Genomic DNA, 101,783 nt, shown 5'->3' on the forward strand with positions numbered 1-101,783 from the left:
GGCCCTTTGTGCATGGGTTTCAAAAAGTGTCCTAGCTTCGAAAAAGAATCGTGTATAAATGCATTGTTAAGGACTGCGAAGCAAACTCGTTTCTGAATAATATCTGTCCCCCCCCCTTTTGAGGAGAAACTTGATATTAGTTCTTAAATTGACAAAATAATCGTTCACTTTTCGATGAATGATGACATGGTATTTCACTAAATCGTATAACAAAAGTTTGGAATGGTCGCTAAATAAATGCATTGTATAAAATACAATATGCCAGATATTTGTTAGAACCGCGGGAAACTACCTAATTACTATCAGATAATTATAAAAATGATCTAGTCATTTAAATGTCATCATTTGCAAAACCAACTGGCCCAAAAGGTTTGTGAAAAATCACGAGACACTAATTTGAGAACCCAAATGGTGAAAATGAGCTCGAAATTTGGATTGACACTTCTAATGAAATGCAAACGCGTGCTGACTTGTGAACTGGCGCGTGGTTTAAAAAGAAAATGATTTATAACCTGTAAAAATTGGTCAACTTAAATTCACACAAAGAGAATCGTGATATCATATATATTTTCAACCTTGCTAGTACTATGCAGTTAGGCTGGAATAAAAGTGTACCCAATTGGTTGGAAAACCTTGCATCTAACTCGCAAAAAAATAAATACTTAAAAATTGTCCTCGTAATGTAAAATTCCATAGAGATTTTAATGAAATTTCGGATTGAGTGTAAATAGACGGGTTATGGCAGTGCGCCCGCAGAGTTAAGCCCTCAGTTCACTCGCCCAAAGCACTCCGGACGCTTTTTTCTCGAATCAACTTTGGCACTTTTAATCCCCCTGTATTGAACATCCATAACCTGTTTTAATTTATCATTAGGTTAGATTCTTTCGCGCAACGTCGGGCCGGATTCCTTTGCTGCAAAAAATTATATTTAAAGAAGTCCTGGCTGACTAATTCATCAACGCCCAGGTCAAATTGCCCTACATAGGAAGTTTAAAATTTTCTGGAAAGTTAACCTTCTTAATTAGTAAGTAGTGGGTACTCAAAATAAATACTAGATAGGCAAATGAATTCTACCCTTTAAATCACTTTTGTTGGTCAGCTTCTGTTTACAAGGAAAAATTATCGTAATTCAGTCACGATGCTTATTTTTCAAAATATATATCGGTTATCCCATTACAAATTTTACAGCCAAAAAGGGCCGATTGAAAAATATTATAATATCTAAACCAACATTTATCCTTGATATATTTTGATATGTAAATCAAGATAACCAAGGTCAATGTAGTAAGTATTGTGTAAAAAGATGTGAATGAGAAAACAGTTTCATCATTCAAATATTAATTGCGAATTTCATTCGACTTCTCCGGGGTGCTATGAAAAGTTTTTTTTTGTTCCATTTGTAAATAAAGATCACTTCCCCCTCGGATTAGTGTTTTACATAAGTGACGAGCTCGGAACCAATCCTAGAGCAGTCCAATGGAAATTCACTATAAATGAATGATAAAACGTCATCAAACCTTAAATGTTTTATAAAATTGAAAGAATTAAATGTTAACGCATTTCGAGTTTAGTTTTTCATTTAACAAATCGCTTTCAAAGGTCTCGGTCGCTTCTAGAAAGTTCAGATTAATGTCTTCAAACCTAATTTATCGATATCTAATTACAAAGGATATCTGCATTACTCCATCGTGCAAGATTTTGAGTCGGGATTCGACACTGAATTCATGAGATTTTGGTTCGAAAATAACTGGCATCTGAGTCTGTACATCGCCGGAGCCTACCTGCTTTTGATGTTCTCTTTACAAGAGCACAGGAAAACGCGAAAACCCTTCCATGTCATTTGAGCCTCGGTATTATAAGGTCAGTTTCGGATTGGTTATTTTAACCTCGGTATTACAAGGTTCAGTTTGGTTTGGTTATTTGAACTTTAGTATTATTAGGTCATGTTTGATTTGGTTATTTGAACCTCAGTATTGTTAGGTCAGGTGAGGCAAGGTTAGTCAAAAAGGACAGATTGCAAAAATTATAATATCTAAACCAACAATTTCGTATTTCCTTGATATATTTCGATATGTAAATCAAGCTAACGAAAGACTATGTAGTAAGTATTGTGTAAAAACATGTAAATGAGAAAACAGTTTCATCATTCAAACATTAATTGAGAATTCCATTGGAAATTCACTATGAATGCTTGAAACCTCATCAACCCACAGGGAATTTTTATAAAATTGAAGAAATTAAACGTCATTGCATTTCGAATCTAGATATTCATTCAACAAGTCTATGTAGTAAGTATTGTGTAAAAACATGTAAATGAGAAAACAGTTTCATCATTCAAACATTAATTGGGAATTCCATTGGAAATTCACTATGAATGCTTGAAACCTCATCAACCCACAGGGAATTTTCATAAAATTGAAGAAATTAAACGTCATTGCATTTCGAATCTAGATATTCATTCAACAAGTCTCTTTCAAAGGTCTCGGTTGTTTCTAGGAAGTTCAGATTAATAATGTCATCAAATCCGAATTTATCGATTTCTAATTACAAAGGATATCCGCATTACCCTTTCGTGCAAGATTTTGAGTCGGAATTCGATGTTGAATCCATGAGATTATGGTTCGAAAATAACTGGCATCTGAGTCTGTACATCGCCGGAGCCTACCTGCTTCTAGTCTTCTCTTTACAAGAGTACATGAAAACGCGAAGACCCCTCAACGTTCGCAAAGCACTTTTGATATGGAACATGTCCGTGGCTGTCTTTAGTACCTGTGGCATGCTACGAGCGGTACCAGAGATTGCATACATCATAAAGAACTTTGGCAATGAGAGGTCAGTTTGTGACAACAGGGCAAATTCGGTCTCTATGTTTTGGGTATTTGCATTTGCAATTTCGAAGGCGTTCGAATTAATGGACACTTTCTTTGTGGTCATGAAGAAACAGCAATTGACATTTTTGCACATGGCACATCACGTTCTAACGATGGTAATTTTTTGGTACGGTGTAACTGAATTGCCCGCTGCAGGGCGTTGGATTGTTGTAATTAACTATTCGGTGCACTCTTTCATGTACACCTAATTTTCATTGAAAGCAGCGAAAGTAAATGTTCCCATTAATGTTTCTATGATTATGACCAGCGCCCAAATTATACAAATAGTCGCGTGTCTCGTGGGGGGTTCCTACGCGCTTAGGGCCAATCTGAATGCTAACAAGTGTAATACTACGATACCAATGGCCATTTTGGGGATTTCATTTGGTCTAATTTTGTTATATTTATTTGTAAGTTTCTTTATAAAACGATATTTAACAACGAGTCCCTCGAATGATAACAAAGTTTAGAAAGGTTGGAGAGTTTCTGTAATAAATGTTTAGCTGTGTTTTCGTCGTAAATACTGTACTCACAAACCAATTATACTATAATGTTTGACTGACAAATTCTTAATATAATGTCCTACTGAATAAAGTGCATTTTGGCAAACTAACTAAAATCTTCTAATTCCTAGAAGTATTACGCACCAATAGCAAAGAATGGGATATATCCTAAAATGAGAAGACCTCAAAATGAGTGGACCCCATAATAACGGTTATCATGACCGTAATCGCGGTATAGTGTTACAGCAGATCCCTAAAGAGCAGTACAACCGGGATGTGAAAAACGATAGTTGTTTATGATGGTGTAGGTTGGGTTATTTGAAGCCCAATAGTATTAGGCCATACAACGTTAGTCTTGGTTATTAGAACCTCAATATTATAGATCAGGTAAGGTAAAGGTGGGTTTGATTATTTGAAACTCAATATTATTAGATCAGGTAAAGTTTGGGGTTTTTTTTGGTTATTTGAAACTCAATATTATTAGATCAGGTAAAGTTTGGGTTTTTTTTGGTTATTTGAAACTCAATATTATTAGATCAGGTAAAGTTTGGGTTTTTTTTTGGTTATTTGAAACTCAATATTATTAGATCAGGTAATGTTTGGGTTTTTTTGGTTATTTGAAACTCATTATCATTAGATCAGGTAAGGGAAGGGTGAGTTTGGTTATTTGAAACTCAATATTATTAGATCAGGTAAGGTAAGGGTAGGTTTTTGTTTTTTTTTTGCACCTCAGTAGCAAAAATTAGGCAAAGTAAGGTAAGGTTAGGATAAGATGATCTAATAAGATATATTCAATAAGTTTGTCACTGTTTACTGAGAGCTTGTCATGAAGTAACGTAGGTGAAACGTCATAGGCGGAACTAATCTTATAAACTTCTGTTGTACTTAATAGGCAAGTCAAACTGTAATGTCAAGAATTCTACAAAACTCTACTTGAGCACTGCTATTTCCCAAAACAGCAGCCACTATTTCTAAAACCGCAGTTTTGAATATTGCGTTTTGGTTTTTGGAACCGCGGTACTTATTCGGGAACTGCTCTTACAAGACACACCCTAAAAATCATCTATGATATCCTTTAAACAGACATACTCTTTATTTCAAGGTTAAGTATTTCCAAAGTCAGGATTCGACACTGAATTCATGAGATTATGGTTCGAAAATAACAGGCATCTGAGTCTGTACATCGCCGCCGCCTACCTGCTTCTAATCTTCCTCTTTACAAGAGTACATGAAAACCCGAAAACTGTTCAACGTTCGCAAAGCACTTTTGATATTGAACATATCAGTGACTGTCATTTATACCTACGGGGTACCAGAGACGACTTACGTCCTGAAGAACTTTGGCATCGAGTTTCCAGTTTGCCATAACTATAGGCCTATTCGGTCTTTAAGTTTTAGGTCTTTGCATTCTCAATTTCGAAAGCGTTTGAGTTATTGGACTCTTGCATGATGATCTATCCGTACTTAATAGGCAAGGCACTTTTAATCCCCCTGTATTGGATATTCATAAACTTAATTATAATTTATTTTATAACACCGTAGTACAAGGAAAACCATCGTCACCTAATCAAGTTGTTGGTTGTTCAAATACATAAAAAAGAAACGATATAAAGAACTAAACCTCGTAACTATTAAAACTTAATTAATCTAACGCCGGCTTTCAAGAAAGTAAAGGGCATAAATAACAAAACATTCAATAAAAATTTGAATATCATTCACGTCATCAACAGATACCTTAGTAAAATTCGAACATTGATATTTCTCGATTTTATCTTATCGTTTAACAAATCGCTTTCAGACGTCTCGGTCGCGTTCATAATGTCTTCCAATCCGAACTTAGCGAAATCTGATTACAAAGGATATCTGTATTTCTCCTTGGTGCAAGATTTTGAGTTGGAATTCGATGTGGAATTCATGAGATCATGGTTCGAAAATAACTGGCATCTGAGTTTGTACATCGCCGGAGCCTACCTGCTTCTGATCTTCTCTTTACAAGAGTACATGAAAACGCGAAAAGCCTTCAATGTTCGCAAAGCACTTTTGATATGGAACATGTCCGTGGCTGTCTTGAGTACCTGTGGGATGCTAAGAGGGATACCAGAGATGTTTTACATAATGAAGAACTTTGGCATTGAGAGGTCAGTTTATGACAACAGGGCAAATTCGGTCACTATATTTTGGGTATTTGCATTTGCAATCTCGAAAGCGTTCGAGTTATTGGACACTGTCTTCGTGGTCATGAAGAAACAGCCATTGACACTTTTGCACGTGACCCATCACGTTCTAACGATGGTAATTTTGTGGTACTCTGTATCTGAATTGCCCGCTTTTGGGCGTTGGGTTTTTGTAATTAACTATTCGGTGCCTTTTTTCATGTATGCATTGAAAGCGGCGAAAGTAAATGTTCCCATTAATGTTTCTATGATTATGACCAGCACCCAGATTGTTCAAATGGTCGCCTATCTCGTGGCGGGTTTCTACGCGCTTAGGGCCAATCTGAATGGCAAAGAGTGTAGTACTACGATACCAATGGCTATTTTGGGGATCACATTTGGTCTTTTTATGTTATATTTATTTGTGAGTTTCTTTTCGAAAAGATATATAAACACACCACCCTCGCATGACAAGAAAATTTAGAAAGGTTGGACTGTTTCTATGAAAAATGTGCGGGTGTATTTTCGTATTAAATATTGTACAAACAAACCAATTATGCTATAATGTTTGGCTGAAAAATTCTTAATATACTGTAAATGTCTTAAATATCCAAGGAAATGAAGTGCATTTTGGCAAACTAACTCGTATGTGTTAAGTTATTCATAAAAATATCACACGTAAAAGCAAAAAATGGTGTAAGGTTAAAGGTTTGGGTTAACAATTCCAAAGGGTCACACTATGAACCGAGAAAAGTGAGTGTAATATATAAAATTATACATAAACTAGTTTTTGCTTCGCAGGCCTTAAAATACTGCCTTTACACACAATCCTTGCAGCCATATCGTATGATGTACATCTACGATGAGGCTCTTAGTTTGACCTGACCTGTTGGCGTCCCCGTCGTGCCAGACTTTCGCCTTTGACAGTATAAGTATTAGATTTAATTGTACCGGTAAGGTTACGCATTGTGAATTGGGTCTTACGTTTGGTCGATATATTTAAAGCGAGAGAAACGATTATGATATTGCCTTAATTTAAAAGGGAGGTTTCCTACTCCCTTTGAAATTTCTGTCACTGTTAACAATAAGGATTTGACGCTTTCAATCCCGCTCCCCTATATCAACATTCAAAGAAATCGAGGGGAATTTTGTAAGCAAAAGCAAATATATACTGACGTTATGTTTAGAATGGTCTTAAGGCGGAGTTTATTCCTAGTTACGTGTATTTATCCAGAAAGTATTGTATCTAGACTCTTTTGCCATGGAAGGGGGTCTTACCCAAGCCCTGGTGGCATCACGACCCTATCCCTCGAGCCTTATTAAATAAATAAATATACTAGCTTTTGGCCCGAGATATTACAATTATTACGGGTAATTATTACTAGGGCAGGGCATCGAAGGGCTAATAACTCAGATTTTCTCTACCAATAATCATTTTAGCACTGTAAACAATAGCGCGTTCTGAATTTCTGTACTTATATGAAGGGTTAGGTAGGCGTTTTGGTTAATCGTTTTACCACAATTAAAGGCTGGCTATCGTGGGGCTACTCACTCAAGTTTTCGGTTCGCATCATACTATTGCAATTATTGTAGTAAGGATTACGGGTAATCATTTAAGTACTGTTGAAAGCTTCGCTTCGAGGAGCTACTCTCTTACGGTTTCTGTTTGTGTCGCACTATTACAATTATAACACTAGTTAATTTATTGAATCAAAGATAGTGGGTAATCATTTTAGAAAAAGTAAAGATTGAGCATCGAGAGGCTATTCACTCAAAATATTCTGTACGTCTTTTAAGGTTAGGCATATGTTACGGGTAATCATTTTAACCTCAAAGTATGAGGTTAGGTTAGGTTATTTGAGCCCCAATAGCAATAGGTAAGGTAAAGTTATTTTTGTTCAACCTCTTTATTATTATTAATCAAAACGCGTCTTGGATTTAACCAAGACCTAAAAAGTATCGATAAGAACAAGGTTAATCACTTGACTGAATGCGCAGATATTGAAACTTTTTTTTTTAATTAAAACTTACATGCTTAAGAAAGTATGTTCCATCACCCTATTCCATTGAATAAACTTACTTTACTGGTAGTAAATTTTTTCCCTCTCAATAATTTGAAAAATTTACTTATCTCGGGTTTTCGAGCACAATTCCATTCCCCGAAAACATTTTATAACTACATTTATTATCACTTTTAAGAGAGTACGTGTATGACATTGTGTCGTTAATAGGTTGCTAACATATCCCCGTTCATGCCCTGAACGCTCCATAGTGAAACCTTTTGTTAATTTTAGTGCAAATTTCAACAATTGCAGCACATTCAACATGGACGTTATGATTTTTACTCTTGGTTAAACTGACTTATGTTAATAGACCACTTCGACATGGAAAGACACGGGGGTAAAACTTTGCCTTCCATCTCGCTCGAGTGAGTCGAGTCGATGGAAAGATCATAAATAGAGCAGAGACGGCGAGGGGTGAAACCCCCCCCCTCCCATATGTCCCGATACTAAGGATTGACATCTCTTTTTTACGTAAAAAGGGTCTATAGCAACGGTATGACAGACAATGGTCAAACGGTTCTGCCATGGCGTTTCTATGGTTCGCAAGCAGTAGGGGCGTGCATGATATTCGTAATTTTTTGATTTTCTTTGTTGTAATTGTTAACTTAAGCGTGGTCGTAGCCTGAAAATTATGACTTGGTTATTTTGAAAAATAGCCCGCGTTCACCGAGTCGCGTGATCTACGACGCTGTGGCTCGACTCTGCCACTTAGTCTGTATATCTTCAGGAACAAGGATAATGCATTAACGGTTTTTAAAGGAATATGGGATTTTTAAACTTGTCGCTGCGAATCTTCCTATAGTAAATGTTGTATTTCTAGAAGCCCCAGAGACTTCTGGTAGCACTCTTTATGCATTTGGTAGAACAGTTTTATAGAAATTGAAATGGTAGAAGATATTTATAAAATAAGATTTGTTCGAATATTTAAACTTCAATTTGGTCGAATTATTTCGTAGTTGTCCTATTTCAAGGCGAGGAATGCTCTCAAAAACAATTACTATTTGCTGACGAATACCTTAAAAAGTAATTCACACAGAATTCTCGAGCAGCTTAACGCGTAATTGAGTGGGCTATTGCCTTGGTGACGAGGCCAGCGAAAGACAAGGCATGAGAATGGCACAAGGCGTACTTCAATCAAGGGGGGTATACAACTATACATCCTCCTTGTTCGTATCGGGCGCAGCAGAAGCTAAAGCAGACTACCCTAAATCGTTTTGTCATTGTTACGTGTAGTTACTAGTTATAAGGTATTTTTCCACACGAAAACTCTTAAAAGTGATAATAAATGTAGTTATAAAATGTTTTCGGGGAATGGTATTGTGCTCGAAAACCCGAGATAAGTAAATTTTTCAAATTATTGAGAGGGAAAAAATTTACTACCAGTAAAGTAAGTTTATTCAATGGAATAGGGTGATGGAACATACTTTCTTAAGCATGTAAGTTTTAATTAAAAAAAAAAGTTTCAATATCTGCGCATTCAGTCAAGTGATTAACCTTGTTCTTATCGATACTTTTTAGGTCTTGGTTAAATCCAAGACGCGTTTTGATTAATATCTGTTACTTCGGTCTTAATTTTTATTAATTTTGCGTACATGTGGTGGTAAATTTATTTCAGTGCTCATTCCCGCATGCTGCAGAAAAGGAAATAGTATGTCATTCAACAGACTGAGATTTAGTAGCTAAGGGGACGTCACATCAATATTTTTAGTCTTAATTTGAGCTGATGAAATAAGATATTGTACTAGGGTGTGATGTCATGACAAAGATTTTAGTTTGACTATTTCTGATGAACCCAGACCAGAATATACCAGTTGCTTTCAGGCTAATTTTGAACCCCATTTCCAATGTCATTGTGTCAACAACATCTTATACAGAACGGATATATCTCTTAACCTTTACACGAGATTCAACATATAGAATATCATCTTTTGTGATCAACTTTAACCTAATTTAAGAAACTAAAATAGTAATTTTTCTTGTTAAAAATGACATTAAATAAGACAACTAGCAATAATTTGGCAATATTTCGGGGGAAAAGAAATTACAGTTTTGTAGTATTTTGGAAAAGCTGGCAATATCATAATAATTATATAATATAAATATAACGCGTCTTAAAAAGATTTTCTCTTCCGTATAGTGTGGTAGTTTGGCATATTTTATTTTTCGCTCTGTCCTTAAGTACAATTTTAATTGGATTTAGCCATTGGGATAGATAAAAAATGATTAGCCAGCGTACTACGGGAGTCTGGCAATGGAACTGTGCTTAGATTTATCATTGAATATAGGAAATAATAGGATCAACAAATTATTTAGTAGTATTTATGAAACTAATGGTAACTATTTTACCTTTGATAAATAAAGTCAAATGAGAGTTACAGTAGTTTATTGATTACAAAAGTTAGGGTTAATAGTATTATTTATTTTATAAAATATAAATTGTAATTTTTTAAGGTTATGGCTGTTCAATAATTACTTTTAAATCATTAAAACAATAAATTGCTTTAAGAATATTTAAGTGAAACGTTTTTTAAAAGTTAAAACACGCATGATTATATTTTATTGGAATGTGCTAAATTATTTTAAAAACACATTTGGTTTGATAATTGCTACGTTTATATACAGCATGCAATTTGGAATTATATTTCCCTGGTTGTTATTTATTTATGGTATTCATTATAATTATTTTTCAGTAAATAAAAATTTTGTTTTTCACGTTTAAAGCTAACAGTTGCGTATTTTTTAAAGGGTTTCATTCATAACTTTATAAGGAAAATTATTTTGGACACCAGAAAGGCTTTTGAGAATAATTAGCGATTGCGTCCTAACTGGCAAAAAATAGACCTTAACAGGGAAAAGCTATGAATAACTATAATTAATTTTAACTGAATCTAAAATGTAAGTTTCACTATAAATACATGAGAGGGATTAAAAAAATGTTCAAAGACAGTCATACGTGAAGGTTGGACTTAAAAAGTGTGAAAAGTTCAACATTAACGTTAAAGCACCAATAATCATTTTGTTAATCTCTCAAGTGAATAATTCAATGATGAAAAAATATTTATACACATTTAATCCTAGGACTGTAAAATTGAGAATATATAATAGCCAGAAAAATAGTAAGCATGGATTTAATGTTAAATTATTTTAGGTATAAAAAAGGGAAGGGGGAGTTTGTTAAAATACTGCTAATATACTTAAAGATCCTTTTTAAAAAGGGTAGTGATTTGTTGGTGTAGAATCTGCAATTTTAGCTCAGAGAGTTAATGAAGCGCCTTGTATTTCGTTAGTGACATCTTCAATCCAGTTGATTTATTTTTTCTATATTTAATACTATTGAACTAAGATGGCGTTAGTGGTTAATGTCATTAATTGGTAGCTTTTTTTACTGGTTCCATCGCGCTTGGTTTTGTTTTATTGATGTAGAGTCTGCAGTTTAGTTCACAGTTAATGAGGAGCCTTGCGTTTCACTATTGAACTAAAATGGCGTTAGTGGTTAATGTCATTAATCGGTAGCTTTTTTACTAGCTCCACCGCGCGTGTTTTTGTTTTGTTAATGTAGAATCTGCAATTTAGTTCAGAGATTTAATGATGTGCCTTGTGTTTGGTAGCGACATCTCCAGTCCATTTTATTTTTTTTATATTTATTACTTTTGAACTCAGATAGCATTACTGCTTAACGTCATTAATTGACAGCTTTATTTTACTAATTCCACCGAACTTGTTTTGTTTGGCAAACGTCCGTAAAATAACGTTCATAAGGCGTTTCAATGGAAATTTAAACTGAAGTCCAAGGTGATTATGCGGTTAATCACAGTTGGGTTTTTTAGAGTTACGAGTGAAGTACTTGAGGTTTAATCGGGTGGTGAAGGAGGGGGGATTTGGGGTATTTCACCACCCGCGGACACGGGGTAGTCAGTTCCTGTAGGGTAGGAATGCTGACAAGTCCCATATTCCCTCAAAACTTTGTCGCCCAGAAGCTTGGCTTACAGGAGTGCGCCCAAACTCCCAACATAGTAAAGTGCATAATTTTAGTAACAAACCATTGCTGTTCTAAATTTTAATAACGTTGAAGCAACTTTTGTTCAAAAAAGTTTTTTTAGCGAATTCATAGCTGTTATTAACTTCTATTGTGTTGATGAACTTGAAGGCAAGGCTTGCCAAGCCGTTACATAATTATGCAAGGAAACCAAATAATTGACACGTATTATTTGGCCTTGGTACAGCTTGACGTTCTATAGACACACACTCAAGCAATACGAAGGTTATTTCTTTGAATATTTTTGCTGTTCTTAATCCAAAGTCGCTCTCATTCTTTGAACACGCCAGTCTAAAGTGTCTGTTATTTCGGCATAGAAGTTGAATATTTATATTTGTTGATCTGTCTATCGAAGTCTTGTTGTGTTGTTTTTTATAATGATGATGATCATATTTTTTAGCTGTGTAGTTTTAACCTTTTATAATGGCTATGATGAATTATCTTTCTGTTGAAGCTTAGCAGCTGGCACGTGTTGATACAATACGCTCGTAGTTGTACGAAAATAGTCTTTAAATTGCATGTTTCAAAGTTGAAAATATGCACTGCTTGTAGCATTTAAGTCGAAATAATTTTGTTCTTCGTTATATTAGTTATGTAAAGGGGCGGGGGTTGAAAGAAAACTTTACAATTTACTGGCAATTATATGTTCATTTAAATATAAGATTTTGAAGGTCTATTTTTAAAATTTTGTAACGCAACTCTTAGCTTTAAGATTGGAAACAGTGCTGCTAGGACATGAGAATTATTGTTTTGCGCGTGGGTTACCAAAGGGACAATGAAAAGGTTATTAAATTTTGAAGAAAAAAAAAGGTATTCCAGAAAGCTTTGCACATTCTACCCCTGTTGGTTTTACTCAATGGCACCCGTCACTCAGACTACTCCAGCTGGTGAGAAACACATAGAGAATATGCAAAACTTCCTGGAATATTAATTGTAAAAAAAATGGTTTAGTTATTTATTTACAAGGGTAATGTAATATATATATATATATATATATATATATATTACATTACCCTTGTAAATAAATAACTAAACCATATATTGGTAAACGCAATTGGGGAAATAATTCTCGAACTTTATAAAAACAAATTCTCCAACAATAGTAGGATATTAGTTAGTGGGACAAATTAATAAGTTCATATGGCTATTAAATAGTTTAAAAATGACTTTTTGTAAGTGGTATTAGATTGGGTCCGGTACACATTATTGATAAGTTATACAAAGGAAAGGTTATATTAATAAATAATATTGAAACACAAAATCTTCGCTACAGGGGGTTGAAATTAAAACAGTATAATATTAGATTAAATTAATTTAGTTTATAAAATCTCGTGGATTTTTTGGAACGGTTAATGCAAAAAAATTTATAAGCGTCTTAATGTAAAAAAAATATAGCGCGCTTAAAAGAGAAAATATGGTAGTTGCGAAACTGATATTTAGAGAACTCTTCGAATATATTAATTTTAATCAGTATTTATTTAATATTTGGTTACGAGTGTCTAAATCTCAGTTCCAAAAATCTGTTCAATGTTAACTAATAATATGAGTTTGTCTCAATAGTTTCACCAGCTTATTAAAGAATTATATTTAATCACATAGCATTACCAACAGGGGCTACGTTTTTAACTTGTTTTTACATAAAATACCATTTGGGCAAAACTAGTACAGAGTATTAAAAACCCTTCACTAGAAAATTTAAAAATTAATGCAAGAATCATCGCCTTTTTTCATAACAATAGCATGGCCCTACAATCCTCCCTCCTCTCCCATTCACGGTTATTATAGTCTGGGCAACATCAAAATTAATCTCTAACCATTGTAAACCTTAAACATGCTCGAGGGCCAACAATCTTACCCAAGCATAAATTACTTAAAAGGGAATATGAAACTATTAGTATATCTTCGACAGATATGATGCTCCTCTCTGGTACGATTATTGAAATTTTAGGCTTTACTCGGGGTAAATTTAATATGGACTTCAGGCACGTTAGTTCCCCTTTAAAGTGTTTAGACTCTTTCCAAGAGCAAAACAGTGACGTCAGTCAAGCTACTGACGAATCTCTCCTTTTTTCTGATCATTGCATCGCTGACCTCGTACCAGCCGTTGTCTTTTCTCACAAAGTTCACATAATGTCCCTCGGCCAACGATTGACCTTTATGAATAATCACCCCTTTAGTTTTAAAGAGAATCTTGCTCAAAGTGACATTTTGATTTTCAAAATTTGATATTTTAGTCAAAATCTTAATTGGTCGACCATCTCTGTAATCGCCCCGTAGAAGGCACAGAAAAACGTACTTTCCGCTGGATATCAATACATCACGCTCTTGTATTGTTGGATTATTACAATAAACGCACCGCATCTCTGTTAATCTCATCCTTTTTTCTAGAGATTTCCAATCAATTTTATCTCGGTTTTCTAGTGGAAGATTGAAAATGTTGCTTTCAACAATATTTTCCGAATTTTGTTCAACTTGACATTTGGGGCATTTGGTAACGTTTCGCGACTTTGACCAAAAAAGTTCTTTTAGAACCTTAGAGTAATCTTCTTCCATTTCTTGGCTTAGTGTCGTCAAGAGGACCATCAAAAATTCACTGGCGTCTTGTTGATCGTTTTGCGTAAAATGATTTCCAACAGCCATTCTCAGTTCCAACCCTTTACGACTGAAACTTCCTTGAGAACTCTCGATGTCGTTTATCGTGTTATGAAGGCACCGTAAAACTGGTTTTTCAACGAACGATCCATTGTAAGACTTAACCAATTCTCTTAATTCCGGCACTAATAAGAGCAGTTGCAAAACGCTATTAGAATAGCACGTTACTTGATCATCGTTAGCTAAACCCTTCAAGGGAAAACTATCCAAACTCTGTTGGGCTTTCCTTTTCTTCTTCGGTGTTTCTTCACATCTCTCTTCCTCGCCTTCTAAAAGGCTTTTAGATAGTGTAGGCGCACTTCTTTTCCCACCTCGCCTTTCTTTCGACTCCGTTATTTCCAAAAGAGGCAGATCTGGCCTATATTTTTTGCGAAGCCTGTTATACTCCATTATGGCTCGTCCATCCGCCTTAATTTTAGTCGGATCGAACTGTAATAGATGAAGTCCGGCTAAGGACGTCACTCTGGATAAAGCGACGTACGCCATGCCCGTTCCAAATAAATTCGGACCCAAATCCATAATGGCGCATTTTAAACTCATTCCTTGGCTTTTGTGTATCGTGATAGCGTACGCCAGGATGACGGGAAACTGCGAGCGCTTAACGTAAATGTTTGTCATGAGCAAAAATTTGACGCTAATTTTCTCAACTAAAAAGTCAGTGTTAGCGTCGTCGTTATTCGGTTCGCGATCTACTCTGAGAAAAATGCCAACAACGTTTCCTTGTTCGTCCTTCTTGAATCCAGTTACGAAACCCATCGTACCATTTACAACGCCTTTTTCAAAACTAATATTCCTTCTGACCATTATACGGCAGCCAAACGCAAAGAATTAACTCGCTCTCCAAACCGCCAGTTTTGGACGGTTCGTTTTGTAGGCTTTGCAGTCTCCTGAGAATGTTTTTATTCATTTTTTTGCCGTAGTCAGCGAGTCTATCCTGGCAAGGAATGACTTCAACTTTCTCGCCGTTTTTTCGCAGCATTTCACAGTTGAATTTTTCGCACATCGCTAATTTTGGCATCAAACAAATTGGGTGAAACCCTTCATTGGACAGCTTAATGAAAAGATCCATAGCCACCTCGATGTGTTGTCCGTCAGCAACCAATCTACTTTTTAAGGTTGCAACATCAGCTTCGGAAATATTTCCAATTCTAACTCTGCTTAAAATGTCGCCGTAACTTTGGTCGTTGGCTTGTCTAACATTTTGCGTTAGTTCATCGTATTTAAAAAACTTCCAAAGATCACTTCCTCCGATGCAATTGAATCTAAGTCTGGCTTCTTCGGAAGTGATTTTGATAAACGCGGGATTCCCTTGAACCGGAGGCAATTGGAAAAAGTCTCCCAAAACAAGGATAGAGACCACTCCACCAAATGGTTGGTTCATTTCCCAAAATTCGTTCAGTCTCAAGTGAACGTGAGTCAGTAAAACCGATGAGACCATAGAAATTTCATCAATAATTAACAGTTTTAAGTTTCCCAAAGTTTCTTTCATAATGCTCATATTGTCTGAACTCAGGGAATGGTATTCGGCGATACGCCCATGATCTACCGGTAGCATTAGTAATCTGTGTAACGTTACGCCATTAACATTCAGAGCTGCCAAACCCGTTGGCGCGGCAATGGCTACGCTAGCAGGATTTTGAAAGCGACGCCTTACGGCATTGGCGAGAGTGTCTATGAGAAACGATTTCCCAGTGCCACCAGGTCCTGACACAAAAAGGCACTTGTTTCCAGATTTTTCTCCCTTTTGGGAGAAGTGATCCATGATGTCATCATAAATTCTCTTTTGATCCGAGTTTAGTGACGCCACATTGTCAACATCAGCCTCGAAATTCATTTCCATGGCAGCTTCCACATCAGCCATTGCATGCTCGGTTTCGATAACAATTTCTTTCCCTTGCAGAGCATTTTCATCGTCGTCGCTTTCCACATCCGAAATGATGGTTTCTGACTCTTTCGCCTTTTTAGAAGCCTTCCGTTTCTTTTCAACTTCTTTGGAAACAGAGAGCTTCGCGTGATATTCTCTCATTTCTTTTAACACTGAAAGAGAGTTTTCGAAAGCATCGGCGTAGGTTTCAAACTCGCCCAATAACTCAGTTTCGTCACGCCACGGTTTGAACAGGATCAGTAGGGCGTGACAATACTGTTCTTTCTCCTCTATCGGGTCGTGAATAAAGTGCTCTATTATGTACGGCTTAATTCTCTTTCTCATGAAACCCAGATTGTTTTTCAACTGGATTACATTCGCATTTTTCTCGACACCCTCAGAGCGCATCGCATAATCGTAAAACTGACCAAATTCCCGCAAACTTAGATTTTCCAAGCTGTCAGGACGATTCGGATATTTGTCGTCGACGAACCCTTTTTGGCAAGTGTCCTTGCTTTCGGGGTCAGTTTCCCTCAAACGAGCGAGTTCCTTGAAACCTTTCAAAATTCTCGATCGGTTTTCTTTCAAGTTAGTGTTTATAAATTTAGTGCTGTCAGACTTGTTGAAAAGGTCTTGGCCCAGCATCATATCGAGAGCTTCATAAATTCCTATTTGCTTGCACGTCAAAGATTTCAATCTATAGGCAAATAATTTTTTGGACAAACTTTCGTTGCCTAACTCGGCAAAAGTTTGGTCCATGTCAGCCCGGTCTCCCTTTGTCACGTAAGCCGTGACATAGTTTGCCACTATTTCCGATTTGTCAGCGACAAATTGCAAATCCATGTTGGCTTTGGAAGCCAAAAGTAGCGTGGGATTGTAATCATTGATTAAAACTTCGTGCTGTTTTCTCGGCAAGTCGTACAGTCGTTTCTGCACCTTTTTCATTTTACGGTGACGAGTAACTGATCTAACAGAATTCATAGTGGCAATGTTTGTTACATTTCGAGGGAAACCGTAACGACACACTTTCAATCCTTTTTTAGAATTTTTCACCTTCTTATAACAACTGGAGGTGCATTTGTGAGTTTGGAATTTTTTTACCAGCCGGTGTAGTTCCGGACTTACCGATGCTCTTGGCATCGAACACGTGACGTGTTTTTGCACGTAATCCAAAATAGTCTCGGTCGAAGAAGTTCCAATCTTTGGAGCGTCCTTGGCCCACAAAAGCATATGGTAGTGAGGTAAACCCCGAGATTGGTATTCAACCCTCCAAAAATGATGTTCTATCATTCCAAGAACTGGATTTTGCTTACACAAGACAAAGTTGTTTAACAGCGACCGCACTTTGTTGTGAAAGTGCAAATTGACGCTAAGTGGGTCTAAATTCAACAATTCAGCCACCGTCATCGACTCTACTCCTGGAACGTCTGAATTCACTTTTCTCAAGTGATCGTGCAGTTCCATATCATCGTACTCGGCCGGATTAAAAGTTAAAAGCCAGGTTGGAGGACCGAATTCACGAATCATCGCTAGAACGTCCCTAAGAACTTTATACCAGTAGTCCTTCGTTCCTCGAATATGACCCAAGAAAGTAGCTAAATTACTCTCAAGTTCTTTATCGCCAGATTCAACTCGATTGAGCAAATTTTCAACACCAATTGGCATGGGTTTTTTAACACGAAGAACGTAGTTCAAACTGCTAGAAATCGCTTTCATTTCGCATTCTTGATAAGAATGGAACAAATAGGCGTAATCTCGTCTAAAAATTGGACTTTTGTTCAAAAGACGGGATAAACGATACTCGGTTTCCGTTATTTTCCCAAATGGTCTATCATCGTGCTTGCCAAAGCGACCCCGAGGGAACAAATGAACGAAGCTCATGTATTCCAGTTTTTTGTCCCAAGTGCTAACCGGCTCGGCCTCGACGCGCTTCATTTGGTAAGCACCCAATAAATCCTTCGGTGGTTGGACGTTCACCGGATGAATAGAGTAATGATCGTACAGATCATTGGCTTCGCCTTCAGAAAGTTTTCGCAACAAAGCCTCGGGTTGCGTTATAATTGCGTAGTCATCTGCTGCATGGGTCAACTGATTTTCACCCTGAACGCTCATATTTGAAGCGTTTTGGTCAGCTGGCATGTCATGATTGCAATTCACTGGAAGCGCAGCGGAACCACGTGGCACCGCATCACAGCCATCGTTGATCAGCGCAAGTGGATCTGCTACGCTCAGTAATTCATCGGGAATCAATGAATTTTCCCCGCCATCGATATATTGCGTCCCACAAATATAATCCTCGTTCATTGCCGAAATATCAATATGTTTGTAAAAAGGATTAATTTTTTTCAGCACACTGAAAGCTTTCAACACTTTTTCGAGGCAAACAACCTGCTGCCAAACCTTTTTGTCCGCAGTGGGAACGCCGTTCACCAAGATATGCAGTTCGTGATTTTTGGGCAACGTTTTGGGAATCATCTTCAAATTTTTTTCCACTGGAATTGGAAGATAAATTACTCTTCCCTTTAAAGCTTTAACCGTACCAAACTTCACGTTGGAATTGGTTTTAGTGCCTAACCGCACCACAGTGTGGAAGGGCTTCACAAGCTGAATTAAAACTTTCTCGAACATGTTTAAATTGGTGATATCTGGCGGAGGATTGTCAACCGCCAAGTTGTTCAGAAAACATCTAATGGGAACTTTACCCTTTCCCAAATCCGTAGCGCAGTAACGACATAGAAGCATATCCGCTTCTCTAGCGTCCGAATTATTCATTATCCAGCCAGCTCTTAAAATCAGATAGGCCTCGTTATCAAAAACAGCACTGTTTACTAGTTTTTCTACAGCTCTTAAATCAGTTTTTTTCAGTATTCTAAAACAGCAGTCGCAAGGCGTGTCGTGAAACTCGTTGGTGTTTAGCATTGCCCGAGCGAATTGATTCTCGTAAAGACTCAAGATTTCACTTTCATCGAGAGTCGGCCGAGGAGCGTTAACGCTTCCTGTGGGAGCATTATTTTGTTCGGTATTTAAATTTTTCCCACGTGTGGCTTGGATTTTTCTCGATTGCACCATGACATTCGTCAGAGAATCGTAATCACCACTTTCAATTTCAGTTGAAATTTTCGTTAACGCGTTGAGCAAGGCTTTGACTTGATACATCTTATTCATAATACTTCTAATTCCCGAATAATGTGGAGCCAATTCAGCGAAAGAACGCAAATTACTTTGGCACTCTTCGCTATCAGCGCAGTAAGAGGTGTGTCCTAGGAACGGAACTATTCTCACCACTACTTCGTCCCCATCTGGTGGTATAAACACGTTTGATTTTTTGCAAAATTCTTTTCTTAATTCGCAAAGGTCCAAATCAGACTCAAAAATTTTAGTCAAAGATTTTTCATTAGCATTGGCAACTGTGTTTATGAAAGCTAGTACTTTTGCAATGGCTCGAGTTCGAACATTACAAATGTCACTGCATTCCCAGTATACAGTTTTGTTTTGGGTTTCAATAAACCCCCCTTCATTGATCACAAAATTTGCTTTCGGATTCTTCTCTTCAGTTTCAACAATTTTGAAAAGATTCGTAACAATTCCCGACTCATTAACTTGTAAAACTCGTTCTACGTTACTAGTCTCGTTATTGTTTTTTATGTCAACGAAATTCCCCATTTCGTCAACAAACAATTCTTTGTTCGAATTGGTAGCACGGTCTCTCAGCACCTTCTGTACATGACCATCCGAATCCAATTGAAATATTTTTCTGTAACGCAACTCATTGTCATTTTTTAATATTTTACCATTATTCCCAATTGCATAATAGGTGATTTCGTGGAAATAGGCTTCTTTTAGGCTACTGTGAAGCCTTTTCCCACCTACAACTTCCGCCAAGTTGTCTTGATTAACACACCCAATTTCTATGATTTTCTCGACAATATCTTTAAATTGAGTAACCATCCCTGATAGTTGGGCGTTGTATGCTGAATACATTTGCCTTTTCAAGTGTAGTATTCTACCAGCTAACAATTGGCATTTCAGCTTGTGAGAGACAGATTTGGTGCATCTGTTTGAAGTCTCACTGTCAATAGACTTTGATCCTGCCAATCTTTCAGTTAAACGTGTGACCAGAAACCGTTTGTAGCTTTCAGCTATGAATTTCTTGTTCTTTGTTTTGAAAATCCCTGCATTTAAGAGGTTTTTTGCAAAACCCATTTTACCCATCAGAATGTGTTTGTTATTGGGTTTTTTATTTCTTGTACGAACATTAGTGCCACCACCTGAAGGCATATTTCTTGTATGCACTTTCCGGTTCTCAAGGTGAGATTTACGTGACACATAGTTTTTTGCATTTTTTCTTTGAAAGTATTCATTGTTTTTCAAATAGTATTTTTTACAATATAGCTTGTTAGCTTGACTCTTAGGTTTACTCTCAAGTTGCATTTTTAACTTTACTTGCGCTCTATATATTTGCTTTGCTTGACGCAATTTTTTCCTCTTAACTGCTTCAGTTGAAACCATTTTGAATATTCGTTAAGAAATATAACACAGTAGTGTATTTTTTAAACAGATCTTAATTCCACACAGCAATTTTCAACTTAGATTTGCAAAGAACCCAAAATAGGTATTGCGCAAAGAACCCAAATTAGGTAGGTGTTGCACAAAGAACGCCTTTGATCGGCAAAGAAATCCAATAAAGCGTTGCACAAAGAACGCTTTGAAACCACAAAGCTATCCAATAAAGCGTTGCACAAAGAACACTTTGGAACCACAAAGAAGTACAATTATATACACTCTTAAATAAAAACAACATACAGTGAAATGTAATAAAAAGTAGTAGGCTTAACGTGAAGGGAAAAAAGAATAAAAATTAAACAAGTGAAAAAATGGAAATAATTTAATACAGACGTTGTAAAGTAATGGAACTAATAAAAGTTATTAACCCTTAAAAGATTAATTAGAAATTGTAAGTCTTAGTAAGTAGTAGCAGAGGAAATTGTGCTTGAGAATACGTACCAAAACAGAAAAAGGCGCCCGAAAACGTGGCTCTTAACATAAAAATAGGCTTAGTTAAAAAGGCAAAGTTGTCACTTGTGTATAGGGCCGAAAATAAGCACAGGAACATTTATAGGCAGGGCCAGAAATAAGCACAGTACACTGGACATTGTTCAATAAAATTTTAAAATGTCCCATAATATTTTTAAAAATTAAGGGGGTCACTGTACATTTTGACCAATAAATTTTCCAAAATATTGATAGCTTGGCAATGAAAACGCGACACTATTTTTGCACAATCTTGTGGACAATTTCCCGACCTAGTAATTGTATAGATAGTTTACAGGCTAGGAGGATACATACCATTTGCAAAAGGAGGCATGGCTTTAGACTCACCTAGTGAGTCAGCCCTTCTTGTGTAACACGTGAAGCCTGGCCTCCCTGTGTAAATGGTATGGATCCTCCTACGATGTAAACTATGCATTGTTGGTTACAGGTTTTCTTTTTTTTTTGTATGTATACACCCTTCAGAAACAAGGCGGCTCCTTTATGTAGCTCAGCATTTACATAAATATTTAAATTTTTATTATTATTATTATTATTTCTCTCTTTATTTTACACTGTCAGTGCATAGCCCACTCGATCACGCGCTCCACGACGGTGGAGTGCGTGATCGAGTGGGCTATAGTCAAGGTGCCAACTTTCAAATTTAAAGAAACGAAAGTGAGTTCTATGCCAAAATTTATAAAGAATTATTTTCTTTTTAATTTGTTTTTAAACTAAGTCATATATTTAACAACTTAAAGGTTTATTTATATGAACTAGTTTGAAAATTGATTGGGAGCACTTTTTGTGGTTAAATTGTGATTTTTTTTAATTCCTTGTTAACCGACCAAGGCTTAGAAAAAAATGGATAGTTGGAAGATTACCGGCAACGTGTACGTTACCAACAATGGTGTTCGAGGTGGTCGCGGAGGTCGCGGCGGTCGAGGCGGTCGCGGCGGTCGTGGTGGTCGAGGCGGTCGGAATAAACGTGGGGGGAGGCGTCCGCGAGTGTGCTACGCATGCAAAAAGGAAGGGCACTTCATAAAAGATTGCCCTGCCCAAAAAGGTAGGGAATCCTTTTTTTAGAAGGTGTTAGCATGGATAAAGAATGCGCGTGCGGAAATTTGTTTTCACGCTATAGGATCGGCAACTCCCTATCTCGAGCGACAGCTTATTCTGTATATACTCTGTTACAACATCGGTTGTCAGCACGCGCAAAGCTAGGTCTCTATGTAATCTAGCCCTGCGCGTGCTGACAAGAGACAAAAAACTTCAGGATCTTCAGGATCTTCAGGATTTAAAATCGTTTAAAATATCCTGAAGTTTTTTGTCTCTTGTCAGCACGCGCAAGGTTAGATTACATAGAGACCCAGCTTTGCGCCTGCTGACAACCGATGTTGTAACAGAGTATATACAGAATAAGCTGTCGTTCGAGATAGGGAGTTGCCTATCCTGTAGAGTGAAAACAAATTTCCTCACGCGCATTCTTTATCCATGGTGTTAGTGTGACCAATGACCATGGATGAAGAATGCGCGTGAGAAAATTTGTTTTCACGCTATAGGATAGGCAACTCCATATCTCGAACGACAGCTTATTCTGTATGTACTCTGTTACAACACCGGTTGTCAGGACTCGTATAGCTAGGTCTCTATGTAACCTAGCTTTGTGCGTGCTGACAAGAGACGGGGAAAATAGGGATCTTCAGGATTTGAAAAATTCACGAATTTTTTAACTCCAGTGTACGGACCTCTAGGCCCAAGGCAATTTCACACGTATTTCAAACTAAGGCCTAGAGGTCCGTGCACTCAGCTAAGAAATTCCAGCATATTTTAAATCCTGACGATACTGAAGTTTTTCGTCTCTTGACAGCATGTACAAAGCTACGTTACATAGAGACCTAGTTTTGAGCGTGCTGATAACCGATGCTGTAACAGAGTACATACGGTATACATAGTTTACAGACGTGGAGGATTCATACCATTTACACAAGGAGACCTGGCAACTTAGAGTGTAAAATAGCAGACGATTTTACACTCTAAGTCGCTTGGTCTCCTTGTGTTAGTGGTAGGAATCCTCCACGCCTGTATACTATGTATAAGCTGTCGTCCGAGGCATGGAGTTAATTATTTGATCTATATGTTTTGTTTAAGTATTATAATAAGTTAGAGTTAGTTAGTAGTTACTTGTAAACACCCGGCCATTTCTATCCAAAATTTAGTCTCTAAACTATATTTAGTTTTCACAAATGGAGGATTCACACCATTTACGCCAGGAGGCCTGGCTACTTGGAAGACAAAATCCCTTTTCGCCTTTTTTCCTCCAGCTCGTGGCCTTCTGTTGTAAATGGTATGAATCCTCCACGTGTGTAATAATTGTTAAACCAAATGAATGGCTTAGCAAAACAAGCAGATAGTCTAAATTCATTAAAGATAGTTAATAGCCTATTTATATTATTGGAAAAGAAAAAAAGGAGGAGAAAATGCCTGAGGGCATGGAAGTGGTTGAGGGGGCGGAACCAAAGCCCCCCCAAGATGTCGTCATCGACGATAAGGATGCCCCAGTGGCAGATTAATTTTTATTTTGTAAGTAAGATAAAAATTAAAGTTATTACAAAAATGTGATGACTTATATTAAACCGGGGCACAGGAAAAATCTTAACAGTTTTTAATGTGTTAGACATGAATATCATATAACATGGTAAAATTTAGGAACAAATATAATAATAAATAATTAAGCATAAGGAAGTAACATTGGCGCCCTATACAAAATGAGCATAGTATACATAGTTTACACGCAAGGAGGATTCATACCATTTGCATAAGGAGACCAGCCAACTTAGAGTGTAAAATAACAGACGATTTTACACTCTGTCTTGGTCTCCTTGTGTTAATGGTAGAAATCCTCCATGCTTGTAAGCTATGTATTGCTCCAGAATAGACAAAAGTTTGGCTAGGGCTATGAGTTAATTCTCAAAGTTTCCAAGTTAATTTGGTGGGTTTTGTTATCATGCTAATGAAGAGACCTATTGCTTGAAACGCGCGAAAATTCAAATTTAAAGTAGCCTTATAATGTATTTGTTACTTGCTTTTCTGCCCCTATTGTATAGTTAAATTAATTTCCTGTGTTCCAATAACATTCTTATAAGAGTATAATTTTGTCATCTTGTTTCATATAGCATCATCACAATTTTTTTTTTCGTTTTTTTTTAAGTAAATTTTCTTTTTCTTTTTATGTAAATAACATAAATATTTTATTTGTAAAAATCATTATTTTCATTTTTAAAAATCATAATTTCATTTCCTAAAAATAATAAATATTTCTTTTTTAAAAATCATACTTTCATTTTGTAAAAATCATTTATTTCATTCCCTAAAAATAATAAATATTTCATTCCCTAAAAATAATAAATATTTCATTTTTTAAAATCATACTTGCATTTTGTAAAAATCATTTATTTCATTCCCTGAAAATAATAAATAATACATTTTGCGAAAATCATTAAAATCCATAAATCACTTTTTATTTGTCATTTAAATCTTGTCTATCTGCATTCCAATTTTTAATTCATACAAAGGGGGGGGGGCTAGCAATCACTAAGTAATTTTATTTACTAATTCCACATTAATTAATCATAATCATGATGTTCTTAAATGTAATATGTTTCTAATTATTAATTAAAATGCAAACCCACACTATCTTTCACATTCAACACCTAAATTTGAGTAGAAATGTCATATTTGTGATATCGTTAAGTATGCTTAATAACGTTTTGTGCTGTGACGGGACTAGGAAATCCATCATGAACGTCATACCTAATTTCCAAGATTTAATGTGTTTTTTAGTACTGTTAATATTCTATTTAAAATAAAATTAATTTATTTGCTTCGATCCCGGGTGGTGGCACTGAGTTCATCAAACTTGCAACAAACCCTTGTGAGTAGAACTCTACGGCTGATGAAGTCAGCTGACTTAATGTTTATTACTTCTATGCGACTTAGCTGTGGTACATATTTGACATAAACCAAAATTAATACCATTTAATTAAGCAAAATAGTGTTTTAAGCGTCTTTAAAAAAAAAACGGAACCTCAAACAAACAATGCTATGTTTGTATATCAAAAAGTTGGAAAGCATGTTAGAAGTCCAATAAACCGCAATGGTTTTCCCCTTAAAAGTTAATACAGCCCTTTGAATTGAAATAATTCGAAATGAGACCAATTAAATATGTGTCTTTGATAATTGGCTCTGATAATTTCGGACACCGTAAGTTTGGAACAATTTTTGGTAAGGTCAGGTAACATACATTTGCGTCAAAGAAACATTTTTCCCAATAATTTCAAACATTTTGGGTTCTTTCAGAAGGCTTAGTAGCAGAACCACTTAACAGTGTTTTACATATTTAACGTAATCCAAAATTAATATCATTTAATTAAACATTAATTAAAAAAACTCAGCCTCAAATTACAAGAGCTACGTTGGTTTGTTGAAATTAAAAACAATGTTTTGAGATCCAATGAACAGAAATGGGTTTTACCTTTAATGCAGAATTTAAATTTAAATAATGCAAATGTAAAATGTTATTAAATGGAAGAATCTATACAGTTCTGTTTGTCATAATTTTCCTTGAAAAGTTATCGGCTACGGTTAGTCAGCGACTCGGAGGTTTCATCATTAAGGTGAAAAATTTACCTCTACATCTTAATAATGTATCCCAGCTGTCACAGATAACAATGTAGTAATTGATTGATCTCCCAGTAAGATTAATAATTAATTTGTTTATAATTATAATTTATTTGCACCTACCGACAGTATTCTAATGGCACCCCATGTTATTTCCCCATAGAGCTTAATACAGTCGAAGGCAGAGGGCTGCCATTACCCTATAACATCAACGACAACATAACGCTATTTTGACCGAGGCTTAGGAAAAATTGCTAAATATATTAAAATATTCTAATGATTTTAAAGGTTAAAATAATTTTAGTAAATTTCAATCACGTTTTTGTTACGAAAATAATAAAAATCAGACCTAATTAGCCTCCATTTTAATTCCAATTAAAAACATTTTGGTTTTAACCGGGTGTGCCTCGAACGCCATGTTTTTCTTCCTTAAGTCCCTCTAACGGGAACGGCGTTAATCACGAGTTCACGACAAAAACGCTGTAAGTCCCACATAATAAATTAGGCGTAAATTGCGTGTCTCTAACAGTGAAAAAGCGCCGTAACTCCAATACCCAAAACGACGTAAATCAGGGCATGTAATTAAAATTATGAGAAACAATACTTAATCGAAATTTTTCTTAATGAAAAAAAATAGGCGCCAATTATGATAATGGGGCTTTCATTTAAGACCGTTTTCAAATCTATCAAATGTATAGTTATTTTTGTAAGGGTATGGACAAAATGGGTAAGTTTGGAAAATTTCGCATGTTATTTCTATGGAGATTTTCCAGTTTTTCGTCAAAATCTGTGATTAATTTTATGGAAATGAAAACCACCCTTAGCAACTTTCTCCTTTAAAGAATTAACTATTAGATGGATCTCTTTGAAATTTTAACCACAAAATTAGGGTCCGAATTTTAGTTCACTGTCAAAATTTCAAAGCAGCAAACACAATACGAAAAAAGTTACGGCCAATCAAAAAACCATCCTTATACATTAGAGGCAGTATGAAGTCTTATCTAAGAGAGCGACCGCTCTCCTAGAATGTCAGGTATAGTTACGTTTGGTTAGGTTATTTGAACATCAATGGCATTAGAATAGCAAAAAACAGGTCAGGTTAGGGTATGATAATCTATTCGTACTTAATAGGCAAGGCACTTTTATTCCCCCAGTATTTGGATGGATATTCACAAACTTAACTTTCATTTATTTTAAAACAACGTCGTACAAGGAAAACCATAGTCACTGAATCAAGTTGGTAGTTGTTCAAATACATAAAAAATATATGATATAAAGACCTAGATCTAACAGACAATTTCCTCGTAACTATTAAAATGTAATTAAGCTAACGACGACTTTGAAAACAATTAAAGGTATAAATAACTAAACACTGATTAAAAATTTGAATAGCATGCACGTCATCAACAGGTGTTTTAGTAAAATTCGAACAATGATATTTCTCGATTTTACCTTATCATTTAACAAATCGCTATCAAAGGCCTCGGTCGCTTCTAGAAAGTTCAGATTCATTATGTCTTCAAATCCGACTTCATCGATATCTATTTACAAAGGATATCCGCATTACTCTTTCGTGCAAGACTTTGAGTCGGAATTCGACGTTGAATCCATGAGATTCTGGTTCGAAAACAACTGGTATCTGAGTCTGTACATCGCCGGAGCTTACCTTCTTCTAATCTTCTCTTTACAAGAGTACATGAAAACGCGAAAACCCTTCAATGTTCGCAAATCACTTTTGATATGGAACATGTCCGTGGCTGTCTTTAGTACCTGTGGCATGTTACGAGGGGTACCAGAGATGACTTACATCATAACGAACTTTGGCATTGAGAGGTCAGTTTGTGACAACAGGGGAAATTCGGTCTCTTTCTTTTGGGTATTTGCATTTTCAATTTCGAAAGCGTTCGAGTTATTGGACACTGTCTTTGTGGTCATGAAGAAACAACCATTGACAATTTTGCACGTGACCCATCACGTTCTAACAATGGTAATTTCCTGGTACTCTGCATCTGTATTGCCCGCTTTAGGGCGTTGGGTTGTTGCAATTAACTATTCGGTGCATTCTTTCATGTACACCTATTTTGCATTGAAAGCGGCAAAAGTAAATGTTCCCATTAATGTTTCTATGATTATGACCAGCGCCCAGATTGTTCAAATGGTCGCCTATCTCGTGGCCGGTTTCTACGCGCTTAGGGCTAATCTGATTGGTAACAAGTGCAATACTTCGATACCAATGGCCATTTTGGGGATCACATTTGGTCTTTTTATGTTATATTTATTTGTGAGTTTCTTTTTGAAAAGATATATAAAAACACCACCCTCGAATGATAAGAAAATTTAGAAAGGTTGGACAGTTTCTATAATAAATGTGCGGGTGTATTTTAGTAGTAAATGTGTACAAACAAACCAATTATCCAATAATGTTTGACTGAAAAATTCTTAATATACTGTAAATGTCTTAATATTCAAATAAATAAAGTGCATTTTGGCAAACTAACTCGTATGTTAAAAAGGTCAAACATAACTATTATTATACACGGGTGTGAAGTAATTTAGAAAATTAAAGAAATTTACGGAGATAAACCACGTGTAATTAGAGTTAAATAATAATTTATTTAAAACATCCAAATTAAAAATGAGACGTTTCGAGCCGCGGCTCGTCGTTCAGTCTGGTGAACCATAGTGAGTTTCACATTAATAAGCTATACACTAAAAAACTAAAAAACAATATATCTAAAAAGGGGGGGGGGAGTATAACATTTTATCCCTAGGAGATTATTTACATCTAGAGGGTGCCAGGTTGGCGCGAGATTTTATTTATTTTTATTTTTATATTTTAATAGCTTAAATAAACAATGTAAAGAAATCATTGATTTCACTATAAAATTAGAAAAATCTGGTGAAATTGATAAAAAATTCAAATTCGCATTAAGGAATAAGAATCCTAGAATTTCCCACTTAAAAGGTTATGTTAAAATTCACAAAACTGATAATCCTATGAGACCTATTGTAGATATGTCTGGTGCAACTACATGTAATCTGTCTATCCATCTGGCTAAGATCTTTGATACCCTTGTGGACTCGAAAAACTGTCTTAAAAATTCATATGACTTTATTGAACGTCTAAACGATATCACGTTTGAAGACAATAGCCTTATGGTTAGCTTTGATGTCGTCAGTTTGTTCCCTAATACTCCAGTTAATGAAACTCTTATAATTGTTAAAAACTTATTAGAAGATAACCTAGATATTTTAAAAACTGTAACCCCTCTAAACCTTAATAGTGTCTTAACTGCCACAGAAATTTGTTTACGTAACAACGATTTTGAATTTAATGGTATCAAATACAAACAAACAGATGGCCTCCCGATGGGGTCTAATATTTCCCCTGTATTAGCTAATATCTTTATGATCTATTTCGAGAAGAATTTCCTTGCTTGTGAACCGGATTTCCCTGATATTTGGTGGCGCTATGTAGATGACATTTTTTCAAAATGGACGGGTAATAAAACTGACCTCATGGACTTCTTGGAACGTATAAACTCTAGACATCATAAAGTCAAATTTACTGTTGAAATAGAAAAACAGGATAAATTACCTTTCCTTGATGTCTTAGTTGATAGGTCCAATAATTCTAGGAGACCAGACCACTCCCTCTACCAGAAACCAACCCACTCTAATAAATTTCTTAATTATAATTCATATCATGCACATCATATCAAAAATGGCCTAGTTAAAAGCCTTAGTTATAGAATCAATAAAATCTCTAATCAGCCATCCAAAGACCTTGTTAAAATTCGGAACCAATTGTTAAATAGCCAATACCCTAAACCTATTTTAAATAAATTCCTTAAACAAAACAATTCTATTACCAATATTACTACAACAGCCAAAAAAAATAAGGAATCTGAAAAATGGCTTTTCTTACCTTATTACAAGGGATTTAATGAAACCCTTCAGAGGAAGTTAAGACCTTTTAATATTAAAATTATTAACAAAAAAGCTAAGGATTTAAGGAGTGCCTTAGTTAAATGGGAATCGGAATCTGATAGAGATAAAGTTGATATTTTAAATACTTCGGGCATAATTTATAAAATTGAATGTAAAACCTGTAATAAGGTTTACATCGGGGAGACAGAAAGAAAACTACTTGATAGAGTCAAGGAACATAAAAGAGATGTCAAAAACAAAAAAGAAACAAATGCCATATTTGTTCATCTAAAATTTAATACTTCACACCAGATTAATTGGGATAGTATCTCTATTTTGGCTAAAGAAAAGGATTACTTTAAACGTAAAATTACTGAAAGCATATTTATAAAAAAATTTAAACATAACAATTTTAATTTAGAAGCCGGAATCTCCTTAAAAAATAATTGGAACATTAATAACCTATTAAAATATAAAAATAAAAATAAATAAAATCTCGCGCCAACCTGGCACCCTCTAGATGTAAATAATCTCCTAGGGATAAAATGTTATACTCCCCCCCCCCTTTTTTAGATATATTGTTTTTTAGTTTTTTAGTGTATAGCTTATTAATGTGAAACTCACTATGGTTCACCAGACTGAACGACGAGCCGCGGCTCGAAACGTCTCATTTTTAATTTGGATGTTTTAAATAAATTATTATTTAAGTCTAATTACACGTGGTTTATCTCCGTAAATTTCTTTAATTTTCTAAATTAACTCGTATGTGTTAAGTTATTCGTAAAAATATCACACGTAAAAGCAAAAAATGGTGTAAGGTTTGGTTTAACAATTCCAAAGGGTCACACCATCAACAGACAAAAGTGAGTGTAATATATAAAATTATACATAAACTAGTTTTGCTTCGCAGGCCTTAAAATACTGCCTTTACACACAATCCTTGCAGCCATATCGTATGATGTACATCTACGATGAGGCTCTTAGTTTGACCTGCCCTGTTGGCGTCCCCGTCGTGCCAGACTTTCGCCTTTGACAGTATAAGTATTAGATTTAATTGTACCGGTAAGGTTACGCATTGTGAATTGGGTCTTACGTTTGGTGGATATATTTAAAGCGAGAGAAACGTTTATGATATTGCCTTAATTTAAATGGGAGGTTTCCTACTCCATTTGAAATTTCTGTCACTGTTAACAATAAGGATTTCTCGCTTTCAATCCCGCTCCCCTATATCAACATTCAAAGAAATCGAGAGGAATTTTGAAAGCATAAGCAAATATATACTGACATTATGTTTAGAATGATCTTAAAGCCAAGTTTATTACCAGAAGTTACGTGTATTTCTCCAGAAAGTACATACTAGGTTTTGGGCCCGGGATATTACAATTATAACAGAAGTAAAATTATTGAAGGAAGTATTAATGGTAATCATTACTAGGGCAGGGCATCCAGGGGCTGTTAACTCAGATTTTCTTTACGAATAATCATTTTAGCACTGTAAACAATGGCGCGCTCTGATTTTCTGTACTTCTATTAAGGATTAGGTAGGCGTTTTGGTTCATCGTTTTACCACAATTAAAGGCTGCGCGTCGTGAGGCCCCTTACAAAAATATTCTATAAAAAAGCTATGGGGGCCTATAGAGCTTTATAGAGGGGTTATGGGGCTCTATAGGCTATGGGGATTCTATAAAAAATCCTATAGACTTTTTTTCCCAAGAATTTTATAGACGTTTTCTCTATAGGAGCCTTATAAAATATTTGAAAACATTCTACAAAAATTGTAACTGGTTAAACTTCGCAGATAAATTAGAATGCGCATGTAAATAAAATAGAAATTCGAAGTTAATTTATTTATTTATTGCCAACGCCCACCAAATGAAAATTAATCACAACATGATATCAATATTTTACATTTAATAAAATTATTCCTAGTCAGATTCAAACTTGTGTTTTAACTCAACTACATAAATATAGTCACCAAAAGCTCTCGCTTTATATATTAACATTTTTACGTCAATATCCGATACTGGATATGCTAGAGTAATATTCGATATTTTGGTTTTATAAAAGAGCTGACTCTGCAGTTGAGGCAAATGATAACAGTTCAGTTTTTTTACAATTACAAAATAGTTAAAATTGCAAGTACAAATGAGAGACAAATGCGGGCAATTAACGTCTTTAACACAATAAAAGCTCTCTATAATTCCCAAGGTTCCGTCTCGGAGTTTTACACCACAATTGTTTCTTTTTTTAGACTCTTTGCAGCAAAATTTTACACCATAAATGTTCATTTTGTTAAATTTAGAAACTAGTCCCTCAATTTTACCACTAGGTTGATATGCACTCAAAAGATTTAGTTCAAGGCAATTTAAATTACAGTGGGAAGGCAATCCGTAGCAAAATACCCCTTCATTAGCAGGACCCAAATTCTGAAGTAATGGATAACCTCTTAGAAGATCACGAAAATAAGCTCCAGGAGAACCTTTATGAGTGCTTGTAAAGCTTCCTTCAGCAAGCTCCGATATCTTACCCAAGATGACAATTTTTTCCGCAATCTGCATAGGCACACTTTGTGTACCATGAAAAAGCTTCATGAGTTTTCCATTCATGTTTTCGAACTGAAAACATGAAACCGCCCACAGTGGTCCCCAATTCCTGATAGTTTCAGGTAAATGAAGCAATAAATGCAGATTGAAAGTGAGATAATTTTCGCCATATAAATCACCATAGTGTTGAACAAATTTCCGCAAGTGTTTTTCAGCTTCTTCAACCATAGCCATTGTGACATTTTCGAGGAGCAATAATGAGATCCCAGTGACTAGTTTTAGCCAGTGTTTATAATATTTTGCTGGTAAAAATTACTCTAGGAGCACTGGGCTGTAGTATAACAAAAAAGAGCGCCATTCATTCGCCTTGTACTGTTTGCGGTCTTTTAGTGATCGTGGGGTTCTTGTTATCTCATCTGAAGGTTTTAGAGATAAAAAAATCTCGTCGATTTCTTTTCGTTTTTTCCCCGATATATAACATTCTTTTTCATGATTTTCTGAATCCATCCACAAACCACATGTCGCTCTCACAACGCCTAGACACACAGCGTGCATATAATCAACAGCAAAACCGTTTATTATATTGAAGAAATTTAAAACCATTAGGACAGAAAATCCTTTAACACCATTAACTGGTTTTCTTGATGTAATGGCTAATTTAGCGTCTCTTTTAGTTTGCGTAACGTTTCTTTTATCCCCTTTACCATAGTCATAAATTCGAGATCCGCCATTACCTCGGTTTATTCTGCGGCCCTCTTTTAAACACCAATTACAACCATAGGATCCATTAAATTGGTGAAAATTTTGCAATGTGCACCGAGCAACAGAGTCGCATGATAAAGGTCCAGGAAATACTTTAATACTTGTAGTTTTTCCATCGTGCACATGAGAAAATCCATTATTTGAAAGATCATTCAATTCATCAACGAAAGGTTTGAGAAACGAGTTCATTTCGGGTTTGTCAACTCCGAACCAGAGAGCGGCCACTTGTACGTTATTTTGTCCTGAAAAGTTTATCTCATTCACTACATAGAGTATAGGCCATAGTGAATATCCGGAAGAATGAAAAACAGGTATTCCATCGGTGTTCATCGTTATGGATAAATCCCTCCCCCTTTTCATTGGTAATTTTCTATATTCTGCTCCTTCACTTAGAAACATTCTTTTCGCTTTCCCTCGATTCATTTCACGATAGGACTTTTCTAATAAAGCTTCAATTTGTTCACGAATAGAAAATACTATAAAATAGTTCCCTTTATCCATACATTCCTTCAGATTCACCAGCTTGTTGCAAACATGGCATCTTTTGTCTTCAATTCCAATGTAGCCCTTACATTTTTCACAAATCATGTGATATGTAAAATGGCTTTCAGCTTCTTTAAAATGTTTGTAAAATAAATAGAGTGAATGAGGCATATTTGATTTTTCGGGCATGTGAAACGATAAAAGCTTCAGTAAAGATGAAGTTGCTTCTTTGCTTTCCTGATGACGCAGGATATGAGCCATGTTAATTAAAAGACTTTGCTTGAGAGACAATGTTGATTCCGGGAAAAGGTCTCCATCCTGAAAAGTTAAAACAATTTTAATATATTTGTTCTCAGTCACATTATGCACAGCATTACTAGATTACAATTACTAACCAAGCTATCCATTTCCTTTCGATTAATTAACTGATCATCAATACGAGAATTGGGCTGTTCTGACTCTGGTTCCGAGGAAGCACTCTGTAAATATAAGAAATTTAATCATTACAAAGCTATATTAATAATTAATCAATTCATTTACACGTACACTATAAGAAAATAACTCCTCATCTTCATTCTCCTCCATCGTCTGGTTATTGTCTTGTACCTCGACATTTTGTATATTACATGAATTGCTATCCTCGTTCGACACGCTGAGGTTTGTTTCTGATGCATGCAATGAACAGCCAGAACTGCTGTCACTAGCATTATCTGCAATCAGAGCTCGGGGTATAACATTTGGTATATTTCGCTGCACTAATCCTGAAGAACCAGGAGCATCATCGTAAAGGCCAACACTTCTTCCAATAAGATCCTTGTTTATAACATTTTCCTTAGCCAATTTTAGACGGTAAAGAGTTTTCCTGGGAATGCTTTTGGCAGCTTCCGGACACCAGAGATATTTTTTATACGTTTTACCCATCACAATGTAAATAATTTGATTTGCACTTGCTACTGAAACAAACAAAATAAATGTATATGCGATAAAGAAAAAGAACTGAAAAGTATCCTTACCAAGGTTTAAAGTTAATGAGAAAAAAATCCGCCGTTTGCAGACGCGATTAACACGTGATAACATCCAAAAACCAAAGACCAAAGACGAATATTGTGCTACCTCGCCTCGACTTGCCGACTGGACTAGCAACGGATTTTATTTAAACCACCAAAGAGACTTTTTTCATTGAAAGTTGGCAACATTGTTCGAGAGAAGTTTTTTTTAACCCTTTTTCTATATTTGGGGGACGAAGGAGAATGCGTCTATCAAAGAGCATTGGCACCTTATAGGTTGTACTGTATCGGAAATTAATACGGCATGCCAACTGGCGAAACTTGCGACATGCAGTATTTGCGACCAAAGGAAAATTTTCCATCTCTCGCCGCGACCTCGCCTAGGAGTCTCTCGATATTACGCAACGGCTAGCTAGCTCTCTCGCGTCGAGTCACGTAGTAGCCGCCCGCCGAAGCTAAAAAAAATTTCCGCGTTCGCGTACACATTAAGCCTTGGTACTGGCTCTTTGTATGCTAATTGTTAAACAATAAACATAAGAACAATCCAAGGAAATCAAAATTAATCCGTGAGTAAAAAATGTTCAGTTAACCTCGGTTTTAATAAAATAAGGAGCAACTTATAAATTCTAATGTTTTTTGTTTCAGGACCCTCAAAATTCAATATTTTATTGGTATTATTAACATGAGGGGCTAAATGTGCGCCTGTTTTTGTTATTATCAAGTTTTATCAACTGAATAAATTTCCCCTTTTCCAAAATTTTACTAAATAGAATATGTTTTTACCCCTAATTATTGATACCTTTCCAAATTATGGCTAATTAGCTTGTTTATTGCCACCTTTTCCAAAAAATTATTATTTTTAGTTTCTTTCTACCCTAAAAAGAGGCGCACTTTTAGCCATTCGTTTAGTAACTATTATATCAGTAGTCTAAAGTTACTTTATACAAGCATGTTTAGTATATTCATATACGCTTATGGTATATTTTTAGCTGTGTAGATAAGATTAAGTGATTCACTGTTATGGGCAATGACAGTATCCCAACTACCCAGAATAGATTAAATAAACTACGGTATTTAAGGTTATGATTTTATTCAGTTAGGTAGTGTTTTCAACAATTTTGATAAAGACTGGGAATGGGATACTGTCTTACAGCCGATCTTTATGTAGGATATTTGGCCTAATATTGATTGTTTTAATTAGAATAATCATGGCCAGAAATAAGCTAGTAAAGAGCGCAAAGAAGCACTCTATGGTTCTGGTAAAATGGCATGACCTAGCCATTTGGGATGTCATTGCAGCAGATTTGGCATTTAAAAATGACAAAAAACTGGGGGAAAAAATTCACGCAAGCCCAGATATTTTCATAGGGCAAGTGTTGGATTTTTCGTGGAAAGAAGATGAAGAAACATCACCGGGGTCACTTCTTGGATATGGTAATTAAATGAACAAGTTATTTTTGGGTAAAGCATGATTGGCTCCAGTCGTAATTGTATTACTTAAAGGGAGTCACAATGAAGTCTAGTTTAGGAGCCGGCTAGTGCAATTAAGGGAATTTTTTAAAATCTAATCATTTAATTAACATCTTCAAGGTTTACTGGCAGAATTGGAAGAAAAGAGAACTAATTTAATGGTTAGCCATTATAAAAGAATTGGTCAATTGGTTCCCGAAACAACTGATCGTGAAATTTTAGGACCTCGTGAAGTAAGAAACTAAATAATGACACAATATTCATAGTAGATATTGTCACTATAAACACTATTATTAGTTCAAAAAAATTAACATTTGAATTTTTTTCCCTTAAATTTAATTAATTTTCGGTATTAAAAATAATTCAAATGCATTTGTTTTTAGGGCAAAGTTTTAAAGACAAGCATCAGGAAGAATTGATGAATCAAATTTGTAACCCCAATAATAATTCTGATGAAAACTGCAGCGAAAATTTTCATTCCTTGAGTCACAAGTATAGTATATTACAGGAAAAATATGAAAAACTAAAAGCTAAACATAAATGCGACAAAGCTGAGATTAAAAGGCTTAAAGGTACGTTACATAGCTTTGTTTTCCATTTTCAATTATATTTTAAAAAATTATTTAATAGAAGAAAAAGGTGTACTAGCTCAACTAAAAGAGTTGATAGGGGAGCTTCAAGAGTCAAAGCGTAAGCGCAACAACTACAATGTTAATGAATCTTTGTCATCTGGCTCCGATACAGCCCCATCAGGTTCAGGTTTGATTGAGTCCCAAACCCAAATATCTGGTTCACAAGTGAGTACATTTTTTTTGTGGTCTCTTAAAGGGCGAAGATTAATCAATCAGGAGGTCAATTAATTCAATTAAAGCGAAGTAATTGGATTTAAATTATTAAATGGTTAAAAATTTATCGGTTAAGACATTTTAAACATTTTCCAGATGCACGAGTTAGCACCAGGAGTGCTCGTTGATAAGAGGATGCTGGCGAATATGCTAAGGACTTGCCCTGTTGGAACGAAATTTGCTCGTGCACTATTTTTAACTTTATTTGAGGAAGAAGAAATAATTAATTCATCATTGACTGGAAAATGCAGTAATGCCCATAAAGATAAAAATCCCAAGAAGGCTTTAGATAGCCAAAGGATAAATGCTATAATAGGTAAACAACTATGTTCGATTGAAGCATGACTGGCAAACCAGTTAATCTAGCGAGGACTCTCGCTAGATATACGTGTTACCTGTTTTAAACTTTTAAATTTATTTAGCATACACCCTCACCAAATATCCCTCAACTACAAGAAGGGAAATTCATGATACATTGGCCAACAAAATTAAAGAAGTAGAGAAAAAAAAAACAAACTGACCGTGTAACTAACAAAAAAAAAATAAATGTTTCCCTCTTTTCGGAGAAAATTAGTTTGAACGTTATTTTTGAATATTTTTATAAGCAGTTCATAGGTTTATTTATAAATTGATTATAAGAAGTTCATAGGGTTGTTTATAAATTGCTTATAAGAAGTTTATAGGTTTGTTTATAAATTGCTTATATGAAGTTAATAGGTTTATTTATAAACTTCTTATAAGAAGCTTATTGGTTTATTTATAAACTTCTTATAAGAAGCTTATAAATTTTTATAAAAGATGGTTTCTAGGGATTCTAAAAGAATTTTATAAGAAGTTTAACAAAATAGTTTTATAAACTTCTATAAAAGTCTATATAATAAAACCTTTAGAAAAACCTATAAAAAATGACCCATGGCTGTATAAAAATGGTCCAGTTTTTCTATAAAAAAACCCAATAAATACCTATAGAGAGATTCTAAGAAATCTTTTTAGAATATTTTTGTAAGGGGCTACTCACTCAAGTTTTCTGTTCGCGTCATACTATTACAATTATTGTAGTTAAGGATTACGGGTAATGATTTCAGTACTGTTGAAAGCTTTGCTTCGAGGAGCTACTCTCTTACGTTTTCTGTTTGTGTCGCACTATTACAATTATAACACTAGTTAATTTATTGAAGCAAAGATCGTGGGTAATCATTTTAGAAAAAGTAAATATTGAGCATCGAGAGGCTATTCACTCAAAATATTCTGTACGTCTTTTAAGGTTAGGCATATGTTACGGGTAAGTATGAGGTTAGGTTAGGTTATTTGAGCCGCAATATCAATAGGTAAGGTAAAGTTATTTTTGTTCAACCTCTTTATTATCATGTCAGGTATAGTTACGTTTGGTTAGGTTATTTGAACATCAATGGCATTAGAATAGCAAAAAATAGGTCAGGTTAGGGTATGATAATCTATTCGTACTTAATAGGCAAGGCACTTTTATTCCCCCAGTATTTGGATGGATATTCACAAACTCAACTTTCATTTATTTTAAAACAACGTCGTACAAGGAAAACCATAGTCACTGAATCCAGTTGGTAGTTGTTCAAATACATAAAAAAATAAATGATATAAAGACCTAGATCTAACAGACAATTTCCTCGTAACTATTAAAATGTAATTAAGCTAACGACGACTTTGAAAAAAGTGAAAGGTATAAATAACTAAACACTGATTAAAAATTTGAATATCATGCACGTCATCAACACGTTTATCTTATCATTTAACAAATCGCTTTCAAAGGCCTCGGCCGCTTCTAGAAAGATCAGATTCATAATGTCTTCAAATCCAAATTTATCGAAATCTAATTACAAAGGATATCCGCATCACTCTTTCGTGCAAGATTTTGAGTCGGGATTCGATGTTCAATACATGAGTTTATGGTTCGAAAACAACTGGCATCTGAGTCTGTACATCGCCGGAGCGTACCTGCTTCTAATCTTCTCTTTACAAGAGTACATGAAAACGCGAAAACCCTTCAATGTTCGCAAAGCACTTTTGATATGGAACATGTCCGTGGCTGCCTTTAGTACCTGCGGCATGCTACGAGGGATACCAGAGTTGACTTACGTCATAAAGAACTTTGGCATTGAGTTTTCAGTTTGTGACAACACGGCCAATTCGGTGTCTATGTTTTGGGAATTTGCATTTTCAATTTCGAAAGCGTTTGAATTATTGGACACCGTCTTTGTGGTCATTAAGAAACGCCAATTGACATTTTTGCAGGTGGCCCATCACGTTCTAACAATGGTATTTTCCTGGTTCTCTGCATCTGAATTGCCCGCTGCAGGGCGTTGGGTTGTTATCATTAACTATTCGGTGCACTCTTTCATGTACACATATTTTTCATTGAAAGCGGCGAAAGTAAATGTTCCCATTAATGTTTCTATGATTATGACCAGCGCCCAGATTGTTCAAATGGTGGCCTATCTTGTGGTGGCTTCCTTCACGCTGAGGGCCAATTTGATTGGTAACAAATGTAAAAATTCGATGATAGTGTCCATTTTGGGAATTTCATTTGTTCTGTTTTTGTTATATTTATTCGTAAGATTCTTTATAAAACGATATTTAAGAACACGTCCCTCGAACAATTAAAAAATTTAGAAAATACCGAGAGACTTTTCTTTAAATAAATCTTCCTTAAGAAATTCAATATTTGAATTGTAATTAATGTACACTCAGCACATTAATAAAAATCGTTTGGCTGAAAAAATAGTTTGTCTAAAATTTTCCAAAATAATAAAATGCATTTTGACTAACTAACATATATGCTCTTGGTCAAAAATATATCCTCCACACGTCAATAACAAAAAGAAGTGGTAGGCGATAAGAGTTAGTCAGAAATAAATAGATTACTCATTGGACGTAGTGCCAGCCAATCCAAACGCGATACACATACGACATCACAGAAAAATGCGGTAAACTGAATAGATTACTAGGTATATTAAAAACAATAATATTAGTAGTTAAAGACAAATTTTTATCGCTAATATCTTCGTATTTTTACTTGTTTAAAGTGGTTTTCAATAATGGTGGTATTTAAATGTAAAAGGAAAAGGTTAGCTAATAAATCATTATACCTTAAAAGAACTACCTAAAAGGAAAAATATTTAAAAAGATAAATGTTCTCTTATTCCAAAATAATTAGCATTTTATAATTACGGCAAGGTTTTAAAGGATAATTAAATGCTACTCATTTTACAATAAGAGATCATTTATATTTATTTTAATAATTTTCCTCTTATATTTAAAAAGGCAGTTCTTTTAAGGCGTAATGTTCTTTTAAAATATTGTCCAAAAACATTAACTCCATTTCAAACTAAACTCTACACATTACCACCAGGTTGCGTAACAAAAATAATTTAATTAAGAAAGTTAACAATTTAAATACTAATTATATGTAGTAGTTAACGCTTGAACAGATTCAAATCAATGACGGTACGAGACCCCCCTAAATAGTCAAGCTTTCAAATTTATAAATCAGATTTGCGTTGGATCCAAATTGTAACTGCATTCAATATGCGGGGGAAGAGACGAGAGAGAGTGACGTATTCAACATTTGACCTTTCACCGGCGTTATACGACAGAGGTTTACTGGCTAGAGAAAAGGGCTGCCTTCCTATCGGGAGATAAGGCCCTTCTTGAGACTTTTTACTATTAACAGAAGCTAATATAATTTACCTGAGAAGTATATAAATTAAATATTTTCCATGTCCAACGGTACCAAATAATACCGCAATATTTTAGATAAACCTTCTCCTAAAAACCTTTATAATAATATTTACAATAACAGGAATCCATAGATTTCTTTTTCTTGTTACCTATAACTTGCCATTTTCTGGGGTTTTTGCTTCTTGAAATAAAGGGGAGGAGATGTAGAAAGCATCTTCCCTGACGTCATACCTAATGCATTTGAAGGTAGAAGCAGGGATAAGGAAGTTTAGATGGATTGGAAATGATGGCGGGCGACCTGTGGCACCGTATCTCTCCCAGTGTACCTCGCGCACACCCCTACCCTTCGGTAGGCTATTGTTAAGTGCTGCCGCGTAGCGCCATTTAATCTGTATGAGAACTAGCTTCTATTTTTAAAATAGAGGGAGCGCCCTTTACAATTTCGTCCGGTACGACCCTACCTAACCGCTGAGGATGCTGGGAAGACTACAGTGCCATAGGTGGTGGTACAGAGGCAACGCTATAGGTATGGGGGTTTTCCACTCCATTCCTCTCTCCTTCAAGGTAGAAGTCAAGAAACATTGAGGTAGCTATCGACCAATCCGAGCCAAACCCGAAATGTAAAATGTCCTCCTTGTGAACCAGAATCTTATGTCAATAGCCAATCAAAAGCGAGGAAGGAGGAGCGGGTGGTTTAACAAAACTTTCAGCCCTTCCCTTTACCTTCAATCAGATTTTAGTATGCGGTCTTTTTCCGCTTAAAGATTCCAAGCAGAAGAAAGAATCTATACGTATTTCTAAAATCACCCATACAACCCATTGTACTTGGGTCCACGCCCTTTCTCAAAGTCAAATCTCGTTTATTTTGGAGAAGACAGTGAGTAAATTACTTCCTTATGAGATATTATTAGCTTCCGCAATACGCCGCGGAAAATACTTAATATACCCGCCAGAGTCTAGGTCTTAGTTTTCTTCATGAAATTACTAAACCAAGGACTATTGTATATACAGATGTACTATAGCTTAAGTAATATATAAACAGCCATTTCAAATAACAATATTAAAAAAATCTTAGGAATATCAAAATGAAACAGAGCTTTAAAGCTACAAAAGTACTAAATGCATCATAATTACGAAAAATACTTCTACACATTCACTTTATATTATGGAAAAAGGGAATATTAAGGTTCTGTATGATTTCTTAACACATCAACACAAGGCTAACTGCTAACGCGACGCACTAGTGTAACAATGGACGGACACACACAGACAAAAACATAAGACTGCTTTTTAACTCTTTCCGTATTAATTTTGAGTTGCGAAACAAGATTATCCTAAATATTAAAATAAATATAATTAATATTAAACATTTTCTTCGTTAGTTGTTCGCCTTATAGAGCGTTACATCGTTTTGATAAAAAACAATTAAACATTCTTGAGAGACTTGACTAATATTGGCGTTTGAAATGAAGCATACGCCGGTTTCTTCGCCCTACTCAAATAGGTAGTATATAAGGGTGTCGAACTACAGTTTAAAGCAAGAACAACCGCAATTGCGAAAACCTTTGGTGGACAACCCACCCTAGGGAGGCTAGACGTTTCTCGTAACCCTAGCTGATCGCCGCGAATGTCTTAAACCAAACGATGACGATGGAGTAGAAGCCAGGTGTGCAGACTGGTGTCTATGTGGGATGGACAAAAACAGAGACCAGAAGATGGTGGTGTTGGAGCCAGGTGAACAGACTGGTGTCCATGTGGGATGGACAAAAACAAAGACCAGAAGATGGTGGTGTTAGAAGCCAGTGTGTACAGACTGGTGTCCATGTGGGATGGACAAAGACCAGAAGATGGTGGTGATTAGTAGCCAGTATTTACAGACTGGTTTCCAAGTGGAAGGGACGAAGAACAGAAAATGATGGTGATTAGAAGCCAGTATGTACAGACTGGTGTCCGTGTGGGATGGATCAAGACCAGAAGATGGTGGTGTGAGAACTCAAGTGGAGGTGCCATTTCCGTGACTGTGAATACAGTTCGGTAATGGCGAACACGTTTGCTCCGATTTGGAAACTGCGAACGCGGTCACGTGGGTGTAACAACAGACACACACACAGACACACCCACCCCGACACACACACAGACACGGCCGTTACAGAACCTCTCCTGGACTACGTCACACGGAGAGGTAATTAAAAAAAATTGTTGATTTAGATATGCATTTATGCATAAATAGGGTAAAAGTTCCGATGAGATAATTTGGTTAATTTACTGAAATATTCAGCATTCGTATCGCTTCAAAGCGAGGGCTCCGTGGCTTAGTGGTTAAAGCGCCTGTCTTGTAAACAGGAGATCATGAGTTCGATTCTCGTCGGAGCCTCGCTGTTATGTTATTGAATTATTTTTCGTAGCTATTAAATTTTGAAAAATTAAAACAATAGGGTAAAAATTCCGATGAGTTATTTAGTTAAATTACTGGAATATTCAGCATTCATGTCGCTTCAAAGCAAGGGCTCCATGGCTTAGTGGTTAAAGCGCCTGTCTAGGAAACAGGACATCATGAGTTCGATTCTCGTTGGAGCCTCGCTGTGATGTTACTTGAACTAGATTTCGTTGCTATCAGATTTTGAAAAAATTAAAAATAATAGTTGATTTAGATAAGCATTTATGCATCAATACGTAATTCCGAAGAGATCATTTAGTTAATTTACTGAAATATTCAGCATTCGTATCCCTTCAAAGCAAGGGCTCCGTGGCTTAGTGGTTAAAGCGCCTGTCTTGTAAACAGGAGATCATGAGTTCGATTCTCGTCGGAGCCTCGCTGTTATGTTATTGAATTATTTTTCGTAGCTATTAAATTTTGAAAAATTAAAACAATAGGGTAAAAATTCCGATGAGTTATTTAGTTAAATTACTGGAATATTCAGCATTCATGTCGCTTCAAAGCAAGGGCTCCATGGCTTAGTGGTTAAAGCGCCTGTCTAGGAAACAGGACATCATGAGTTCGATTCTCGTTGGAGCCTCGCTGTGATGTTACTTGAACTAGATTTCGTTGCTATCAGATTTTGAAAAAATTAAAAATAATAGTTGATTTAGATAAGCATTTATGCATCAATAGGTAATTCCGAAGAGATCATTTAGTTAATTTACTGAAATATTCAGCATTCGTATCCCTTCAAAGCAAGGGCTCCGTGGCTTAGTGGTTAAAGCGCCTGTCTTGTAAACAGGAGATCATGAGTTCGATTCTCGTCGGAGCCTCGCTGTTAAGTTGCTTGAACTATTTTTTGTAGCTATAAGATTTTGAAAAATTAAAATAATAGGGCAAAAGTTCCGATGAGATAAATTAGTTAATTTACTGAAATATTCAGCATTCACATCGCTTCAAAGCAAGGGCTTCGTGGCTCAGTGGTTAAAGCGCCTGTCTAGTAAACAGGAGATCATGAGTTTGATTCTCGTCGGAGCATCGCTGTGATGTTGCTTGAACTAGATTTCGTAGCTATCAAATTTTGAAAAATTAAAAATAATAGTTAATTTAGATATTTATTTATGCAAACCATGGGGTAAAAGTTCCGATGAGTTAAATTACTGGAATATTCAGCATTCATATCACTTCAAAGCAAGGGCTCCGTGACGTAGTGGTTAAAGCGCCTGTCTTGTAAACAGTGATCATGAGTTCGATTTTCGTCGGAGCCTCGCTTTTATGTTACTTGAACTAGATTTCGTTGCTATCAGATTTTGAAAAAATTAAAAAAATAGTTGATTTAGATATGGATTTATGCATAAATAGGGTAAAAGTTCCGATGAGATAATTTGGTTAATTTACTGAAATATTCAGCATTCGTATCGCTTCAAAGCGAGGGCTCCGTGGCTTAGTGGTTAAAGCGCCTGTCTTGTAAACAGGAGATCATGAGTTCGATTCTCGTCGGAGCCTCGCTGTTATGTTATTGAATTATTTTTCGTAGCTATTAAATTTTGAAAAATTAAAACAATAGGGTAAAAATTCCGATGAGTTATTTAGTTAAATTACTGGAATATTCAGCATTCATGTCGCTTCAAATCAAGGGCTCCATGGCTTAGTGGTTAAAGCGCCTGTCTAGGAAACAGGACATCATGAGTTCGATTCTCGTTGGAGCCTCGCTGTGATGTTACTTGAACTAGATTTCGTTGCTATCAGATTTTGAAAAAATTAAAAATAATAGTTGATTTAGATAAGCATTTATGCATCAATAGGTAATTCCGAAGAGATCATTTAGTTAATTTACTGAAATATTCAGCATTCGTACCGCTCCAAAGCAAGGGCTCCGTGGCTTAGTGGTTAAAGCGCCTGTCTTGTAAACAGGAGATCATGAGTTCGATTCTCGTCGGAGCCTCGCTGTTAAGTTGCTTGAACTATTTTTTGTAGCTATTAGATTTTGAAAAATTAAAATAATAGGGCAAAAGTTCCGATGAGATAAATTAGTTAATTTACTGAAATATTCAGCATTCACATCGCTTCAAAGCAAGGGCTTCGTGGCTCAGTGGTTAAAGCGCCTGTCTAGTAAACAGGAGATCATGAGTTTGATTCTCGTCGGAGCATCGCTGTGATGTTGCTTGAACTAGATTTCGTAGCTATCAAATTTTGAAAAATTAAAAATAATAGTTGATTTAGATATTTATTTATGCAAACCATGGGGTAAAAGTTCCGATGAGTTAAATTAGTTAAATTACTGGAATATTCAGCATTCATATCACTTCAAAGCAAGAGCTCCGTGACGTAGTGGTTAAAGCGCCTGTCTTGTAAACAGAGATCATGAGTTCGATTTTCGTCGGAGCCTCGCTTTTATGTTACTTGAACTAGATTTCGTTGCTATCAGATTTTGAAAAAATTAAAAAAAATAGTTGATTTAGATATGGATTTATGCATAAATAGGGTAAAAGTTCCGATGAGATAATTTGAATAATTTACTGAAATATTCAGCACTCGTATCGCTTCAAAGCGAGGGCTCCGTGGCTTAGTGGTTAAAGCGCCTGTCTTGTAAACAGGAGATCATGAGTTCGATTCTCGTCGGAGCCTCGCTGTTACGTTATTGAACTATTTTTCGTAACTATTAAATTTTGAAAAATTAAAAGAATAGGGTAAAAGTTCCGATGAGTTAATTTAGTTAAATTACTGGAATATTCAGAATTCATATCGCTTCAAAGCAACGGCTCCGCGTCTTAGTGGTTAAAGAGCCTGTCTCGTAAACAGGAGATCATGAGCTCGATTCTCTTCGGAGCCTCGCTGTTATGTTACTTGAACTATATTTCGTAGCTAATAAATTTTGAAAAATTAAAAAAAAATAGTTGGTTTACATATGTATTTATGCAAACAATAGAGTACAAGTTGGGAAACCAAAATAAACCTCTCCGAGTCGAGACGAATTTACTTTCCAAACACAGGTCCACCATGGACGAATTAATACTGAAGGACGGATGGCAGATGGAGAAAGTTGAAAAATACTTGTTGATTCGCCTTCTAGCGGCAGATAGTAGCAAACCGGATAGTGGGGGAATCAACGTTCTAACGAGGGAAGCAGCTAACGTCTTATTATGTTTAGATGGCGCTAGCTTTTTCCGGGATTTAACTCCGCATTTTCATAACCCCCTCCATTTTGCGGCTGTAAGCTTTACATTGGTTGTTTAATCGCTTAGTTGTGGGGGCAGTAATGGGCTGCCATTGGTTCTTCAGTATTACTTCGTCCATGGGTCGACCAGCCAATGAGAAAACCGGAAATACGTAGCTCATATTGGCGGGATATCGCGAAGGCCATTTGTAAAGGTTTAATCGTTTAACATTTCCTGTGTATTCTCATATTTCTAATGAGGACCTAATATCTATCACTCAAGTGTGTGTTTAGCTTTCGGCTCACTCTGAACCGTTAACACCTCTTGTGAGAGTACACGAAACAAGGTCAATTCTGGTTTAAATCTAGGGTATCTTGTTTCATAGACCCAATCGCTTCAACACTTACAGAGAGACGAAGTATTAAAATCCATATTGTGTAGTGTAATCAAAAGTTGCGTTTACACTATATATAAATGTAGTAAAGCTGAACAAAAAAGTAAACACCAAATTTGAAATGTTAATATCAAAAGATGTTCTTGGAATATTGAGATGAAATAGAGCTTTATAGCTACACAATTACTAAAAGAATCGTAATGCCGAAAAATATTTAAAATATTTCCATTTAATTCTACAAAAAGGAAATGTTTTTGTTTTGTAAGAGATCTTATCATCCTACTCGCTTGATATTAACTTTCATATGCGTGTAGTGTTTCGATTCGGATGCAATCTTCATTACTCGATCTATATAAACTCTCACTTGTGTCATTACATAGAATTAAGTTTATTTTAAATAATTAATTACATATAAATGATATTAATTATTTTAATCGCCAGTAAATAACTTTAAAAATAGTTAAATCGTTTAAAATAAAGTTGTTCCTATTATCTTTCGAAACTTTGCTAATATTGACGTTTAAAGTGAAGGGTACCCCTCTTGCCCACTTTTTTCAAATTTTGGGGTATATATACGATTCGTTTCCATTATAATATTAGATAAAAACGCATTCTCGTGAACCGATGGTGGAAGACCTGCCATTGGGCGGCTAGACGTTTCTCGTAACCCTAGCCGATCGCCGCGTATATCTTGAAACCAAACGGTGACGAAGGAAAAGAAGCCGGAATGGACTGACTGGCGTCCATGTGGAATGGACAAAGACCTGAAGATGGTGGTGCATAGAAGCTGGTGTCAATGTGGAATTGACGAAGAACAGAAGATGGTGGTGCATAGAAGCTGGTGCAAGGTGAAATTGACGAAGTTCAGAAGATGTTTGTGCTAGGAAGCTAGCAAGTACAGACTTGTGTCCATGTGGAGTGGACGAAAACCAAAGCTGGTGGTGTTGGAACTCAAGTAGAATAGCCAGAGGAGACAAACCCAAATTTCCGTGAACTGTCAATGCAGTCCGAAAATTGGGATCACGTTCGCTCCGATACGCAAAATGCGAACGCGGTCACGTGGGGCGTGACAGACAGACACACAGACAGACAGACACACAGAAACGGCCGATGTAATACCTCTCCGTGACATACGTCACTCGGAGAGGTAAAAAGTTCCGATGAGATAATTTAGTTAAATTTTTGGAATATACAGAATTCATATCGCTTCAAAGCAAGGGCTCCGTGGCTTAGTGGTTAAAGCGCCTGTCTAGTAAACAGGAGATCATGAGATCGATTCTCGTCGGACCCTCGCTGTGATGTTACTTGAACTAGATTTCGTAGCTATCAAATTTTGAAAAATTAAAAATAATAGTTGATTTAGATATTTATATATGCAAACAATAGGGTAAAAGTTCCGATGAGTTAATTTAGTTAAATTACTGGAATATTCAGCATTCATATCACTTCAAAGCAAGGGCTCCGTGGCTTAGTGGTTGAAGCGCCTGTCTCGTAAACAGGAGATCATGAGTTCGATTCTCGTCGGAGCCTCGCTGTTATGTTACTTGAGCTAGTTTTCGTAGCTATTAGATTTTGACAAGTTGGGAAAACCAAAATATTACCTCTCCGAGTCAAGAGGTCTACTACTACAAACTTATTTACCTAGATATGGAATTATTTCACTTTTATGAAGTAAAAATTTACGAAATATTGAAGCAGTATTCCAAACATAGCGAATATACAGTAAAGCAGACGACATTTTACATCCAATAAGGATAAATCTTGGACACAGGGAAATCAGTCAATGGGGAAAAGAACAGGAAATGAAGTCTACTCTTCAGCTGTTTACCCTATATTCTGATAGCTACATTCGCAACTGGTTTGCAGTGTAAACAATATCGTCTCGTCTCACCTCAACAATATTCTTAGTTTGCCAACTTTGCCAACTTGAATGTTAACGTTAAATAACACCAAAGCTAAATTGTAGCTAGACGCACTAATATTCAATGCGCACCGTAAATAATAAGTCTGTAGCTACTACCCTTTTACCATTAGCCCTTTTACTAATCTAATTGCCACCATGATCTTTTCTTCTATTATAAAATCTTAACCTGATTATTTAATAGTGTATTTAACTTTCGGCTCACTCTGAACCGTCTATGTCTCTTCATTTCAGACACGAAAATCAAAGCCAAAAGTTTACTTCACCTCATATAATAAGTGGAACAATAAATATTGATTAAAATTTTTAGTTTTGCATGTCACAATGATTTAAATTTTTTTTTTTGCTATTGACGCGGAAGTTCAAACCAACTCAAATAGTGCACTTTTGACATTGTCATACTTTAAGGCTAGAAATGTACAGTACAACGATGTTGAATGAATGAATGAATTGTTTATTGTATATTACAACAGTACAATGTACCTGCTAGGTAATATACATTTGCAGCGATTAAACCTGTTATGGGAATATGTGACACCTAAAGTCTTTTTCACACTTGGAGGTTCGAAAACCTTCCAAATTTAATTGTAATCTAATAATCATGAACCTAATTACATCCAATGTTTCCTTACTTTCCCTGTGAACCAATTTGAATATGGTTTGGAGTTTAGTTTCTGCTCTTTAGGATATTGTCAACTGGGATAAGGCTTGTCTTAAGTACACAGGTTAGCTTTTTGCTACACCAAATAAAATAATATATTTATATATATATAATACTATCCCAAAAATACCGAAACCACCCTATTCGAGTGAGAATAGTAAGAACCTTTGCAGACAGTAGTTATTAGAGCGTTTTAAAGTCTGAGCCAAGACTGTCGAAATCGCTACTTATAGTGAGTGAAAGGATTTCAAAACCAACTAGACAAGCCAGTTCTGAACTGATTTGCATGTAATTGTAAACAAAGTTTAACAGAATTGTCACCATAATCAATAAACATTGGGCTTCGTGTTTTTCCCACTACCTAAAAAGTGTCTCAAACCATAATTGAGTCAAAGACCATATTCCCTTAGTTCCCGCTTGTATCAGTCAACAGAAAACGAAACTTGTAAACTCATCAATATTCTAACATGACTTTATGATTAAAATATCCAGTTAATGTTCACGTAAGAACTTACTAAGCGTGTGTCTTAAGCGTAAATTTGAGCTTGTTGAAATTCCACTTGGTAAATCTGCACTGTAAAGTAACGTATATTAGTTAATTCTAGGTGACTCTACACTTTAAAAAATTATGGTGCCTAAATAATGTTGTAGTTTTGTACAATTTATTATGCACTGTTTGTACACCTTGACCGGGTGTTGAAATGGTAGAAAAATAGTGCGATATATTATTAAAACCTTTAGCTATAATGAATGGTGTAAAAAATGGATTCAATAAACATCATTCGATAAAAGGTGCTCAATTCATTAAAATAACACCGTCGACTATATCATTAAATGGTGTTAAAATAACCTGAAAATGGAGCTAATTTTTTAAAAACCATTTGCTTACATATAAAATGTAAAAATAGGCTCAAAAAACTCCGTTTGTTAAAAGGTTTCAAATAATACCTAAATTAAATAAAAAAACACCTTTGAGAACCACAATAAAAGGTTTTAAACTTATTTGAAAGTGAAGCTGAATTGTTTGATGCCATGAAATAAAAGATGTAAAGAAGAAACAACACTTATTAAATAAAATTTAAATAGTGCATCATAGAGTAACTAGAAATGAAGTGAATTAGGACTTAAAATAGGGTAAATAGAGGTTTCAATTGGTGTATTTAAAGGCTTGAAATGTGGGTAAATGTGGACTTGAAATGGGGTATGCATTGCTTTGAACTGGGTAAATGGGGGCTTGAAATACGGTAATTAGGGCTTTGAAATGGTGCAAATAGGAACTTTAATGGGAGTAAATAGAGGTTTGAAACGGTGGTAAAAAGGGGTTTGAAACGGTGGTAATAAGGGGCTTGAAACGAGCTAAATAAAGACTAGAAATGGGGTATATAAGAACTTGAAATGGCATAAATGGAAACTTGAAATAGGATAAATAGGAACTTGAAATGGTGTAAATAATTAAATAAATATAACTGGTATTAGTTAATTCAACCGTCAGTATTTTAAATTAACGGTCGATTAGTCGATTTAAGAAACTTTATTCCTAAAATGAATTTAAACATAGCTATTGTTAACGTTTCACTTCTAGCGAACACCAATTTCAGAACTTCAGTAAATTTAGGGTATATGTAGCGATTGATTCACGTTAAGGAGTAAGAAAATGCACAATTGAGTGAACCTATGGTGGGAGCCCTGCCATTGGGAGGCCAGACGTTTCTCGTAACCCTTGCCGCTCGCCGCGTACATCTTAAGCCTATCGATGATGATGGAGTAGAAGCCAATGTTGCAGATTAATGTCTATGTAGTATAAACGAGAGACCAGTAGCTGGTGGTGTTAGTAGCCAATGTTGAAAATTGGTGTCTGTGTGGTATACACAAAAGATTAGTACATGGTGTTGTTGTTAGAAGCCAATAAATACTGAGGGTATTGAGTGAAAGAATTGGCGGTTAGTCAGCAGATGAAGGTGTAACGACTAGTTAGTAATTGGCGTTAAATAAGAGAGATATAGCAATGAACAAAAGTTTTCGGAATTTCTGTATACTGCGAACGCGGTCTGGAATTTGCGAACGCGTTTCCTCCGATGTGCCATTTAAATTTTAACAAGTTGGGAAAACCAAAATATTACCTCTCCGAGTCAAGAGGTCTACTACTACAAAGTTATTTACCTAGATATGGAATTATTTCTCTTTTTTGAAGTAAAAATTTACGAAATATTGAAGCAGTATTCCAAGCATAGCGAATATACAGTAAAGCAGACGACATTTTACTTCCAATAAGGATAAATCTTGGACATATGGAAATCAGTTAATGGCAAAAAGAACAGGAAATGAAGTCTACGCTTCAGCTGTTTACCCTATATTCTGATAGCTACATTCACAACTGGTTAGCAGTGTAAACACTATCGTCTCCTCTCACCTCAACAATATTCTTAGTTTGCCAACATGAGTGTTAACGTTAAATAATACCAAAGATAAATTGTAGCTAGACGCACTGATAGTCAATGCGCACCATAAAGAAAATAAAAACTCTGTAGCTTAGCCCTACTAATCTAATTGCCACCATCATCTTTTCTTCTATTATAAAATCTTAACCTGATTAATTAAGAGTGTATTTAACTTTCGGCTCACTCTGAACCGTTGATGTCTCTTCATTTCAGACACGAAAATCAAAACCCAAAGCTTACTTCACCTCAGGCCTCAATTATTTACTCTATATTTCACTAAGCTTATTGCAAGTAATACTAGATATGCCCGCCGGAGTCTAGATCTTAGCTTTCTTCATGAAATTACTAAACCAAGGATTATTCTATATACAGATGTAGTATAGCTTAAGTAATATATAAACAGCCATTTCAAATAATAATATTAAAAAAATTCTTTGGAATATCAAAATGAAACAGAGCTTTAAAGCTACAAAAGCACTAAATGCATCATAATTACGAAAAATATTTCATCATATTCACTTTATATTAAGGATAAAGGGAATATTATGGTTCTGCAGGATTTCTTTACACATCAAAGCAAAACGAATTTCTAACGCAGCGCACTGCGGCACTAGTGTAATAACGGACGGACACACACAGACAATAACATAGACTGCTTTTTAACTCTTTCCGTATTAATTTTGAATTGAGAAACAAGATTATCTTAAATATTAAAATAAATATAATTAATATTTAATATTTTTTTCGTTAGTTATTCGCCTTATTGAACGTTACATCGCTTTAAAAAAGAACAATTAAACATTCTTGAGATACTTGACTAATATTGGCGTTTGAAATGAAGCATACGCCGGTTGCTTCGCCTTACTAAAATAGGTAGTATATAAAGGATTCGAACCGCAGCTGTAGATAAGAACATCGCAATTGCGTGAACCTTGGAGGAAGACCCCTCCATTGGAAGGCTAGACGTTTCTCGTAACCCTAGCCGATCGCCGCGTATGTCTTAACCTTAAGGATGAAGCCAGGTGTACAGACTGGTGTCCATGTGAGATGGACAAAAACAAAGACCAGAAGATGGTGGTGTTAGAAGCCAGGTGTACAGACTGGTGTCCATGTGGGATGGACAAAAACAAAGACCAGAAGATGGTGCTGTTAGAAGCCAGGTGTACAGACTGGTGTCCATGTGGAATGGACAAAGACGAGAAGTTGGTGGTGTTTAGTAGCCAGTAAGTAGAAACTGGTGTCCATGTGGAATGGGTGAAATACTAGAAGATGGTGGTGTTTAGAAGCTAGTAAGTTCAGACTGGTGTCCATGAGGGGTGGACAAATGAACAGAGTTGTTAGACAGGCAATGGAGTAATAGCCTGTAAGTGGAATACAATTTCCGGGACTGTAAATGCGGTCTGGAAATTGAATACACGTTTGCTCCGATTTGCAAACTGCGAACGCGGTCACGTGGGTATAACAACGGACAGACGGACAGACAGACAGACAGACAGACAGACACGTCGAAATTAGAACCTCTCCGTGACATACGTCACTCGGAGAGGTAAAAATCCGCTAAAACATTTACAACTCTCAAACCAAGATTGAGATATAATTAGGAAAAGCTATTTTATTAAATACTAAAGAACAATATTTTGAAAAGAGTAGTAATGTTATTTTCGAAGTAAATAAATGTAAAGAGCAGTTTTTTCGAAAGGGCATAATATTATTAGGAAAGTCAATGAAGGCAAACAAAAATATTTTGGAAAAGTCGTAACAGAAACACATTAATTTCAAAATATTACTAGCCTATCACAAACCCAACCAAATAAAACCTACCTTAACCCAACCCAACCCTATACGAATAAAATTAGAAATTTATCAAACTGAATGGCAAAAACTAGAGTCAGTGACACTACCAATTAACAATTCCAAAGCATAAATTGTTTCGTTTTTGCAAATTTTTGCCAATATTTACACTTAGAACTATTAATTATTACGTAAACGTATTTTTACCTTAGAAATGAATGAAATTGAACGAAATAATTAGAAATAAGTCAAAGTTTATATTGATTATATTTTCTTACCATCGAGTATTCGAACGCACCATCCATTGCTCCGATGTTGAACGCTTTATTCTCTACGCCACCGCATCGCTGAAGCCTCCAGTGTTTTATACAATATTGATATTTTATTTTTTTACTATGTAAAGGGAATATGACCGAGAGATTTTGTCTAGAGCGTTGGGGGATTTCTTCAATAGAGTGGGTGGATTTTGCAAAAAGAGTTTGGGAATTTTGTACTCTTTCCTAGGATGGCGGGGGGGGGAAATGGCTGTAGGATTTTGTCTTGAGAGATGGTTGATTTTTTGTACGTTTCAAAAATGGAGGATTATGACCCGGGGGTCATTTGTCTTTGGGGGTGTTTAGTTTGTATATCAATATAATATAGACGGGCCCTGGTCGGGTCCTGATTTTTCTAAAGGCGCGGTCAGACACGAAATTTGAGCATTGGCATAAATACAACTCAGTCTCACAAGTTTCGGGTGGGAAATTAGAGGAACTAGGGTGCGATGTTCTAATCCCCAAAATACGGTTATAGACCATTTTAATGTAACTAAAATGAAAATACTAGTGGGTAAAACTTAGCCTTCCATCTCCCATTATGGCGCCCGTGCTTTACTCTATTATTATTATAATTCTTTTTTGAATTATATTCATTACGGCATAAACCGGAATACGTGCCAGCTTGCCAACCCTTTACCGCATTCCAAACCCCTATTCATATCATATCAAACCACTCATTACCTTCGATTCAAGCCCTTATTCACCCTATTTCAGGATCATATGCCTAATTAACAGGAATATTTATAGTCGTGTTCAGTGGGACTTCAATATCTGTGCTTTTGTGTATGTACACGTTGAAGGCTTTCCGAATAAATACGACTATGTAAGTTAATGGTATTGAAATAAATCTCTCTTAGTAACATTTAATGGAGTCATATTGCTGTTAATAAAGATCATGTTTTTGCTTCTTAAAATACCACTTTAAAACCTTTCTTTGTTTTACACAACGAACGTGAGGTTAAATATCGAAACAAATATTTAACACCTGTTTCACTTCATTTGGTTTAGTAATGTGACATATGTGGCGTAATTTTGCCTACTTTTAATAACTTTAAACCAAGGAATAATATAGGAAGTTCAACAGAGTGCCTGTAAAAGATGATAAAAAGCACTATAAATGCCAAATATTTATTTTATAGTTGCAAATAATATTCGTGAATGGCGTGATTTAATCATAAAAATGGTGTTATAGTACACCATAAATGGCGTAGTTTTTGGCACCGAAAAGGAAAGCATATACGGTGTTTGAATGCACTAGTATTTTTAGAGTGTATCAACAGTAACAGTACATTGATAAGAAGCATCCATCATATACCGGTAATTTAAGCGGCAGAGGGGATATCGTTACATATTTCCAATACGGATGCACGTTGTTAACTATTAAGACTTGAACACCAATTACAGATAACCAACAATTCATAACAAATTTTATTTTAAAATTGTTTATTTTTTTTTAAACTTGAGCGATTATGGGAACTGTTTAGGATTTTGAATCTAAAGCTACCTTTGCAAAGAAGCGGATAAGGCGAGGGAAGCTAAAAGCTGAAAGAGGTCTTTAAAGGATGCTTATTTTGAAGGAAACCAGTTTTCAGATTACGAACCCACTCTTATCTTCCCACCAGACCTTTTGCAAATGAGAAGTTTGAAGAATCTGGTTTAATGTTTAATTAAAAACAAGAAATCGGTCGAAGTAAAATTCCGACTTTTAACAAGGAAGTTTTGTTAGTGGTCAAACCGAAAGAAGGAATTAGATTTTCACACTTGGTTTTATCTATGATGAACTTCACTATAGTATTAAATGTACTACCTCAACACGAAATGGTCAATTCGCACGAAAACTAGATTTCTATTTTCCTTCCTATTTACCGCTATCCTTATTGCTCAGTGAAATTCACGTGGGTAGCGGCTGAAGCTGTTAAATCAAAATGAAATTAATCTTTGAGCTTGGTTTAAAAAGACCTGCTTTAGTCGTCTGCTTTTTAAATCACCTTTATAACACCAAACTGATGTTGCTATCCAGCTTTTTTGCAGATTAAGGTCTCTTATTTCCGCTTCTTTGCGAAGGTAGCTTGAGAGTTTATTGGGATTGTTAAAATTTTTAATCTGGGCGATTTTTGGAATTGTTTAGAACTTTAAATCTGAGCCATTGGAATTGTTTAACTTTTAATCTAAAAATTGATGCCATCAAAAATGTCGAAAGTAATGTTTTGTTTATGCTTGTTTAACTTAAGGCAACAATTTCCGCGGAGATCGTCATGGTATTCACCCTAGACGGAAATAGATGGAGTCGAACATCCCCTCCCTTAAAGTTGTGGTGGGAACACACCAAATATAATGAATGCTCTTGTTAACTTAGACTCGACAGAACGGTACGTAGAAAGCGAGCACGGGACAAAAGGAGTAACTTGCCCACACTGCTTGCCAATAGGAAAATTTCTCCTCGTATTGAGGTGAATTTCATGACGAACGCCTCTGGAAAAGACGATGATTCGTTTAACAGCTGATGTGTTTTCTTGGCTTTGTACATAGTTTATTCTGGGTTTTTTTTTGTATGAGTTAGAACAAACACTTGTTTCATGCAACTTTTATTTTTCAATTGAATATATCTTAAAAGTCCATGTTTGTCAAAATGTGTCGTTCTTTATACATATACAAAGAACAACAAGAAAATTGTTTACTAGATTAAAATATTCCACATCGGCAAAACTAACCGACAAGCAGAAATGAAATTAGCCTTTGTAAATTTGTAGGGATGTAAACAGAATGTATCTTACTGAGCGTTACAGTTTGTTACCAAATTTGAAAATACCATCAAACAGTACCCTAGTAGCACCAGTCTCCCGGTAAAAAGCCAGTTAAATGCCGAACAGTTAACTTACCAACGCACCGGCTATGACATGCCTATTTCGAGAATTCTCCAACCCAAGTTGCTAACTTGAAGTTTAAGTTGGTTGTACGAATAATTTCCAAACATTGGGCACAATGGTGTTTTCAATACGAGCTGCGAACTGTTATAATGTTAAAAAGTTCTCTACACCGTTACTCTTCCAACTCTTGTCCACTTGTCGCTAAACCTTCAGAAAACTTTCCAAAATACAAGAAAGTGTTCAATTGTGCGATATTGTGAGTTTGTGACATTGGAAAAGCATTACAAGACCAACAGCCATTGCAATTTAAAACCTAACTGTTTTGTTTCAGTTGGTTCATACGCGCCAAGGATTGAGAGGTAAACAAACACGTGACGAAGAAAAGACGTTTTCGTCTGTGATATGTGGCTTTTTTCAGCAAATGCTGTTTATTCGTGATGTCATATCAAGAAAAGAGTATTTTTATATCTTATGATACACATGGCAAGAGTTTAAACTATGGATGCACCGATATTTGAGGTTTCCCGATAGTCAGAAATTATCGGTTTTGGTTTGTGTTTCCATCGCAATCGTTCCGGGTCAAGTATCGACCATTCCTAGTTGCAACCGTTAATTTTTGGAGTTTGGTATAGTGACAATCCAAATTAGCACAAAGTAGTCTAAATTTCGGTGGTAAGTGATGGAAAGGTCCAAAAATGCTACCTTTAGTCCAAAATTGGATTCCTTCGATTCTGGGTGCTATAACTATCCAAATTTGCACAAACTAGTCCAAATTTGGATGGTGAGTGATGCAAGGGTCCAAAAATGGTAGGTCTAATCTGCAAATTGATTCTTTCGATTCTTGGGGCTAAACTGTCCTTACTAGCTCAAAATAGACGATCTAGACCCTAACAAAGAAGGGTTAGTGTAACATGAAAAGTGTAAAGGTGAAACAGGGGGCGTGAAATACCATTTGAGGACTCTTTTGACTTCCTACTTTGGCCGCACCTGTTTTAAGACCGTGGTTTTCGTTTTTTCACTGAACAGTAAACACAATAATTAATATTAATTGTATTTAATAAATTATTTAAGTACAATTAGGGGAAAAAATATTACCTCTGAGTCAAGAGGAGGACTGCCTACATAATTATTTATCTAGATATGCAATTATTGCTCTTTATTAAAAAGCAATATCAGAAGTTAACACAAAGACAGGCGCGTTAGGCACAGAGCCTCTTGGTGGCATTCGTCACCCGGAGAGCATAGGCGTAGAGTTTCCCAAATTTTTGGTGGGGCCCGGCCCAACTGGTATGAACCAATACTTAAATAGCTTCATGCATGATTAGGGTTCGAAAATTACGGTAATTTTGGAAAATGGTAAATTACCGTTCATGGTAATTTACGAAAATTCAAAAATATATTATATTGATCCTTTTTAAGCTAAATAATGAAAAATACCACTTCAACGTAGCTAGAGCTCTTCATTTTCTATCCATTTTCGACAAATTGGTGGATAACCGATTGTTTATAAACCAAGTTGTGGATATAATACGTTTTAAACTGGAAGTTACGTGGATAATTTTCGAGTATGGATAAAGATAAAATGACGTAGTAAATGGATAGATAATGCCGAGCTCTAGTAAATGTAGCTATACTTTAAATAGCTTAGTACCTTAAATTATTTAAAAACCAAGTTTTGATGTTGGCTCCTCAAAATCTTTTTGAACAGCAACAATATGGGTATCGGTACCGATTTTTGGCTTAACCGATATATCGGTATCGGTTTTAAGTTTTAACTGGTATCGGCGCAACTATAGAGATGGACCGATACAGATGACATATCGGTACTGATATTTGGCTAAACCGATATATCGGTATCGGTTTAAACTGGTATCTGCCCATCTCTAGCTTTTAGACCATTTTCCAAGAGAAAGAAATGAGAATTCGGTGGTAAATTACCATCGTGGTAATTTACCAGTGTAAATTACCACGGTAATGACCAGCGTTATTACCGTTTTCGTAATTTACCCGAGAAAATCGTAAATTACCGTTACCCTGGTAAATTACTGTGTAAATTACCATGGTAATTTACCGATTTAGAACCCTATGCATGATGCTAGCGTAGGATGTATATAAATTCTTAACGAAGATTAAGTAATAAATTAAACTTACTATTATAATATATAATATATTATATAGTATGTTTATTTAGTATATCTATACACTATATTTTTTTCTTAGGATAATTTAGGCAGTTTTAAAACAAATGTCACTATATTTACGCAGTAAAATGGATATAGAGTCTAGAAAATGTAAATAACCACATTAAAAGAGAAACTAGCCCATCCAAATTGACAGCGAACTTCCTAAAACCATTCTATACCCCTATATCCACAGTGCACATTGAAATATCTGGCCACTAAAGTATTTTCCAAGAACCCAGAAACATTTCTCGCTTATTTAGACCCCAAGCAACAAGACCTTGAGTGGTACCTGGCCCAAGAAACTTCTAGAACATTTTTTTACCCTTAAACTGACCAATCCGTACTGGGTCCCAGACCTAAATATTTTGCCTATTCGCTAATAAACATGTATATAAGTCATGGATATAGTCCACTATTCGCCAAACCAAAGTCAATCAACAAACGTCATTGTCCCAGAGATCCTCGCGAGAAACTAGTAGTTATAAAAACGAAGTCCCTCTTGTCCCACCCTCAGTCGATACCTGTAACCCTTAAACGAAACCCTGTCGGCTCATCCATGGAAATCCTTAGAAGGACGGAGTATTATCGTAATCGAAATCCTTAATTTTTATACATTTTGAACCATTAAGTAAGTTAGTTTCATCTAAAATAACCAACCTCGCAGTTATTAATAAAATAACACACACACTTTTCTGCTGTTACTGCACTGGAAATATCAAGGAAATATCTTTGAATGAACCAGGCAGTGCCACCCAAATCGGTTTGCCAAAAGTTATTTGAACGCTTGTGGATTTGAGCCTCTTTGCATTGCCATACTGATACTTAAAATAAGAAAATGCTTCTAGGAATATTGCCAGTTAAATGTCGCGCTGTACCTTAAACAACAAAAGAGTACACAAACGTATGATCATATTTCTTCATCACGGTTCCGAAATGTCGGTGTATCCCTGATGGAAATATCCGAAAAAATAGCAACAAGAAGAATTTTGAAATACTTTATTACAGTTAATTCTTATTTACTAGTAAGTATCACTGGTTAATGATCTCACAATTCGAAGAGTTCCTATTGGTATTTCTCCTCATCGTGATGAAGACTAAAAATCGAAAGTCATGCCGGATTGGTCTCTTAACTACTTTAAAAATGGTTCAAGTACTCCTGAAGTAGTTCCAACGTCCGCGGACGTTTGGGAAATGGCCATAGATGAAGCTGAACTCAATGAAGATGATCCTCAAGAAATGCAATGGGCTAATTTGAAATCAGAGCCACTGACTGAATACAATAATGACAGGTTTGAACACACAGAGAATATGCCAGTTGAATTGTTGAACAATCATTTTAAAAGTGAGGAAGATACCAAAGTTAACCCTCTTGGGTATTGTAGTAATGATCCTTACCGGCACTTCTTCGTTCAATCCTGCAGCTTATCAGGAAGAGATTTTTCATATTCTATAATTTAACATGCTAACTGGCAAACATGTACCCAACGAGTCCTGATGTTAAACATATCATGAAAGGGCTTGAGATTCTTAACTCGGTCGGTCAATGTAATGAAGTTCCTCTGGACGTTAATTGAGTTCCAACCACACGCTGTTAAAAAATGTGTTCCAAAATTAGATGTAAATGGATCCAAACGGCTGACTCTGAGACAGCACAGTTGTTCGTCTATTTTTGGATAACGTAACAAGTGTCCAAAACGGGACGATCGAATGATAAGCCAGATTTGGAGTCACATCCAAAATTGGATCGAGAATCATTTATTAAGGGATCAACTATTATCCAGAATTGCTTAGGATAATATAAATATTTTACGCAAGTGGACAAAAATTAACTCGTATCGTCCCAATATTGGACTAATATCAAGCCCATATTGCAGTAATATCTAACCGATAAAGGACACCAGTCACACCAACATTAGACAAATTTCTAACCGATATTGCAATTACATAGAGCCCATATCGGACTGATATCGAGCCCATATTGGACCGATTTCGAACCCACATTTGACTGATATCGAGCCCACATCGGACTGATATCGAGCCAACATTGGACTGATATCGAGCCCACATTGGACTGATATCGAGCCCACATTGGACTGATATCGTGCCCATATTGGACTGATATCGAGCCCATATTGGACTGATATCGAGCCCATATTGGACTAATATCGAGCCCATATTGGACTGATATCGAGCCCATATTGGGCTAATATCGAGCCCATATTGGGCTAATATCGATCCCATATTGGACTGATATCGAGCCCATATTGGGCTAATATTGAGCCCATATTGGACTGATATCTAACTGATATTGGACAGATATGAAACAATATTGTTCTGATATAAAGCCAATATTGCAGCTATATGTTTAAGTGACGTTCATCACAGAGAGGTTCTGTTATCAAGGTGTCTATCTGTGTGTCTGTCTGTACGTCCTTACACCCCAGTAGACCGCTTAAGCCTTTTCCCAATCTGAGCAAAAGTATTCTTTTTTCTGGACCACATTCACAATTCACGGAAATCTGCACAATTGCAATCTACTTTAGACTAAAGAAACATTTGTTCTTGCCTCTATTATATGGTCTCTCATCATACTCTGGGGGTCAAACGTCAAGAATAGCTAGATTCAAATGATGTTAGGTTAAACGTTTCTTAAAACGATATAACTAGAAGTTTGGCAAGTAACTCGCGATAAAAATATTTAATATCAAATATATTTCATAAATAACTTGTGGAAAACCTCATGTAACTGAAACCTCTCTTGTCAAAGTTAATATAGGACAGGTAAGGGAGATCGCGTATGAAGCCGAGACACTGTATACATTTCATAGTTTATATAAAGCGAGTAATTAAGATTTCACTCCACAGTATTACCACTGCCATCTCTAATTAGAGAAGGCAGTGGTATTACAAATCATGAACCTTTCCAAAGTTAATATAAGACGAGTATTGAAAATTTGAAATCAATAGTTAATAAAAACGAATAACATAAGACGATTTGGGATAAATGATCAAATGCAGTTTCAAGTGTGACTCTCTGTAAAGACAAGTGGATTTTTATCTCTCCGGCATAGCCGTAGAGTTCTATAGGCCCGTGGGGCCCGAGACCCTCCAAAAACCTTTGAGGTGGCCACGGGCCCCACCAAAAATTTGTCATCCATAATACCGAAATCATGAAGATAGTAATCTCGTAAAAATTATTTTTATGTATATCTAAATGCAAAATCCATTAAAACCACCACAGAGGACTTTTTTCCGAAGAGAATTGTTTTATTTTGTTCGGTTAAAATATAAAAAGTTTAGTTTCTATGAGAATGTTTTGTAAATGGTTGAGAGTGAGGTGACCGGTCAAGGCAGAAGCATCTAGCAGCCCATCCCAGTTGGCTGGCTTTCATGGTCTTCACGTCAATTAAATTTAGATGCTACAACAAAAAGGTAGACTGTTGATACAAATAACGGAGGGAATGAGGGATATGATAGAAAAGTGCAATTGGTCTTCAAAAAATCACCTACTTTAAGCATGCTCTAGTCTAGTGCGACTTTAATGCCTTGGATCTAATGGGAAGGTTCATAGCTCGTACGATATATTATGCCGTGTAAAACGAATGTATGTACCAAATAAGGCCAAGTCAAGGATGATGAGGAGGATACGAAATCGAAGCGAAATAGGCCCGAGAACTATGGAACGGCTTAGATCCGGTGGGACGCAAAAATGGTAGAGGAATACTCGGAATAGAACTTCAATTTGTCCTTGAAAGGGGAAAATAAGAGGACGCGCGTTATAGACTCCCTCTAAAATATACCTCTGCCCCGGGCGCTTCCGTATGTACGTGAAAAGGCTGGAGCTGCTCATCCCTCTTAAAACGTCTAGCATCATTGGTAAGGCTTAGGGTTCGAAAATTACCGTAATTTTGGAAAATGGTAAATTACGCCGTAATTTACCGCGTAAATTACCGTTCATGGTAATTTACGAAAATTAAAAAATTAAATTATATTGATCGTTTTTAAGCTAAATAATGAAAATATCACTTGAACACAGCTATTCTTTTTATAGCATAGTGTTTTACAATATTTAAACACCGAGTTTTGATGTTTGCAGCTCAAAATACTTTTGAACAGCAACATGCACTTTCTTCTTCTTACCAATTTTGCGAATTTTTGCTATTTCACGTTTTTAAAACAAAATTCTAGAGAAGGGCCGATAACAGTTTAGTCAAATTTCGGTGCCGATATATCGGTTTAGTCAAATTTATGTGCCGATATTGGTATCGGTATGGGCCCATCTCTAGAAAATTCTAACAACTACAGCTTTCCAGCTAAAGCAAACGAACTCGACAACAAGAATAGACGAGAAAATCAAATTTCATTTCCTTAATCAAATTTTTCCCACGCTTGCCGTTCAACCTTTTATGACTTACTCATATATCATGGGAAGAAATAAGTGTGCTTGCACGGGTAGAGCAAAATATGGAGCTTTAGGACCATTTTCCAAGTGTTAGAAATGAAAATTCGGTGGAAAATTACCATCGTGGTAATTTAACAGCATAAATTACCACCGTAATTACCAGGGTAATTACCGTTTTCGTAATTTACCCGAGAAAATCGTAAATTACTGTTGCCCTGGTAAATTACCGTGTAAATTACCATGGTAATTTACCGATTTAGAACCCTAGTAAGGCTCGGCGAGAGCCAACGCCACAGTTTAGATAAAAAAATTTCAAACCGTTTTTTGCGGCACAAGTACAGATTAGTCATGGGTTAAGTCGCCTTCACAGTTTTCTAGGTTAGTGAGAACGAAAAAGAACCGAAAACCTTTTGCGGAAAAAGCCCCGTTGGTGGGCTCATCTCATCTAGAAAAATCGAAAATCTGAAGGAGATTATCAAATGTTAAGCCTTGGCTGTTAATGGGGGAAAATAGATTAGTGGCTAAATGTGCGCATGTTTTGGTTATTATGAAGGTTTATCAACTGAGTAAATTTCCCCCTTTTCCAAAATATTACTCAATTGGATATGTTTTAACCTGAAATTATTGCTTCTTTTCCAAATTATTCTAATTAGATTGTTTATTGTAACCTCTTTCCACAATTTGTTATTTTATCTCATTTCTATCCTATTTTCTTCTCTCAAATATTTTTCGCTTTTTTTCATCGTTTTCTTGTTTAATTAATTCTTTCATAGAAAACATTTTCAAGATAACGATACACCATATTCACCGTTTTAAAAAACCCGCGTAAATAATTTCAAAACCGTGACCCCAGCGCCCCCTTTTTTGATTGGCTCTTGGCATCACGTGGTACGGCGCTGAAGCTGAAAGATCAACCTCGGTTTGATCTTGGCTGAAACTTAAAATCAGCCTGCTTTCAGCGTCTGCTTTGCGCTTCAGCTTTTAAAAACCAGTTCTTGCCACTTTGCGAAAGAGTCCGCTGAAACTGATTTTTTCTTTCAGCTTTCAGTTTCGACTTTCAGCTTCAGCTTTCAGCGCCTTTGCGAATGCAAAGTATGAATAAAACTGCTTGAAACCGACATATTACAAGAGGGTTCCTGTTTCGACTTTTTCGTTTTCCTAAATGACCATTTCTAATAACTACAACGTTAGTTGAAAAGCCAAAATAAATCAATAAGATACGCTTCATTCAAGGTGATACCATAGAGTGTGCGACACTATCGCAACAGGGTGAAGTTTTAATAGTGTCCTTCGTTTGAGCATTTATATGTCGAATGTTAATTCAAGTCAGGACATGTAAAACTGATTATTGATACAAGTACTTGTATTGATATTCGATCGAGGTACTCGATACCAACAATCAATACTCATACAGGACTAACAGAAATTGCAAATGCCAAGATGAAACCTGGGAATTACGACTGAAAATCTATTGTTATAGGCTTCTTCGACCTCCAGCAGCGTTTTTCTCAGCTTCTTACTTGGTAACATTATACATTCTACCCGTGAACTGGAATGGTATATCACAACAAATATGTCTTCGATTTCTGTGAATTGGAATCTCTCTTTCATAAGGACAGATAGGCTCTCCAAAGCCTAACCAGTCTACTGCCCACAATATTAGATAGCATTGCACGGTGCAGCTACACATACCCCTTTCAATGATGCAACACCTCTGCCACAAGGTTTTTGACGACCGGAATTAACGCGTGTTACAATGCTATATTTAAGTAAAGATTGTGAAGTTATATTATTATAATGCAAAATTATACTTCGTTTACCATATACTACACTATGTTACACATTCAATACTTGGATAAAGTCTCTTCCAAAGTCACGTTACCGAAATATAGTACACTAACCCTAAATATGTTGGAACTGGGAAAAATAGTCTGCTATTTGAATTTTCACGAAATAGATGGCATAGGCATAAAGTATCTAAACATAGAGGCCAAAGGTTATTGCACTGGCCTTTGATGTACACAATTTAATAACATTGCCCCCTACGTTATGTTTGTAGCAAGTTTTTCATCACATTTCAAAAATAGGAATGTTAAAACATGAAATAATTTTTTTTTTTCACTTCTTTGAAACAATTAAGTAGTGTTACATTGTTGAAAGGCCATGAAAAACAAAACACAGCAAATGGGTTGCTAACAATTCTCCAATTCCATCCTTTTCACTAAGAGTGGTTCCGCCAAAAAACTGGTCTAGGGTCCTGTCATAAATCAGCTTTGGTTTAATTGACATTTCATCATGAATGAGAGAGCCTAGCCTTTCGTGATCGTTCTTAAGTTTATCTGCCTCTGCTGTTAACCGCTCTTTGACTAAAGTTGTAATTCCTTCCTCACCAGTAGCGTGGCCTATATATTTCTTCAAAGTTGTACGATGTGGCAATTGTTAAATCTTAAGATTTCGCATAAAACAATAGGCATTCGGTGATTTTTTGAATATCAAGCAACATATTCTCAGAGTTGCCTCCTGATAAGGAAACGTTTTCTTCCCAAAATCTTGAAATTGTTCTAAAAGGAACTTTCCTTGAGTATTATTGGCTAGACATTGCTCCTTAATTTTCTGCAATTGCAAAATATCTTTACTAAGCAGTTCTTTCTTTAAATTCTTATTTGCAGTAGTCAGATTTTTAGTCTTCTTCCGCAATGCTTGTAATTTTTGCCTTAAATTATTAATTTGCCTAGAAAACATTTGGGCTGTCTTTTTGACTGTTACATTCCTAATAACTGGGGTTGCTTGGGTGCTTGCGTCTTTCCATTCACTTTCATTTGAGCATGAAAATTCAAATTTATTTGTTTACACACTTTTTTCCCTGCTTTCACTGTTTCCAGTTGAGTTGACTATATGGTTTTTTGGATTTTCATTACCACTAAGAGATTCATGGTGCCCAAAAGAGCAAGGGACTGTGGCAGGAGAAAGATCGTCATGGGTCTCGTTACATCCAACCCCAGAAATAAATAGGGCCCTGCCCTCCCTCATTCCCGACCCTTTAGAGATAAATTAAAGGAAGCCCTCGTGGTTTGGTGGTAGAGTGTCTTACTGCTGCGTGAACGACTCGGGTTCGAATCCCGGCTGCGACCAAAAAAAATTTTAATTAAAATAAAATCTCTAAAAGAGCTCAGCTACACCTATTGGTGGGTTTAGGTACTATCGAGTTCCTTTTAAGCTAAAATATAACGATAACGATAGCGAAAACTCCGGCCACTACTGTTACTACTGTTACTACTGTTACTACTACTACTACGGCTCAGGTCAAACTAAGAGCCTCATCGTATACTACGATGTGGCTAAAAATCGTTCAGTGACGTCTGACGTCACTCTGACGTAGCGTTCGGAAAAATACTCATCGGTAGCGGTAACGGCTTTTTCCGATTTCCAGTTACTGAACGTAGCCTTATTTCTTTGCCGTCTACGTGTTCATTATAGAGTAGACGTTGTACCGTTCATCTCAACCAGTAAATCAGAGTTCTTTCTCTACTTACGACGTCATGAACCTCCAGAGGCTTTACTAACGAATCACTGAGGTTTCTGATAAAATCATAAAAAAATTCTAAACAAAGACGCAAATTTCTGCAGTGCACGGGTGCATAGTTCTTTCCTCGGCACTCGGCTATAAAAGTTAGTTATTTTACAATCGCCATGACTTAGGCCTCTTCTATCTTGAAATTGCAATGAAATTGAAACGACTTTTATCAAAAGGTGTTGAAACTGAGAGGCAACACACGCTTGTTTTTTGGAAATCAATATCTTTACTGAAAATGGCGTGTATAGGTAAGCGTAATGAATATTTATTAATATTTAAGTAGAACTTAATACAAGAGCATTTAATTTTGAAGTTAAAAATTTGATGCTACGAATGAAGTATATTGCGAGTTTAGTTGAATATTGAAAGAATTCTATAGCTCCGGTAGGCCCTTGTAGATAAGACCTTACACCCGTTTGTAATGTTAAACGAATTTATATATGCCACCAACCTTAAAATATATTGCATTCTTTAAACATTAATTTTCCGTATACGATTAGGCGTTGCACTATAAAACAATGAATGTACCCCTTCTAACCTCTCGTTTAAGATTTGGGTGGAGTTTAGTTAAAGAGGACATAAACCACGTGGTGGTAGCTTCTTTCCCAACTTTAAAGAAGAGGCGCTTGTAGGAACTGGAGTTATAATACTCAATATGCGCCCTCCTCCTGTCTTATGATTGGCTCTTTGAAATACGCAAAACGAGTCATGGAATAGGTAGGCAACAACCAAATCAAATCTACAGTTTAGGAGGGGTGTACAATTAGGATGTATATTCATTGTTGCAAAGATTCATGGTTGTACATTCGAACTAATTTTTTTTTAAATTTTGACCGTCTTGTGTTTGTCACAAAATAAAGTTAAGTAATCAAAAAAGCTAAATCGGAAATTAGATATACAATTGAAGAAATGAAGTCCCTATCGGGGCAGAAAGGTGACGGGCAGTCCGCCAATCGGGTTTTGAGCCATTTCAAAGGATAAAAGAATTTTGTCACGTGGCAGCGTGGATTTTACGGTGAATCGTCTTAGAATTGTGCTCAACGCCACTTTCATCTCCAACAATGCGAAGCGATATCCTGTGAAAAGAAATAAAAGTGTTTTATTATCAAAGAACATTGTTTTCTTAATTCATGTCAGGTTGATGATGACACTGTTGCCCATCACATTTTAATTTTTAAATGGCCAGAGCTCAAAAGTTTCAAAGTTCGTCCGACCCCTCGCGTCCTACGAAGTTTTTAAACTTTGAAGATTACGTGTTTGCCAAATTCTAATACTGCAACAAAAAGTCTGATAAGACTTCATACAAAAAGTACTTAACTGGCGCGGGGGTGCGAAACGTGTTATTTTCAGTGCTTACCCCTTTGTCTGCGTGGGCAGATATCTCTGCAAAGCGGCCCTTAAAATCGAGTGACGTTTGCGCCGCTTCACCAAACATAGAAGGAAAATAGTGGCTACGCGCTACAAAATATAGTTCCCCCGGTTTTTACATATAACACAACTGTTACGAAGCGTAGAGTGATGGTAACAACTAAGAAATGAAATTTGAAGTAATTTTTCTGATAGAAAGATTTTAAGTCAACAATAAATTAAAAATATGAATTATTAAACCATTATTGGTTAAATTTTACCACATGAATCGCTCTTGATTGGTTCACTAAGTTCGTCTGCTGTATTATTTTGGAGTCATGGCTCCCGAAACTTTGTAAGTAAACCTAGTTCCTTTAAAACTAATTTTAAATTAAATGTAATAAGTTTGAACTATTGAATTAGGTTAAAGATGAAACTTGATTTACTGAAGGACTTTAAAATCAAAGACATTCTCAATTTTGAAGATGACTTTATCAAAGTTTGCCATTCAAAAAAGAAAATATTAGAAGACTTAGAAGGCAGTGGGAAATTGGACGAGATAATTATAATCTTAGTTGATAAGTTCTTTGAACTCAAAGATAATTTCGAGATGGGCCGCACACCGAATTCCAGTTTTCTTTGCGCTTGGAATTCATGGCTGCCTTCATATTCAATGAACCAGCCCGATAATTTCTTAATGAAGCTAAACTGTGATGAAATTGAATTTTCTTTAATAATTAATTGGATTGCAAAAAAAATACTGGAAAATCATGCTAACCTACTGAGATCCAGCTCAACTGCTAGTCAAAGTAAAGCCAGCTCAACTGCTAGTCAAAGTAAAGCCAGCTCAACTGCTAGTCAAAGTAAAGCCAGCTCAACTGCTAGTCAAAGTAAAGCCAGCTCAACTGCTAGTCAAAGTAAAGCCAGCTCTACTCAAGTTATCGTTTCCCCTAAGAAGAAGAAAATCGTACGCAACAGGAATTCTGACCGGATTTATTCGTTGCAAAGACTAGGTGGTGGCTGCCTTGGGGAGATGTGGCGCGTGAACAAAAAAAAGGATGCAATTCTATTCAAAAATTAGGCAAGGGAAGAAGCCCCTGACTCAAAAGCAAAGAGACATTGCACACAAATTATACCAAATCAGCCTGTCACTACGCAACATGGATCAATCGTCAGAAGACATACCTCCAGCTTTAATACAAATCAACCAAGGCGGATTATTAATACCCCATGTGTCCCTTAATCCATACATTGAGAAAGTTCATGATCTAGTTGTAGATGAATGGATAAAATGGGATAAGATTAAACCAGGAGAAGTACTAAGTAAGAATTTTAGCAATTAATTTTTAAATCATTATTCTAATCAATCGTCACATTTTTTTCTTTAGAAGAGACTATGGCCACATTAATGAACAATGAAGGTTTCAAAGAAATGTTCCACGACGCTTTATCCAAAATAACGGAAATAGTGAATAGGGATTTTTCGTTTGACGAACTCGAACAATTCAGGAAGGTATATCAGAGAAAGATGGGTCACGCTAAGCTTGGTGATTTAGTACGTGCAAAGATACAGTCACGAAATGACAGAAAAGGAAAAAGAGGAATTGGTGGTCAGAATCTCAGGTGCTACTTATACAGAAATACAGTTAAAAAGCCAAAGACAGGGGAAAAGGGCAATCGCACAACACAAAAATCAGTATTGCTTAAGCAGTGTAAAGCCTCAAAGTCAGCAGTGGTAAAGAAAATTCGCAAACGTGTTCCTAATGATCTTGTGATAGAAAGTATATCTGTTCCTAATGAGCCTCCAAAATCAGTATTGCCAAAGAAATCTCACAAAATTGAAAAAGAGGCGACTTCTACTACATTCTCAAGTCCAAAACAGTCTAGAAGCGGAAGGGTCCTGCGACGAAAGTTACTGATGGATGAATTCATTTACCAATGAGATATTGCAGGATAAGACTTCATGAAATGATTTTTAATTGATTCATCAATAAAAAAATTACAAAAAATATTAATTTTGAAATAAATTTAGGATTCATTGATATCCTCGATATGATTTTTTATAAAAACAAAGCTTTGTGATATTATAAAATGTTAAAATAAACATTGAAATTTTATTTTGGCTTAATGAAATTGCAAAATTTACATTTTGGTTGAATAAAATTATTTGCTTGAAAGATCAACTCCAACTTTACGATATTCAGCTTCTGCGTTTTGTGTTGTTTTCGTGCATCCTTTAATTAGTAATGCCCGTCTAGAAGTACGGTAGTTTAAACTTGTGAGTTTACCTGCTGTTACATATTTTTGTTGGCTGAAAATTGTTTCCACTGCAGAACCATTTATGCGTACTGGGTAAATATACTTGGTAGGGTTACATGAGGTGAAATCTTCAGCAAAGTCACAGAAACCAAATATAGAAATTCTTAAGAGCTCCCATGTTTGCCAAGCTAGAAATTTCTGGCCAGTTTTTTCTTTTAGATCTTCTTCACACAAAATTCGTTCCGTTGCCCAAGACTCAAAAAATTCCAGTCCTTGCAGCATCGATTTTACAGGTGCAGACGTTAATGACTCTACTTTCTCGTGCGATAATAACCCCTTCTCAAATATTTTATGGCACGCAAATAAGTAATCGTGGCATGCCATAACTTTATCTTTATCCTCAGGTGGATCTCCTGCCATGGGATTTGCGTAATTAAATAATTCACCCAAAACCTTCTGAGTTTGCATAATTTTGGCTGGAGTAACATTCAATTTTACCCAAGGATCTCTTTCGATGAACGCCAAAATTAAACCTTTCACTTGTACCAACTCATTGTTATCACGTCTGTCAACTTCCCTTTCATACAAATCAACGATTTGTGACCAACCGAATACTATATCTCCCAATATCGTAAATTCTTTAGAATCGTTATCCTTGGAGTGGTTTAACGCATTAATCATGTTTTTTAATTGGTGTGTTGGGCAAACAATCCAAAATATTCGTCTTCCCTTGAGAAATGGGTGTTTAAAGCAAGGCTTGAACCGAAAATTGAAGGTTCCATTCTGATTTTCAGAGTAAGTGAAGGGTTTCTCAATTCCTATTGTGTGTCTTAACGCTGCAATATTGGAAGTGCCACCATCACAAACCAGAGCAGATGTTTCCAAACCAACACATTGAAATGCCCAGATGACATCGTATATGGTGTTAATTAAGAAAGAATTCGAAGCAGCCTTTGGCAACATAAAATAAGGACCAATTATATCAAAGCTGCTGGAAACGCATCTCCATAAGAATTGTAAAACATATTCTGCCTCTAAGGTTTCAGAAACGGTATTTTCTTTAAATAAATCATCCATTGAAGGGTATTCTGCCGGATCAATACAACAACCAATGAACTCGTTGTTGCTCGAGTTCCACATTAACTTCCCAATAATTTTGACCTCATCAAAAATTAGCACTCCTTCTTTAGGGGGTTTATTCTTTCCTGGATACTTCTCAACGAATTCATCGAATCTCTTTGCTTCTCCTTGTAGAAAAATTAAGTCAATACCTTGCTTAGATGGAATGTTTTTCATTTTGTTCCTTAGAGAATAAACACTGGGCAACTTAAAGATGTCAAAGGAAGCTAATGCTTCATAAGCAGCCGGAGACCGCGAAAACACGCTTAGAGCAATACGGTATGTTAACGGACTCCACCGGTTTCCTTTACTCCCTTTTTCACATCTCATCTGATCATCAATGAAACTATTCCTTTCAGTATCCAGATTCCAGATTTTTTTCAAGGCAATGCCTAGTGTATGGTTTTTTTCACTTGCTTCTTGGAAAACCTTTTCAAGTTCTGCACTTCCATTAGTATTGATACTGGCAATTACTTCCTGCATTTTTCTGTGTTGATCCATATTGAGCTCTAAACTGCTTTCCTCCAACTTTTGTTCTAATTCCTTAACTCTTTTATTAACTCGAAATCGTATAGTCCGATTTTCTATGAACCGTTTTTTTCGGGACCTCGGCGTTAAAACACTAATTCTGCACCTTGAAAGCACACTCTGCCTTTTAAGATGGGTTCGTGGTGTGACTTCAGTTCTTTTTTTCTTTTGTCCCAAAATATATCTACAAGAAAAAAATTAACTTTCCAATATTTGCTAAAAAATAATGGTGAAATTTACCTATTAAGGTAACGACATTTTCCACACTGATGCTGATAACTTTGAGCTTTTAACTGTTCTTTTGGTAAATTTTTTGGTGCGGCATAAAAAACTGGACAATCAACAGGATATTTAATTTCCTCAAGTTTTTTGGTTTTGATATTTTCACAATCTTCCTATTGAAGAGAAACAAAACAAATAATTTATTAGTTCCATACCTATTATTCAGCTTAGAAAATTACACAAACCTTAGGAATACCTGGGCAAAATACAAGATTTTCAACTAGATCTTTTAATGCTTCATCAATTACATTATAACTAATTATTAACCCTTGCTCCTCAGTAGATCTAAATACTTCTTTCTGCTCTGCTTTTTTGAATGGTTTTAGAATAGTCAAGCGTCCATCCATTGTAAAAAACATTCTGATAGGGGTATCATAGTAGTTTCCAAGAATTACTAAATTGTCAGATCTGGTGACTTCCAAATGACGCAATGTACCATCAACACTCTTCATACATTGAAAAACAATACAGGCTTAAATGAAAAAAATCGTTAATATACACTCCTCATATTATTCATTTTTTTATTCTATTATTATACTTACCGAGTTCTAATTTTGAGATGTAATCGTAAATGAGGTCTAATGCAGAAGTAGTAATTGAATCATCTTGGCATAACTTCAATCGTTTCGTAACTTGATCACCTGAATGTGTAGATTTTCTTTTCAAAGGGTTGGTTTGCGTCTCTATGGAACGTGTTATTTTCAAGTGAAAGTCGCACTGTGTTGTTCTATTACTGGTGTAAACATAATCGGTTTGAGAGCCTGCTATCTGCGTTTCCCTTACATTCCTGTTTTCAGTTGTTTGTGTCCAGGTATTTTTAAATCTTTGTTGTTTTGTTTGGGATTCTGCATTCCGCAAAAGGGGGTTAATCTGAACAGCTTTAGAAGAAGTTTCTTTCAGATAAAAATCGCACTGCGTTGACTGATTTTTGGGTTGTATAAGTGGAGTTAATGATGGTTTTCTTTTAGGCGGCATGGCCAAGGCTTAGAAGTTTATAAGCTTTATAAAGAGCAGAAAGTTATCTTTCCTTGGGTTTTTTATATAAAAACTTTTAAATTGCAATTATTTACTTACCTAATGCTAAGAAATGTTTAGGGAAACACTGAGAAACATCTAGATTTAAAAAGTCGTCGAAACTAGTTGAAACTTGAAAGACCTAAGACGACCCGAGTTCAAACCGTTTGTTCTCATCAACCTCACTTCGTACTACTTTCAGAACTTCCGGATAATTCGCCTAGCTATTGGCTAGTTTTGAATTTGGGTATCTCATTCTCATTGGTTAGTGTAGACTACCGTCGTCTGCAGTGTAAATTACATGTTTTCTATTGCCACAGCTAGAACCGAGGATCAGTTAAGTACTTTTTGTATGAAGTCTTATCAGACTTTTGCTGCAACCCATAATGAGTTTCCTCATTTAGAGTTAGGTCATGGTTCTAAGGCAGTTTTTCCCAAACAATAATACAATTCAAGGCATACTTGTAGCGCAACACTACCAATAAATTTAAAAGGAGCAATTGTAACTATGGTCCCTAGCAATATCTTAGAACACTTTAAATAATTTACGAAAGTCAACAAATTATTACCTAAGCATCCTCTGGGTCCCGATGAAAAGGCGAGAAAGGCGAAAGGGTTCAGGGATTTTTCGGCGTTGGGCAGAAAGCGTTCGGGCAAAAAGAACTCGGGGTCGGAGTAGACATCCGGATCACGGTGAACTATGTCTATAGCAACGAAACATTCGGTTCCCTTCGGTATCACCACGTCATCTATAAATTAAAAACAGAACCATTTAAGATTTACGGTTTTGGGATGTCCAAGTGGTGATATGAAATACCAATCAACAAGTCTTGGTCCAAACGTCTCGATATTCCCATTGCCGGAGCGTACAGTCTAGCTGCTTCCTGCCAAAATTGAAATCAAAATTATATGATTCCATCTATCTGTTAACAATGAACACGCCCTAAATTTGGGCAATGTTTATTGAGCCCAGTCATAAATTATAAATAAGGTTCAGCAGTGACGGCTGTATCACTTTTTCCTCATTTCAATACCATTTTATTGCTATACTTAAAAAACTCTTCTTGGTTCCACGTACTTTGATGACACAGTCTAAGTAGGGTAGTCTTTTGAGGTCATCTAGCTCAACCGGAGATTCATTGTAGTTCTTTGTGCACTTTTACTTGGGCTGACTCGTTTTGTCCCAACAAAAACAACACCCAACTCATATTGAGTGCCGTCGTTTCGTGACCCTTAAAACAAGTTAAAAATCGGATGCTTCTGAATGGTGTGTAAATTAAGCAAAGATTTTTACCCCGAACTAAGCCACTTCGACTTCGTCTTGAACGTCTTCTAACCGGAAGTTGTCGTCGCTAAGATGCATCTCCAAAAGAAAATCTAAAAGTGAAACCTTTGACTTGAAATCGGAAACATCTTTAGGAGCTTCTTTCTTCAACGCCAAGAACTCGTATTTTCTTTTCTCAATAATCTGACGAAGAATGAGTATTTTAGCCGACAATTATCTCAAGCATCTGTTGCTTCGCATACTCACCTTCATTGTCAAATTCCTGGCGTGATCGAGGGCTTTGAAGTATCGTTTACCCATTGGACAGAGTTTGAATATCCAATCGATCATGTAAAGCGGATTTAATAACCGAATTACGATGGCACTGCTCAATCTAGTGGTTGTTAAAAATAGTAAGTCCACACTGTTCACTGTTGACCACCTGTACTTACAAGTGAATACTTTCCAAGTACTCAGAGTCCTCATTGTTTTGAATTCCCAATTTAACTCCCTTCGTACTTTCTGCAAAATAAAATTCATCTTTTAAGTGAGCTTTTCAACTTGCCAGCTTTCATAGAGGTAAAGTGGTCGAAGAACTAATGTATTGGATATCCAGGATTTATTTAAGAATTGAAAAAAATGAAGGGTGAATCGTCGTGGTGTTCGAATTTTACGGCTTCAGATTCACGGAAATATGGAGAAAGAATTTTTGTCACGTTAAATCAGTGTGCTTGTTTAAGAATTGCGTTAGGGACCCGTGAACTTGCGATGGAATTTAATACCAATAACTATGTCGAGTGCGCAGTAACTACGAAGCGGCAAAATGTCTACTTCTTGACCCTGTGTTTTAGCTAATTTGTTCGCTAGAGTCAGGGCGCATTCGTGGAAAATTGGAGAGTAAGAGTTGACCATTTTCGGATGCAATGATGGCGCTATCTTCTTCCTGCGATCTTTCCACAATTCTTTCCCACTTCAAAAATGGATTTCAATATCAAAATAAGTCTTCTTTATGAAAAAGAAGTTGCATCTTTTTACCTGGAAAACAGCCCGTTTCAAAGCCATGGTTTTAAGAAATGGTAAAGGAATGACTTCTCAACATTTTCCTTGCTTGACAAAAGGGTCTGAAAGAGTAAACCATCACTTTGAAGAATAACTCTCAACTCTGTCATAGCAAGAACTATTAAGCTTTGCCCACATTGGGCTCCCGTTCGCGCCTTCGTCTATTCGTATCTTCACCGCAGAACTGATCACGAAAAACATTTGCGCTACTGTTCAGATACAAGCAAATATTTTGCTTTTCCTATTGTGAAAGCCAATGAAATTTCAGCAATCACTGCGCCAGCTACCCTTGTCCATCTAGGTTGTCCATTGTTAGTAACTCGACTGAGCTGCACGGTGATTCCGCCATTGTGAAAAACTGACAAAAACGAAACTAATGGAGCCCTCCACACCCCACCCTTTCTCTCGTCTGTGATTGGTGCGTTTCTCGCGAAGGCCTGAAATTCTTGGTCTAGCTAGTCGCGAGAAATTTATATCTTCGCGAGGTGAGGACGCTAAGTAGCGATCTTGCAAATAAGCAAAGCCAAAGCGTCGATAATTTATAACTCGCCAAGAGGGTATTATTCCGATGGGCTGACGGCCAAGGCACGTTTCTTTCCTGCTATTTATTATATAGATATTTTACCTGAACTGCGGAGACTTTCGTTAGAAGCACATTAGGCTTGAAAAAGAAACTTGTTAAGATAATCCCTTTTTTCTCCAAAATCGAAATGCCACGAAAAACCTCGAGGCACACTGAAATTAAAAATCAGCAAACAACTTTTCTCGTCAGAAAATACTAACGCATTGGCTAGCCGACAAGGTTAAGCCAGCTAACTTTATTACGAAGTGTATTAACAAAAATTGTCTTCACAGACAAAGATGCAAAAAAGTAAAACATAATTGTAAAAAATTTATTCCCTGAAGTACAAGTATTAAAGTTTCAGTTTTTGAAGACTTGAATATAAAACATAAGGTATTTAAAAAAATTCTTATATCAGTTGTTTTCACGAAAATTGCTTTAGCAAAAATATTCTATTTTAAAAATAGTACTCGTATGCATTCTAGGATATACGCTGTTTAAAAATTTACAGTTCAATTCATAGCTAAAAGTCTGAGATTTCGCATGCCGCGAGGACTGTCAATCCTTGCTATAGTTTCCAAATTTCAAGTTCCTACCATATATGCTTTTTGAAATATCGCAGGTGAAATTTACCTTATTATGTAACTCACTCACCGATCATCAAACTTCTAGGGGAGATATAAACTTAAAATTTATGACTTTTATTTATTTTATTATGAAAGAATAATTAAAACATCCTGAAATCATTTTAAAATTAATATTTTGTTATTGATTTTAAAACTAGCTGGCGCTGTCACGATATTTTTGATACGAACAAAGATGTATAATAATGATTGAGTCAAAGATTATTGGTTATTAATTTGGAAAAGGACTTAATTTATAGCACAATTGTTCAATTGACGATGGAATGAGAAGAAAATGATAGACTTGGCTTTACGTGGGATCTCGGAACGTTTTACAGCGGAGAGGGCACGAAGCGAGGCTTGGACCATTTTTGCACATGTTAATGTTTTTGATAGAATCTAACTTCTTTTTGTAGGAAGCCCACCTTTTTTGGCGACATAGTAAAACAAGACCCTCCCGTTATACCTAGGTAGTTAAACTTAAAGAAGACCATCTCGTTATACTTCGTTTGCCAATATAATTGCAAACGTTTGTCCATATTTAAGCTGAATTACTCCTTTCGACCCCCAGAGAATATGCAGAAAAGATTGTACGCTATATCCTAATATAAGGATGTAGCATTAGTTAAGACATATTTCTTTGCAACTACTACTGCTATTAGCTTTAATATATACTTAACTTTCGGTTCACTCTGGCCCGTTACGTCCTTTCATCAAGAGCCCACACTATTTCTATTGAAAAGACGGCAGCGCCATCTAGTTTATAAATCAAGAACTAAAGAACAATTTTATAAAAATTTCAGGATGTTTTAATTTTTCTGTGCTTTATAAAATAAATGTAAACTAAATCATAAATTTAACGTATCTCCCCTAGAAGTACCTTAGAATTTTGATGATCGGTGAGTGAGTGAGTGAGTGACAAAATAAGATAAATTTCACCTAGGATATTTCAAAGAGTATATAGGGTAGAAACTTGAAATTTGGAAACTATAGCCAGGGTTGATATTCCTCGCGGCTAGCGAAATTTCAGACTTTTACCTATACCCATCACGAAGATGCAGTGGACTTAAAAGTGCCGTGAGTTGCTTCGAGAGAAGGATGTCAGTGCTCGACTTGGCGGGGAGAACTGCCGTGCTCCCAGATATTGTGCAAAATTTAATAGTTAAAAATCTGAAATCATGGTAAATTGTGTCTAAAGAATCATATTTCATATCCTGAAAGTTTCAGGTGTCTAACATTAGCGGAACTGAAGATAATCAAAGATTTGTGAAAAGTGTGCTCAGTTACCAGTACCAACCCTACGTCCTGAAACTAATATTCTCCAAATATTCTCTGCGGTCTTTGTCGTAATAGACAGATCGAAATGGTTACTCGCTGACATTACAGGGCATATTTCTCCCGTTGAATTGGAAATAGCGTAGCATTTGAAAGGTGCTGAAGTATTCTTGACCCAGTTTGGGTATCGACTTCATAGAATTGTAAATTTTAATATTCCTCGGAATCGCCGTGATAAAATCGTAGAGAAAAGCCACGGCGTAAGATATGGTCTCGAAACCATTTTCCAAAAATATAAGTAGCGATTTAATATGAAATTTCATCTCTGATATTAATTCCTACTTATCTTTTCACAGAGAAAACTTTGTATTTGCTTATTTGCCATAAACAAGATATCTTTCCAATAAACCTTAATAACGTCGTAGCGATATGGTGTGTCGTGCCGAATGAAATTTATTATATTTTAAATTCTGAATCCTAGGCCTAGAAAAATATAGGAAAAGAAAAGTGTACGGGGAGAAAGCAGCCTCAACTAAACTAAAACCATTAGAGAGCGAACGATTAAGGTTTTCTGTTTGTTAGTCACCCAAGAAAATAACTAAGCTTAATTATGCAAAATTCAACCAATAGAGGAAAGAGTTCTTGAAAATTTTAATACTAAACTACGTTAGATTGGTTTTATGGCCATGAAAGATATTGAATCAGAATCATTATGCAAATGACATGTTGAAACATTAATAGAAACCTAATTACCGCTATAAGAAAATAACACATAGCTCCCTATATATAATTTTTTTATGTTATCTGTAATTTTCCTCTTTTTAATTTTTTTTACGAATGGGTTTTCCTTCGTTTGAATTTTCTCGCAAGCCGTTTTCACGGAAAGGGTTCATTAATCGTCTAAATTTTTGCTAGGTGTGGTTTTTACCTCTCCGAGTGACGTATGTCACGGAGAGGTTCTGTAACGATCGTGTGTGTCTGTCTGTTTGTGTGTCTGTTGTTACACCCACGTGACCGCGTTCGCAGTTTCCAAATCGGAGCAAACGTGTTCGCCATTTCCGAACTGCATTCACAATCACGGAAATGGCACCTCTATTTGAGTTCTCACACCACCATCTTCTGGTCTTTGTCCATCCCACACGGACACCAGTCTGTACTTACTGACTTCTAATCACCACCATCTTCTGGTCTTCGTCCATTCCACTTGGACACCAGTCTGTACATACTGGCTTCTAATCACCACCACCTTTTGGTCTTTGTCCATCCCACTTGGACACCAGTCTGTGTCCACCAAAGGCTTTCGCAATTGCGGTTGTTCTTGCTTTTAACTGTAGTTCGACACCCTTATATACTACCTATTTGAGTAAGACGAAGCAACCGGCGTATGCTTCATTTCAAACGCCAATATTAGTCAAGCCTCTCAAGAATGTTTAATTGTTCTTTATCAAAACGATGTAACGCTCAATTAGGCGAACAGCTAACGAAGAAAATATTTAATATTAATTATATTTATTTTAATATTTTTAACTCAAAATTAATACGGAAAGAGTTAAAAAGCAGTCTATGTTTTTGTCTGTATGTGTCTGTCCATTGTTACACTAGTGCGTCGCGTTAGCAGTTAGCCTTGTGTTGATGTGTTAACAAATCATACAGAACCTTAATATTCCCTTTTTCCATAATATAAAGTGAATATGTGCAAGCATTTTTCGTAATTATGATGCATTTAGTACTTTTGTAGCTTTAAAGCTCTGTTTCATTTCGATATTCCAAAGATTTTTTTAATATTGTTATTTGAAATGACTGTTTATATAATACTTAAGCTTTACTACATCCGTATATAGAATAATCCTTGTTTTAGTAATTTCATGTAGAAAACTAAGGCCTAGACTCCGGCTGGTATATCAAGTATTATCCGCAATAGGCTTAGTGAAACAAAGAGTAAATAATTGAGACCTGAGGTGAAGTAAGCTTTGGGCTTTGATTTTCGTGTCTGAAATGAAGAGACATCAACGGTTCAGAGTGAGCCGAAAGTTAAATTCACTTTTAAATAATCAGGTTAAGATATTATAATAGAAGAAAAGATCATGGTGGCAATTAGATTAGTAAAAGGGCTAATGGTAAAAGGGTAGTAGCTACAGACTTATTATTTACGGTGCGCATTGACTATTAGTGCGTCTAGCTACAATTTAGCTTTGGTGTTATTTAACGTTAACATTCAAGTTGGCAAAGTTGGCAAACTAAGAATATTGTTGAGGTGAGACGAGACGATATTGTTTACACTGCAAACCAGTTGTGAATGTAGCTATCAGAATATAGGGTAAACAGCTGAAGAGTAGACTTCATTTCCTGTTCTTTTCCCCATTGACTGATTTCCCTGTGTCCAAGATTTATCCTTATTGGATGTAAAATGTCGTCTGCTTTACTGTATATTCGCTATGTTTGGAATACTGCTTCAATATTTCGTAAATTTTTACTTCAAGTTGGGAAAACCAAAATATTACCTCTCCGTGTCGAGAAGATTATATAACCTTAAGTATCCAATGAAAACGTCGACCTTTTTTGCCCTCATCCTTTCCCGCGCTTTGCGCTTCCGCATTTCATCCTTGCTCTCAACATTATCTTCCTCCATTTTACATACAAAAATCAAATACTCACAAAAAGAAGCGGCAAAAACCTGCTGGCTCTTTACAACCACTTAATTTGACTTAATATCCAATCTCCAACAACAATAATATACCAGTAGTTTAATTGACAACCTACTAGCATCGAAATTCTCATTAAGAATGGCTCCCGCGGATAAAAAAGGGCAATTTTCAACTAGGTGGGCGTTATCTCATTAGATTTGAAAAATATCCGAAATTTTCCGTTTCATCACAACTGAGCGCTCGTTTAATCGCTGTGGCAACTTAACAGCATTGCAGGCCTCGAATAGTACAAGTCTGCGAGGAATTGGGTCACATATTCTAGTAAACGAAGATAAGTATTTTTTAAAATAATAGATGCTTTATAATCATTTCTTTAAACTGAAATTATTTTATATCTTTCACTTCAGTCATTCAATTTTGTTCTCTTATCATTTACTTTTTCTAGTCTTTGTTCACTTACACATTTTTGTTTATTAATATTGGTAAGTAGCTTTTGCGTGACCAAAACGCGTATGTTTTAAGAGAAAAGTCTGAAAATTAAATAACGGATGGATATTTAATTTGCTCTCATTCTTTTGTGTAGTAATAATTTTTTTCACTTATTAATTTTTTTGTACAAAAAGAGAAAAAAGGTCGAAAAACCAAGTCAATGAAGACACGTCAATGTAAGGGTAAAAACACTAAATAATCCTCCAAAGACGAACCAGGAAGAAATGTGTCAAAAATAGACGTGGCGTTGAACGGCGACCGCGATTTGTTGAATTAAAAACTCGACAGCGCGTTTTTCTCCAGAGAGGTTGCGAATGCGGCGCCCGATGTCATGGACCAACATGAGTCCCTCCCTTCCAAATGACCCCATAGTTTCGATGGCCACCGCCGTAAACATAAAACGGTTCTCCAGCGACGAATATTTCGCTCTCTTCTTACTCTCAGACTGTGACGCGGCCCAGAGAAAGGCTGATGCTGAGGAGGCTAGGTATGAAGGCGCGAGACGGTCAGTGCATGTGAAATCCCAAACGAGAGATTTCCCGCCGACCAGGGGACTAACGACAACCCGTCCGGGCGCTTTCCGCCGTCCATGGACCACCCCGGTGGTTCCAGTATGGAGGGCACCTCGGCCGAACGCAAGGCACATTTCAGGAGATCATTCACAGCGCCGTGTCATGACAAACGCCCCGCGCTTCTCTTGCAGCTTAAACCATGGGTACCGCGCGACTCAACCTTGGAGCCACACTTACAAGTGTGCGAGACGCATATCTCGGCGCCTAACCGTAGGCCAACCGCGATACGAAAAGAGGCATCATCGAGGAGTGTGCCAAGCGAAGAAGAAGGAAGCGCGTTCAACCAGGCCCCGGATTCCTTAGAGGCAATAGATGTCCACCTAGCCTTATCCTGGGCATCCAACGGTAAGTCAAGTTAAGACTTGTGTGAGTTCGCGACCATTGGACGCTCCCACTCACGTTGTACACCCCGAAGGACCTCAGGAGGAAAATCCTGATGGGATAAGTCACGCCAACTGGCAAGGCCTTCCTCGCACGACGGGTCACTGACGCCCTTTAACGCTAACGGCAAGATGTCTTCTACCAGCTCAGCTACACTGAAACTGGAGGCCAGAAAAGCTGGCAACGACAGCTTAGATGCATGGCGAATTCCGAAACCTCTCATTCTTATATTGAAACTATATCAAATAACAGTAATATTATTATAAGCTTGTAAAAATATCATTGAATGTTTGATTCAAGGTTAAATTAAACATTAATAGTTCCTTAATCACTATTTAGAGCCTTTAAATCGTTAGGAATTGAATTTCCTCCTCCTGTGGTTGTGTTTGCGAGGATAACGTACAATTTACCTATTGAGAGAAGAATTTCGTTCTAATTGCGGGTTAAAAACAACCCTAGGGAAAACATATTTCTTTCTTGAGGATTCCGATCAAGAAGCAGTTTCAGTTTAGCTCTTGGCCATATTAGAGGGAAGGTGAAATGGAAAATCAATTGATTTTTTTATCGATTCTTGTACTAGTTATATGACCAATTTGCATAGTGAAACATCATAGAAATAACACGGAATGATTTTAAAGTTTAAATTAGTTTGAAATTTAATGGGGCGCGATTCATCTGCACAGTGATATTTTTTTGCATCAATCTTTATGATATTTTTCCGGAAATTGAAACGCTTAGGTAGTATCTTTAAAAACTCTCTCTATTCAAATTTGTTTTTTTCTCAATATAATCAGCGCGCAATAAATGAACAAGTATCACGTTAGAAGCCATTTTGAATTTTTGTGGCAAAAATATCGGGAAAACTTATTATAACGTTCGTGATAAAGCTGTAAAGCCTGGTTTCTACTTGGCGAAAATGGGGCGAAACTTCAACGCGAATTGATCAGCACGATAAAATTAAGCCAATTTTTGAGATTCGCTGGCAAAAAATCGTATACTCGCGGAACCAAGAGACTTATCCTATTTTTTAGTCGAGGCGAAAAGGGAAACAAATTCGTCCTTGAAACAACCAATCAAAACCCGGATTCACAGTTTTGTGATGCCTCTTCTCTTTTGCTCAGTATCGTCTGTCGATCATTTTGGTTTTATTTTTAGCCTACTAGTCCTGTACTACGGTTAAAGGTGTTTTAGCACAACACAAATATACAATCGTGAGGAATATCGGTTACGATATAGGTAAAATTTACGTTTACAGGATCCAAATTAATATTCAGATAGTTCAATATTTCTTTTCTTCAAGAAAATTGCGGTCACCTCTCATTTCCGGAAAGAGATTTTTGAAATAGCCTTGCTCACGTATTTTTAACGAAAAAATTTCCTTACTACCTAACCCAAATACGTCAAGTTTTCGGAGCAATAAATCTATGTATTCTGTAAATTAGCGTTACTAAACGTTAAATTCAGTCTACGGACATTTTCATTATTTATTTGGTTTGGGTTTTTTCACTTTTAAGCCGCAAGAAAATAATTAAGCTTAACGTGAACCTAAAATCTCGCGCACGATCTCTCGAAATTCACACTGAATGGGAACGGCGGCTCTAGCGAATAAATAATCGTCGAGAAGTTTCAGTCGGCGAAAGGGTATTTCTCGTGCTTTTTTTCACCAAATGGGAACCAGGCTTAACGCTAGCAATCGGATGCCGATACGACATCCCTGACGTCCGGCGTTATGATAATTGGTGATATCGTAGTGCCGACACGTGAATCGCATTTTTTAAAATTTAACGCAAAGTGATAGGAAGTTTTCTTGTGTTAAAGTCATAACGCATGCCTGCTGAATCGCACCCCCATGGAAAATTTTAAATTTAGAACGTCCGATCAATCGCGTAACGCCCTGGCTTTTTATTGAAGAGAGGGTGAAGTAGAAAATCAAGTGATTTTTTATCGATTTTTCTACTAATTATAAGACCAATCTGCATAGTCAAACATCCAGGAAATACTTCCGAATGATTTTAAAATTCAAATTAGGTTCAGATTTTAAGGATAATTTTAAAGAAGGTCCTCCGGCCAATCGCGTAACGTCCTGCCTTTTTATTAACAAAATTCTCGTGGCATGTTACGTGTTGAATTAAGTTTATCACGAGATTTGATAAAATTCGCGCGCGACGTGATAATCATGGCGCGAGACATGGAGCGTGCCACGAGAAATTTGTTAATAAAAAGGCAAGGCATTACGCGATTGGTCGGAGGACCTTCTTTAAAATTATTCTTAAAATCTGAACCTAATTTGAATTTTAAAATCATTCGGAAGTATTTCCTGAATGTTTGACTATGCAGACTGGTCTTATAATTAGTAGAAAAATCGATAAAAAATCACTTGACTTTCTACTTCACCCTCCCTTTAACAAAATTCTCATGGCAAGTAACATGCCGAATGAAATTTAACGCAAGATTTGATAAAATTTGCGCGCGACGTGACAATCGGGCGCGAGACGTGGAGCGTGCCACGAGAATTTTGTTAACAAGAAGGTAAGGTGTTACGCGATCCTTTAAATCTGAACCTAAATTGAATTTTAAAATCATTCGGAAGTATTTCATTCATGTTTCACTGCGCAGACTGGTCTTATAATTAGTTGAAGAATCGATAAAAAATCACTTGATTTTCTTTTTTACCCTCTCTTTAATCGAAATCTAATACCCTGTCTCAAAATTCCGCGACACGTTAATGCGTCGCCACACGGTGTTTCGGTGAAAGCTGACTCTAGCCGAAAGGCATTTCTAATGATTATAAATTTAAAAAAAACTTTATTTAAAATCGCGTTGTTTCAAGTTACAGCGGTGTCGCTAGGCTTTTTTCAAAAAAGGGATAGATGTAATTTTTGAAGTTTGAATGGAGAACAGAGTTATGTGGGCGCGCGTCAAAGTCCCGGACCCCCTTCCCCGTGACGGAGGGGTGGGTATGAAAGAAGAGGCGGTCATAGCGACAGAGGTAAAACGGAATTACGTATTTTTCGTCGTCCCCGTCAGCAACGTCATCTAAACGTAGTTTAAGTGAGCCAATAAGATAATTTAAACTTTTCGTTACGTGTTGGAGGGAGGGGCTCTTTACTGGGCGGTGAGTCGGAGTGCAGTAAATACTAACCGTTCTCCATTCCCGCTTCTAAAGTTAAATCTATCCCTGTTCAAACTTAGCGCCCTCAAAATAATCCATGAACCATAACAAAAACTGCTCGCATTCCCTTAAAATTTTGTATCAATGTACAAAGAACATTTTTATAGATTCGTTAAGTTTGTTCTTTGTAGATGGGCAAAAACAAAACATATAAATGAACGAAAAACCAAAAAATTGAGACCATTTAACAGATCTTTTTCTGTAAAGGTTTGTGTATCTTTAAAATACGAATAATTTCACTTTGACACAAATTTTCGGATATTTCTTAAGGTTTACACATATTCCAATGAGCCAATTAAGCAAAATTTTGTAATTAATTCTTATAACTTTCAAATAGTTGGCTCAGATTAAGCTCCCCCACACCCCCCCCCCCACAAATTTCAAACCCTAGCGAGTAGCGACGCTACTGATGATTGAATTAGTGGGAAAAAAAGCAAAATTCCGAAACTTGTAAAAGGCAAAGTTGGTTAGGTTGAAGCTGGTGAAAACGAAAGTTGAACGGTGTAATTGCTTCTGTATGCGGTGACTGGTTTTATCTCGACTCTGAAAAATAAGCGATGTTTCGTATTGTTCAAAAATCTCGTTCATAATTAAAAACGTGAGACGAGGATGCCATTGTAATAGAAAGGAATGTTTTTATTTACTAACAGACATTTCTCGGTGTAATTATTTTGTTGAAAAGTATGTGAACTAGTTGAAAAGGTTAGTTGCTATTTACTAAGTGTAATTGAAAATGGAATCAGTATTCCTAGATATTAGATAAGCTATAAGAAAATTATTTCTGAACCTTAAAATATGAACTAGTTGAAAGGTTACTTGCTATTTATTAAAGCATAGCTTAGGCTCCAGTGGATCCCATATAAGGGGAATTTCCTCCTGAACTCCAGGTTTGGCTTAGCAAAGGCTAGTGGGCGGGATTTATACATGCACGTACAAATCCCGCCCACAAATGCCTCTAGCTTTTCCAAGTCAAAACTGGAGTTCGTAAAGAAAGTCAACTTGTAGGGGATCCACTGGAGCCGCGCTCTGCTTTAAGTATAATTGATAACGGAATTGGTAATCCTGTGATAAGCAATAAGGCCGCTCTGATTGTGACACGTAGAAGTTAGTTCGGTTGGAGAATTAGTGATGTTTAGCAGTATTAATTTAAATTCCAAATGGCTTTTAATAAACTATTTTTAGACTTTTAAATGTTACCTCGGCTTATAAATCTATCGTGTCACTCGAACGAAAACCGATAGTTAAAAAGCTTTGGGTGTTATACAAGCTTATCACACTAGAAACCACACGGAGTAATATAAAATGCTCTTTGCCTTAATATTAAATCCTTCTATGCTCAGTTTGATAGCATTTCCGGTTTTATTTTTATCTCTAAACATATTCTTATGATTTTGCTTTGCATAGCCAGTAAGATTTTTTCAGTTTAGATTTTATTTAATCATTCTATAGTTGGATAAAATTTCTGTTTTAATAATCTTTAAACATTTTGTTTTGCATAGCCTGTAAAATTTCTCAGTTTAATTAGATTTTTTCAATTAATTCATTAATTGATAACTTTGCCGTTTTTTATCATTAAACATCTTGTTTTGCAAAGTCAGTAATATTCTTTTTGTCAATATCTAAGCTAGTTTTTATTTCATTTTTCTATAGTTTGATAACCTTTATAAAAATTTGTCTTTGCATGGTCAGTATGTTTTTTCTTTTTATTTCGATTATTTTTATTATATGTTTAGTTTCAAAACATTTTCAGTATTATTTTATATTCAATTTTTTTTCATTTGCATAATCAATAAGAAATTTCTGTTAACTTGAAGATTTTATCAAGGATAGACTTAATGTTAGAAGTAGGAATGGAGAACGGTTAGTTTTTACTTCTGTTCGCCTCATTGCGCAGTATAGAGCCCCTACCTCCAAAACGTAACGAAAAGTTTGAAATATCTTATTGGCTCATTTAAACTTCGTTTTGTTGACGTTGCTGACGGGGACGGCCAAAAAACGTAATTTTTTAACCCCCCCCTTCATTCTCGGGGAAGTAGTCCGGGACTTTGACGCGCGCCCACATTACTCTGTCCCTTCTTCTAAAATTAAATCTATCCCTGATTTATTTAATATTTCTATAGTTTGATAACAGTCCCGTTTTATTTTAACTTTAAACATTTTGTTTGCATAGCCAGTAAGAATTGCCTGTTTATTTCGAGTTCTAATTTAATATTACCATAAGTTTATCATGCCTCTAAGTACACAAATATGGGTTACAACTGGGCATCTTCCACTGGCTACTATGACGTCGAACTCGTATAGCGCTAAGATCCGAAGAGAGAAAATTTTGAAATTCCGGTCGCGGTGCAGCCACCAAGCGGTCGAGACGATTACTAAATAAGGCACGTGAAAAAAATCATCCTATGGAATAAAGGAGATTTTTACGTTTCGTATAGGCAGGCATTGGGCGGAACGAATTTTAATTAAGCAACCCCAAAATCCCTCTCTCTCTCATGAGATGGAGGCGTTTTCAGTCCTGAAACATTCAAAAAAGGATAAAAGAAACGCTAGGCTAGGCAGTACAACCTGCGGAAAGTTCAACGTCTTGAAGAAGTAGAGTTGACAGAAGGATCGAAAGTTCGTCCTTAAGAAGATTTTCCTGGACTTGGCAGAGTCAAACGCGAAACAAAGATACAATTGGAGCCAGGAGCGACGCCGTATGCAGTTGCTATCCCACGACGTTGCCTCAAAGAGTCAACCAATCGCCACGAACCACTGAAACTCTCCAATTTGCCGGAACGTCCATGGCATACCTTCTCAATGGATATGTTGCACCGTGCCGGAAAGCACTATTTGGTAATCATTGATCAGTATTCCAAATTTATCGAAGCAGCCCCGATAGAAGACCAAACTACCGAAACCGTCATCAACATAACTAAAGAGGTTTTCGCACGGCATGGCATCCCGGAAATAGTTCGAAGTGACAACGGCACAAATTTGTCAGCCACCAGGACGAGGGAGTTTGCTGATTATGCAAAAGCATTTGGATTCAAATCGATCACAAGCAGCCCCAAGTACCCCCCAAAGCAATGGATTTGCGGAAGCAGCGGTGAAGACCGTGAAAAATCTTCGCAAGAAAGCTGAAGATCTATCACAAGGACTTCTAGCGTACAGATCCACTCCAATGACAAACGGATTCAGTCCCGCACAGCTACTAATGAACCGACGGTTAAGAACCAGGCTCCCGACGACGTCCATATCAGTGAGACCACATATCCCTCCGCAAGCAGTTGTACGAGCGAAGGCACAATCCCACCAACAAGCCCAAAAACGAAATTTTGACTGTCACCATGGAGTGAAAGAACTGCCCGAATTGCAACCTGGAGACAGGGTATGGATAATAGATATGCGAAGAGAAGGGACAATTATAAGTAAAGCAGAGGAACCAAGGTCTTATATAATTGAGACAACGAACGGCAACTTGCGAAGGAATCGTTTCCATCTAATCACCTTACCAGGTAGAAGAACAAATAATATATCGTCTTCGCTAAGTCCTCAGGTTTCTGACATTGGTCCAGAAGACATGATAAGCCCGAAATCAAAGTCTACCATCCGGAATCCTGTCATACCTAGTAGCATTACGGAACGTCTTCCATCAGTCAACAGCAAAAGGAACAGAGACGTCCTTCAAACGAGACACAGACCACGTAGAACAGATGAAACAGACGACATCCCCAGCCAGGACCGTTCTGACAATGTGAAACTTGCAGCCACTCAACAACAATCAGCAATCAGGGATGAAATACGCAATTACGGCACAAAAATAAGAAGCGGTCGCATATCAAAACCAATAGTTAGATTCGGACAAATGGACCCAAGGAATAATCGAACATAGATCAAGAAAAGGGGATGTGACGTTATGTCTATTATTGATCTATTGTTTTATCTAATGTTTCATCTGTAAAAAAGTAACCTTACGATGTTGTATAAATAGCCATGTTTTTAATCTAAAAGCACGCATTCCTAGTTCAGTTTTCATGTAGACAATAAAGACTATTTTATACTATTTATTTACGTGCACTCAATCAAGTAACAAAACAGTCACTGAACGATTACTATCCTAAAATCTGAAACAAAGAAAAGCAAAGCTATATCTGACGCAGGAATCAGAGTGGTGTGAATGGGTCTTTGCCTTTAGCGATAGCGAACCCATCCCCACTGTTCGGGATAAAATAGTTTCCTTGCTATTGTTGACTTAATATTTCCATTAAAAACTCTCAACGTATTTGTAAGATGTTTATTATCTGTCATTACTTTAAACCCTGCCTTATCATAACCACATCCAGTTACAGCATGTAAATGAAAGAAGTTTTCTCTGAACCTTTTTTTCTCAAATGCCTCCATTTGGGATTCTCTTCTTGGTGTCGTTTTGGTTTCAGATTTAAGAATGAAGACGTTCCAATTCGGGTGTGATAGTCTAGCAAAATAACCAAGCGATTCTGCTACTACAACAGCAGGGAAACCTTTTAAAACGCGAAGAATGGGGATGGGTTCGCAATCCCTAATCCTAAGTCAAGACCAACGTTTAATACTCATTATCTGTAACTGCGGAACCTCTTGTGTAAAGAACTGTGGATGTAGACGATCCGAATTAGTTTGCTCAGCATTGCGTGGACATTGTCGCTGTACTAGCTGTGATGGATAAGAGCAAAAGGGCTTCTTGTGGCGGAGGGGGCCCGAGTTCGGTGTGCCAGTTCGGGAGTTGCGTGGGTTCGCCCTTGGTTCAGACCGTTCCTTGCCTCGTTACCAGAAGGTTTTGCTCGGCGGCTTCGCCCCCGCCCAGGTGTTGCCTTAATTGGCTCACCCCGCTATTGACAACCCTCTGTGGGTCGCGGGTAAATTGTTCCGGTCGTGTGGCACTGATGTGCTTGGAGGAAATCCTCCTTCCCCTTGAGCCTCTTGCTGCCTTAATTCTTCCCTGTCACCGAACACCTTCTCAAGGGGCGTTTGTCGGGGCCGCTTGCCGATCCTGTGTGCCTTGGCGGAGTTTCTGCACTTTCAATTTGGAATATGATGAGTCCCCAGCCAGGCGCTGCGCCTATTCAAGGCCTCTGACATGCAATTATTGTGAAAAAAATTCAGGCTGACGAGATGAATATGAACGAACTGGTAGAGATTTGTCTTAAATCTAATCTTTAACAGCACGAGAATGTAAAAACCCCCATAATCAACATGTTGAGAAATACAGCTTTGAATAACATTTCTTTCTCTCAGATTTTAGGGTAATAATTTTCGAGTGGCCATTTTTAAAGATGGCGTCGATAATATCGACTTGGAGATGGCTATTTTTTGGTGTTTATTACGTTAATGAAAATCATCTACTCAACCTAGGAATTGCGAAAAGATTTATATGTTTGAAATATATTTAGTATTTCTAGCAGTCATTTTCCAAGATGGAGTCCAAACTATCAGTAGCACGTCTTCAATATTCAATAATGATGTTTAGACGGTCTTCAATATAATTTTTACCAATTTTCATAATTTATGAATAATATACTGTATCTAAATGACATTCCCGGCGGCCATTTTCCAACATGGCGGCCAAATCATCTGATGAAGGGCTTCAATATTTTACTATGAGGTTTACACAGCTCTGATTATAATATCTATCAATTTTCATAATTTTCCAACAACATGGTGAAATATACTGTACCTAGCATTCACGGCGGCCATTTTCCAATATGGCGACCAAACTATCTAACACAGAGCTGTAAAATTTTTCTATGATGCTCATGTGGTGCTATTCATAATGTGTACCAATTTTCATAATTTTTGAAGAAGAAAGTGGAATACATTGTAACTGGCATTCCCGGCGGCCATTTTCCAAGATGGCGCCGAAAGCTCGCGTTCTACAGCAGAGGACTTTTAGTATATTTTTTGTTGGGTCGAAAATAACACATGTACCAATCTTTATGTTCAAATGTTCTAGGTCAAACCCTAAAAGTCCTGGGCTTCTGGCCTTTTGGTGAAAACTGTAACTGTTCACCAGTACCTTCCACCAATAAACATAATACTTGTAAACAGAACGGAATTGGTTGATCTCTACATTTAAGTACTTAATAAATAAGTAGAAATCCTCGCGCTCTCATTTGCATTTTCCAGCTCGATAAAATAAACTTTAAATGATTATTCCTTGATCTCTTTAATTGTTCATGCTAATTTTATTACTTTTTTTTATTTTTTTTTTATTTTATGCAGTCGGTTTACGAGTGCATTAAAAAGACATTGAGATGACCAACAACTATACTATCAGAATTGTACAAAAGGGCTTCGTCCGTAATGGTTGAGTCACCTTCGGCAATGCACTAACCAAAAACCTGTTGAAAATAAATTTAATTTTTCCTTTAAAGCAATATTCAAGGCGCTGTAAACTACGGCAAATCTTACATCGGATATACACAATCAGAGAGTAAGGATGACGGTATAGAACAGGTTTTACCCCCCTTCCTTCCCCCCTTCAGGGGGGAGGGGTAAAACCTGTTCTATACCGACACCCGGGGGTTGGGGGGATTGATGACGTCACGTGATGGTGTTGGCAGGGGGGAGGAATTGGGGGGGGATTGATGTCGTCACGTGATGTTCTTGGCGGGAAATTTGAATTGTTGAGCCACCTGGTGGTGGTTTTCTTGATGACGTCACAGCTTATTTTTGATGACGTCAAGTGGCTGGTACCTGTAGGGATAGGCTTATGCTATTGTAGATCCTGGTAGGCTTATCCTATGGTTGATCCTGAAAGATATGCTTATGCTAGGCTTATTATTATTACAATCAGATTTTAAATCAAAAAACATTTAATTAGCGTGATAATAACATACATAATTAAGATAAATTAATAATAAATTAGTTAAATATTTAAAAAACCTCCTTAAACTTGATTCAAGCCGTATCTGAAGATTTTTTCTATACCGGACTAATAAAGCGTCGTTGGTAGGAAGTCGAACCCTGAAATGGAAACTCAAATGTTGTTGGAACAACACAGAGCTGGACGCATTACCAACAGGCAACCACACGGTTTGTTGATAAGCTCCTTTTACACTTTTTTAGTCGCCGTATATGATTTTGAAATTGTTTAGCAATTTTCATATCGTTAATTTTTCGATTTGCGGTAAAAGCTTTTAGGAAAGCTTTCGTACTTTTCTTTTTACTTCTATGAATAAGATAGAGGGCGCTATACTGCCCGCATACGCTACTTTCTAACCTCTGAAGTTGTCGCTTACCAAAAGGCCATTTTCTGCAGTTTAAAGATAAAAAAATCTTCTTATACTAGGCAGAAATGGTGGTAAACCGTAGCTATCGAAATAATACCCTACACGAGCTCCATCTATAAAGACCGATACCCAGTGAGACCCCTTTTCATAGTGTTGATCTAAATTTATAATTAACGATGCGGGATATCTGGTAACCTTAGGTAACCTATTTGACGCGAAAACACCCAAAAAGTTGGGCGTATCTGATAAAGCGAGAATCAAGTCTCCGGTGGTAGTTGCTGACATTTATAATAATCTACAATTACGTTTCTATTTTTATCGATTTGAATCATGCTTTGAAATTCGGCGTATACAACGCAGACTGCGGCTTCGGGCAAAGGTTTAGCGAATCCCATGTCCAATCTTAATTGTCCTTGCTTAACGGGGTTCCAGTGGTTTGTTTCGCTAGCCGATAGGTCCGGTGTCAGATCAAAAGCGTAGAGAGTTAACCCGTTGGCAAACTCGTTGGGAGTAATATCGTTACCGTCGTCTTTATAATGAATACCGGTACCCGCAAACAATGTTTGATATGCTTGTATATACAAGTTTTTACCGAAATCAGGAGTCAACGGTTTCGAAGGTATTTGTTCGTTATCGAGGTACAGAGACAAAAAATTTAAATCGTAAGTTTCAAAGTTAAAGGGATTCAGAGCGTAACTCCCCTTGAACGCCGCGTTGGAGACTATTCCCGTACTGACGCGATTAGGCTGAGGGCCTAGATATATATTGTTAAAACTCTCGGTGCTACTTCCGGTAGAGATAGTTTTAGATTTAAGTTCGGTGCGCGTAAAATTATATTTGGCAGTACCGTTATTAAGCGCGGCTTCATGCGCTAACAATATTTTAGGACTGAGTTTAACTTTACGTACCGCTAGTGATGCGTCTAGTATCTTGACTTTACAGTTATTGAGAGTGGCTGTTTTTTGGCACATTATGGCAAACTCGTCCTTGTTGCGAGTAAACACGACTTTAAGGTCCACCCCGTTTAAGAGATATTCGGGAATATTAAACACGTCACTAAACACGGGTGTAAAAAATTCAATCACGGCCGATTTAGCAGTTTTAGCCATTCGAGCGACGAAACCTTTATTTGAAAAGTCGTCGAACTTTCCTGTTTCGTCCTTTTCCCATCCGGCCATCATAAGGTGAGATGTTTTGGCCGCGGGTCCGTAATTTGAGACAGTTTCGATAAAAGAAGTGAAGGCGTAGTTTTGAGCGGCTGAAGAAACTCGGGTATTGTTCAAGAAAACATCACAAGTTCTCCACAATATCCAACGTTGTTCACGAAAGCTACCACTGCGGCATCGGCAAGATGACTTCCATCTTCGTTGGTGATTTTGAGTTTGTTGTAATGCATGGTGTGGGCTACATCGATGTAGCTATCTCCATTGCCCGAGATCAGGTATTCCAGGGTAGAGCTATCACCAATGGCCGCCAAGGGTTTTGCCCATACACATTGAGCATGTTCGACACTAGTTTGAATCGGCACAGGAGCAAAAATATCCAATTCACTCTTAAGAGCTTGGAGAGAAAACATGATTTTTTTCAGGAGCTAAATATATCGCGTGGCGTCTGCTTTGAATGACGGTGATAAACTGACAGGCGTTTAACTTTGCGTCTCTTTATCTTTAATCCTGAACCTTGCTGAGCAGCAGTCATGTTCTCATAAGTTTCCTGCAATCTCTTTTTCGCGGCTTTTTTCACATTCTGACCTTGCATTACGTCACCAAGAATCTTTTGTCCCGTACTAATGGCTCTAGGTGCCAAATACTTTGCACCTCTAATTAATAAGGGGCGTGCCCATCTAAATAACCCTTTCAGGGCGCTCCCTATCCCGTGGGGGGGGGGTCCCGACAAATACTTTTGACACCCCTCCACCCCCTACCTGATCTAAATAATACCTCCTATACTCGCAACGAGACTAATGTTTGGGGTTTTGGCATGGTCTAAAGTGTAGTTTACGTTCCAAACTCGAATGACGCGGCTTGGCCTAAACTATTCCTTATATCAATGTCTATAGTATCAAAGTAACGTTCAGCAACTTTAACGTAATGGGGAGAGTTAAATGATTTAGTTATAGTCGAACCGTGAGGTTTTTTGCTGTCTACGCCTACTATACGAAGTAGCGGGGCTACCGTATCGCCTATAAATTCATTAGCTACTATATCGGAATAAATAAACAATTGGTCGGGACTATAATAATTTAAATTAGCGGGAACAGAGCTTCTGTACGATTGGCTGGTGTTATCTGAAGGGCAAGAGAAAGACGTACTTTGGCCGTTTGGGGTTTTAAATCCTAATATCCTTTTCAAAGTGGGAGAAAGAGCCAAGATACCGTTAGGTTGAATAGTTAAAGAAATGTAATCAGAGAGGGGATCCGAATCAAATTTAAACTTTGAACCGTATTGAAAGCCGCTTAATCCGGAAGCTATTTGTTTAAGGAGGGCTTCAAATGATTTGTAATAACCCCCGGGAACTATAAAGGCCTCGGCTTTAACAATAGGCTGTGATTTTCCGTCCCGCCTTTCTCACTGGGTATGTTAAAAAGGACATTGGGCACAAAACTTCTACTAGAGCAACCTCCCAGTCATCCCCGATCAGCTCTATAGCCTGGGGCAACTTGGTAGTGTAAGAAGAGATCTTGTTGTTGTCATAAATTTTCATGCTAGCGTTGCTTGGTAGCGTTAGGTAAAAGGGAGAGTGCATCTTTAGCCGGAATCCAACAATTCATAGAAGAGGGATAGCCTAACCACTTTGCAAAGAGCTCCTTTGTCCTCTCCTAGTCCGCTTGCGAATAACTTTCTCGATCTTGTATGTCTCGGGTCTAGCTACCGACTGAAGTTCCATCCCGTAAAACACCCCATTTATTGGTTCCCCGTTTAAATCTTCTAGTTTGAATACCGGAGGGCGTCTCTCTATTTTTCCCACTATTTTAAAAACCTCTATTGTGTAAGTTCGCTCGTACCCTTTTTCAAAAATCATCTTATTCCTACTTACTCGGACGTATTCGCCCACCTTTAATTTTTTCCCGTAAACTTTCTTTTCGCTAAAGTACTTTCCGTAAACATTTTTAAAAACCTGAAGGACATTGGTGCCAGTAACTTCCAAAGGAGTCGTTTTTATCGCGGAATGCACCGAGTTATTGTAAGCATTTACCAGGTCATCTAGAACATCTATATATCTATTGGTATTCTTTTCTGTAAAATACCTGTACATGCGTGACTTTAAAGTTTGATTTAATCTTTCTACCATACACGCTTTTATATCGTCATTCTCAGTTGTAAAAAATATAACCCCTTTCTCCTTCAAGTATCCTTGTAATTGGGAATTTCTAAATTCGGTACCTTTATCCGTTTGTAGCTTCCTAGGAACCTTTCTCTAAAGACAGACTTAAAAGCCTCAACCGTTTCAACACCGCTTTTTGATTTTAAAGAGTACGGCCCAAGCTCTTCTGCTAAAGCAATCTATTACGGTTAATATGTATTTGTACCCGTCGTTGTACTGACTCAAAGAACGCATGTCGTTCAAATCCGCCTGATATTGATCCCGTATATTAGTTACAACCACCTTGTTTCTTTTAAACTTTCTAAAAACTCTCTTATGTAAAGTGTACGCGTCTTTTCCCTTTAACCAATCTGGTACTTGTTTCTTACTAATCCGCTTTAATTTTACTGCTAAATATAATTTTTCAGCACCCCCGAAACTGGCGGGGTGGGAAGGGTTAAAGTAGATACCTTCTAAAATTTTGGAGATTTTACGTACGCTGCCCATTTCGGAGACTCGGTTTTAAGTTTTTAGCTGCTGCGTTGACACTAACTTTGGGAGCTCTAGTTCTTTTGATTTTAATTTGTTGGGGTATTGTATACGCGGCTAGAGAGGAAAAACTAGAAAGTAGGTTTGTAAATTCGTAAAAACCTCTAGGTTTTGGGTCTTTGTTAGAGGAAGGCTTGACAAATTCTAAAGCTATATCTCTAATATTCGAGCCGGGTATTATTGCATCACCAACTATAACTTCCCCACTATCTGTCCACCTAAGCTTTTCAGGGGTAGTGGACATCTGATCAACGATACTTTGTACATGCCCTATATATTTAAGGGGGATATCGTCTAACCAAGCCAAGTTATAATAGTTGGATGTCGGTTGCGGGACCGTGGGTATAGGTTGCCTAGCGATAATATGTAAATTATTATATCTTTGTAGAGTCTGTTCGTATAAGCGCCATTTTGAAGCTTCGTCTAAATCTTTACGAGCTAAAATAACATTCATTTCATTGTCCAATTCCGAAACTACTTGTTATTGGAGGTGGGGAAAGGGGTCGTTTTTAAAGGCAGAGCTAGGGACAAGGACCATTTTCTGAGCGTACTGCATTTTACTGACTACCTCCTGTTATGGCGCCGATAATAGAGGAAACGAGAGGGAAAAGGAAAGAAAAGAAACTACCACCCTCCTGAACTAGTATATCACGTATTGTTTTCCAAGATATTCTCTTATTAGCATTTTTTTTAAGTTTTGCGGAATGCCTAGCTAATCTAGCTTTTTGACTTTTATTTAATTTAACGTTACCGTGTAAAGTATTTTCAACACACTCTGCGATTGCGTCAATTAAGGGTTTCTTGGCGTTACGTAATATGATCCTACGTTGTTCTCGAAGGGATTTGGCAATAACGGAGAGCATATTTCTTTGCGACCGAACGGCATAAGGCATAGTGACTAAATGAAGAGATGGTTAAACACCCATCTACTATTATAATTATTTGGGAATGTAAACTTCAAAAGGGTTGTCGGGAAATATTCCAGTCCTAAGTCTATGATTCTCGGGGCATCTTTGGTGTAGATCGAATAATAAATATCCGAAAGGTAAACTAGTAGCGTCACGGTAGGCGTCGACAGCGAAACGCCATTTACCTGCAAACATTTGTCTAGCTATTATGGAACTTTGCAATTTGTCTCTAGGAGATTTCATAAGAATAAGATAATGAGCGTTCAAAGAAACATCTCTAGAGTCTTTGGATCGATGGAATACGTTTTGGACGATATAAATTACGCTCAAGTTGCGATGATGCGTTCCCTTGGTAAAAAGAGACCCAACTTCTCCTTTGTTCTCGGTCATCAAGTCATCAATGATTAAAAGGCAAGGCTTACCGCCTGTATACTCTGATGAATCTGGCATACCTTGTTTGAAAACCACAAATTTTCTCAAACTTTCGAAAAAAGGTTGCCATTCACCGTAGAACCAATGTATTTCGCTTATATTAGGGGAAAACATGGCTTCCCTGTTCTCTAATATTTTTAAAACTAATTGAGTTTTCCCGCTTTGAGACGGGCCTGCTATCACCATGTTAAAAGGATGATAGAAAGGATACATGACCTTACACTTTGACTTTCAACGAACGAATGAGCTAAAGATTGTAAAGTGTTTGTATATATATATATAGATGAGATCGACTCGTAAAATGAACAATTGCAATTTCGAAAATACATGGGGGGTAAAAAATTGTATTATGTTAATTACAATAAGAATACAAACTTTTATTGATTTACGTTTTTTTAAGTATCATTATAAATAAATGTCTGATTGAGCTAAATTTATGGTCCCCTTTATATATGTTTCTGCTTAGTGCAGATTTTGAAAATGTATAACAGTTTCTTAACATTCTTAATTAAAATGAAGACTGAAGGAACAGATATTAATCAAAAATGTCTTGATTAGAATCAAGACCTAAAAAGTATCGATAAGACTGAGGTTATCACTTGTCTGAAGGTTCAGATATTAATTTTTCTTTTTAATTGAAACTTAAATGCATGCTTAAGAAAAAACAACGGTCCATTACCGTTTTCCGTTGAAATAAAATATTTTATTGGTAATCAATTTCAAAAATTTACTTATCTCGGCTTTTCGACCACAATTCCATTCCCCGAAAACATTTTATCATTACATTAATATACTTTTGGGAGATAACGTGTCAAAGAAACCTATAAAACAATAAAAAACTGTAATAGCGGTCTGTTTAGCCATGACAAGAACCTTTTAAAAGTTTCAAGCACTATATAACCCTTTCGAGACTAACAGGACCTGAGCAAACTATAGCTTAACCTGCTACTAGTACGACCAGGGAGAATTTATGTAAACTGGAGTTGAAATTTCATCATGTGCGACCTCGGCCTTGAAACTCTCCCATAGTCCCAGTGTGTGTAGAACATAATTTTTTCGCTGTTATCTGCCAAAATCAATCTTTCTTGGTAGTGCCGCCTCCTCACTTGAATTTTTCATGATATATTAAGGTTTGAACGAACAAAATTCTCGAATACCATTTTCACTACCATGTCCCTCTGCTAACTTGAAGCAAACTTTCCGCTCTTTTTGCTGCTCATTACCGGTGCCATTCCCTTGACTTTCTGTTCGTTATAACTACTATCATGAGTTTATTTAATTCAAACCAAAATATAAAAAAAAAATTGGATTTTTTTCCTTTTGTGCTACTTAGAATTTACAAATGTTGTCCGTGCCACATCAAATAGTCTCTAACCATAGTTAGAAACTAGAGAAATTGGGCAGTAACACTGATCAAGCCCTGAACTATGAGAAAGAACAATACGACGGTTGAATAAAATATACTTGATATTACATCATTTTGCAAAACCGCGAGTAAAAATCTTACTGTCCCTATTGAATTTGGCGCCATTGGTTTTAGAATAATTAAAATGTTCCACTGCGAAGCGTGCCGGTCACGAATGGGGATGTAACGTCTTTTGGAACCTTTTAAAATGCAAAACCATACACGTACTCTCCCAAAAGTAATTAATGTAATGATAAAATGCTTTCGGGGAATGGAATTGTGGTCGAAAAGCCGAGATAAGTAAATTTTGGAAATTGATGACCAGTAAAATAATTTATTTCAACGGAAAACGGTAATGGAACGTTGTTTTTTCTTAAGCATGCATTTAAGTTTCAATTAAAAAGAAAAATTAATATCTGATCCTTCAGACAAGTGATAACCTCAGTCTTATCGATACTTTTTAGGTCTTGATTCTAATCAAGACATTTTTGATTAATCTTATTTGACCCTCCAAAATAATATGCCTTTTCCAAAATATTTTGTTGTTTATCTTCATTGACAAGGTATGTGACCGAGAGCAATACAAAGGCTATAGATCTTGCATAACGGAGAAATGAAGTAGTCTAAGCCCGCCTGCAAAAGCAGAGGGAAGACCTCATTGGGTCCCGGACACTTGTAGGGCTCAAAATCATTGACAGCCCAACGAAGCCTAGGAATCATAACAACCCAGTCCTCCCTCTTTGCCCTGTGCGGAACAGGAAAGAGAGTGTCAGGTCTTGTTGGTTTGATTAAAGTAGAGTCTGGATAATGGACCCCCAGCATATGCTTGAGAGTCTTAGCCCCAAACTTAGTGTACACACTCTCCTGCAACTTAATAGTATCAAGTCGATGTGAATTATCATGCGCGAGAATCTTCATGACCTTTGCAGTAGCCGTGACACTAGAGACTTGCTCGCAGAAGGTTCTCCAAAAGTCCCTCTTGGCAGCTCTAATGTTCCTGTTGTAGGTATTAACATTTATTTTTGGTATTAAGAGACTGTCTATAGCTAGCCCAGTCTCCCGTACTGGCAATCTCCCGTATTAAAAAGCCTTTAAGTACATTTCCGAAACCGGCTAAGATCCGCATTCCACCAAGGAACAAGCCTCGAGCGGTTTAAGGTCTAAAGTGGAGAGTTTCGGCGATAGGACTTAATGATAGAGAACTGAAGGACACCAACCGCCCTCTCAATATCCTTAGGTGAAGTTAGCTTAGGGGTATGACCGCCCCCTGTGGCGTAGGAGTAAGTCTTCCCTATAGCCGGCCCAATTGGTCCGTTTTGGCACTGGTTTTGGGTTGCGTATCTCTGTCCCCAACGGGACAGAAGTAGTCGCGACAGTAAAGCAAATATGCCTATGAACCGGCAGAGACGGCTCATTGGATACATCTTCCTCCGTGATTACCGCAGTCGGATATCCATTTTTGACAATGGCCATCTTTTCTGAGTCCCTATAGGACTTAAGTCCTTTTGGCCGCCGGCTGCGAAGTGCCAGTGCGAGTCAAGTCCTCCACTCTCGGCCTCTTCGTCGGTTGTCGCGTATCGCCCCACCTCCGACTGGATTGGTGACCGCTTCAGAGCCCGATTTTTCTTTTTGCCTAGCAATCTGTCGTTTAAGACGGCGTCGCTCGGTGCGTTTAGTAATCTTGGGGGCTGGGTCCTGCCAAAGGCAGGCCCTTGCCCAGGACATTAGCGCAGACACCACTGGAGTCAGACACACGTTTTTCTTAACTCCTTTTCAATTTCCTCTGGGTTCATTTTTAGCTCCCTAGATTTGTCTTCTGGCCATTCGGTTTTGGGTTTCTTTAGCCAATAAAGCCCCTCCCACCACATCAGCTTTGTTGCTTGTTTTTCCACAGTTATACCTCGAGTTGGGATGTTGGAAGGGTTATTTATGCCTGAGCAGTGTCTCTAATCGTCTATGTTTGTAAGTCTTTGTATTTCTGCCGCTCTATTTGAAATAAAGGGCTTCCACATGTTCGTCGCGCACCTAATCCAATACAGTGCTATTGTGGAATCACTCCACATGTATGTTCTGATAAATTTTTCGCTAAAGAATTCCTTTACATAGTTCACTAATCGGGCCCCCAAGATGCACCACATTAATTCTAATTTGGGCACGGATAACAATTTGAGTGGAGCCACGCGCGCCTTAGATATTACTATGGACGCCTATATTTTTTGATTTCGTTACATACAAGTAATACAAGTTCTTGAATGTCGGCAAAACTATCAAAATAATGTCTGGCTATGCTTATGTATCTTAAGCTGGGGAATTCCCGGCACCAGCTCATAAATTCCTCGGATAATTTTTCACTCAATCTTTCATCCCACGTGACCTTTTCAATCCACAATTTTTGAAATATCATTTTGGGCCTTATGGTAAAGCTTGCCAAGATCACTACACACTTAAAAAAGGTTCTGAATTTATACCCTTTGGGTTATTAAATGTTTTTCCCAAAATTAACACCCTTTAAGGTATTTATTGGTTATATTTAAATGCCCTTTATAACACCAAATAATTCCTTTTTTGATGATTTTTATTCCTTATTACGGCAGAATTGCTACCCTTAAAAGTATAAATT

General features: G+C 36.6%; 7 protein-coding genes, 1 long non-coding RNA gene, 10 other non-coding genes and 1 pseudogene across 18 annotated transcripts; 17 read left to right on the forward strand and 2 right to left on the reverse strand.

Moving 5' to 3' along the window:
* The first annotated feature begins 2,512 nt into the window (after window positions 1–2,512).
* LOC149697719 (very long chain fatty acid elongase 6 pseudogene) lies at window positions 2,513–3,079 on the forward strand (annotated as a pseudogene).
* Window positions 3,080–5,191: 2,112 nt separating this feature from the next.
* LOC149697720 (putative fatty acid elongase 3) lies at window positions 5,192–6,010 on the forward strand. The gene has a single exon (XM_089867232.1). It carries the CDS (start codon window positions 5,192–5,194, stop codon window positions 6,008–6,010), a length of 819 nt encoding a protein of 272 aa, XP_089723358.1.
* Window positions 6,011–27,281: 21,271 nt separating this feature from the next.
* LOC149697721 (uncharacterized) lies at window positions 27,282–30,455 on the forward strand. The gene is made up of 2 exons (XM_089867233.1): window positions 27,282–28,117; window positions 28,693–30,455. The coding sequence occupies exons 1-2, from the start codon at window positions 27,282–27,284 to the stop codon at window positions 30,269–30,271; spliced, it is 2,415 nt and encodes an 804-aa protein (XP_089723359.1). The 3' UTR covers window positions 30,272–30,455.
* Window positions 30,456–32,634: 2,179 nt separating this feature from the next.
* Window positions 32,635–34,720, reverse strand: LOC149697722 (uncharacterized). The gene is made up of 4 exons (XM_089867234.1): window positions 34,581–34,720; window positions 34,114–34,517; window positions 33,963–34,046; window positions 32,635–33,885 (listed from the first exon to the last, which is right to left on the reverse strand). Exons 1-4 carry the CDS (start codon window positions 34,642–34,644, stop codon window positions 32,635–32,637), a joined length of 1,803 nt encoding a protein of 600 aa, XP_089723360.1. The 5' UTR covers window positions 34,645–34,720.
* Window positions 34,721–35,024: 304 nt separating this feature from the next.
* On the forward strand, window positions 35,025–35,479 carry LOC149697723 (uncharacterized). The gene is made up of 2 exons (XR_016382053.1): window positions 35,025–35,140; window positions 35,220–35,479. It is a non-coding gene; the product is annotated as an uncharacterized LOC149697723 (long non-coding RNA).
* Window positions 35,480–36,728: 1,249 nt separating this feature from the next.
* On the forward strand, window positions 36,729–37,453 carry LOC149697724 (uncharacterized). Its single transcript, XM_089867209.1, has 4 exons — window positions 36,729–36,803; window positions 36,873–36,919; window positions 36,986–37,205; window positions 37,312–37,453. The coding sequence occupies exons 3-4, from the start codon at window positions 36,986–36,988 to the stop codon at window positions 37,407–37,409; spliced, it is 318 nt and encodes a 105-aa protein (XP_089723335.1). The 5' UTR covers window positions 36,729–36,803; window positions 36,873–36,919; the 3' UTR covers window positions 37,410–37,453.
* Window positions 37,454–38,623: 1,170 nt separating this feature from the next.
* Window positions 38,624–55,544, forward strand: LOC149697725 (very long chain fatty acid elongase 6-like). The gene is made up of 2 exons (XM_089867235.1): window positions 38,624–39,401; window positions 55,381–55,544. The coding sequence occupies exons 1-2, from the start codon at window positions 38,624–38,626 to the stop codon at window positions 55,542–55,544; spliced, it is 942 nt and encodes a 313-aa protein (XP_089723361.1).
* On the forward strand, window positions 42,905–42,977 carry TRNAT-UGU (transfer RNA threonine (anticodon UGU)). The gene has a single exon. It is a non-coding gene; the product is annotated as a tRNA-Thr (tRNA).
* On the forward strand, window positions 43,109–43,181 carry TRNAP-AGG (transfer RNA proline (anticodon AGG)). Its single transcript has one exon. It is a non-coding gene; the product is annotated as a tRNA-Pro (tRNA).
* TRNAT-UGU (transfer RNA threonine (anticodon UGU)) lies at window positions 43,344–43,416 on the forward strand. Its single transcript has one exon. It is a non-coding gene; the product is annotated as a tRNA-Thr (tRNA).
* On the forward strand, window positions 43,548–43,620 carry TRNAP-AGG (transfer RNA proline (anticodon AGG)). Its single transcript has one exon. It is a non-coding gene; the product is annotated as a tRNA-Pro (tRNA).
* On the forward strand, window positions 43,783–43,855 carry TRNAT-UGU (transfer RNA threonine (anticodon UGU)). The gene has a single exon. It is a non-coding gene; the product is annotated as a tRNA-Thr (tRNA).
* Window positions 44,456–44,528, forward strand: TRNAT-UGU (transfer RNA threonine (anticodon UGU)). Its single transcript has one exon. It is a non-coding gene; the product is annotated as a tRNA-Thr (tRNA).
* TRNAP-AGG (transfer RNA proline (anticodon AGG)) lies at window positions 44,660–44,732 on the forward strand. The gene has a single exon. It is a non-coding gene; the product is annotated as a tRNA-Pro (tRNA).
* Window positions 44,895–44,967, forward strand: TRNAT-UGU (transfer RNA threonine (anticodon UGU)). The gene has a single exon. It is a non-coding gene; the product is annotated as a tRNA-Thr (tRNA).
* On the forward strand, window positions 45,578–45,650 carry TRNAT-UGU (transfer RNA threonine (anticodon UGU)). The gene has a single exon. It is a non-coding gene; the product is annotated as a tRNA-Thr (tRNA).
* TRNAT-CGU (transfer RNA threonine (anticodon CGU)) lies at window positions 48,032–48,104 on the forward strand. The gene has a single exon. It is a non-coding gene; the product is annotated as a tRNA-Thr (tRNA).
* A 13,578-nt stretch (window positions 55,545–69,122) lies between the features above and the next one.
* LOC149697736 (uncharacterized) lies at window positions 69,123–70,192 on the forward strand. Its single transcript, XM_089867210.1, has 2 exons — window positions 69,123–69,398; window positions 69,464–70,192. The coding sequence occupies exons 1-2, from the start codon at window positions 69,134–69,136 to the stop codon at window positions 70,015–70,017; spliced, it is 819 nt and encodes a 272-aa protein (XP_089723336.1). The 5' UTR covers window positions 69,123–69,133; the 3' UTR covers window positions 70,018–70,192.
* Window positions 70,193–74,775: 4,583 nt separating this feature from the next.
* On the reverse strand, window positions 74,776–75,710 carry LOC149697737 (cytochrome P450 4C1-like). Its single transcript, XM_089867236.1, has 4 exons — window positions 75,631–75,710; window positions 75,324–75,511; window positions 74,994–75,063; window positions 74,776–74,935 (listed from the first exon to the last, which is right to left on the reverse strand). The coding sequence occupies exons 1-4, from the start codon at window positions 75,708–75,710 to the stop codon at window positions 74,776–74,778; spliced, it is 498 nt and encodes a 165-aa protein (XP_089723362.1).
* Window positions 75,711–101,783: the final 26,073 nt, after the last annotated feature.

This window comes from Phalangium opilio, unplaced genomic scaffold, assembly GCF_054372755.1.
Source record: "Phalangium opilio isolate 3A_F unplaced genomic scaffold, DU_Popi_V2 ptg000019l_1, whole genome shotgun sequence".
NCBI lineage: Eukaryota > Metazoa > Arthropoda > Arachnida > Opiliones > Phalangiidae > Phalangium > Phalangium opilio.

Excerpts from the sequence above, each read along its gene's own strand:
- LOC149697720 (XM_089867232.1), top strand. The coding sequence starts at position 5,192 with ATGTCTTCCAATCCGAACTTAGCGAAATCTGATTACAAAGGATATCTG.
- LOC149697721 (XM_089867233.1), top strand. The coding sequence starts at position 27,282 with ATGATATTTCTCGATTTTACCTTATCATTTAACAAATCGCTATCAAAG. Across the intron at positions 28,118-28,692 it reads ATCACATTTGGTCTTTTTAT|CTTAAATAAACAATGTAAAG; the intron begins GTTATATTTATT and ends ATATTTTAATAG.
- LOC149697722 (XM_089867234.1), bottom strand. The coding sequence starts at position 34,644 with ATGTTATCACGTGTTAATCGCGTCTGCAAACGGCGGATTTTTTTCTCA. Across the intron at positions 34,047-34,113 it reads AGGAGTTATTTTCTTATAGT|AGTGCTTCCTCGGAACCAGA; the intron begins GTACGTGTAAAT and ends TTATATTTACAG. Across the intron at positions 33,886-33,962 it reads GAAAGGAAATGGATAGCTTG|GATGGAGACCTTTTCCCGGA; the intron begins GTTAGTAATTGT and ends TTAACTTTTCAG.
- LOC149697724 (XM_089867209.1), top strand. The coding sequence starts at position 36,986 with ATGCACGAGTTAGCACCAGGAGTGCTCGTTGATAAGAGGATGCTGGCG. Across the intron at positions 37,206-37,311 it reads AAGGATAAATGCTATAATAG|CATACACCCTCACCAAATAT; the intron begins GTAAACAACTAT and ends AAATTTATTTAG.
- LOC149697725 (XM_089867235.1), top strand. The coding sequence starts at position 38,624 with ATGCACGTCATCAACACGTTTATCTTATCATTTAACAAATCGCTTTCA. Across the intron at positions 39,402-55,380 it reads GCTGAGGGCCAATTTGATTG|AAATCGGTCGAAGTAAAATT; the intron begins GTAACAAATGTA and ends ATTAAAAACAAG.
- LOC149697736 (XM_089867210.1), top strand. The coding sequence starts at position 69,134 with ATGCAATTCTATTCAAAAATTAGGCAAGGGAAGAAGCCCCTGACTCAA. Across the intron at positions 69,399-69,463 it reads TAAACCAGGAGAAGTACTAA|AAGAGACTATGGCCACATTA; the intron begins GTAAGAATTTTA and ends TTTTTTCTTTAG.
- LOC149697737 (XM_089867236.1), bottom strand. The coding sequence starts at position 75,710 with ATGACAGAGTTGAGAGTTATTCTTCAAAGTGATGGTTTACTCTTTCAG. Across the intron at positions 75,064-75,323 it reads CGCACTCGACATAGTTATTG|AAAGTACGAAGGGAGTTAAA; the intron begins GTATTAAATTCC and ends TTTATTTTGCAG. Across the intron at positions 74,936-74,993 it reads TACTTGGAAAGTATTCACTT|ATTGAGCAGTGCCATCGTAA; the intron begins GTAAGTACAGGT and ends AACAACCACTAG.